The 101816-nt window shown below is 42.3% G+C and overlaps 3 protein-coding genes across 6 annotated transcripts in view; 2 read left to right on the top strand and 1 right to left on the bottom strand.

Moving 5' to 3' along the window:
- Positions 1 to 7637, top strand: part of LOC124118396 (ornithine decarboxylase 1-like) — an 18903-nt gene extending 11266 nt beyond the window's left edge. Inside the window, exons 5-10 of the mRNA XM_046480499.2 lie at positions 2008 to 2145; positions 2844 to 3009; positions 4935 to 5100; positions 5273 to 5403; positions 5853 to 6064; positions 6874 to 7637. Of these exons, the coding sequence (XP_046336455.1) occupies positions 2008 to 2145; positions 2844 to 3009; positions 4935 to 5100; positions 5273 to 5403; positions 5853 to 6064; positions 6874 to 6889 (829 nt within the window). The 3' untranslated portion in view covers positions 6890 to 7637. The remainder of the gene's footprint in view (positions 1 to 2007; positions 2146 to 2843; positions 3010 to 4934; positions 5101 to 5272; positions 5404 to 5852; positions 6065 to 6873) is intronic.
- A 22366-nt stretch (positions 7638 to 30003) lies between these two features.
- Positions 30004 to 70965, top strand: LOC124118389 (ornithine decarboxylase 1-like). 4 transcript variants are annotated; one of them, XM_046480485.2, is made up of 11 exons: positions 30004 to 30156; positions 54970 to 55150; positions 55872 to 55968; positions 57692 to 57768; positions 58230 to 58402; positions 59834 to 59971; positions 60985 to 61150; positions 61784 to 61952; positions 65963 to 66093; positions 67743 to 67954; positions 70189 to 70965. In XM_046480485.2, exons 2-11 carry the CDS (start codon positions 55064 to 55066, stop codon positions 70238 to 70240), a joined length of 1302 nt encoding a protein of 433 aa, XP_046336441.1. In that variant the 5' UTR covers positions 30004 to 30156; positions 54970 to 55063; the 3' UTR covers positions 70241 to 70965. The 4 variants fall into 4 exon arrangements, with proteins under 4 accessions (XP_046336441.1, XP_046336443.1, XP_046336442.1 ...); XM_046480487.2 differs by lacking the exon at positions 30004 to 30156 and adding an exon at positions 35770 to 35878; XM_046480486.2 differs by lacking the exon at positions 30004 to 30156 and adding an exon at positions 35778 to 35882.
- Positions 70966 to 74569: 3604 nt separating this feature from the next.
- Positions 74570 to 92629, bottom strand: LOC124118395. The gene is made up of 15 exons (XM_048399353.1): positions 92351 to 92629; positions 91420 to 91719; positions 89020 to 89265; positions 86834 to 86915; positions 85994 to 86058; positions 84687 to 84763; positions 83827 to 83914; positions 82777 to 82850; positions 81804 to 81840; positions 81089 to 81186; positions 80740 to 80865; positions 77246 to 77397; positions 76589 to 76724; positions 75654 to 75781; positions 74570 to 75285 (listed from the first exon to the last, which is right to left on the bottom strand). Exons 1-15 carry the CDS (start codon positions 92454 to 92456, stop codon positions 74997 to 74999), a joined length of 2004 nt encoding a protein of 667 aa, XP_048255310.1. The 5' UTR covers positions 92457 to 92629; the 3' UTR covers positions 74570 to 74996.
- Positions 92630 to 101816: the final 9187 nt, after the last annotated feature.

Raw genomic sequence — 101816 nt, 5'->3', positions numbered from 1 at the left:
ATGACTTGATCTTGTTTGTTCAGGTGGAACAAGCTCTTTACACATTACAGCCTCTGATTTATACCTATAACAGCCGAGTAACTATTTATATAATATATACTCAACCGCAAAAGTAACGTCACCCAAAGTAACATTGCATGAAAAGGTGTCATTCAAATATTTGGGTAATTGTCGTCATGGTTTCTAAAATTTAACAATACCTTGTCCGGAAAACTGAAATTTGATGATAAAAAACAAAGCACATGACAATAAAACCGATCGCCAAAACGCATCACGACAACAGCCATGATAACGTGAGTTCCATGCAAATTGAAATGCACATGCGTTCCCCATTTTCTTGCCCTATAAAAATCATTCATTCGTTATTAAATTGCTACCTCATGCCACGATTGAGAAGAAATCAGTGACATCAAGCCCTTGGACGATTGCAAGCTGGACAAACCTCCCGGCAAGTTGCAAATGCATTTCAAGTCCATGTAAGGACCATATACAGGCTCCAGCAACGGTACCAGACCACCAACACTACAGATGACCGACCACGTAGTGGAAGACCAAGGGTAACCACCCGACGTGAGGATCGTCAGATTGTGCTACAGCATTGTTGCTGCTGCTGAAACTGCTTGACACACATTAGTGTGGACACCGTGTGTTGATGATTGACAAACAGACACCTCCACTGTCACAGGCCACACCGAGGACCCATTCTTACACCACACCGGGACCGTCTTCAGTGGGCAACACAGCACCAGTATTGGCGCCACCAGCAGTGGAGAAGAGTCCACTTCTCAGACGAGAACTGTTACTGTATCTCAACAGCAGATGGCAGAGAGGGAGTCTGGAGACGTTATTGGGAACTTTATTCGGATGCTTGTTTTGTTGAGAGAGACTCGTGGGGTGGTCCGAGCATCATGGTGTGGGGTGGAATTGGTCTTGCAGAGAGGGTCGGCCTTGTGGTTTTCCAGAACATCGGTCCAAGAATAGGCAATGGTGTCACAGCAGTTCGGTACATTGATCAAGTCTTGAGACTCCATGCCATACCTCATTTGGCACGTCGCCGCAACCACAAATTTCAGCATGATAACGCCCATGCCCATACTGCGACAGCAACAAAAGACTTCCTCCAGCAGAATGGCATCAGAACCATGCAGTGGCCTGCCCTCAGGCCCGATTTAAATCCCATTGAGCACCTGTGGGACGAGATTCAAAGACGGCTGAATGACGTCTGACCAAGGCTGACAACTGCAGCTGAACTGCGTCAGGCGTTCCTCAGAGTGTGGGCTCAAGTGGCTATGGTCTTCATCAACCGCCTCATCCATTCCATGTATCGACGTTGCACGGCAGTCATCAATGCACATGGCGGACACAAGAGATACTGACTTATGATGCCATTGTCTCAGAGACTAGTGTTGTGTTTCACTTTAAGAACATTTGACACTTTAATTTCAAGCTTGATGATCAGTTTTGCCAAGTTTCATCTTTTTAATATGTCTCAAAGTATGTTTACAGTGTTTGGACAAATAATTTGAATGAGAACGCAAAATGTTGTGTAATAAGTTTATAGAGCTTGAAATCCACATATAGGTTCTTTTCATGAATCACCAACATCTACATGCCTATTAATATCTTCATATATACCATTCAAAATAAGTTAAAGAACATCCACATTTGGAAGGATCTGTGTTTCAATACCCACCATCCATAAGAGATTAACTATGGTCATAGAGACAACTTCTTTAGAGTATTATTATAGTTGGATTGTGTCCACCCCCGCAATAATCTGAGTCAATCTGACGCAGGATAATATAACCACACAGTAATCGTATCCAGGTTTCATCATGTTTGATATATGGCTTCGCATTATGTAGATAATTTCACTGTACTTGACACAATAGTGTGAACTACCTTTGGCCCCTTATCACCTTGTTTAATTTTGCATGCCCTTCCTGCAGCTAGTTAACTGGCACCTCTAACCAGTCCACTCCATCCCTAGCATCCTGTTTCTTCCAGACTCCTTCTACGGATTGTCCCCCCGGGTCACTACAAAGTTTTTGACGACCTATCAACGAAATTCGGCTGCCACTCTAGTGACTTCAGTGGCCTACTGATGACAGCAAAAAATCTCGGTCTCAATGTTGTCGGAGTTAGGTGAGAACATTTTTTACATTATTCATTCGACAAAACGGTAATTTTATGAACCAGACATTTTTCAACAAATATCATGATTTACTTTTTTTCAAAGGGAAAAGACATTTCGTTCAGTTTGTACAACTCCTATCAAGACTCGTTCAGCATGTCTACAATAAAGCAACGACAGTAGTTAGCAAAACAGATTTCAACCCAGCCAATAACCTCAGGCATTAACCACCTTTGCTTATTATGATGATATTGTATAATTTTGATATTTATTTGAGTTGTTAGCGTATGATGGACAGCCGTGGAGATAGCTTGTACATCGGTTGTCTCCCCTTAGTGAAAGATGGTATGGGAGACAATGCAGACTCAGATACTAAATTAAACATTATTTTGAACATAATCCTTATGTATACTCTCACAGAATCGCGATTGTTAGAAGCGCTGAGTTTAGTTCATTTATTTATGGTTTAAACCGAGACTTGGACATGCAAACAGGCTTCAAGTGTGTTACTTGTGTACTTTGTAACAGTCAGTATTTTTATAACGAGTTCCCCTTTATCCAGGGTGTTCTGTTCCACTGAAATTGTCCTGTTTAACATATGCCCGGATTGAAGAGACATGGAATTGTAGTTATGTCCCTCTGTTTAGTAGACATAGGACAGGGGTCAGCAACAGTATCAATCTTTGACTATCTCTCATTACACCCACAGTTTCCACGTTGGGAGTGGAGCAGAGGACCCAGAAGTGTTTGCTGTGTCGCTACAGAGATCCCATGGTGTGTTTGCTATGGCAGAGCAATTAGGATTCACACCGAATATAATTGACATTGGCGGAGGTTTCTACGGTCACAAAGGTGCCCCCCTATCGTTTGAAAAGGTATAACAATCTTAACCTGGAGTACGGGTGACCTAGTCGTGTCAGGCCCCGCCAATATTCGGTCAACAGAGTTGCGTCCCTCTTGTTGCGTCCCATAGTTGCGCCCCTAGGTCATAATATTAATTCCTGTTTCTTGTTCGTTAATTACACATCAAAGTGACGAACGTATACAACCTTCATTCCTATGGGCTCCTCAAACATTAAGATGACACACAGGGCGACGTTTAATCCTGCTTAGGGGTGGACTATTTGATATTTAGGGGGTTTTGGGGTGGGGATTTGTGTGCGTGTGTTGGGTACAGTCATGATACTTTTTTCTTTATAAGAAGTTCAACATATGAAGGATTGTTAAAATGTTCTCGCAGTTAACTAAAACAGTACAGATGTTGGTGATTTTAAAAATTCATTGTAAAATATCAGTATTATAAAGCATTTTCATATAATAAAAGACCATGTTTTACGACTGTGTGTAGTATAATAAAAGACCATGTTTTACGAAAGTGTGCAGTTTTCTTCAGATTGGCAGACAAAATAGTCAACTTGACATTTTCAATTACTGAGATTGAGGATGATGGACATCAATAGCAAAACTTTTGGTGTGAACTGATGAACAAACGTTACCAAACTGTTCAGACACGTCGATTCCAAAACCAGAATAGTGTTACAAAATGGTTGAGAATCAATCGCTAAAACACATCCAAAACAATTTGCTGAGTATAGAACGTGCGACAGTACACAGATCAATGGAACTTGACTTTGAAGTTAATCTTTCACTGCACTTACAACATGCCAACCTGCAAAAATATCCTGTTCATTCACACCAAACTGTTGGACAGTAGCATGCTAAGATTAACCCTACAACAGAAAGAATTGGCGGTTGGTATGAGCAGCTTCAAGCTGTTCCTTGCATTTGTGTCAACATGAGAACATTGTTGCACCCAAGATGTTGAACCGTTTCGAGGTGGCAGCATTACATTTACCATTCTCTCTACCCTGTACTACCGTTCTTACAACATAACAGGACAGATCACGTTTCAACAAGATAGCACCTGAACCCATGCAACATCTTGCCTTGGCCAGCACAATCACCAGACTTATCACCTATAGAACTCTTGTGGAACCGTCACAATAGTGCGCATCTGGGTTGCCCTGATATCAAGGATCACGTAACACAGGTCCTCTGAGAAAAATGGTGTTGAATTCCATTTCTTGTTATCAGTCGTATCACATCTTCTTCTCATGGGCAAGTTCTGGCATGCATTGATTCCTTTGGTGGGCATACACACAATACTGACTGAAAATTGTGACATTCTTAAGGATTAAAAGGAGTTTCATGTGCTGATTTCAGTCTTGATGATTGATCGAATACTGAACAGCTGACCCCATCCTCCAAACAGTGGACACAATACCTTCTTTTTTTCTCATTCATGGTATAACTTGTATATTGTAGTGGTGTTCATATATAATCCATGTATTTTGTTAATAAAAGTATGTTTATGTTGTATTTTTTACCACATAAGGGTAAACTATGCTTACTGGGAATATCGCATGCGGGTCATCAACTGTATCAGTCATCACAGCGATAACCTTCTCCAAGGATACGGCACGGTGACTTGCAAGATATGACATCTTGAACTGGATCATTTGATTCTGATTGACAGTATGCCTGTAATACTTATCTAGCATACTCATGTCTCGATGTCAAAGATTATGCCTTTGCTCACGAAATACTGTTTTTCAGGATGAGATTTTTTTCAAGAAGATGGAGGATGAATTGTTTTACACAATTCTCGATTCTTGATTTGTGGGATAATGGGCATCCATCACTTCTGGAAGCTTGTTTGTAAATGTAAAACATGTGCCACTGTGGCTGTTCTTGCATTTCTCTCTGGTGAGCTACAGTGCCGGGGCATATTTTGTTTCAGGTTGCCACCACCTTGAACAAGTCTCTTGACAAGTACTTCCCTGTCAGCTCCAATGTCAAGATCATAGCAGAACCAGGGCGGTACTTTTCATCATCGGCTTACACCTTAGTGACTAGTGTGATGGGAAAAAAGAAATGCCTTGCTAAAGGAGATCACAGGAATTCAGGTACAGGCAACTGTGGCGCAATGATTGTCAGGCAATTTGCTCAAATAAAGTCAGAAACATATTTCATACGTTTAGGATTCAGTCATGAGTCATTAAGAAAAACGAAACGACCACCGGTCAATATTCTTCAAATGATAATTTTAATCATGGTTGTCGTACAATGTGTTATCAGAAAACAGTTGTGAGCCAGATATGCCAAGTGACAAGAAACCAGCCTTCATGTACTACCTCACAGACGGTATATATGGATCTTTCTACCTCCTTGTCTTCGGAGACATACGCATAACCCCAAAGTTAGTGAAGGTAGATATTACACCTATTTTCCACTTTCATTCATCGTGTTTGTTTGTTTGTTTTTAACGCTGCACTCAACGATATTCCAGCTGTGTGACAGTGCTGTGTAAATCGAGTCTGGACCAGACAACCCAGTGATTGATATCATGAGCATCGATGTACACAATTGCGATATGATGACATGCATCAACCAAGTCAGCGAGCCTGGCCACCCGATCTCGTCTCTTGCAACAAGCATGGGTTACAGAAAATTTATTCTACCCTGGATTCCTCACATGGATGCAAGGTTTGAAACCCAATAACTCAATCACCCACCCGGCCTCAGCTGCAGCTGCGTTCAGAGAAACATAGTGAATGTATCGAAGTGCTGGCTGATAAAGCTAATCCCGTCTCAAACCATGCAAGACCCTCCCACCATTAAAATATCAAACGGTTAATCCCAAGGTGTTCGGTTACAGGCGCCCTCTAGTGACGTGACCTTCACCTCCAGCTTGTGGGGTCCGACATGTGACAGCGCTGATTGTGTACAGAAGGGCCTTTCTCTACCCGAGCTGCAGATCGGGGACTGGTTGTATGTTGAGAACATGGGCGCCTACACCAGGAGCATAGCTTCACATTTTAACGGAATGCCCATACCTGGATGTTATTATATATGTGAAGAAAAGGTCTGGTAAGATCACTGTCTCATTCTTACAGTAGGATTGGTTCAGTCTTTCAGTCGAACATATTGCCTATCTCGGACAACATGCCAATCAAGCTGCTGTTGCATGTTAGGATGTAACCTTTATCAAAGCTGCATATCTGGAATGGAACAGTTTAGTGTATGACACTCTCAATGAGGTTGTAACCATTACATGTGAGGAATGTTACAGATATAAGGAAGGTTATGTTAGAATTGTTACTGTAATATGAATCTATATGTTAGGCATGTAACGGATGTTGACGCAGTATGTAACGGTTATATAAAAGTTCAATATTAGGGATGTTGATGTTATATAGAAATTCAATGTTAGGGATGGAATGGTTATATTGACTATATGTTAGAGTTAAATAGAAGCTGCATATTAGGGATGTGATGCTCATATAGAAACGACATGTGAGTGATGTAACGGTTATATAGAAACTGTATATTATGTATGTAACGGTTTTGTAGAAACGGTAATTTAGGGATGTAATGGTTGTATTTGACGCACGATAGAATCTGTTTGGAGACTGATTATTTTCAGGCGTTGACGTTTGGCATTTTGAAGGGAACCTTTCATACCAAATCTATGCTTTCTGCCTCGTGTCTTCCCAGACAAGGCTTGTTTCACCCACGGCAATGGGCCTCCTCAAACACTCCAGCGCCGTAATGTTTGTTCCTCTAGTTCGTCTCATCAGTCGTCTCCCTTAGTGGCTATCAACCAAAAAATGAAGCTGTTTACCCCAGGGTCGAGTAAAAGAATCAGTTACTTTTAGATGTCTTTAATCTTTTTTCAGGAATACAATTTTTTAGGAAAATGGAAACAAGTATAATAATGTCCCGGTTGGAAGTACGACAACACAGGGATGTATTTTCTCTACTTTATTCCATGGATGAAGCCGAACTGAAGAACCTCGACCGGAGCTGGCAAGATATCCCTGCGGGCGGACGGGTAGCACAGTCGGTTCATTGCCTGATCATTCTGGGATTCCAGCTTTATACAGCTCCATAGCAATCACATACATTAATATATTATTTCCATTCTACACATGCACTAAGTTCTAGATTCTATGTTCCCTACTTTGTTACAATATACAATATTTATCTTGCAATTCACTTACTCTTTGACTACAACATTTATATAAAGCAGAGTTATATCATGCTTAAGTAATTAATTCATGTTTCTTAGGTATGTGTCACCACGGTAGCAGCACCAAGTATGTAAGACATACACAGGTATAGTCTGGTTGATAAATGGGTCGACCATGTATGTTGTATTTGTAAAGTTATGGGCACCATGACCATGAGTTGCTTCCCCTGAATCTGATTTCTTCAGCTTCTGTTAACTCATAATCAGAATGAGAATGAGTGAATCTCTTATAGCTTAAGTTATATTTACTGTGGGTTTGGTGATCAAACTTTGTACATTGAATGCTCTATCATGATATTCTATATTCCTGTTAGTACGTAGCAAGTAATTTATTCTCTGGAGTAACCTTACCTGCCATTATTGTTTCTCAAACAGAATTTATATTTTGCATCCACAATAAACTAATGTCTATCAAAACACATTGTTATCTTCGTATCCTGGGTATGGTACTAGTTGAACCCTGTCTGGCGCTCGGTATTAAGGGGCTAAAACAAAGACTGGTCAGCTCGGAGTCAGTATACTGTATCTGAGTGGGGTCTTCATGTTAAACTGAGGCATAGTACCTCAGCGTGCTAGCACTGTAAATCGGCATAAGTCTGGACTAGTACAAGCAGCCACACACATACACACACGTGCATGCACGTCTCTATACAAGTGCAATAATCTTGAACATGATGTTAAACCCCATCTCACCCCACCTTATTGTTATAAAACGTTGGGGGGGATTAAGAACGTAGATGCCTTAAGGGTATTCATATTCCGCTTCCCTTGTATATTGGATAGTGAGCCTGCCCTGTGAGCGGAAGCAACTGTCATGTGTATTAGAAACCGACTTTCATTAGAAATATGGACTCTTCGCCATGATGTAATATTCTTGTTTAGACATTGATTATAGCATACCAAAAGATTTGCTTTATGAGCTGGAGTTAACAACGGAAGTTTGATGGGTCTTCTGACTCTATCAAGCTGTTTTCAGATGATGATGATTCTGGTTGAAATCGCTCTCCCTGGTAAATGCTGTGCCTTTAAAACTGTACCGTTGTCAAATTGAGGTCCTCTCACAAGCCTTAATAATGTTACATCTTCTCTCCCGTATGGCTTGTGAGGCTGACCTGGTTGCCTGTCCTTAACTTCGTTTGTTGTTCGGTATATCTGTACTTGCTTTGAAATTACAGTCATTCCTGCATTTTTCATTCAATAATCAGCCACCTGAAAGCTTCATACAATCTACCACGACGTGACATGATAATGCTTTGTACGTTGCTTTGCAGTATGTAGGAGATGTTATGGATGTATGCATACGTGACTATCTTTCTGTGGCCATTGTGAGAAGATAATGTTTTGTTTCATTGTCAAGATCAGTCGTCTGTTCAGAAAACATGTTCGAAAGTTTCCAGGCATCATCTGAGTTAAATATACTCTTTCCTTGTATATCTGGACGAATAGGTTAAACGTAATGAAATCTATTTGAGTCAGTTAGTTCTTGTGTCTCTTCTTGAAACGGAAAATTGCATTAAGGAAGAGGCAAAAGTATTTGTTCAGACATGCCATGAAATTAGCAAGTGTCGAATGAGTTGTTAACTCTTTCAGACGTATATTGAAAATTGATTCGTGACCCTCATCCAAAGCCACACGATGAAAGGGATTTGTAGTGATGCTGATAGTCCATTCACCATTCAGAACATGATTTCTAATATTCGCATGGAAGAATCAAAAACAACATTCAAAGTTTGACAAGCAAGTTCTTCATATTTGTTGTGAGAGTAAGCAAAAACTAGTTCTGTTAGTATTGGCAAGCTAGCATTCCGGAGATTCCAAATCATATCTCTTATATTTCACCTGGTATTACCAATGAAACTGTTTGAGAATATTTCTTTCAGAGTTATTTACAATGGCATATGCTTGCGGATCACCACCGAGAACCACTTTATTTTGGAAAACCAGGTTTACCAGTTTTACATAGATCATTCTTCAGTTCCAGTAAGTATTTTGATACATCAGTGATGCCTGATTGAACAGCAGCATTTGCAACGTTATCAGGTTCACTGGGAGTATAACGAGGCAAAGACTATTTAAGGTCATGTAACTTTGTGGTTTTCATATTGTGAAATAGTAAATGCTGTGTTTGTAAGTTGTGCTTATACAGACTTGTTGAATAGTGAATCCAGGAAATGTGTTTGGTAGCAGATATGCAGAAGAATCGGTTGCCCTTATATCAATTTCATCAACTACTGCTCCTAATTGAAGACCATTTATGTGCTTCTTTCCGAATGAGATCAAAACCACGAGCTATACCAAGTAAGTATACGAAATCCTTTGTCCCGAAGTCTATTTGCATATGCCACTAATCCAACAGCAGATTGACGCATTATTGAATTAGTAGTTTTTATATCGTACAACGCTGCAATAGCATTTTGTAACTTTGTTTTGTTTGTGTTCTGGTACTTCTTTGCCTGTATCAATTCCAAGAACTGTTTTCATAAAATTTAATGGCTGATGAAGATGATTTCCAAGAAAGAAAGCTTTATCAATGTTCTCATTAATCAGCACACGTTTAGTTTGAATCTCAAACATATCTCGAATATCACTGATTTTACTGCATAATCCTTTTCGTGTTTAAGTTCAATACTAGGTTGTTGTTTTCTGTTGATAACTCATAAAAAGATTTCAATGAAATACATGTATGAGAATACATTGTACCTATGCACTATATCAACCGATATCTAAATAATATTTTATTACAGTAGTTAGATGATTATGAAATCTTTTCAATGATATTTCTCTATCACCGTCATTCTGTAGGGTGGACTTAAACTATTTGACAATGCTTGATCGCAGGAGGTAACCATGCTGCTTTATTTCTTGAATGCTGTTAGAGACAAACAATGCCATCTCTCCTATAAACCGAACCTTTGAAGAGATATATTGGTCAGTATTATCACCAAACTTTTATTGCTTGTTGTTTGAAAGCAATCTGCACATATGGAGTCAGTTGATGAGAAAGTCAAAGATCTATATTCTGACTGTTGTTCTAGTTGTTCATGGTATTTAGACCAAACTCCAAATCATTTGCATCAGAACAGTTGCATATGAAGCATTTTCTAAAGTGATACATCTGCATGTAATGTTTATTGCTAACATAGGTTGATTCTTTGATATTTGATAAGAATTATGTGTCTTATGAGCACAGTTCACCCCTGGATCTAGACATTTGATGGTATCCATTGTGATGCATTCTGACATTGACAAGACAATGCTGATGTACATGACACAAGGGGAGTGATAATTTTGGCTTTAGTGTCCTTTTTCTTTAAGTTTTAACCAACATGGACAAACATGTGGTGTTTTGTCAGTATTTGTATTGTCATGGATATTACAAGACCGACACAAGCAAATGTCAGAAGTTAGAATGATGTCTTTACCAATTACTGAAAAGAGACCACTAAACAGTTCAACTCTTTCATTTGGATGATAATGTGTGTCCATTTCACGATAAATAGATTCACCAGATAACTTTCCAAGCTGCATCCAAACTTGACAAATGCCACAGGGAATACTCTCATGATAAGATCTCTTAGATTTCTCATGAGGAGGAGGACCATTATGATTTGTTCCATGTTCATTTTCCTTATTTAAACATTGATCTTCAGCGAGAGTGCTCTAATTATTATTAGTAGCTTTGGTTAATTAAGAGTATTGGTTTGGTTTACCTTACCTTAGCAACTGAATACAATGACAGAACAAAATGTCAGGGTGGCACAATTATTAACTGCATTATACATCCATAGCAATCTAGGAAGTAATCCAAATGGTATGAGAGAATTATGATGTGGAAAGACTGTGACAAGACTTGGTGATGATATCAGCACTCAAATTGCTGTAAACATTCTTCAAAACAATTTTCTCCTAATATAAACACAATGAATTAAGCATAAGGTACTCCAAATGAAAACGGAAAAAAATAATCACTGATGTCAAGAATTTTGCCATGGTCAAGGCAAAAAGCAAAAACAAAGATACAGCTTTAAACAGACATTTTTACCACAGAGCGAGATGATGTCATGTGATCAAAACAGATTTCAGCTTCATCTAATTAAAAAACCCATTACTATTGCATTTAGAAGAAAATATGTCTACCAATAACTTATAGGGAAATGTCTGGAAAATATACTTAGAAAGGTTAATGTTATTGTTACTGTCTGAGAGAAAAGGAACCGGTGTTTATACAAGACCATCTCCCTCATGCTGCTTTTAACCTCTTGGTTAGAAATCCTGCCTGACAGATTGTTTAATGACAGAAAGAGTAAAACATTTAGTTTTACAACCTCCCTATGTCAACAGTGAATACGTTTGATTAGATTGTATGAGGTTTGTGTCAAGGATTATTTATATTATAGCTGTTAAATAGGGTTCTGGTTGTTAGGATCTGTTACCATTTTGGAGATGTCAGTTAAATAGCTAAAACTGACCATATATTGCTTACTATGCCTCCTTCATTGCCTCTTCATGTGCACTGGTGCTCATAAATTGAGAAGAACATTAAAGTTAATCTACCCACTGCTTGAGTTGGATGAACCCACATCACAGCATTTAATTTAACTTAATTTCAGTCCAGAGCTGTTAGAAAAGGAATAAAGAATATGAAAGTGACCATAGAGTTGAGGTGAGGTGAAATGTGGTTTAATGTCGCGTCCAAGATTATTGCACTTATATAGCGACGTGAATGCACGTGTGTGTGTGTGTGTGTGTGTGTGTGTGTGTGTGTGTGTGTGTGTGTGTGTGTGTGTGTGTGTGTGTGTGTGTGTGTGTGTGTGTATGTGTATGTGTTTGTGTGCTTGTAAAATTCTGGACTAATGCCGATTTTATAGTGCTAGCCCATTTAAATACCATGCCGCAGTTTAACATGAATACCCCACTCAGACACTCAGTATACTGACTCCGAGCCGACCAGTCCGTATTTTAGCCCCTTAATGCCGAGCGCCAGACAGGGTAACAACAAGTACCATCTTTTAACATCTTTTGGTATAGCATGGCCGGGGATCGAACCCCGAACCTTCCGCTCTCCGGGCGGACGCTCTACCATTAAACCACGGAGGCGGTCAGGTGACCATAGATATTAACAGTGACAAATTATTATCCACACATCAACCATTTAGTGAGGTAGGTGAATGAAAGCCTGTGGCGTGACATAGAGCTGCACCAAACCGAGGCGTTGAGCTATGCTATCATAAGTAACAGCCTAGCATCGGTACCCTGATACTTTTAAAACTGCCTTGTATGTACGAACGCGTATGTGCCTTGGTATGGTGCTCTCTTTCACACTGACGAAAACTATTACATGATATTGAAATCAGATTCAGTGTTTAGTGCGGCGTTTTTCTTGCTTATGTCGATCACAATCGCCGGACACATAACTTCGGCTGGCAATAATTTGGCTTTACTGAGTCGTAATTACCTACCAGGTACGACATGGGTCAATATGAAAGTCGAGACCAAACACTATCAAGGTTGAGTCCCATTTCGCCTACATCCCATTTTGCCTAAAGAAAACATGTAGGCGAATAGGGAATAGAAAATGCACCCCTATTGAGAGAATGGACTTGACTTAGTGGCGATTTCCCTTCTGCCATCTGTGGATGTTTTTCACACTTCACACAAGCTCTTTGGCGTCAGGACCGCCTCCGTGGTCTAGAGGTAGATCGTCCGCCCGGAGAGCGGAAGGTCCGGGGTTCGATCTCCGGCCGCGTCATACCAAAAGACGTTAAAAGATGGTACTTGTTGTTACCCTGTCTGGCGCTCGGCATTAAGGGGCTTAAACAAGGACTGGTCGGCTCGGAGTCAGTATACTGTGTCTGAGTGGGGTATTCATGTTAAACTGCGGCATGGTATCTCAGTGGGCTAGCACTATAAATCGGCATCAGTTCGGGCTAGTACAAGCAGCCACACACACACACACGTGCATGCAGGTCGCTATATAAGTGCAATAATCTTGGACGCGACGTTAAACCCAATTTCACCTCACCTCTTTGGCGTCAGGTATCTGAAAGAGGTCTAGCTCCTTCCTTCAAGACAATTCCAGCAGTCCAGTCACATGTCCTTAGAGCAGGAACTCTTCCCCTCCTCCCCCTCGACCAAGTGCAAGATGTCTGGGTAGATGTACTGAACCAGATTCCAGAAGCAGTTGGCATCACCCAGTTCAACGGCTACGTCACCAGCACCTGTGTTGATTTTGATGCAAGATTTCCACCACGTCTCTGGAATCAACACAACAACATTGGTCCCAGAACCAACAATCACCTGGAAGGCTTCCATAATGGTCTGAAAAAACTTGTGAGAAAGCACCATCCAAACATTTATGAATTCATAACAGCTATCAAGAAGATTCAATCCACCAACAAGATCACTTGCCTTCAGATTGACCATGATGCAACAACTCGGCCACGCTCACGAGCTTACTGAGATCTTGACCAGCGCCTCAACCGACTGAGACAGCAACTTGAAAGTGGAAGAAGATCGCCTATTCAGTTCCTGGACGCAGCAGGTCACTTATTGAAGCTTCAATAAACTCATTATTGATTTTTTTAAATTATTGCATTGTATTCTATTATCAGTTGCTATGAATAAAAGTAGAAAAGAAAAACACTAATGGAGATTCCATTTATATCTGAAGGGGGTAAACTTATTACGCATGCATGAAATAACAGTCACCAGACCATAAATTGTTGTTTCAAGACTGTAGGCGAAATGGGATGTAGGCGAAATGGGAACAACCCACCATCAATAATATTCTCTGAATACACAAAACTAGCCAATCAGGGCAGATAGGTGTATCTATCATTGATCCCGTGACACATTTACATTACTCGAAATGTGAAAGCAGGCATGCTTGCAAAACAAGCTGATGATAAAAAGCAAACCAAGGTGGTAAGTTCAATCGGACTTAAATACAATCGACATTTGGTTCACAAATTGCAATCCAAAATTCACACAAAACCAAACTTATACTTAAATGAGAGGAAAGTTGAAATAGCCATATCTCGCCTAAGACTCGGACACAGAAAGCACTAACATAAGGTGTGCCAATCCTGCAATCAAACAGAAGCAATAGCTAATAATGTCAAAATCACGTTCTAGGCGGGATTGAGCTAATACAGGAAATGCAGTTATGTCGGAATGCCCACTGTATGTTGTAGGTCTACAAAAGCCACACAAAAGTGACACATATGCGAAGCCAACTAAGAAAGTTCCTGCTGGATCGTATCTAAAACATAGCAGCACAGGAACTTTAATTGATGTGAGAACAAGACATTTCAGCAATACCTTACAGAATGCCACCAGTATGATCCCAAACGAGAACAAAACAGGTCATTATTAACATCTGAATCCATCTCAGCATCTATTAAAATAGTCACCTTTCCCATTCTCACACAGACACCAGTTGCACAGACGGACGGGTCAGCTGTAATTAATCGGGTAGGAAAAGACCATCCTAAAGAGTTACAACGGGTAATGTCAAGTACGCATAACCGGAAGTTTCGTAAACAATTCATAAATATTTCTCAGGTTTTAGACAACCTTTTTAAGTTAATGGATATTGAACTCCTTATGTTATACATCTTCTTACCAACGATGATTTGTAGTCAGTCTTCAACAAACTTCCGGCATGGCTCTGTCTTTATAGTCAGAGCGAAGTGCGCATAAACACATGTGCAAAATGTTCACATAGAGCAGCATCACTTCTGGCATAGTCACATATGCTGTAATTCAATATTAATATGACTATGAATAAATTTTTAATTTTGATTAGTTCTACATCTAGGCTCAAACTGACGTCGTATCGAGTCTGCTTAATAACATCAAGGATTTTGTGTTTTGTAGATTAGGCGACAGAACATACCTAATCTACCAATGCATGGATTATTTCTCAGAACAGCGTATCACATTTCGCACGGCTTGATACAAATTAGATTGGTATTCACTTCATGATGTCTGAGAATGTATTTTGGAAAACATGATGACACAGCTTTTTTTAATCATTGTGCATTGTACTAAACTATCCGGTGGATTGTCTTTATTGCAAAGGTAGGTCAATTAAATTTTATTTTTTTGTAACAGTAGGATTCATCTGCAGTCAACTGGATTCTATCTGAACATCTCTCCTAAAACACAGTACTGGTTGTCAAATAACAAAGCACAATATAATATGTACATCATATAGCATGGCCTTGGAAATACTGTGACGAAATATACTAAAAGTGACCATATATCTATATACATGGTGTGTTTCATGCACGTTTCCATAACATTACTATGCTTTAGAAAATTACCCGTGAAGATCCGGGTTAGAATTGGTCTTCAGCAACCCATGCTTGCCCTGAAAGAAGGAAGGAGGGAGGAGAAGGGGGGAGGGACGGAGGAGGGAGTTTGTGCAGGGTGTGTGTCGATTGCGTGTGGAGATGATAGATCACTGAGACGAACTTATACACAGTCGATGACCCAGCAACTTTGTTGCTAGGTTGACGTCACATCGCCGAAGGATCTTGCAACAAAATTCCACAAATGACATCATCGGGTATTATGACGTGATTGTAAACTCTAAGGTGCAAGGTCTCGTTCCACAAGGCGATCGTATTGTAGCACAATGACAGTCGTTCGTCTAAGTTAAAGTATGTGAGTTGCGACCACCTTAGCGCTACGATCATGTTGTGGAACGGACGCCTGATTTCTAAAATCCGACAATGACAGCCATGGACGTGGTGTATGAATGCAGGGAGCGGATCGAACAGCGCTGCACGCTGACTGGTCCGACACGCTGCGCGCTGATTGGTCCACAACGTGGCGCGCTGATTGGTCCGTTCCACCGCCCGGCCTGAGCCCTGGTTTTCCAAACCGGACCGACCCTTGTGTTTCTTTTCCATAGGAAAAGTGATGACAAGAGAGCGTCTATGGGTTTTAAGACACTGAAACCCTGCTTCCTGATTGGACGACAACCCAAGCTTCTGATGGGTAGCCTTTTCGATCCTGGTTTTCTTGGGTGTGGATGTCAATCCCCATCCTAAAGACAACACAATTCATTTTTTTTCAACTTTTAGGAGTGGCTTGAAAGGGCCCCGATCGACCAATCAGAGACCCAAACTTTATTTGACACGTTTATCGAGGACTTCTATCAACAGATGTCAGGCCAGAAGGAGGATCGTATTGGTCAAGGTATCCAGAAGAAGAAGAAGAAGAAGAAGAAGAAGAAGAAGACGTCCCCGCAGAGGAAAAAAGACAAAGGACCGTCTATGTTTCCGACAAAGGATGCGACAACCCTTGCCGTTAAAGGAAGAAATCGACTTTTGCAGTGGTTTACGATTGTTGTGCGGAACCTGAGAGCAGGACGCGTCCCCTTGAAAGCTCAACATAAGGCGTGGTTGCGGAGACATAAAGATACCCTGACTAAATTGTCAATCCATGTATAGCTATGGATGAACGTCTTGGCTACCTGATGCAGCGCAGCGGCAGTGGAACACTTGCAGGGGTCTTGACACGCATCTTGTTGCAATGGCAACATTATCTTCAAGCACCCCTCCTCAAAAAACAGGATTGCCGACCTATGACGATGACGATGACGTCGACGAAAGCCAAAAGGAAGCCCAAAGGATTAAAGGCTCATGACCGTCTCACAAATGCGTATCAAGCTGATGCCCTCATGCGAATGGTGCAAATGCGCACCAAAAGAAAGTCCAAGAAGGCAGATCAACAACAGCTTCAACTCCCTCCTGCCACTGCCTGATAAAAGAGAGAGGCTGCAGATCAGGGGCCTCATTCAGGCTAACACCGTCATGCAGGAAAGATGTCTTGCTCCCTCAGGAAACAGAAACACGCTCGATGTCATTTGTGTGCTGCCACTCCAGCGATGCGCAAAGCCATTCTCAAACATGCTCCTACCGATCTCATCCATGCCCTTTGTGAATGTGTGGTGAACTTGTATGCAGGCAATATTCCCATGACCACGACTCAACATCAACACTTGCAACAGCAAGAAACAAAAACTTCTTCAACGTGGAGGTTGATTATTAGGAGGACTCATTCCTCTTATCAGTTCTGCCCTAGCCTCTTTGTTTGGAGGAAGGTCATAAAGGGGTGACACCGGGAAGGTTGGGATCAGTGTGTGGTGTGTCACCATGAAGTACGCACGCAAGATGGTGTTGGTGCCTGAAGGCACATGGCAAAGTCTACAGGCCATACCCTTCACACCCCTCTCTTGGAAAAGAAACGTCTCCAAAATTTGGAAGAGATGGACGCCTTGATGCAGAGGTCTTTTCTGCAGCCTTTTCACCTGCGGGAACAACTGCTGCAACGCATGCTAGAGTTTCAGTGCCAACAGCACCGCACCTCCACCACCACTGCCACCACCATCAACAATGGACACCCCAAGTAGACCTGCCCACAGGTGATCAACGAAGTGGTCATGAGTGTTCCTAAAGCTCGTGTGGGAGCCATGAATTTGATGACAAGGACTCAAAACAATCCCGACTTGAGTTGGACTCCAGAGGGGACCCTGATCATGGAATGGAAACCCGTCCTTGGCACACACATGGACTTGATCAACGATTAAGTGCATCACCTGAAAACCAAAGAGGGGCCAGCAGGGTGGACCCTTTTGAGTCACTCAGTCACATTCCCCATGAAATGGATGCAGAAGCAGCAGCAGCAGCAGCAGCAGCAACAGCAACAGCAACACCCTCCTCACGCCACACCAAGGACACCCCACAGCCTGTCCCCCCTCACCAAGCGCTCCCCATGTCACTCCAAGAGAAGAAGTCTACGGCGACAGATGGATCCACAAGCGTAGGAGAAGAAGAAGAAGAAGAAGAAGAAGAAGAAGAAGAAAAAGACGTGATGCCAACCCCATGGGTGATGACCCCACCTCCCTCGGATACCAAACAGGACAGATTCATCATGCAGCACATAAGATAACAAAAACATCTCTCTTTTTCCTCACTATAAAAAGACCAACCCTGTACCGAGAGGCATCAGTCAGATGAGAGAAAATGACGCGACAGGGCAAGACGCGATGACGTCTTCTTTCCGCTGGGAAGACACAACAAAAAGGACTTCCTATGCCCCTTTGAACGACCTGGTTGGAAAAAAACCTACTTGCTACCTGAACATCCTGCAAGTTTTGGTGGTGGGCGATCTTTGTGGAAAGCAGCACGGCTCCAGGCTCAAGATGCAAGAACCAGTAAAAGCAAGAAGAAAACCATTCCATCGCAAAGTCAAATCAAGCGTTGGTTGCAAACCCAAAGTACCTACACCTTGCACAAAGCAGCCAGACGCTCCTTTCCAAGAGACCGTTATCGTGTGGGAGCCATCGATGAATTGTGGCTAGCAGACTTGAGTGACATGATTGACTTCAAGATGACAACCAGGGATTCAAATATCTGTTTTGTGTGATCGATTTGTTTTCAAAGATGGCATGGGTGCCACATCTGAAGGCCAAGACCAGTTCTGCTTTGACCGAAGGTTTTCAAACCTTGCTGATGCAACAAGCCAAAGGATGACTACCTGCTCAATTGCAAACAGACAAAGGCAGAGAACTTGTCAACCACCCTTTCGAGGCTCTCATAGCGAAGCACGACATTCATTTCTACACCAGTCAAGATCCTGAAACGAAAGCAGCCGTGGTGGAACGGTTTCAACGGACGCTGAAAAATAAAATGTGGCGATACATTACTCGGGACCTGACACTATGTGAAAGTCTTACCAGAATTGGTCAAGTCGTACAACAGTCGTGTGCATCGGACCATTGGTCAGCAACCTGAGGACGTCCTCCCGGGAGATCCCCTGTCAGAAATTCTGGTGTTAGACTACATGGAGGAACAACAACGATGACAACGGCAGGAGCGCAAACGGAAAACAACACCCACGAGGCTGTCGTCCCCCAAGACAAGACCCTCCTTCTCCTCCTCTGTTTTACTGCAGGGCACCCGTGTACGTCTAAACAAAACCAAAGGCTCCTTTGAGAAAGGCTATCTCCCCAAATGGACCACAGAACTGTTTACGGTGGACCGTCTAGTGACAGGGAAAACACCTCCCGTGTATCGGATCAAAGATGATCATGGTGAAGTCCTCAAAGGAACCTTTTACCCTGAAGAAATACAGCCCATCTTGAAAACAGACGATGTGTATGCCATGGATCGCGTGCTGAAAAGACATCAAGGGCCGAAACAGGGTCAAGAAGAGGTCTTGGTGACATGGTCTAGCTACCCTGCCAGTTTAAATTCGTGGATCCCTGCAGATCATTTACAGATAAAATAAGGAGCCTGCTCATTCATTCAGGCTCATTCAGAAGGTGGACACACACGATGACAGAACCTCCACCACCACCACCACCACCACCACCACAGCCGACACCCCTGCAGAGAAGCTTCTCTGCATCCATGGGTACCGATGAACCTCCCCTTGCTGCTGCTGCACCACGACATCCCCAGCATCGACACTCCCCTTGGTGTTGTTTGCCATGATGTTACCCTGCAGCAAAGTCATGTTTTTTCGCTCAGATCATGTTGATATATAGCGTGATCATCATGAGCATGGTTCAGTTGGCCTTGGATCACGGAGAGAAACAGTTGTAGACAGCCCTGCTCTCCAGTTGATTGGGTTACATACTTCCACCACCCGAGTTGACCGGCTCACCAGACATCCCAACGACATCCACCAGAAGACTTCAACCTGATACCTCATCCATCCAGAGTTTTCTACCCTAGCTCAAGACGTCATGGCTGCCACCTTTTTTTTGAAACAAGACTTTTACATGACCCTGCCCAGTGATGCCTCCATGGACATCTATCCAACCACCCTTTGACTAGTTTGCGCTGAACCTCAAACTGAAAAAAGACCCTTGTGTATGAAAGCGCGGGAAGCGCTATACCACAGCCACAGTATGGTGTCGTCCATTACGAAAGCAAGAAGATTCCTATTGAGAAAGGCGTCTATTCATCTGAAGATTTGGTGAAAACCCTCAACCATTTGATTCAGGAACATATTACGGGTGTCTTGAAAGAACAGCCCTCAGACAGAGTCCAAAGTGATGGCAAACAGTTTGTCATTGATGTCAAGTATCTCCAAGATAGTCTTCGATTTAACATGCTTGGAGATCGAAAGTTTCGATTCCAAGCCGCTGAAGAAGTAGCAATCAATCATCCTATCCTGGGAAATTTTGGTGGACCGCTCTATTCCACGGAAGTGATCATGCCAAGTACGCTCTTGAGAATGCTCAGATTTGTTCAACTACCGCTCCTCAGTGAGGAGGACTATAAAACCTATACAGAGACGCCTGTTCCCTTGAGTGCCATGGCCCAGTGGCAAGAGGGGGCTACTCCCATCACAGGTGGCTATGTGGAAATCACAGGTGATACAAAAGCGCATTGCCTGTCAGGATTTGATACCGTGTACATTTACACAAACCTGGTCGAAGATCAAATTGTGGGTTATACGATGGCTCCATTGCTGATCCACGTGCCTGTGTCAAAGAAGTTGATGCAAGACAGTGTGGTGATTAAAAGCCCTCAGCACATTCGCTACCTCGGACTGTAACATGGTTCCTTTGAGTATATTAAACTCTATATCATGGACGACACGGGACCACCCATGCCATTTCAAATGGGGAAAGCCATCATGACACTTCACTTCAGACTTCGCCGCTAACACAGAAGCAGCATGTTGGGACACGCGTTGGCACACCAGATGGATCGAGGACAGTTCGGTCAGCGTGGGAGTGGCATTAAAATATACAAACGAGAGTGTCATCAACGTGGCAGTGGTCTCGGAGGTGTCTTGAAGATGGTGTTGCCTTTCCTTAAATCTGCTGGAACATTGGTGCTCAAGATGGGTAAAAAGATCCTACCCGGGTTGGTGAGTGATGTGGTTGCTGCCAAACGCAAATGGTCAGAGATTCTGAAACATCGTGGAACAGCAGCCCTGATGGATGTCTTGGAGAAACGTGAGGAGCCGAGACCCCCTAAAAGACGTCAAGCCGTCCCCACCCCCCTCCAGAAAAAGCATAAAAGGAAAAGAAGAATGGTTTAAAGGTCAGTCCTCATCAGACTTTCCACCTGACCAGACGTCCTTCAAGGCAGAGCGAGGGAGGACCGACCATCAATCCATCCATCCATCCATCATCATGATGCGCCGAGATGCTTGCGAATGTTGAAAGGCCCAGTTGGATCTCTGTACTGTACCCCTGGTGTCCACCTCGGTGCAAGAGGGTCAGTGGATTCGCTATAGTCCCTTGGCCCCACCCTCTGTGGCAGGACCACTCCAGTTTAATATTTCCAATCCCATGAACGATGGTTATATAGAAGCTGCATGTTGGGGATGTGATGGTTATATAGAAGCTGTATGTTGGGGGCGTAATGTTTATATAGAAGCTGTATGTTGGGGATGTGATGGTTATATAGAAGCTGTATGTTGGGGGCGTAATGGTTATATAGAAGCTGTATGTTGGGGATGTGATGGTTATATAGAAGCTGTATGTTAGGGATGTAATGGTTATATAGAAGCTGTATGTTAGGGATGTAATGGTTATATAGAAGCTGTATGTTGTGGATGTGATGGTTTTATAGAAGGTGTATGTTAGGGATGTAATGGTTATGAAGAAGCTGTATGTTGGGGATGTGATGGTTATATAGAAGCTGTATGTTGGGGATGTGATGGTTATATAGAAGCTGTATGTTAGGGATGTAATGGTTATATAGAAGCTGTATGTTAGGGATGTAATGGATATAAATACACTGCATGTGACGCCCAATGGAACCTGTTTGGAGACTGATTATTCTCGGGTGTTGGCGTTTAACAATTTGAAATGAACCTTTCATACCCAATGTATGCTCTTGTCTTCTTTCACCCACAGCAATGGGCCTCCTCAAACACTCAAGCGCCGTAATGTGTTTGTTCCTCTAGTTCGTCTCATCAATTGTCTCCGTTAGTGGCTATCAACCAATATATGAAGCTGTTTACACCAGCATCGAGTAATCGACATATGTTTGACGAATGTGTTATTTTCAGATGTGATTCTTTGTTTTCAGGAATACGACTTTCCCAGAAAATGACCCGCATTCCAGTGGAAACCATTCTTAAAGTTTATGTAAGCAGTATCGTCCGGTTAGAAGTATGACCTCACAGGGGATGCATTTTCTCCACTTTATTCCATGGACGAAGCCGAACTGACGAACCACGGTCGGAGCTAGCTAGCCCTGCCCCATATACAGTAGGTGATGGCTAGGTAGAGCCTGGTTTATAAATTAGTCTACGGCGACAGATGGATCCACAAGCGTAGGAGAAGAAGAAGAAGAAGAAGAAGAAGAAGAAGAAGAAAAAGACGTGATGCCAACCCCATGGGTGATGACCCCACCTCCCTCGGATACCAAACAGGACAGATTCATCATGCAGCACATAAGATAACAAAAACATCTCTCTTTTTCCTCACTATAAAAAGACCAACCCTGTACCGAGAGGCATCAGTCAGATGAGAGAAAATGACGCGACAGGGCAAGACGCGATGACGTCTTCTTTCCGCTGGGAAGACACAACAAAAAGGACTTCCTATGCCCCTTTGAACGACCTGGTTGGAAAAAAACCTACTTGCTACCTGAACATCCTGCAAGTTTTGGTGGTGGGCGATCTTTGTGGAAAGCAGCACGGCTCCAGGCTCAAGATGCAAGAACCAGTAAAAGCAAGAAGAAAACCATTCCATCGCAAAGTCAAATCAAGCGTTGGTTGCAAACCCAAAGTACCTACACCTTGCACAAAGCAGCCAGACGCTCCTTTCCAAGAGACCGTTATCGTGTGGGAGCCATCGATGAATTGTGGCTAGCAGACTTGAGTGACATGATTGACTTCAAGATGACAACCAGGGATTCAAATATCTGTTTTGTGTGATCGATTTGTTTTCAAAGATGGCATGGGTGCCACATCTGAAGGCCAAGACCAGTTCTGCTTTGACCGAAGGTTTTCAAACCTTGCTGATGCAACAAGCCAAAGGATGACTACCTGCTCAATTGCAAACAGACAAAGGCAGAGAACTTGTCAACCACCCTTTCGAGGCTCTCATAGCGAAGCACGACATTCATTTCTACACCAGTCAAGATCCTGAAACGAAAGCAGCCGTGGTGGAACGGTTTCAACGGACGCTGAAAAATAAAATGTGGCGATACATTACTCGGGACCTGACACTATGTGAAAGTCTTACCAGAATTGGTCAAGTCGTACAACAGTCGTGTGCATCGGACCATTGGTCAGCAACCTGAGGACGTCCTCCCGGGAGATCCCCTGTCAGAAATTCTGGTGTTAGACTACATGGAGGAACAACAACGATGACAACGGCAGGAGCGCAAACGGAAAACAACACCCACGAGGCTGTCGTCCCCCAAGACAAGACCCTCCTTCTCCTCCTCTGTTTTACTGCAGGGCACCCGTGTACGTCTAAACAAAACCAAAGGCTCCTTTGAGAAAGGCTATCTCCCCAAATGGACCACAGAACTGTTTACGGTGGACCGTCTAGTGACAGGGAAAACACCTCCCGTGTATCGGATCAAAGATGATCATGGTGAAGTCCTCAAAGGAACCTTTTACCCTGAAGAAATACAGCCCATCTTGAAAACAGACGATGTGTATGCCATGGATCGCGTGCTGAAAAGACATCAAGGGCCGAAACAGGGTCAAGAAGAGGTCTTGGTGACATGGTCTAGCTACCCTGCCAGTTTAAATTCGTGGATCCCTGCAGATCATTTACAGATAAAATAAGGAGCCTGCTCATTCATTCAGGCTCATTCAGAAGGTGGACACACACGATGACAGAACCTCCACCACCACCACCACCACCACCACCACAGCCGACACCCCTGCAGAGAAGCTTCTCTGCATCCATGGGTACCGATGAACCTCCCCTTGCTGCTGCTGCACCACGACATCCCCAGCATCGACACTCCCCTTGGTGTTGTTTGCCATGATGTTACCCTGCAGCAAAGTCATGTTTTTTCGCTCAGATCATGTTGATATATAGCGTGATCATCATGAGCATGGTTCAGTTGGCCTTGGATCACGGAGAGAAACAGTTGTAGACAGCCCTGCTCTCCAGTTGATTGGGTTACATACTTCCACCACCCGAGTTGACCGGCTCACCAGACATCCCAACGACATCCACCAGAAGACTTCAACCTGATACCTCATCCATCCAGAGTTTTCTACCCTAGCTCAAGACGTCATGGCTGCCACCTTTTTTTTGAAACAAGACTTTTACATGACCCTGCCCAGTGATGCCTCCATGGACATCTATCCAACCACCCTTTGACTAGTTTGCGCTGAACCTCAAACTGAAAAAAGACCCTTGTGTATGAAAGCGCGGGAAGCGCTATACCACAGCCACAGTATGGTGTCGTCCATTACGAAAGCAAGAAGATTCCTATTGAGAAAGGCGTCTATTCATCTGAAGATTTGGTGAAAACCCTCAACCATTTGATTCAGGAACATATTACGGGTGTCTTGAAAGAACAGCCCTCAGACAGAGTCCAAAGTGATGGCAAACAGTTTGTCATTGATGTCAAGTATCTCCAAGATAGTCTTCGATTTAACATGCTTGGAGATCGAAAGTTTCGATTCCAAGCCGCTGAAGAAGTAGCAATCAATCATCCTATCCTGGGAAATTTTGGTGGACCGCTCTATTCCACGGAAGTGATCATGCCAAGTACGCTCTTGAGAATGCTCAGATTTGTTCAACTACCGCTCCTCAGTGAGGAGGACTATAAAACCTATACAGAGACGCCTGTTCCCTTGAGTGCCATGGCCCAGTGGCAAGAGGGGGCTACTCCCATCACAGGTGGCTATGTGGAAATCACAGGTGATACAAAAGCGCATTGCCTGTCAGGATTTGATACCGTGTACATTTACACAAACCTGGTCGAAGATCAAATTGTGGGTTATACGATGGCTCCATTGCTGATCCACGTGCCTGTGTCAAAGAAGTTGATGCAAGACAGTGTGGTGATTAAAAGCCCTCAGCACATTCGCTACCTCGGACTGTAACATGGTTCCTTTGAGTATATTAAACTCTATATCATGGACGACACGGGACCACCCATGCCATTTCAAATGGGGAAAGCCATCATGACACTTCACTTCAGACTTCGCCGCTAACACAGAAGCAGCATGTTGGGACACGCGTTGGCACACCAGATGGATCGAGGACAGTTCGGTCAGCGTGGGAGTGGCATTAAAATATACAAACGAGAGTGTCATCAACGTGGCAGTGGTCTCGGAGGTGTCTTGAAGATGGTGTTGCCTTTCCTTAAATCTGCTGGAACATTGGTGCTCAAGATGGGTAAAAAGATCCTACCCGGGTTGGTGAGTGATGTGGTTGCTGCCAAACGCAAATGGTCAGAGATTCTGAAACATCGTGGAACAGCAGCCCTGATGGATGTCTTGGAGAAACGTGAGGAGCCGAGACCCCCTAAAAGACGTCAAGCCGTCCCCACCCCCCTCCAGAAAAAGCATAAAAGGAAAAGAAGAATGGTTTAAAGGTCAGTCCTCATCAGACTTTCCACCTGACCAGACGTCCTTCAAGGCAGAGCGAGGGAGGACCGACCATCAATCCATCCATCCATCCATCATCATGATGCGCCGAGATGCTTGCGAATGTTGAAAGGCCCAGTTGGATCTCTGTACTGTACCCCTGGTGTCCACCTCGGTGCAAGAGGGTCAGTGGATTCGCTATAGTCCCTTGGCCCCACCCTCTGTGGCAGGACCACTCCAGTTTAATATTTCCAATCCCATGAACGATGGTTATATAGAAGCTGCATGTTGGGGATGTGATGGTTATATAGAAGCTGTATGTTGGGGGCGTAATGTTTATATAGAAGCTGTATGTTGGGGATGTGATGGTTATATAGAAGCTGTATGTTGGGGGCGTAATGGTTATATAGAAGCTGTATGTTGGGGATGTGATGGTTATATAGAAGCTGTATGTTAGGGATGTAATGGTTATATAGAAGCTGTATGTTAGGGATGTAATGGTTATATAGAAGCTGTATGTTGTGGATGTGATGGTTTTATAGAAGGTGTATGTTAGGGATGTAATGGTTATGAAGAAGCTGTATGTTGGGGATGTGATGGTTATATAGAAGCTGTATGTTGGGGATGTGATGGTTATATAGAAGCTGTATGTTAGGGATGTAATGGTTATATAGAAGCTGTATGTTAGGGATGTAATGGATATAAATACACTGCATGTGACGCCCAATGGAACCTGTTTGGAGACTGATTATTCTCGGGTGTTGGCGTTTAACAATTTGAAATGAACCTTTCATACCCAATGTATGCTCTTGTCTTCTTTCACCCACAGCAATGGGCCTCCTCAAACACTCAAGCGCCGTAATGTGTTTGTTCCTCTAGTTCGTCTCATCAATTGTCTCCGTTAGTGGCTATCAACCAATATATGAAGCTGTTTACACCAGCATCGAGTAATCGACATATGTTTGACGAATGTGTTATTTTCAGATGTGATTCTTTGTTTTCAGGAATACGACTTTCCCAGAAAATGACCCGCATTCCAGTGGAAACCATTCTTAAAGTTTATGTAAGCAGTATCGTCCGGTTAGAAGTATGACCTCACAGGGGATGCATTTTCTCCACTTTATTCCATGGACGAAGCCGAACTGACGAACCACGGTCGGAGCTAGCTAGCCCTGCCCCATATACAGTAGGTGATGGCTAGGTAGAGCCTGGTTTATAAATTAGTCGACCATGTATTTTGGAGTTGACCTCACCAGTTTTATTAGTACAGTATGGGCAGCATGACCAGAGTTGCTTCCCCCGGGTCAGACTTCTTCAGCTTCTGTAAACTCGCATCAGAATGAGTGAGTGAGTGATTGAGTACGGTTTTAGCAATATTCCAGCAATATCACGGCGGGGGACACCAGAAATGGGCTTTACACATTGTACCCATGTCGGGAATCGAACCCGGGTGTTCGGCGTGACGAGCGAACGCTTTAACCACTAGGCTACCCGACCGCCCCCGCATCAGAATGAGAATGAACATCTCTTATAGCTTACGTTAAATATACTATGGGTTTGGTGATCACACTTTACACATTCAATGCTCTGTCCTGATATGCTAATACCTGCTAGTATGTAGCAAGTAGTCTATTCCCTGTAGTAACCTTACCTGTCATGATTTGTTATACAAACAGAAGTTATATTTTGCAAGCATAATACAATATCTATCAAAACACATTAGTGTCTTCGTATCCTGGTTGCAATGCCAGAGATTTTTACCGCCATTGTTACTGGTGTTGCTACTGGTGTTGCTATCTGAATGTTACTTTATTTAGAGACATGGACAATAAATATACATGCATATACCAACAATGTGTTATTTTATTGTTATAAAACGTTGAGGGGATTACGAATCCATGCCTTTTCATATTTCGCCTCCTTGGTATAGTGGATAGTGAGTCTGCCCTCAGAGCGGAAGGTCGGTGGTTCAATCCCCAGCCGCGTACCTACATACGTTAAAAGATGGAACTTTTTGTTTCCGTGACTGGCGCTCGGCATTTAGGGGATAATACAAGAACTTAACGGATCGGTTTCTGAGAGGGGAATTCATGTTAAGTTGGATAGCACTATAAAACCGACATTAGTCCGGACTAGTACGCTCAAACACGCGCACGTACGCACGCACATCCCTGTACACATGCAACAGTCTTGAACGCAACATAATTCCCCATTTCATTACAGTGAGTGAGTGAGTGAGTATGGTTTTACGCCGCTTTTAGCAATATTCCAGCAATATCACGGCGGGGGACACCAGAAATGGGCTTCACACATTGTACCCATGTCGGGATTCGAACCCGGGTCTTCGGCCATTTCATTACAGACCCGTGAAGATCCGGGGTAGAATAGGTCTTCAGCAGCCCATGCTTGCTGCAAAAGGCGACTGACTATGCTTGTCTTAAGAGGCGACTAACGGGATCGGGTGATCCGGCTCGCTGACTAGGTTGAAGCATGTCACCGATCCCAATTGCGTAGGATCGATGCTCATGATATTAATCACTGGATTGTCTGGCCCAGACTCGATTATTTACAGACCGCTGTCATATAGCTAGAATATTGCTGAGTGCGGCGTTAAACAACAAACAAACCAACCAACCAACCATTTCATTACACCCCCCTTCTCCTTGTTTTTAGGAACAAAATATAATTGTTAATGATTTTACAGCATCTTCCCCGACAGCGTTTCAGAAGATTCAGAACGCAACTTTTACGTGTTTGCGCATTGCAGATTATAGTCAGCTAATTTCTCCGATGTACACTTGGAAAGGAACGTAGACATGTCTGCATGCACATATGTGACGAAATTAAAGGAAGGCCCTTAGGGGCTATTCATATTCGTATCTCTGTTACAAGAAGTTTTTATCAAAATGTCTTCCATCGTGACCATATTTGAAACATGGACCATCTTGAATAAGTCAATACTTTTCGCCACCTGAAGTAAAATCAGCCTTTTGCAGTTTGATTCCTTACTATAAGTAATGTCATCAGAATGGCTTGCTTCTCTTTATAAGTATTTGGGCAGCTATCTTCGTTAATAATAATAATAATCGCGATAATTCGTTACTCCATTTCAATTGGCGCGAGCTAAATAGGTCTCATCGTGAGCGGGAAGACTAAGTGAACATGCGCGGACAAGGCTATAACGTAAACGTTAAAAGTGGTAATTAGAGAAGCCTATTAGTACGAGGTGTGGTGAGTGAGTGAGTTGGTTTAACGCCGCTTTTAACAGTATTCCAGTAATATCACGGCGTGTCAGCTTAATGTGGGAGGAAAGCCCGAAGTGATGCAGGTCACAGACGTTTACCACTTCGGTGAAACCAAAGAGCACGGGTATGGTGCTGACAAACCTAGAAACATAATTGGGGCGAACCGGGATTCGAACCCACAATCATAGGTTTCTTGCGTGCCCAAGGGACGCAAATTTGCACAGCGAATCGCGGCGCCTTAGACAACTGGGCCACCCGTGCCCCCAGTACGAGATGAGCAGTCACTACTTCGTTTCACTATAATGGCACTGAACAGACATTTGTTCTTGTTAAATGCTTAAAACAACAACATGAACATTTTTATCCAATGTGATTTCTTTTATAAAATCAAATTGATGTCGGAGAAAGGAGTCTGAACCAGTCATGTCATCGTCTCTAATGGCAGTACAGTATCACATTGGTATCACAATGTTTTACCAACAGCTGGTTTCGAGGACATTATCACACGCGATAGTATAACAATGGGCCAATATTCGTTTTAAGGTGGGAATAGATATTTTTAAAATAGTGGTTGATCCTGGTTTTGACTGATTTAGAAATTGGTTTCTATACATGTCTTCGACCTGTCAAACTGAAGTTTCAGAATTTATTTGGTCACGTTATTTTAGGGTCATTCTCAGGCTTATTGGGCGGTCGGTTACCTGGTGGTTAAAGCGTTCGCTCGTCACGCCGAAGACCCGGGTTCGATTTCCGACATGGGTACAGTGTGTGAAGCCCATTTCTGGTGTCCCCCGCCGTGATATTGCTGGAATATTGCTAAAAGCGGCGTAAAACCATACTCCCTATCCACTCTCAGGCTTATTCTTACGGTTTGGAAATCCAAATGTCAGGTGACAATCACGTGCCCTATGTCAAAGGCCATATGCCCTCATGTGCGTCTGCGCGCGACCTTCACGTGCGAAACGTGCTGATATTATGACAGAAGAGATCCACATATTTCTGTGTCAGAACGTTTCGTTTGTTACATCTGTGTTGTTCTTGGATACTGTACTTGATGGTACAACATCGGATATATATGGCTGATTAACAACATATATTTAACAGCACCATTAGGCGGACTGCAGAATAGAGAGGTGAGTAATTAATTATTTCGAAATCGGTGAAAATCGCATGCTTTGCTGTTGAATGTTGTTTAACACCCCACTCCAGCTATATGACGGCGAACTGTAATAATCGAGTCTGGACCAGACAATACAGTGATTAATATTATGAACATCGATCTATGCAATCGGGATGCGATGACATGCCAAGTCAGCGAGCCTGACCACTCGATCCCGTTTGTCACCTCTTGCGACAAGCATAATCGCCTTTATCGGCAAGCATGGGTTGCTGAAGACCTGATATTTTTAGGTACAGGGTATGCAATTATACATGATAGCATATTCATAAATATTCGATTCTAGTGGCCATGAATAACGAATTCAATTCATGAATGGTTACGGTTCGATTCACCGAATACGCGAGTGAATCGTAACAGCCCTGGTAGTGACGGTGTTGGTGTCACGGAGCAAGGCTGAGGGTAAGACCTTCTCTCTCTGATGTTCATCTCTGGACCAAGCCTTATATAACCAAGATCACCTGACATGAATTAAGTCATAAGTATAAACAACAGTAATTAATCAGTGACATAGTTGCAAAGCTCGTCTATGATGGCAGACAGTCAATGTACAATACAATGGGGATTCAAAATTGGTATTAGCATCTTATAAATAACGGCATATAAGCGATATACATATACATATACATATGCTACACGGTAATTAGCCTTTGGAATAAAATGCTCATTCAGACAATGGTTGTCCCAAATCGGTCGCTATGACACTGTCTTACTGTTCTGAATATATGTTCAATCTATACGAAGGTCAAACAAATAATGTGCACTCCCCATGGTCTTGGCTTCTCCTGATTTCACATACATTAACATGAAGCACAGACTACTATAGTTTATATGAATATAAATGTTTTCATAATTGCCATGTCAGCTAAATGTTGGAACTAAATTGATTTATTGACATGCAAGTCTTCACTGATTGTTTCAGTCTAATATTCTAATAACATGGCTAAATTTCAAGTTTGTATGTTCTAGATCTATTTATTCTCCTTTATTACTGGGCGGTGGGGTACCCAAGTGGTTAAAGCGTTCGCTCGTCACGCTGAAGACCCAGGTTCGCTTCCCACATTGGCACAATATGTGAAGCCCATTTCATTTCCCCGCCTCGATATTGCGAGAATATTGATAAAAGCGGCGTAAAACCCACTCACTCTTTATTAGTAAATGTTGTACTTTCTTTCTGTTATTTAAATGCCAGAATTATATTAAGGTTAGCCAGGGTATAGCTGTAATACTGAGTTGTACAAGAACTGTGTTTAAAGAAAACAGGTGTTAGTGTTTGTCAGCCAACAGGATGCAGAATGTGTGTATCCAATATTATCCACTGGTTTCATTCAGTGCAAACTGTACTGTGTACACATTTTCACTGGACCACCTCCGTGGCCTAGTGGATAAAGTATCTGTCCAGAGAGCGGAAGGTCGGGGGTTCGATCCCCGGCCGCGTCATACCAAAAAATGTTTAAAAGATGGTTACCCTGCCTGGCGTTCGGCATTAAGGGGTTAACAAGGACTGGTCAGCTCTGAGTCACACTGTGTCTGAGTGGGGTATTCATGTTTAACTGCGGCATGGTAGCTCGATGGACTAGCACTATTATCGGCATTAGTCCGGACTAGTGCAAGCAGCCACGCACGCACGCACGCACGCACGCACGCACGCACGCACGCACATCCCCTTCAAGGGACGCAACTCTGTACAGCGTCACAGACCGCCGTGATTACCCGCTCCTGTCCCTTGGCTTACTAAAGTTCGTCCAACACGGGTTGTTAATGACCCGAGTGAGCCATATCCACCCTTTATCTATGTTAAATATTGTAAAATGTTAAAGCCTCTTTTCATCAGGTCTCTATATAGTGTAGACTTTTGCTCACATCTGAGTCACGCATGAGGATAAAGTTCACTGCGTGGGTTCATGTATTGCTTAGGTCATTGACACAATTTGATGATAAAACTGCTGACATTGCTATCTCTATTGATCTTGGTTTTAAGTATAAACAGTTTCTCCAAAGCACGTACGTTCTCGTCGATATGACCTGCTGTAGTGCACACATTTGATTCCGTGATACAGATTCTTGAGGCAGAACATTTGTCATGGTTACTTTGAGCACTGCACTCGTTCGATGAAGGAGGGGTTCTCGGAATGGAGTCATGAGTTTTTTGTGGGGTTCATATAATAAGAGTTAGCGGCTGCCACTTGTAGGTCAATGGCCGGCACAAAAGTCTTCAAGGTCAGTGAAGGAGGTTATGGCCACTGTATTCTGGGATGCAAAGGGTGTGATCCTTGTTGATTACTTAGAAAGTCAAAAGACGATTACCGGTGCCTACTATGCTGATTTGCCTATCGCCTGAGAGATTAAATTAAAGAAAATCTACGAGAGATGCTGATTGCTGGAGTTCTACTACTTCATGACAATGCCTCTTCCACACATCTCGACTTGCAAAGGCTGCTGTGCGACAATGTGGGTTCGAAAACACTTTCACAATTGTTGGTTTTGTTAGACCTTTTGACCACTACATACACACCGCGGGGGCACGGGTGGCCCAGTCGTCTAAGGCGCCGCGATTCGCTGTGCAGAGTTGCGTCCCTTGGACACGCCAGAAACCTCTGGTTGTGGGTTCGAATCCCGGTTCGCCTCAATTATGTTTCTAGGTTTGTCAGCACCATACCCGTGGTCGTGGGTTTCACCGAAGTGGTAAAGGTCTAAGACCTGCATCACTTTGGGCTTTCCTCCCACATTTAGCTGACATGCCGCGATATTACTGGAATACTGTTAAAAGCGGCGTTAAACTCAACTCACCCACTCACTCTTTCTGACGGCAAGTATACGAAGTCTTTTCACGGTCCATGTCCCGGTATAAAAGTCGCTACCGGTCCTTGGAATGACAATCGGCCTACTTTATTTCACATACATTCATCCAATAACGTGTGTAAACCGCCTTACACAATGGTCTCATTATGTGTGCAAACTGCTCAGCAAGGCGTCACACACTCTAGGTGAGAGTGTCCGAGTGAGAGGTAGTCCGTCAGGACATACCATCGCTCCGCGAGAGTTTGACATATTTACGGACATTTGTGTCACTCCATTTTAATTCCTAAATTATACTTTTTTAAATTGACGGAAGCGGTATTGTTTGTTCAAATTTTTTGTTCAAATAATGTTTCGCTCTGTCTATTCCCCAGCTCGTCAATTCTAAACATTTTATTCCAACATCAATCTCATAAAAATCAGATCTAAGTTCTCGCTGGCGCTAATGAAAGATCTGAGGACATCCCATTACGGGTCACGTCAGAATGACCGACCACTGAAATTACTAACGAGAAGTCGACATCAGCCAATTAGAAAGCAGCTTTCACGAGCTTTACAGCACCCGTTTCAACCGGGCGACTTCCATTTCAGACTACCCTTGAAAAAATATGTTGACACAGTTCTCGATTAAAATTCTGAAAACTGAACAAACATTCCGGAATGTCTAATATGTGGTTGAGATTGCATGGCAGTGTTTCCAGCGTACTGTGCAACGCCTCTTCCGTTCAAATGTTTATCCAACGGAAGCGAGAGATAGACGATGATTTTGACGGAATCCTTCGTACGGGCCGTAACTGTCGTTCGGAATATCCCCGTGTTAACGTTTTCGAGGTTGCATGATTAGAAAACACATTCCGACTGTCACTTTCATGATCTGGTAAGCGACGCTTTAGCGATAGCGAGAACTAAGATCTGATTTTAATGAGATTGTTCCCACATGTGTCTCTTGTTTCAGAGTGACCATGTGTCCCATCCAACACTAATGGGAGACCAACACAAGAGATTTATCTCCGTACGCGTACACACGTGTACGAATGATTACTCGTAACAGTAATAGACATTCTGCTTTAATGTGGTTGCATTAGGTAGAACGAACACTATGGGACATCTAGCATAGCTATGCCTAAAGTACATCAAGCGTCGTTAAGCATATGAGACAACTGGGCCAGCTAAGCCTGAATTGCAACAAGCGTTGCTAAGCATATGAAACAACTAGCATAGCTACGCCCAAATTACATCAAGCGTCGCTAAGCATATGAGACAACTGGGCCAGCTTGGCCTTCACAGCAACAAGCGTAGCTAAGCGTATGAAACAACTGGCCCAGCTAAGCCTGAATTGCAACAAGCGTTGCTGAGCATATGAAACAACTAGCATAGCTACGCCCAAATTACATCAAGCGTCGCTAAGCATATGAGACAACTGGGCCAGCTTGGCCTTCACAGCAACAAGCGTAGCTAAGCGTTTGAAACAACTGGCCCAGCTGGGCCTGAATTGCAACTGGTTTCCGCGCAATGATATTGGTTATAACATATTTCAATGAATGATGCTTTTGTATAGTTCAGTGCAGCAAAGATGATTCTGTAGAAGGTTGGATGATCTGGTATCACTCGTTTGTGGAAGTGGTAGATACGTTTTGTGGAATTAAGTCTGATGACATGACGACGTTTTCTTAAGAAACATTTTGTGAGAAAGACACATTTTGTGATATTATCGACGATAACTGATACCTCTAGCGGATCCACAGATGGACCGAAGCGCATCTTGATGTAAAGTTTCCAAGAGAAGCTATTGATTCTTTGTACAGTTATTTCAAATATAATCACATTAATCAAATACAGGTTAGATAAAAGAGTTGTACAATATTTGAAGACGGTCTTCTTGAAGGCGATACTTTAAACCTCTTAAGCAAATAATCATTGGACTAACTTTATCGGTCACCCATGAGAGGAAGTCCGGTTAACAAACCTGGACAATCTCCATCTCTGGGCCCTTTGACTTTGCGCTACAATTTATCAACAGTTAAACAGTTATCATGACGTCACGCTATTGTTCATTCAGTTGATTCTGAGCCAGTAATTCACTGACCATTCTGAGCGTGCAGTTTAAACAAGTCAAAAACGCAACTATAGGTCATTATGCAAAATAATAGAGAAATTATGTATCAACGATAACATGGTTTAAGTCCGAGAAATCATTGGAATCTGTTGAATGAACAGATCGTCATGACTTCTCCATAAACTGAAACACAGTAAATGGATGTAATTGATCTCTCATCCATATTAGGGGGACATGGTTGGCCCAGTCGTCTAAGGCGCCGCGATTCGCTGTGTTGCGTCCCTTTGGAGCGTAAGAAACCTATGATTGTGGGTACGAATCCCGGTTCGCCCCGATTATGTTTCTAGGCTTGTCAGCACCATAACCGTGCTCGTGGGTTTCACCGATGTGGTAAACGTCTGAGACCTGCATCACTTCGTGATATTACTGGAATACTGTTAAAAGCGGCGTTAAACCCAACTCACTCGCTCATCCATATCAACAGTACGTTCAGGTGCCTAACCCGGACTGTACCCAAACCCGGACATATCCTCACGCCACTTCGGCTTTATGTTTGTAAAGCATAAAAGACATACGATGAATAGAATATTTAATTTTGTTGTGTACGGGGTGTCAACTGAACCGTCTCCTGACCCGACTTCTTCTTATTACATTCACTGAGATCTAACCAATGAAATTGTTTACGTCTTTTTTACCTGTTTGATCAACCAGTTGCTATACTAAAACTGCTTACAGTGTATTCTGCCACATTTTCTGACGTTTGTGAGACACACATGTCCTGTTGAAAATTGAAAGTGTTTGGGTCGGAGCCGGACTACGGAAGGTGGGTGAGTTCATGATGTTCCCTGTATGTAACCATGGCTACCGGCTGACTCCGATAATGCGTTGCCGATGTATGCGCATGACCCGGAGGCAGGTCAAAACGGCCACATCCCATAGTCATAACAGCCACGCAAACAACAAAAAAGACAGACTCAAATATTATGTCACATCCATATTACCTTTGTCAGTGGTTTGAAACTCATATGTTCATCAGCTCAGAGATCAAAGTAAATTGGGGGCACGGGTGGCCCAGTCGTCTAAGGCGCCGCGATTCGCTGTGCAGAGTTGCGTCCCTTGGGTACGCCAGAAACCTATGATTGTGGGTTCGAATCCCGGTTCGCCCCGATTATGTTTCTAGGTTTGTCAGCACCATACCCGTGCTCGTGGGTTTCATCAAAGTGGTAAACGTCAGAGACCTGCATCACTTCGGGCTTTCCTCCCACAATAAGCTGACACGCCGTGATATAACTGGAATACTGTTAAAAGCGGCGTTAAACCCAACTCACTCACTCACTCAAAGTAAATTGATGTGAATGGTTAAAGCAGCACGTGAACTCTACTGGAAGATATTACATTGTAATAACAACATCTCACATATATACTCTACACATCCTGCTCAATGTGGATATTCATTTATTATTATCGTGGACATCTTGAATTTTTACCTGTGGCTTTTTACTTTTTTGTTGTGGCCGTCATGACGTTATGTGTGGCCATTTTAACTTTTGTTTGTGGCTGTTTTGAAATTTGAGTTGTGAGGCCGTTCTGCGTGAGGCCGTTTTGACTACAACCCCGCGAGCCCCATACCGTGATGATATTCAAAAGTGTTTTAAGCTGATGTCACAAACGGTGCGGGTGCATTGTTTCAATGACAAACGGATGGATTATACACTTTACATGTCTCAATAGTGCCAGAATTTAAGTACTGTCAACAGCTTCAAGAATATGCAGTAAGAGCAAATCCTTCACGCATCGGAGGAACGCGCTATGATCACTCGGACGTACCTCGTTGGAAACCCGTTTCACTTCACATTAGATCCCACGCCAGTCTCATTTTAGTCACGTGATCAAAATTCAAGATACAGCAAAGAAGAGCTCAGTCATCTCCTTGAGTTTATGGGGTTACATGATGTTAGACTCGACAAGAATGGGAAATGGGAGCCGCGGAATATATATTACTTCATTAGAAGGATTGTGGGATTTAAACACCTCTTCCCCCACGCACCCCATTTATAGAATATATTTTTGTCAGTCAGCACGTCAGGTGAATCTAGAGTGGTCAAGTAGCCTAGTGGTTAAAGCGTTCGCACGTCACGCCGAAGACCCGGGTTCGATTCCCGACATGGGTACAATGTTTGAAGCCCATTACTGGTGTCCCCCGCCGTGATATTGTTGGAATATTGCTAAAAGTGGCGTAAAGCCATACTCACTCACTCCAATGAATCTTGTCCAGTCAGCATGTCCACTGAATCTTGTTCAGTCAGCATTTACAATGAACATTGTTTTGTGAGTAAAACTGGAGAACCTTCCCCACCCCTACCCCAAAATCTTCCCTGGTCTAAAGCAATGAAATTTTGTGGAATGTGATGCGATTTTGCTTATCAGAGATATTTCGTCTTCACACAGTTGAAACAGTTGATTTTCGTAATTTCTGACTTGAATTATGATGCAGTAAATGTTGCTAGATTATATAAATATATCTTCACGTATTCTTTTTTCGAATACTTGTGTATATTATTGCATGATAGCAATGTCAGCTGAAATAAAATACGAATTGCGTTAATATTTATGCAATTGTAATCATAGTTGACATTAGAAGGAATTATCAAATACTACTTTCAATAACAGTTATGTATTTGTGTTCACTGTCGACTTTAGGAGGAACTATTCGCGAGTACAATAGTGTAGATCGTTTAGTAGATCAGCTCTCATGCGGGAGACAACAGTCTGGCGTTATTAGATTTCTAGTTCCTCGACAATGTGTGTTTAAATCGTGATAAGACATGAAATAGCCGCTGGGGTAACAGTTTGCTGATATTTTATGGACCACGGTGCTTTCGTCAATTCGCTGTTTATTTCCGTCTATAGTGTGTACCGCATCGAGGGAGGTGTTGTTGAATTTCCAATTAATTAGTAGTGACAGTTTATCAAATGTTCATTATTCAATGAATATTATGCAAGGTTCAGTCTTTTGTTTAATTAGCAACACATTATGTCATTTATTTCCCGCAGAAGGCGACGTGTTTGCCACGTGCAGCAGCCAGAAAATGTTTAAAAGTACCCGAAGTTGAAAAGACTGTTGACACGATGTTTATAGGCAACATTTGAATGATTGTCACATCTTTCATTTTATATGGACACTCTGGAAGCAAACGTATCGTAGCATATTCTAAATTCAACTTAGAATTGCTGTTTGACCACAAGAAATCATTTTCCCGAGGCAAGTGAGTTAACTGACCATACAAGTCCAGTTTCCCACTTTGCCGAACTAGGCTGGTATAATGGAGTTACATATTGGCTGGACTAACGAGTCTATGCATAGTCCAATCAAAATCGCGCAGCGAAATCGAAAACCGGTTCGTTAACTGTCATGCAGAGTTCGATCGATTGCAGGATTTGCAAAGCATGTGCTTCGACAACTCGTTATCAACAGATATTTTCTCAACCTTTTCATGTTTTTAATCAAGGTGTTCACGTGATTTTATGCACTTCGCGATGTTAGCCTCCTTTTATCACAATGTAGATCTTGATTATCGATCAGATCGACTAGACTGGGCACCGCCATTTTTTTAAGCAAATGCAAGTGATACGAGAGGTGGAATCTGATTGGTCCACAGGAGAGGCTCAGAAGGGACATAACTCGTAATAGCAACTGCGCTACGATCGAGCCCAGGAATTCCAGCCATTGGAAACTGGACTTTTAAAGTCAGTTTACGCTCTTCCCTCGGGAAGATGCAAGAAATAGGAGGGTTTTGGTGAAAACATTCCCGCCGGTACCAGTGCTGCCTTACCTAGGCGAATAGCAACTAAATAGGTATGTTTGTGATCTGAAATTTGTATATTATGGAGAAAGAGTTGTAGGTGTATCCATTTAGATTTGTTTTGTTCCAAAATCGAAATTTGTCTGCGTTTTGAAACTTTACCCGCTATTGTTCTGGTACGATTCGAGTAACCATTTAAAAAAAAATAACTTAGTGTTGTAGATCACTAGTTTAAACGGAGTGAGACTGTCGTGTGCTTCCAACGTGTTATGTTGAGAAACACCCATTTTGCAGAACGGGGATCAACAATGTTGCGCACAGTGCCGATGCAAACATCCATGCAGGCATATGGGAATCGGTTAAGCAACGCCGAGAAATGCGTGCAGTGTTGCGAGTATGCAACTCGCTGTTTCGATTGACAGCTTTTGGCGTATGAATAAACTATCGTGGAAGTTTTTATTGACATTTCTAGGTACGGTAGATAATTGATTTCAAGCAATACGACATTTTCGATTGAGAGTGTCAATGCGGATGAAATTAATGAAAGTGTACAAGCAGTAAGATGTAGAACTCGACGCGTTTTTCAATCGTGCCGAGTGAATGTTCATAAGATATCTTGACAACTATGCGAGATTGTCGCGCGTTTGCGGCCTAGGTCACACATGAATGCTATTGCCATAATTTATGTGAAACTATGAAAAAACCCAACTGTTCGGGCGGGTAAAGGCCTGGAACACAATCAACAAACACGGTGGTTTTAGTTATCAGTTGATCTAGGTTTTCTAGAGTGTGCAGAGGACCACAAACATCCCGGTGTGTTTATTCCTGAAGTAAAATGGCTCATTCATGTACATTTTGACAGAAACGTCTTGCATAAGATGAAATATAAGAAGGCTAATGTACTTGCTTCAATGAAACGTTTTCTACAACAATATGTAAACTGTATATAAAGCCTTCTTTATATGCACGTCTGAACTTTTTAGGGCTGTTATCACTGTAGGAGCACATCCGGCCCTCCAGCTTTGATTCAATGCCTCGGTAGATTTTATATTTTTTTTGTACATTGGATGTAACATGAGCCCAAGGGTTGAAATAAACCTGTTTTACCGGGACACCTTTATGTACCGGTTTTTGAAAGTTCTTGCAAACACAAATGACATTCGACTACAGAAGGGCCCTTGAAGATCCGGGTGAGGATAGGCCTTCAGCAACCCATGCTAGCCTTAAAAGGCAACTATGCTCGTCGTAATAGGCGACTAACCGATTCGGGTGGTCAGGCTCGCTAATTTAGTTGATGCATGTTATCGTATCCCAATTGCCTGGATCGATGCTCACGATGTAAATCGCTGGATTGTCTGTTCCGGACTCGATTATTTACAGACCGCCGTCATTTAGCTGGAATATTGCTGAGTGTGGCCTTCAACAAAAACGAAGTTTTAATTTATTTTATCCACGTAATTATTCATTCATTATTCTAGCTCGCTATCTCATGCTGGTCGCAAGAGCTGATTAAAATGGGGATTAGATGGTCAAAATGAACTTATCTTAATTGAGTCGTCTGTAGTGACAAGCAATATAATGATGGAGACCTAAAAGTGTGACAAGCAATGAAGAGTTTGGGACCTGTTCTAATAGGGTCCCACCTGGTGTGACACGCGATATAATTATGGGGATCTTGTGTAACAAATGTGACAAGCGGCATTCTAACCCTGGTCCCAACGAGGTGACAAGCAAAAGACTAATTTGGACCTATACAAACCCAGGTCCTGATATGGTGACAAGCAATAGAGTATTGGGGACCTATTCTAACCCGGACCGCAGGTTGTAACAAGCAGAAGACTGATGGAGACATATTCCAACACAGGTTCCAATGGGTTGACAAGCAACAATAAAATGGCGACATATTCTTACCCCGGTTCACATGGGTTGACAAGCAACAGAATGATGAGGACCTATTCTAATCCGGGCTTCCATTGGATGGCAAGCAATAGAATGACAGGGGCATGTATCACCCGGTTATTCTTAAATGGTTTTCATAAAGTACCCAGATGTTTCTATTTTATATTTCGGGGATTTAAACAGCAGAACTGCAGAGAATAAGACTACGTCGGAGATGATATCATTCACTATATGGAAGGGGATGAACATTATACCAACCTGTTAACCAAGTTCGATATGCCACGAATATCTAGCGACCAGGCGGTGAATACGTTTGGTAGATCTCTCCAGGAAATGTGCTCAGTTCTGAACATCCATATTATCAATGGAAGGGTTGGAGCAGACTCTGGCGACTTCACTTTCATAGGACATCTGGGATGCAGCGTCATAGACTCTGCGTTAGCATCAACAGATATATTTCAACATATCGCAGACTTTGACATAATGTCCCGCTCAGAAAGCGATCATTTACCAGTCCGTGTGAGCATTCGTCATAAGGGAGATGCGATGGAACCTGAGGATAGTCGGGTACACTATGTAAGTACATATGGACAGAAAAACGTCGTGAGACATTCATGATGAATATATGACCGCCATGTATCACTGATATGCCAGAACATGCAGCTTTATGTTCACTCTCAGATGCATCTACTGCAGTGACTTTACTGACAGATGCTATTCTGTCTGCCGCACGTGTGTTCAAAGGGGAGAATCGAAGGCATAGTGACTCCCCATGGTATGACAATGAATGTCTTATTAAAAAACACGAAGGCTGTCATGCACTAAACACTTTTCGGGATACTCAAGGCACTGAACATCTAGCCAAGTACAACCAAATACGCAATGAGTACAGGGCCTTGTGCAGGACAAAGGGGACCATCGTAATATAGTAGATCTGAAAAACTCAACTGGTGACTCCAAACGCTTTTGGGACATGTGTCCGGGCGTCAACATCATCACAATCCTATATTCGCGGGAGAGTGGGCTGAATATTTTTCAACATTTGTCAACATTATACACAAATACTGATCCTCTTGACAGTGACGATAAAAGTTTGTACTCATGTGAATCACAAGAATTGACAGCAGACATGCTTGACTGCCCTATAACAAGATCAGAAATCACAGACAGTATTCGTGCCTTAAAGAACAATAAATCAGCTGGAGTTGATCATATCCAAAGCGAATACCTAAAACACACATCAGATGTTATTTCTCCTTACTTGGAAATTATATTCAATAGCATGTATGAAAATGGTGTTTTTACTGAATATTGGTCATTAGGAATTATCATTCCGGTACATGAGAAAGATGACGCAACGGTTCCAGATAACTATCAAGCCATAAGCCTTCTGAGTGTCCTTAGCAAAGTATTCACTTCAATTCTGTGCAAGAGATTAGTTTTCTGGGCAGACAAACTTTGTGAATGCCAGTCAGACTATTCCACTGGCGATAACTATTTTGTCCTTTATGCTCTTGTACAACGATTCCTTTCACGTAAAGGGGTACGTTTTACGCCGCTTTTAATGACTTCTCCAAGGCGTTCGATTCCATACACTGTAACCTTATTTGGAGTCCCTCTTAAACGGGGATTAAGTACAAAATTGGGTAGAGTATTTCAGTCAATCTACAAGGACGTTAAGGCATGTGTAAGGTCTAACAATCATATGTCTGAGGCCTTTGATTGCCCTTTGGGTGTCAGGCCAGGCTGTGCACTTAGCCCGTTCTTGTTCCAGTTCTTTATAAATGAAATAGTTCTTGAGATGGAAGAGGAGTATCCGTTTGGTGTACAGACATTATACACATCCTTTTACTTCTATTTGCAGATTATTTGATACTCGTTGCTTTTAGGGTTTCTAACGTCCAGAAGAAATTAAGCGTCCTTGAGAATTTGTGTAATACTCGGAAAATGTGTAATATGTCTAAGGCCAAAGTTGTTGTGTTTAAAATGGTGGTTGGTTGTCACGTTCTGAAAAGTGGTTTTACAAAGGGAAAAAGGGTTGAAGTTGTTTGCGACTATAAATACTTGGGTTTGTATTTTAATAATAGGCTTAACTGGTCTAATACTCTTGATAAGATTGCCCTGCAGACGAAAAGGGTATGGGTAACTATCCTGAGAGGTAAACATTCGCCACAACCTTTTTCACCAGATTCTTACTTCCAAATTTTCGATGCGAAGATCATGCCGGTGCTTCTGTATGGTGCCGAGGTCTGAGGGTTTGAAAATGTTGGAAAACTCGAAACAGTGTAGTTATATGCTTGGAAACGGTTTTAGGGTTTAACATTATCTGCATCAAATAATAATGCTGTATTGGGCGAGTGTGGCAGATATCCAATTCGTGTATATGCTTTGACCAGATGTGTGAAATATTGGTTGAACATGCTAAAGGATGCCAGACTTCCGTTTACCAAGAAAGTGCTACAATATGTTATGCCTGTATGATGAACATGGTCGTGTCAATTGGGTAACTAAATTAAGGAACTGTCTTTGTAAACTTGTGTTCGGGGATGTATGGATGTTTCAAACGTATGATAACCGAAATGTTTTTCTTAATATGTTTCAATTAAGGATTGACTGTGTATTTTTTCGGTTCATTGAGGTATGAAACGAAAAACCGATTTGCAAACTTTTGTAAGAATCCGCTACGCAGATTCATACAGTTTGCCCATCGGTTTTTCGATTCATACCTCAATGAACCGAAAAGAATACACAGTCAATGCTTATAATTAAATTTGACAACGTAAAACATGTTTTATCTACAATAGTTTAACCAAAAACAGTGGTATATCTCAAAACAGACAAAAATGATGAGATTGATAAACATTAGGTGTAGGAATACATATTGTGGCGTGACATGAATCAGGTGATCGTTTAATGTATGCACATAACTTGACATGCCTACACAGTCAGTAGCCAGAGTGGGATCAAAACAATGTTCATTGGACCTGTCAATTAAGGCAATGGGCGAAATGAACTGCAACAGACTGTAACCGGAAGAAATATGTCCGGGAGAAGGCAGCTGTTTCAAATAACATGGTCGGTTTCCGCCAGATTCAAACATTACTTCCCTGATTGCGGTAAAACACAGTTGGAAAAATGCTTTTTAGAAATGAAACCCGAAGACATGAAAGTTGAACCAAGGCGAGCGGGAAAAAAACAGGCGAGTGAGCCTGCAGTTTGCTGTTTCGTCCATTGTCGGTCTTCGGTTTCAAAGGGTAGTTTGGACAATGAATATGCACGGAAGTCGCTAACTGTCCTGTGCTTGACGATACACGTGAGCAGAAAGGGAATTCCCTCAACTGTAATATTGGCATTCCCCGACATTCCGCAGTAATAAAAGTAGTGCGCCGCGGTGGGCGTGTCTTAATTTATACATTCATTGGGAAATGAATGTAATAAGACGTGACCAATTCAGCTAGTCAGAATCCAGGAATGTCAATGAACACAACGAAAATTTAATCATCAACGTTTAAAAGACAATTTTCAGCAGATCTGGCATAGTGAACTTCTTTCAAGTTAAAAATGTCATATTATGATTCTTTTTAAACTTGTGTTAAATGTGAACCTTATTTGGCCTTCTTAAATTCGCAAAATATGAAAACAACCCTCACGAGATTCAGACTGAGTTGTCATACTTTGGAAATTTTGAGAATGGACTTCGTTATATAATCCTAAGAAATTTAAGAAAATGCACGCTCTGTAAATTAGTCTGTGTTGAATCCTGCTTATTTGTCCAACGTATGTCAAGTTACGGCAACTATATCTCAAAGCCAAGTTCTATTGTCACCCTAGCGTTAATACATTTAATATGCTTCTGTCATCAGCAGATAAATATGTTATTACAAATCTAGCAAAATATCTCTTTTATGCCAATGATGTAAGAAATGCGAAACTGAATGTTTAAAATCCGTCTGTATTCAACTTTTGTAGACAAAGGCCCGTGGCCTTAATGTATTGGAAATTAAATGATGAAATGGTCTGCCATATTATGGCGGCGACCATCAGCTTCCTCAACACCATATAGTGCCTTCATAATGTCCAGGTACCTTGTTTAATAAATACAGTGACACTGGGGCCTAACCTACAGGCGTGAAGTGTTCGGATTGTTGTAACTGTGTTTAGGGACCAATCTCCACCCTGGAGTAACTGTTTTGGGGTGCCGTACGTTCTGTGCCACCATGGTTAGTATAGCCGTGACGATACCGTGGTGTGCTATACGTTTTTTATGCATTTTATCTTATAACAGAACCTCGCTTATTATTTAAGGTAACGTTAATAACTAGTATGCTCCTTGGTTACGGGCAGATATTTCTTTTCAGAGCTGGTTCAACATTTACTGTTGTTCTGATGCAAAATTATCATCAGATCAAGTTTAATTAAAATGTGCATTAGTGCAAAAGTTTTGAAGTATGTTTTCATTACTTATTGATTATCTTACCTCGTGTAGCTCAATTTGTAACATAACGTCAGCGGAATGTGATGAACACTGTGCTCACTTCAGTGGTCCTTGAAGTGTATACCTTAATTTCGTCATTATGTCAAACATGTCCCGTGGGGATAAATAATTTTGTTTACGCTTTTTTTCTACTCCCAATGACCAAATCAGTTATATTTCACATTTTCTCTGTGTTATTTCTCTGTAGGAATCCATCTCCTGAAATCCTTTGGAAACAATCATAACAAGTTTATAATTCATTATTAATTCTACCCTGTGTATACTTTTGACTTTTACCAGGTCTACATCAGCAAACAAACGTGATGGATTCAGTTACCATTTGCACACCTCAATAGCATTCCGAAAGGTCTAATTGTCTGATCAAATAAAATGTATATAAATTGAATCTCAAAGGCTTCAACACTTAATCCCCTAATTAATTCGACATTTTGGGGGCCAGAATTAAAAACAGCCACATTGTCTGTTTGTCTGTCTGTCTGTCTGTCTCTCTCTCTTTTGTAGTTCGTTTAAGGGCACGGGTTGCATCCCTTGGGCACGCCAGAAACCTATGATTGTGGGTTCGAATCCCGGTTCGCCCCAATTATGTTTCTAGGTTTGTCGGCACCATACCCGTGCTCGTGGGCTTCACCGAAGTGGTAAACGTCTGAGACCTGTATCGCTTCGGGCTTTCCTCCCACATTAAGCTGACACGCCGTGATATTACTGGAATACTGTTAAAAAGCGGCGTTAAAACAAAACAAAATATTAATAAATATCATTATTACCTTTAGAGAGGCCTGTTAAAACTACCCCAGTAAGTCATTCACAATGACAGCGACGTAATACAAGACGTAAATCAAGTACAAGACGTCAAAATGGCCGACACGATAAACGTGACTGGGAGAGATTTCCGAAGTTCTTAATGAACCTGTGGCGATTCCAAGTTTAAGTCATCAGAACATGTCAGTGGGTCATTTGGTGAAAGCGAGATGTGAAGCAAAGACACGTCATACCATAAAAAACTACTTATGTTACCTGATACAGTCAAAAGGTAAATAGCAGGAAATGATATACACACCAGTGGCTCATTCAAATTAGCAAGGTCTCTTAAGTCCATTCCAGACATACATATGTCTGTATCGTTTGAAACAATGACATCATTTAGAAGCATGGAGCCAAATTGCACAATCCGCTTTGTTGTTACAGCGGACAGTTGAAATCACATCTCTTTCAGGTTTAACAATCATTAGATCATTCTTCAGTTGCAGTAAGTATAGGCTTCTATACTGTAGGGGCGGTCGGGTAGCCTAGTGGTTAAAGCGTTCGCTCGTCACGCCGAAGACCCGAGTTCGATTCCCGACATGGGTACAATGTGTGAAGCCCATTTGTGGTGTCCCCCCGCCGTGATATTGCTGGAATATTGCTAAAAGCGGCGTAAAACAATACTCACTCACTCACTCACTTCTATACTGTAGAGCTACACCAAAACGAGGCTATGAGCTGTGCTATAATAACTAACAGTCTAGCATCGTGTACGCTCATAGACCGACGACATTTGGATTTATTGGGTTTGTACAGCAGCTTGTGGCGTGTTCTGTAAACTAGGCCACAACACATGCCGGATCTACCAAAGCATGGATCATTTCCCAGAACAACGTATCACATTTTGCACGGCTTGATACAAGTTAGATTGGTATTCACTTCATGGCTGTTTTTTAACTATTGTGCACTGCACTAGACTATTCGGTGGATTGTCCGAATTGCAAAGGTAGGTACTATTCAATAAATGTTTCCTTATGATCCTTGGATTTTAAAATATATATTATTTTCAATGTATATGAATAGTTTACAAGCATGTGTTTTAGAATATTTGTAAATTGTGTGTTTACCAGCAATAATTGTAATTAATTTATGGTGGCATTTGAATATAAAAAATCTCATGTGAAGTATGTGGTAAGGATGATGGTACAAATTATTAAGTCAAATATGTTGAAATCACATTGAAATACGATGATAACAAGATGCATGATATGATCACATGCCCAGTAGAGCCAGAAGAAAAGCTGATTAAATATAGGGAAGATTTCATACATATTCAGGGGACACGGGTGGCCCAGTCGTCTAAGGCGCCGCGATTGCATCCCTTTGGCACGCCAGAAACCTATGATTGTGGGTTCGAATCCAGGTTCGCCCCAATTATGTTTCTAGGTTTGTCAGCACCATACCTGTGCTCGTGGGTTTCACCGAAGTAGTAAACGTCTTAGACCTGCATCACTTCGGGCTTTTCTCCCACATTAAGCTGACACGCCGTGATATAACTGGAATACTGTTAAAAGCGGCGTTAAACCCAACTCACTCACTCACTACATACATATTCAGACACCATCTGAATATGACTATACGTAAAAGTTACGATACTCTACCTATCTACACGAACTATTCAAAAATGGGCCTATGGTCACGGAGACGAAGGCTATAGATATCGTACGATCAGGATCACTGTATGTGGTCATTATTGCTTCATTTAATCGAAAAGGATCCCCTGAAAAATCACTAAATGTTGAGAAAAAAACATTCACCCAGTGGAGAAGGAGATGTGCAAATAAATATATATCTACCGATATGCTGGGTTGATAAAACACTCTAGCGAGTGTAATTCTCACAATTTGTAATACAAAAAACTACTTTTGATTTTTAATATATCAGAAATTCGATTTGTTATATGATAAAATACATATTTTAAGTTGATATAATAAATGCATTTATCATAAAATGGGTAGGTTTCTCGGTAGGTTAAAGCCAACGGATAAAAACGATGTAAGCAAGTAAAACAATTAGTGTAGGCAATTTTTGTTTTATATGTAGTTACGCCACTGTGTAAGAGACGGGTTTCAATTGGAACTGTATTGGCTACTGTCACTGTCCGACTGACACATCGCTTAACCTTTTAGACTTGCAATGTTTAGGTCATGTTTGTGAGAGATGGAAAGAGATTTGGGGAACACATTTGAAGAATGACATTAGATGATAAAGAGGTTATCACGCTTGTGTGTTTGGGGATGGTAAATATCCTGTATTAGGAAAAACACTATGTATTTAGCTAACCAGCGCTTGCGATAGATAACCTCTATTTATTTTTATGTAAAATTTGCGATATCAAAAAATATTTTAGGATACAAATTTTTTTAATTTGTGACATAAATTCATTCTTTGGTATCAATAAATGAATTATTGATATAACAAAATAAGGAATAACTAGTAAAACGGCGCCTCATATAGTGTTCCTTTTGGGTTGTATTGAGTAACGCGATTGTATCACGGTTATAGTGGTGTGTAATTGCTTGTCTGTTTTTTGCATCAACATACTTTTCATCTGTTTGAAAAAAGGCAACTTATAATTAACTATTAACTGTAAAAAAGGAAATAATACTGAGACGACCTGCGTATATTTATCTCTCTATCGTTATCATGGTCAACACCTGTCTACTTTTAAGTGTATGTACTTTTACTTGAACGTCGTACTGATTATGGAATGACACATCCTCATTTACATGACCGCCTCCGTGGTCTAATGGTAGATCGTCCGCCCGGAGAGCGGAAGGTCCGGGGTTCGATCCCCAGCCGCGTCATACCAAAAGACGTTAAAAGATGGTACTTGTTGTTACCCTGTCTGGCGCTCGGCATTAAGGGGCTAAAACAAGGACTGGTCGGCTCGGAGTCAGTATACTGTGTCTGAGTGGGGTATTCATGTTAAACTGCGGCATGGTATCTCAGTGTGCTAGCACTATAAATTGGCATCAGACCGGACTAGTACAAGCAGCCACACACACACACACACACACACACACACACACACACACACACACACACACACACACACACACACACACACACACACACACACACACACACACACACACACACACACACACACACACACACATGGTATATAAGTGCAATAATCTTGGACGCGACGTTAAACCCCATTTCACCTCACCTCACATGTATGTGCTGTATATACAACATACTTTGATTCTATAACACAGAATATAGTTACTATAGTTACTCCGTATAACGGTTCACTCCTTGTTTTCAGAGGTGTCATTTAAACAAATAAGTTGCTTGAATAAAATATAAAACGTCAATGCCAGAGAATACTAAATCTCTAATAACTGCCCAAAACCGATTACATTGGGGGACAATATATTATATAATATTATACAATATTATACGAAGTTATACAAATATTTGTCGCATGTTATTCAGTCCTCTGTTGTGATACAATTGTTTCATAACAATTTACACCTACAAGGCCGTAACAAAGATATCCTTTAGTAGGGGCTTCGTGCAAAGTTCGGGGCGGTCGGTCACTTTAGTGGTTAAAGCGTTCGCTCGTCACGCCGAAGACCAAGGTTCGATTCCCGACATGGGTACAATGTGTGAAGCCAATTTCTGGTGTCCCCCGCCGTGATATTGATTGAATATTGCTAAAAGCGGCGTAAAAACGTACTCACTCAGTCACTCGTTTAAAGTTCTGTTGACTCAAGAGCAAAACCAAAAGTTTTAAAGAAAATGTTAACGTGCAGTACAAAGTACAAAGCAAATAAACCATAAATTCTTCTTCTTTTTTAAAGGATCCTAATTACATATTGCATTTTTCTGGATAATGTGTTTCTTCTACTAGCGCTGTACAACATTTTTTCACATCAAAATGTATGAATATTAACACATAAAGCGCTGCATAAATGTACGTTAGGTAAAAGATTTCAACACCTTTTTACACGATAACATTTAGATTCATTCAAACGATAGTTGCATATCACACTTGTAATTGAAAGCATTACAAAAAGTGTGTTTCGCATAATCGATGGTACAGAATGGTATTTAGAAACGATTTTACGATTTTTATAATATTCAAGACCTCTATTTCAATTCAGTAACTTCGCCACTACATATACGGACATAAATTATTCTTTTAACGCCACTCTATTATTCCAACTGTCAATTGTTTCTGACGAACAATTTTAACCAAACACATGTGGCTGAAACCCGATATCAACATGACGTAAATGTCGGTACGATCCCACACAGCAACTTTATTATTTCATTATGTTTCAGCCTATTTATTACTCCTTGGAATGAACTACCGAATCTTTTTTTTAATTCAATGCCTTTGTCATTCACATTGTGTCATGTAATAGGACACTTCCCCACAATTCCCTCAACAGAGGGACAATTACCCACACCCATCAATTTTAATGCAAGAACATTAATGTATTGTATGGATTACATACAGATCTCAATAAGTATATATTTTACATTTGGCAAATTGTGTGAGTGGCTGGTGGCCACCGTTAGAGGAAGACAAGCTCACCCCTTTTGTGAACACCAGGGCCCACTTGCACAAAGCGATCTTAGCGCTAAGACTATTGTAACCCTATGTTAAAGTATGGGACTAACGATCATCTTAGCGCTAAGGTCGCTTTGTGCAAGTGGGCCCAGGGCACAAAACGAACTTAGCGCTAAGACTATTGTAACCCTATGTTAAAGTGTGGGAGTTAAGATCATCTTAGAGATCGCTTTGTGCAAGTGGGCCCTGCAAGGTAACAGATGTTTATTAATTATAACCATATATTTTAACACAATCTAATCCTCGTGATTTCACTTTAGTACTGGAATAAAGTACAGACACTGGCACAATCACGTAAAATTCTTCTTCTCCGTTCCTGAATATGTGTATAAAAATAGATGTATATGGTATTGCCGATTCTTGTCAGATGTTGACTAGTTCCCTTTTGTGCACTCAACATTATCATCAATCTAAGTCAACTGTGAATATATATTTGTGAGTTTGTTTAATAATAATGTTATTTTAAAATTTAACCCCAAAAGCATTCATGAAGATACGTCTAAAGCTACATATATAAATCTATTTGACATAGTCTCATATACATTTACTAATTATTGTAAAACATGCATGTGTATAACAAACATGAAGGATTATCCAAAGATAACCAATAAAAAATTATTACATAGTGCAATGCACATGTCAACTGAATTTTAAAGCTCAGAGTACCGCGGTACAGAAGCTCACCTTTATCCAGCGATGTAACATTTAAGGGGCAAGGATGTGATAAATATTATACTTATGATGACCTATAATTGGATGTATCACTGTAAGCTCAGAACAATTTGTGAAATAATTATTTGAATGTTTTCATATTTTGTTGTATGTGCTGACAGAAGAGTAAACACTCCCATGCCATATCTCACAGGCACGTTTCCATGATATGTATATATATGATTCCAGTCAATCCATGGAAACACACTCAGAACTGCTTCCTTTCTTATTGATACTAATAGTGGGGATACCGGGTAAGAATAGGTCCCAACATACATTCTGGTCGTAAGATGGATCAAATAGATCGGTGACATGGGTGATTGCGTGTCTTCGTACCAGGATGGTGTGGATCGTTGCTCACAATACCAATCACTGGATTGTCTGGTTTAAGATCGATTTTTTTAAAGGCCGCCTTCATATAGATGGAATATTGCTGAATGCAGTGTTAAACAACACCCACCCCACCCCACCCAAAAACAAACAAACAAACAAACAAAACAAACAAATCAAAACAAACCAAAAAAATACAAACAAACAAAAGATAGTAATAAGACAAACTGCTTATGAAAGTTACTGGCCCATCGGCCTTCCAGATAATTGGATTTTCCATATGTTGTTTAAGACAAGATTGTAGATTAGGGTAAATATATTCTCAAAGATTTATATATATATATATATATATATATATATATATATATATATATATATATATATATATATAAATCTTTGAAAGACATTTAGAAGTGATTCACATAAGGAAGAGAATATATGGATTTCAACTTCTTTATTATGAGGTACACAACGTTTCGGAGTCTGTCTGTCTGTCTATTTCACACACCAGATACCTGGTGTAAATGACCATTAAGATAACTCAAAACTAGATGGTCTTATACAACAAATATATAATGGTTTGTTTGTTTGCTGTTTAATGCCGCACTCAGCAATATTCCAGCTATATGACGGTGGTCTGTAAATAAGCGAGTCTGAACCAGACAATCAAGTAATTGACATCATGAGCATCGATCGACGCATATGGGATACGATGACATGTATCAACCAAGTCAGCGAGCCTGACCACCTGATCCCGTTAGTCGCCTCTTACGACAAGCATGTGTTGCTGAAGACATATTCTAACCCGGAATTTTCACGGGACACATGTAATGGTAAAGATGACACGAATTCTTTGCTACTGTGGTGAATACGTTACTAATAACCTAGTCGGATCTATGTTCATTAAGGAAAACTTCATTTCCCTCAAGCCTCACACTTTGTCCAGTCAAACACAGATTCCATATATTTGTATCAAAACCTGACCGAGGTCTACTCTAACATTTCCAAGAAAGAAATGTACCACTCTTTCACATCCGTGAAGATTCCGGGGTAGAATAGGTCTTCAGCAACCCATCCTTGCCGTAAAAGGTGACTATGCTTGTCGTAAAAGGCGACTAACGGGATCGGGTGGTCAGGCTCGCTGACTTGGTTGATGCATGTCATCGATCCCAATTACGTGGATCGATGCTCATGATGTCAATCACTGGATTGTCTGGTCCAGACTCGATTATTTAAAGACCGCCGTCATATAGCTAGAATATTGCTGAGTGCGGCGTTAAATAACAAACAAACAAACAAACAACTCTTTCGATGAGGGCATACACGTTCTGAGCCTGATTATGATGGACTGCATTAATGGAATTGTTTGCAGATTATTTTTATAGCAACATAATCACCTCAGAGGTCAACACACCTCTACCAACGATGATGGAGTACGTGAGTCTTCCTCCTGGCGGTGTCAAGGTCCTCCATAGCAGAAATGACGTCATCGTCATTTGCATAAAATCGCCAGGCCTTTCTTTCTTCCAGTTTGAGAAGACTTGGAAATGTGGCGGTGACAAATACATATGTTCAGTGGGTTCAAAGCCACAGTCATGCATTACAGCCATTGCGACAACAGAGCTGTGTTCAGATGCATTGTCCTGATGAAACAACATACTTTTAGTTTTCCACGAGTAGTCTTGATATCTCAACGAAGTTGCCACCAGCATACTATTAGTCATTAATTCCCTGACCCTTCGGGAGGTAGTCCACCAGTAGGATTCATTTGGAATCCTAGAATTCGAACCCACCTCTTGCCAGCTGATGCAACAGACTTTGTCTTGTTTATTGAGGAGGAGATGTTAGATGTTTCCATTGCGATGACTCTTGTTTAGTCTATGGTTGATAGTTGTGAACCCAACACTCATCCATACTTACCAATCGCTCAACAGAAATCAGCTGGGTATGGTTCAAAACGACGTAAATTCTCACAAGAGACGATGAACGTTCCTTTTCAAGTCAGAAGCATGCTGAAATATTTGCCATCCCCAGTTCATTCCTCACAATGTTCTCACCTCCCTTATGCCGTTAATATTGTCTATGAGATGCATGGTGTCTCGCCGATCATCTATACTCATATCATGTAGTTTACGAACATTTTCCTCAGTGATAAAGTTGAAAGGCTTCAAGGCTTTCTCTTCCCCTCTTGATCTCTACAGCCAATCTCTTAAAGTGGAGCATCATCCTCTAAAGTTGGTACAACGTCCACATGACTGGCTTTGGGGGGAGTTGGCCCTTTCAGTTGGAGATACATGATGACAGCGCGGTAGCCTGGCCTGTTTTGTCCATTTTCATAAAGAGACAATACCTAGTCACTTTGATACCTACAGAAATATGCTGCCTATCTGTTTATTTGGTTCAAATGCAGCCTGTAATTATGGAATGGGCTGTACTTTGTACATGCAAACTGTCAAGTGGTAAAAATTAGAATGTTCCTGACACCCCTCATATATTGTACTGAGATCCTATGGCCTGTCTATTCTGTAAAGAAATTGTGTTATCGAAATGATGGGACATGACGTCAGCTATAGTTTTGCAGCCCGGTATTTTGTTGCCTATTTGAGCACGAGTAGACCACAAAGGTTAGATTGCCGACTTCACCGTAAACAAGAAACAAGCCTAACAAACATTCAACTGACGTCATGTATGTGTTTCCGTTTACGCCTTATGGAATCTCTTTCGGTGGATAATCGAGACTCATTATTCTCTGGTGTTGACGTTTTATATTTGAGGAGGCGTAGGAAACGTTAAGTTTCAAAAAACGCAAATATGTATCACACGAGTCTTAACATAACCAATCACGTGCTAATATCCAAACAAAGACTTTTTGACAAGAGGGATAACTTTCAACGTTTCTACAGTCTCTTTATTTTGAGCGATATTCCAGCAGCCCCAGTCTGTGGTATCTACATTTCCGGTACTTTTGAGGTACAATCGAGCATGCACTTTCAACGAAGATTTCAAAGAGCGCCATACGACTCTTGGTCAAAAGTTGTTTGATCAGGGTTACAACATCCAAGGCATTAGTAAAATTTCATGGTGGACATGTGGAGGTTATTTTCAGATTTGACGCTTCAGTGAGGGCAACAATGGCTTATTAATTGCAACACGTGATGCTAATTATGTAGTCCCTATCAGCCTCGAATCAGCTGGTGGTTGACGTCAGCAATACATAATTCCGAGGTAGAAATGCAAATGTGACACGTGCACAAATTAATCAGCTTTTTCTATTGCCCCAAATACAGAGTTATATTGTTCTGCTGCTCATCACCGCTAAAGTACACAACACGGGTGTGACAACCGGACCTCTATCTCTCCCGATCTCCAACACAGCTGACCATGAACAGACAACATGTCCACATGGTGCCTGCCAAACAGTCAACAGCAGACAGAGTTGCCACAGCAGTGAACGCCAGAGAACTGAAGGTATTGTCGAATAACAGAGAATAACTTCGGAGCCACGAGGAATTACGGATTGTTTGTGCCGGGGGAAATTAACGTTAACTGTCTTGGTCTTTGGCGAGGGATTGTATGTGCCGGGGGAAATTAACGTTAACTGTCTTGGTCTTTGGCGAGGGATTGTATGTGCCGGGGGAAATTAACGTTAACTGTCTTGGTCTTTGGCGAGGGATTTAAAACGTTAATTTCACTCGCGAGATATAATCTTTAATTCAGGAAGTCGAGTGCGTTATCTTTGATTATCAGCCAAATACCTCCCATGTGTCATTTTGTGTCAGTACTTAAAAACGTCGAATCCCATTTATCGTGTCTGTTATTCAACATTCAGAGCAAAAAATGAATTGTTGTTATTTTAATTTTGTGGCTGGACAGTGCTTTTTGGTTCCGTATAAAATACAAGAGAGAATAAAATTCTGAAAAGAATTCATATTAATAGGCCCAAATTGGACAACACGACAGTTATACACATGGAGTCCATGGTGTATCGGCCAATACAACCTCGAAGTGTAAGGTATTACTCATATGGGACAAAACCCATATGTGTTTATATTACACTATCGGATAATGGCCAAGATTTTATGATCAAATCTTCCCCTGGAACAACTCAAGATCTGGGAATTAATTGAAAACTATGCACAAGCCTCATGGCTCAGCTATGACAATATATATGTGGACGTCTACGTTGCAGGGAGTTGACGACGCTTTCTATGTTATGGATGTCGGTGACGTCGTCAGCAACCATCGACGTTGGCAGAGATTATTGCCACGGGTGGAACCATTCTACGGTAATTACACGTATAGTATGTAAACCTTGCATGTGGTGGGGGTAAGGGCACGAACAAATCTTTATACAATCAAGGAAGGACTTTCGCTATATTCCCCCAAATTATTTGAGACAAGTGGAATTAATACCTTGAAGAGTCTTCAAAACTTGCTGGACTTTTTACAATCGCAGAAAAAAACCAGGTTCAATGCTTTTAAAACTTTTTTCAACTTTGTACAACTTTGTATACCACTATCCCACATCATAAACTTTAAGAACTTCCATGAGGCTTTTGTTACAAACGTGGTGACCACAGATATAGTTACATATCTATCTTACGAGATTCAGGTCAAATTGTTGTCCAAAACGAAAGCAAAAAAGAAGTAGGCATCCTCATCCACCAATTGTGCTCTCCTTCTTGCTGACATGTTTCTTTATGCATACGAATCAGAATTTCTGCTCGGATTGGCAAAGTCAAAACAAGGTAATTTGGTAAAGAAGTTTAACTTAAGCTTCAGGTATATCGATGAACTGATATCGTTCCTAACAATCAAATAGACAATTCCCTTCCACTGATTTACCCGCCTGACCTAGAAATAAAGGAGACCAGTGAGATCGCTTATCTGTTTCATACTAAGATCTATGCATAAAGATTCAGAGTGACAAAACACACTACCCTTGACCGTATGGCAAAAGAGATGACTTCAACTTTCTAATTGTCAACTTTCCCCTTTATGTCGAGCAATATTCCAGCGGCTCCGGCTTGGTGTTTACATTTCACAACTTTTGAGGTACAGTCGAGCATGCTCTTTCCACCAAGATTTCAATTAATGTCATACAACTCTTGATCAGAAGTTGTTTGATCAAGGTTACAACGTTCAAGGCCTCAGTTGAGCTATCAAAACGTTTTATGGTCGACATGTTGAAGACCTTTCCAAATTTGATTCATCAATGACGAAAATGATGTCCGATGCAGTTCCCTATTTTGACTTGCACCATATGTTCCTATGTTTTCCATGAGAGCAGTTGAGTTTCCTTAAGCTTTCGCATGTGTTTTTGATGAGTGCCACCGGTGGGGCAGGATACGCTTACCTTTTCGCGAACACGTGGTATCATCGCTATTTGATAGTGATTCATAAAGACATGCTCATGATATAGTCGGAATAATACAATCGACTGTTTTTACCCCAGATTTATTATGAATATGTAAAGAGTTTTGTCGCTTTTATTTGCTGATCACACAGTCAACAATTATTTGTTCATCTGTCTGGTTAAACAGGCATAGCAAGGTAGACATGTTGCCCTTTTATTTAACTCTTGCTCACCATTTCTCATTTTACTTTGGGGAACGGATGGCCCGGTACTCGATGGCTCTGTAAGGCGTCCCATCGGTGAGCCAGGAACATATTATCGAACATTTCTAATCCCAGATTCGCCGTCATAACGTTTTTAGTAGCAACAGCACCATTCCTGTGTTCGCGGCCTTCACCTAAGTGGTAAACGTCTAAGCCATCACTTTCTCCCACTGACAGGCTGTGACATAACTGAAAATATGTTTCAATCAGCTTGACCTTGTATCTGTCTGTTGTAGACATTTTGTTTCATTAAATTTGAAAAAAACCCAACACATTTCAAACTTTCTGATTCCATGTTTCAGTTGACATTATTTCTCAAAACACCATATAGTACATTTTGTGTATTTGATGCAATTGTTTCTATTTATGTGCAACGTTTTTCCCCTGCAGCTATCAAGTGTAACCCTGATCCATTACTGCTTCGTGTTCTTTCTGAACTGGGAACCGGATTCGACTGTGCAAGCAAGGTACTTCCTCAAAATCTAAAGGAGACTAGGTTAATATATACGACCAAATCCTTCCCATACTGACAAGAAATATCTGCTGAAAACAGTGTCGATTGCACGATTCCGACTATATCATGAGCATGAAAATGAACGACTGTCAAATAGTGAACATTGAGTGCACATCGATCCATTGCTTGGGAGTATGGAGGCAAGCAACATATAAGTACACCCATTATTAGTATTATCATTACGTCAGTAGGATTGGGAGATGACATAAATGCAGAACATTGATAGACGTAACCACCAGCTGGTGTATTTTCCACATGGATCTGAGAATGATATTTCCAGTACATACTGATCCGTTGACCTTGGACTTAATGTAACATCTTTTCTTCTTTTTTAACTATTCGGAACTACAGAAAAAGACAAATGCTGTTATTATAATAATGAAAGTTCAATCTGAACAATATATTTTTTGACAGTCTGAGATGGAGATGGTATTACAAATGGGAGTGGCCGCAGACAGGATAGTGTATGCCAACCCATGCAAACAGATTTCCCATCTTGAGTATGCAGTAAAGAACAACATAGATCTCATGACTTTCGACAATGAAGATGAACTCTACAAAGTCAAGTCAACGTATCCAGGTGCAAGGTACCCTTAAAACATCTAGATTATCTGTTGCGTATGAGAGTTTGAGTTGGGTTTAAAGCTGCTTTTAACTGTATTCTTGTCACATCAGCTAAATTAGTGAGGAAATCCCGAACTGAAGCAGGTCTCAGACGTTTACCACTTCGGTGAAACCCACAAGCACGGATTTGGTGCTGACAAACTCTGCACAAGGAATTATGGTGTCTTAGACGATGATGTCGTCTAGTAAGTATTCTAGCTGTATAGGAAACTGACGTTACAAGACCTCCAGAACGTGGAAACCAATCCTCAGCTGATGTAAGATGACTTGATTTACTTTGTCCAAATGGAGCAAGGTTGTTACAATTTGCAATCTCTGTTATGAGCCTTCCACATTTGAGTAAGTATATTATTTCATATCGGTGAATAAGAACATGACTGGCATAAGGTAAGCTGTAAATGTTGTGTAATAAGTTTTTAGGGGTTGGAATCTGTATAAAGTTTGTTTCTAGGAATCACCAACGCCTGTTAAGGACATCAACAATTGAAGAATGTGCGTTTCAATACCCACCAGCCGAGATTAACTGTAGTCATGAAAGCAATCTTCAACTCCTTTGAGTATTATTATACAGTTAGATTGTTCCACGCCCGCAAGTCAAGTGTCACCAATAATTGTGTTGTATCCTATGCAGAAGTTCCCAAATCGTAGTGTACACAAACCACTGTCAAGAACTGAACAGAGAGTTATACATGGTACACCAAGAAAACGGAAACACATTATCATGTCCTTATAAAAATGGTAAACAAACTAAAGGTACAATAAAATTATTTTCCTTTCTACGTGGGCATGTTTAAAACAATATGAACACTAATGGTATCAATTCATTCCCTGTTTCTGACTACTATCCGATTACCTCCTTTACATACTTAAAGCTCTTTCCACTCTGAAGAAGCTCAGCAGCCTGTTTAGGCCACGTTATCGCGGAGCCTGCTGTTTCGATAAACTGGCAACGTCTCCTCCCATTTCTGCACACCATGACTACAGTTGAAACATGTAACCCAATCTGACACAGGATAACGTAACGACAGAGTAAATGTGTCCCAGTTTCATCAGGTTTGATATATGGCTTCGCATTATGTAGACTGTACTTTACTGTACTTGACTTATCACGTTATTTGATTTTTCATGGCCTTTCTGTTGCTAGTTCACTAGCATCTGACCGTCTCCGTGGTCTAGTGGTAGAGCGTCCGCCCGGAGAGCAGAAGGTCCGGGGTTCGATCCCCGGTCGCGTCTCACCTCACCTCACCTCACCTCACCTCACCTCACCTCACCTCACCTCACCTCACCTCACCTCACCTCACCTCACCTCACCTCACCTCACCTCACCTCACCTCACCTCACCTCACTAGCACCTCTTACCCATCCATCCCTCCCTGACATCAAGTTTCTTCCAGACTCCTCCTACGGATTGTCCCCCCAGCTAACTACAAAGTTCTGTACGACCTGTCCGAGAAATTTGGCTGCCACCCTGGTGACGTCAGCGGCATCTTGAGGACAGCAAAAACTCTCGGTCTAAATGTTGTCGGAGTTAGGTGAGAACATTCCTCTTTTGGACAAAACGGTAATTTTATCAACCAGCCTTTTTTTCCACAACATATCACGAAATACAGCATACAATAGATGCAACACATCTAGACCTTGCTACACAGAACAGCTCATTATAATGATAATATATCATTTTGATATTTATTTACAATGAATTATAAGCTTTCAGTCTTACGTTAACCTTATATTAACTCGGTATTAATCGAGTATCCAAATATATTACGCAAGTTCTTGTTTTAATATTATCATGATTATTCTGATATTCTGACACAATATCTTGTTGAATATAGGCACCAACGCTTCATTAGAACATGTATGATGGACAGAAATAGGGATAACAAGTACATTGGTTACATCCACTTGACAATGTAGACACTCATTCAGATGCTGATTTGTACACTATTTCACAGAATTCCAATTGCTAGAATACCCGTGGAGATTCCAGGTAAGAATATGTCTTCAGCAACCCATGCTTGTCGTAAAAGGCGACTAACGGGATCGGGTGGTCAGGCTCGCTGACATGGTTGATGCATGTCATCGATCCCAATTGCGTGGATCGATGCTCATGATGTCAATCACTGGATTGTCTGGTCCAGACTCGATTATTTACAGACCTCATAAAGCTGGAATATTGCTGAGTGCGGCGTTAAACAACAAACCAACCAACCAACCAATTGCTAGAAGCGCTGACTTTAGTTCAAGTATCCATGGGATATTCCGAAACCGAAGGTTGGACATGCACACAGGGCTGCATTCAAGTGATTTAGCCGTGTAAAAGTAACTGTTGTTTACTATGTGTAGAGTTAATAATTGTATAACGAGTCCCTTTTTTACCCACAGTGTTCTGTTCCATTGAAATTGTCCAGTTTAACATATGCCCGGATTTAGGAATGATGGGATTGTAGTTATGTACCTCTATATACGCTGACTATAATGACAGAACAAGGGGTCCGCACTAAAAACATGATCAATCTTTGACTATCTCTAATTATACCCGCAGTTTCCACGTTGGGAGTGGAGCAGAGGACCCGGAAGCTTTTGCTGCCTCGCTACAGAGATCACACAATGTGTTTGCTATAGCAGAGAAATTAGGATTCACACCAAATATTATTGACATTGGCGGAGGTTTCTACGGTCACAAAGGAGCACCCCTTTCGTTTGAAAAGGTATAACATCCTTGACCTTGGGTACAGGTGGTGCCGCAAATGTTCAGTCTACAGAGTTGCGTCCTTTTTGTCTTGCCCTCAGTCATGGGTGCAAAAATGTTCGAAAACCGATTTTGATTCTTGATTTGTAAACACCATAAACTCATCCGTGGATTTCATCAAATGATGGACGTCTACAACCTACATCATGGGCTTTCCTCACACATTAACCTGACAGGCTGTGAAGATTGAAAATATTTTTAGGGCGACGTTTAAGCTAGCTCACCTACTCAAACCTCCTGTATGATGTAGGACTCGATTCTGGACCTTTGACAAAATGGGCAAACGTTCGCCCCATTACTCCTGGAATCTTGTCAGCAGTTTGTGAATGTAAAACATCTGGACGTTCATGGTGATACTGCCACACGTATCTGTTCTTGAAGTTTTTGATAGGCATTTAGAAGTTGGAAGAACATGAATATATGACACTTTCCATGGAGGACAACTTCTTTTAATACTTTGTACGACGTTTCATTATTACTACTTGCCTCTTCAACGGGTAAATTATAAAGGGACACAAAGTTGCTCTGAAACGGCTTGACAAAGAATATAAGAAGCTGTTATCCCCAAAAATCCAGGGCTTGATTGTTTCAGGTTGCCACCGCCTTGAACAAGTCTCTTGACAAGTACTTCCCCGTCAGCTCCAATGTCAAGGTCATAGCAGAACCAGGGCGGTATTTTGCATCATCAGCCTTCACCTTACTGACTAGTGTGATCGGAAAAAGGAAATGCCTTTCAAAATATAGAGATCATAAGAACTCAGGTACAGGCATGTATTGAGTAATGATTAGCAAGCAATTTTTGTGAAATAAAGTCAGAAATATATATTTCACACGTTTAGGATTCAATCACCCGCCACTGAGTAAAACGAACCGATCTCTTCTCAATATTCTTATCCTATCTCACACTATGCATTTTCTGTCTTTTTTCGATCCTTTGGCGAAACGTGCTTCAACAAAGTTTCCAGCTTCAAACAATTCATCCGAACACACCCCAGCATCAGCGTGGTCAACCACCCAGACAAACTGGGTCACGCACGACTCTAGCGCCAAGCGACATACACGCACTGAACAAGTCATCACTCCAGCCACCGCATTATCTTTCTAAGTTCCACACTCGTGGTCGATGTGATTTAAAATTTAACTCACATAACTGTAACCGCAACACGGTGGTGACTTGCTTGTGTGTTAAAGCATACATATTTGTCGTTAAGGTGGTTACACTAAGAGATCATAGACGACCAAGAAACACATCGCCTGGCTCGTTTGGTGACTTAGTTTTTCACCCTCCAACCCACACGACAAGTGTTGTGACTGTCGGTATCACAGCAGCTCTTCTTCACGATGTCCCCTTTAAGTCCATCTCTTTGATGAAGCCTACTGTACCTACTTGCACAAATGTCGGTGTCAAATGTCAAAATGTCGGATTCGGAGTGTAAACTCATTAAAGGGCAAGTTCACACGGAAATGAACCAATTTTTCTTGTACTTTTTCCACATTAAAAGTGTTAACATAGAAGTGTCATAGACAAAAATATAAAAACATATTTAATTAACATATTTTTTGCATTAAAACGATTTATATTTTTCACATTTACCAAGTGTTCTATTTCCATAACAAAAACACCATGGCTTATGCCCCTTGCAATATGACGTCATTGGTGCCAATTGATAAACATTATGACGTCATCATGCTTTGTTAGAGCCGCTTCACGTGGTGTAGGTACAGTTTTGTGATTCTAGCGTCTCAGATGCCAGCCAGAATTGTGTTATGCTGAGTCACTACTGCGCCGGAGTGTGTCGTAGACCATGTTGTTTTACCGCAAACTGGTCCTTGATATCTTTTGCGTTGAGAATAGACAGGGACCCTGTTGAATTGGCACCAATTACGTCATAATCTAAGGGGGATAACTCAGGCCTATTTCGCTCGTAAAACGAAGGCCTTATAACGGCATATCATTTTAACACTATTGTGAGCTTCCTACTTTCACTGTGAAAAAAAATTAGTGTATATTTTCAAACACAGATACTAATTAATTCTAAAATTGCGTTTTGTTTAGAAAAAGAAAGAAAGTGATTTTTGCGTGTACACTTCCCCTTTAAGGCTGAGAAGACAACTACCAGGAAACCTTAGAAGCAGGTAGTGAAGCCTCAGGAATCAGCTCTAACGACGATAGTTTATCAGATACTTATTCGTCGGATGACATCCATGTTGTTCTTTACAAGCAGTCCATCCCTGAGGATTTGGGGGTTTAAATTGGCAGCAACATTGACGGCTGGTTCAAGAATATGTAATCTTGGTTTCTTCAAGGATCGTTGAATCCCACCCTGCCTTCACAGTCAGTCATTTCCTGTCCTGCTCCAACGGAATCTGAGATGAGTCGTTTTTTGTCCTCTTCTCACATGACTACTATTGCTGATGCTGCGGACGACCCAGACGTCCTCCTTTGCTGTTCATTTGAGCTCGTCTGATCCTCCAGTTTGGCACAGTGAAGCTCACTCCCACTCATCGTCTATGACCCATCATCACCAGTTCGCCGATCACAAGTTCGCCGATCCCTAGTTCTGGATGTTCTCAGGATTGGCGATCGCGGGATTCACGTTCACAGAATTGCTCTTTCAATGATCGTCGCTCTCACGATGAGGATCGGCAATCGGAGGTTGGGGTTTCAAACGATATGTGCTCCCCCAAGGATCAACATTCTTCTAGGGATTGACGCTCTAAGAACAGGGATCAGCATTTGGGAGTTCAGCGCTCTCAGGATCGACGCTCATCTAAGGATCAGCATTCCTCTAAGGATCAAGGCTCAACTCACAACCATTGCTCCTCTCAGGATTAGCGCTCCTCAATGGAAAGATGCCACTTCACATCAACAAACTCGAGTTCAAGGCAGTCATCCTGGCAATCTCCCATCAGAGAGAGCTCCTTCATTCATCACACCTCATGATCCAGTCGGACAACAGCTCGGTCGTCTGGTTCATCAAGAAGATGGCTTCCACCAAGTCGATGTCACTCCTACTCAACTTCTCCTTTCAGATCAACTCCCTAAACATTTAGGATCGAGCGAGGCATATTCAAGTGATCTCCAACGTGATAGCCGACTCCCCATCGTGATCTGACCGGCTGTCACCAACAGAATGGTGTCTCCTTCCATCGATCTTCAGGTGGATCTGCCAACTCTAACCTGTCCCAGAAGTCAATCTGTTTCCTACAAGGTTCAACGCTCAGCTATCCTGGTTCGTCTCTCCCATCCTCGATCCTTAAGCTTGGGACCATACTGTTCTATCTCTGGTCCTTCAGAAAGTAGCTTCCACCAATTTCCGGGGGGTTGGGTAGCCTAGTGGTTAAAGCGTTCGCTCGTCACGCCGAAGACCAGGGTTCGATTCCCGACATGGGTACAATGTGTGAAGCCCATCCCTATGAGACGACCTCCTGCAGCCTCACTCCCAGCTGCTGCAAAAGTTGCTCAAAACACTTCATCTTTACGACATCCTGTTTCTGGCCTCCCACATGGAATCTTAACATTCTGTGTCATTTTACTTGCTGACAAAGACTTTTAGATGATCAGTTTCAAGACCATTTTCTACTGATCCTTGGCACTGCTGCACGTGTTAGCGGGATCCGAACATGGTTTTCACTTCCTACTATCCCCGTGATATCTTCGTTACAGACATCCAAGGCTTACATGCATTTGTGCTGGCACAACTATTCTCAACTGCACAGAAGGGTATATAATTGAGGTTCACACCCGATCCTGTTTGATGTTCTTCGCTTTGTGTATATGCAGAATAACATCTTGGTATTTTCATTCCTGTGTTTATTTATTTTTCAGTTTACGGGCTCCCTGTTGGAGGGTGGATTCACTCGTCTGAAGAGACGTCAGTCTTCATCAAGGAAGTGTCCACAGGTGGCAGCCATTTTTAACAGTGTCCTGAACGGTTATTCCACTCACATCTGTCTGGTACATGTGCTGACGGTGATTGGTTCAGAGATCCCTATTGTGAATATTGTGGATCGTTCCTCGGGTTTTATCGGTAGCTTTGACGATTTCGCTAAAAGAGATGCTGAGCAGGCGCACTCCATTGTCCATATATCCTTTTCTCCTGTGATATGTCCTGCCTTGTTGAATCGATTGGTAGGAGTCCTTACGAATCGATTACAAATCGTATGCTGTATTAGCTACGCAGTCGTTAATGTGGGCATACGTGAAAATATGTAGTGCATCTCATTTGTTTCGTTTGATTAACGTATCAGTATCGTATCACTTATGTGGTGTGTTTTCCTGCTCGCGAGTTCTTGTTTTACGACTCTAGGCAGTGTTATACACAATTTGTTTTTTCACTGTTTTGCACCAGCTTCCTTGTGTATGTCTCCCCGTTGTTGTCTCCTGCGGGATAGGGTATCTGCGCCCCATCATCAAGCCGTAGGGTAAATGCACAATGTGAGATTTTTAAATTTTACTATACCTATCCTATCGCACATGCTATATGCCCACCGACCAGCCTGTTAGCTCCAGAAAGAGAATGAGGTGGCTGGGGTGATCACCTGTTCAGTGTGTGTCGCTTGGCAGGAGAGTCATCTGTGACCCAGTTTGTCTAGGTGGTGACGGTGGTGATGGAAATGTTTTATTGAAGCTGGAAACTTTGTTCAAGCACGTTTATAGGATCGAGAAGAGAAGAAATGCATAGTGTGAAATAGGATAAGTACATAAATATACAATTTATCGTATGTATTGCAATTTCTTATTCATTGGTGTTGTTCTTTCTATCATTAGAGAACAATTGTGAGTCGGAGACGTCAAGTGACAACAAACCAACCTTCATGTACTACCTCACAGACGGTGTATTCGGATCATTCAACGTCATTATCTTCGAAGGCATGCACATATCCCCTAAATTAGTAAAGGTAGATATTACATCTATATTCCACTTCCATTCATCTTGTTTGTATGTTTGTTGTTTAAAGCCACAGTAATCCTTCAGCTACATCACGGTGCTCTGTAAATAATCGAGTCTGAACAGACAATCCAGTGGTTGATATCATGATCATCGATACGATGATACCATGCCATGCATAAACCAAGTCAGCGAGCCTGCTCTACCGATCCCGTTAGTCGGCTCTTAAGAAAAGCGCTGGTAACAAGCATGTGCATTTAGGGGGTAAGACATTTTGACAATTAAGCATCCATGGGCACTAATTGTGCTCTCCTTTTTGCGGATCTGTTTCTTTATGCATATGAGTAGGAATTTCTGCTCAGATTGGCAAAGTCAAAACAAGGTACTTTGGTAAAGAAGTTACTTCAGGTATATCGATGATCTGATACCGTTCAATAACCATCAAATAGCCAATCCCCTTCCACTGAATGTATCCACCTGCACTAGAAATAAAGGAGACCCGTGAGACCGCCTCATCTGTTTCATCTTTAGATCTATGAGTGACAAAACACCCTCCACAAGACTGCATGATAAGGATGACTTCAACTTTCCAATTGTCAGCTTTCCCTTTATGTCGAGCAGCAGCTCCGGTCCTTAGTGTCAACATTTCACTCTTTTCAGGTACACTAGATCATGCTCTTTTCCAAAAAACTTAAATCTGAACAAAATTTGACCCATCTGACAAAACTGATATCCGCTACAATTCCCTATTTTGACTTGTACCATATGTTCCTGTGTTTTTTCTAGTGAACAATTGACTTGTCTTTGCATGTGTTTTTGATCAATTCTGACCCGGATGTTCGAGAGATTCCATTCATCTTGTTCCTTTGTATTCATCTTGTAGATATGGGTACAATGTAACTCGATTTATTGCGATCTAAACAAATAGTGATTCCTTGGTATTTGACTGGCTCACTCTAAAAGTTATTTTGTATGTTTAATTACATGTTTCCATACCTCCCCCTGCCCAAGAAGAGAAAAAAGAGAGAAAACAATTAGGCCTCGACCACTACCAGTTGTTGGTTTCCTTTCTGGTTTCCTTAGTCGCTGACGAAAAAAGTGAGTGGGGCTTGAGTTGTGTTGGGCTTGTGTAGCACGATGCTGCTTTGTGGATTAACAAAGTGTGCAAACCGGTTTTTGTACCCCTTCATATACGCATATTTGAAATCAAGCTTTATGAATTATCTCAACTAGTTGATGAAGCGGAGACAACATTTGTTTTATTAACAATATTGGTATTTCAATACATGTTTGTCATATACATACATTAAGAACACTCTACCTCCACAGCTGAAAGTAAGGGCAGGGTATAGCGAAAAGGGAACACAGGTGATATCGGATACACAACACATATTTTTCATTTTGTGGTACTTGGGCAGCCAAGCATTTGTTCGTCACGCCAACGGCCCCGAACAACTTCTTCACATGGTTACAGTGTTTGAAACCTTATAGTTTAATCCCCCACCAATCCAGCAACCCTTAGCTGCGTTCAGAGAAATATATTGTATGTCTCGAAGTGCTGACTAATCCGTCTCAAACCATCCTGCCCCTGGAAACACCCCTACTCCAATAATATTCAACGATCAATTCCCCAGTAATATCCAATTGGTTCCGTAACAGGCGCCCTCCAGTGACGTGACCTTCACCTCCAGCCTGTGGGGTCCGACATGTGACAGCCTTGATTGTGTACAGAAGGGCCTTTCTCTACCCGAGCTGCAGAACGGGGACTGGTTGTACGTTGAGAACATGGGCGCCTACACCAAGAGCATAGCTTCACGTTTTAACGGAATGCCCATACCTGGATGTTATTATATATGCGAAGAAAAGGTCTGGTAAGATCACTGTCTCATTCTAACAGAAGGTATGGTTCCCTTGGTCAGTTGGGGAATATATTGCCTATCTCGGACAACATGCTAGGAGATAATTTAGCTGTAGCCAGGGCTAGGGAAAAGGGATTTAACGGTTATACAGGAGATGTATGTAAGGGATAGAATAGTTATATAGAAGCAGCATGTTAGGGATGCAATGGTTATACAGGAGCTTATGTTTGGGATGTTATGGTTATATAGAAGCTGTGTGTTAGGGATGTAATATTTATATAGAAGCTGTATGTTGTGGATGTAATGGTTATATAGAAGCTGCATGTTTGGGATGTAATATTTATATAGCAGCTGTATGTTAGGGATGTAATATTTGTATAGAAGCTGTAAGTTGGGGATGTCATATTTATATAGAAGCTGATGTAAGGGATGTAATTTTTATATAGAAGCTGCATGTTGGGGATGTGATCGTTATATAGAAGCTGTGTGTTAGGGATGTAATATTTATATAGAAGCTGTATGTTGGGGATGTAATGGTTATATAGAAGCTGCATGTTTGGGATGTAATATGTATATAGCAGCTGTATGTTAGGGATGTAATATTTATATAGAAGCTGTAAGTTAGGGATGTCATATTTATATAGAAGCTGATGTAAGGGATGCAATTTTTATATAGAAGCTGCATGTTTGGGATGTCATATTTATATAGAAGCTGTATGTTAGGGATGTAATATTTGTATAGAAGCGGTATGTTGGGGATGTGATATTTATATAGAAGCTGTATGTTGGGGATGTAATGGTTATATAGAAGCGGCATGTTTGGGATGTAATATTTATATAGAAGCTGTATGTGGGGGATGTAATATTTTTATAGAAGCGGTATGTAAGGGATGTAATTGTTATATAGAAGCGGGATGTAATGGTTATATAGAAGCGGGATGTAATATTTATATAGAAGCGGTATGTTAGGGATGTAATATTTATATAGAAGCTGTATGTTGGGGATGTAATGGTTATATAGAAGCGGCATGTTTGGGATGTAATATTTATATAGAAGCTGTATGTGGGGGATGTAATATTTATATAGAAGCTGCCTGTTGAGGATGTTATATTTATATTGAAGCGGTATGTAATCGTTATATAGAAGAGGTATGTTTGGGATGCAATGGTTTTATAGAAGCTGTATGTTAGGGATGTAATGTTTATATAGAAGCGGGATGTAATGTTATATAGAAGCGGGATGTAATGGTTATATAGAAGCGGGATGTAATGGTTATATAGAAGCGGGATTTAATGGTTATATAGAAGCGGGATGTAATGGTTATATAGAAGAGGTATGTTTGGGATGCAATGGTTTTATAGAAGCTGTATGTTAGGGATGTAATGTTTATATAGAAGCGGGATGTAATCGTTATATACATGTAGGAGCGGTATGTTGGGGATGTAATGGTGGTATGGAAGTGGTATGTTAGGAATGTAACGGTTACTCGCCATTTTCATATGCAAATTACATGAGCATGTATTCATGACATGGGGTAAGAACCCAAATGAAGCCACATCTGAGATCTGTGTTTCCGGAAACTCTTTCATTCAACCGCCAGTGTGTCATCCCTCTGGTCACCTGCCTGATCAGGACAAGCGGCGTTAGGCAACAAACAAAACTTCTCTTTTATGAAAACTGTGCGAGGGGCGGCAAAGCAGAACATGCTGATCCATTTCATGAACGCCTGAAGTCATCACTGGTTTTCCATATAGTTTTCCACTGATCCAAAAAGCTTTCATCACTTATTTACCTTTTATGTGTTTCGAGACTGTTTATTCTGACGTTTGACATTTTGAAGGGAAACATTCATACCAAATCGATGCTGACTGCTTCATGTCTTCCCAGACAAGGGGGGTAGCATGGTGGTAAAAGCGTTCGCTCGTCACGCCAGGGTTCGATTCCCCACATCCGTACAATGTGTGAAGCTCATTTCTGGTGTCCCCCGACGTGATACTGCTGGTAAATTGATAAAAGTGGCTTAAAACCATACTCATTCACTTACAAGGCAAGGCTTCTTTCACCCACAGCAATTGGCCTCCTCACAAACTCAAGCGCCGTATTGTGTATGTGACTCTAATTCGTCTCACCAATTGTCTCCCTTAGTGGCAATCAACCAATACTTGAAGCTGTTTACACCTAGCACCGAGTAATGGACATATATGTAACGCAAGTGTTGTTTTTAGATGTGTTTATTTGTTTTCAGGGATAAGATTTTCACAGAAAATGGACGACATTTCAGTGGAAACCATTCCTAAGTTAATGTGAACAGCACCAAGATCTACCATTGTATTCCAGATGACAGTATTTCCTATGTAAGACACAGGTATAGTCTGGTTTATAAACGGGAAGGACATGTATTTTGGAGTTGACCAGTGTTATCCGTGCAGTTATGGGAAGTATGACCATGAGTTGCTTCCCTTGTGTCAGATGTCTTCAGAATGAAAAGGGACTTCTCTTACAGCTTACTTCAAAGATACCGCGGGTTTGATAATCAGACTTTACACATTTAATGCTCTATCATGACGTGCTTTATCCCTGTCAGTACTTAGCAAGTTTGTTGTCTAATGCCGCACCCAGCAATATTCCAGCCACATGACGGCGGTCTGTAAATAATCGAGTCTGGATCAGACAATCCAGTGATTGACATCATGAACATCGATCCTCGCAATTGGGATACGATGACAGGCATAAACCGAGTCAGCGAGCCTGACCACCCGATCCCATTAGTCGCCTCTAACGTAGCAAGTAATTTGTACCCTGGAGTAACCTAACCCGCCATTATTGTTTCACAAACAGAATTTATATATGGCATCCATGAAACACGAATGTCTATCAAATCACATTGTTGTCTTCGTATCCTGGTTGTAATGCAAGAGATTGTTTTCCGCTATTGTTTATGCTGTTGCTACTGCTATTTATATCTACATGTTACCTTTTGTAGAAAGACTTGCAATAAATTGAATATACGTGTATAGACCAACAATGTGTTATTATATTTGTTTTAACATATTGAGGGGATTAGGAACATCACTGCCTTTAGGGTATTCATCCCACAATTGTTCTTCTGGAAGATCCGGACGTCTTGCTCGCTAAAAAAGTGTCTCAGTGAGATTCTGACGTAAGCACTCCAGAACAGCACGTGATCTGTGACGTCTTGAATTATCTTTGTTTGTTTGTTTGTTGTTTAGCGCCGCACGCAGCAATATTCCAGGTATATGACGGCGGTCTGTAAAATAATCGAGTCTGGACCAGACAATCCAGTGATTGACATCATGAGCATCGATCCACGCAATTAGGATACGATGACATGTATCAACTAAGTCAGCGAGCCTGACCACCCGATCCCGTTAGTCGACTTTTACAAAAAGCATAGTCGCCTTGTACGGCAAGCATAGGGTTGCTGAAGACCTATTCTACCCCGGTTTCACAGGAACAACATTAGTGTCGGTTCACCTCCACCTAAAAAACACAATTGTGGGTTCGAATCCCAGATCCGCCCCCTGATTTTGTTTCCAGGTTTGTCAGCACCACACGCGTACCTGTAGGTTTCACCAAAGAAGTACACGTCTATGACCTGCATCACTCGTACTTCAAGTGAAATCCCTGAACAAAGCCCGTTGTACATACAGTAGCCACTCACTCGGAAAACACATTTATCTTCTTGTGATATAAGGGATAGTTTCCGGACGGGTTTTCAGACTCAGAATACACATGTCAGACATATTTCAAGATCAAGAGTTTTTGTGCAAAAGATCTGCCCTGGAGATTTACCCCTGGGAGATCGATTTAAAAAATTCGATCTAATATTTACTTACAGGACTTTTAGCACTTTAAGAGACGTTCCTCCGCCAGGCTACATAGTCGCAGATTAATACCAATGCTTTTAAAAATATCTTTTCAAAGTCCTACACGCCAGCAAGAGATATTTTAGGTCCGTTTCCTAAGCTTCATGGAAAGTACGTTTAAAACATAAAATTGTTGATAAATATTGTTTAAAATCTCTTTTCTAGCTAAAATACGTGAAGCTCATTTCTGATGTTCCCCGCCATGATAGATCTAAAACCGGCGTAAAACAATGCCCCCAGCACCCAGTCCAGGACATAAGCGAGTACTGAACTGCTGCCGTGCCGCGTGTTTTAAGTATTTGCAATATGCTGCAGTCAATGTCACCTCGGGGGGCGGTCGGGTAGCCTAGTGGTTGAAGCGTTCGCTCGTCACGCCGAAGAACCGGGTTCGATTCCCGACATGGGTACAGTGTGTGAAGTCCCCCGCCGTGATATTGCTAAAAACGGCATACAACTATACTCACTCACTCACTCACTCACTCACTCACTCACTCGTTCATTGATGACTCTCAGCATCTTACTCTGATTAACATAAAACGTTATGCAGAGATTTTTTTATAATCATAAAAATGGTTCTCTTACATTTATTGAAAGACAACACAAGCTGTCAAACGGAATTTTTTAATAGCACTTTATTCAAAGAAGAATGAAAAGAAATATATCAAGCTTAAATAAACTGGAATCCGGGATGGTCAGTAATCTAGGTAACCTTTCGTAAAAGCTAAAGTTCGAAATATAGATATAAAGTATAAAGCGCACACATGCTTTGATTATAGGTTCGAGATATCAGTATTAAAACAAATTCAGTTTTTAGCATACATGTACTTGCTTTACCAGGCCAATTATGCAAAACAATCATGGTACGTATGAAAGGTCGTGAAGGAATAACTCATAATAACATAATACCAAATGATCACGATTAACCAAAATCAACACAACTAACATGATAGCATGTTTAATATAAAAAACTGTTAAAAAAACGTTCATAGGTATGAATAACCGCTGGACATAAAATGTGATTTGGTGTTGTCGGGCCGCCTCTGTGGCCTAGTGGTAGAGCGTCCGCCCGGAGAGCGGAAGGTCCGGGGTTCAATCCCCGGCCGCGTCATACCAAAAGACGTTAAAAAATGGTATTTGTTGTTACCCTGTCTGGCGCTCGGCTAAAACAAGGACTGGTCGGCTCGGAATCAGTATACTGTGTCTGAGTGGGGTATTCATGGTAAACTGCGGCATGGTATCTCAGTGGGCTAGCACTATATATCGGCATCAGTCCGGACTAGTACAAGCAGCCACACAAACACACACACGTACATGCACGTCGCTATATAAGTGCAATAGTCTTGGACGCGACGTTAAACCCCATTTCACCTCACCTCACCTGGAGTTATCGATGTAAGTTTCATTGTAAGCATTTATTAACATAGTATCATTCATTAATAAGCACCATTTATGTACAAATTGTATTGAAAGTTAAAGATTCATCCACCCTTCTTGATCTGTACATTTAGGTTTAATAGAGAACTGCTTATATCACCAAAATAATGAACATATTGCATTGAATGCAACTGGCAGCTCATGCACTCGATGGATACTGATCATATTAAGCGCGTTTGCTTACGTGATGTCCGGATTTAGTCTGAGATTCCCATCTCCCACCAGCTGTGAACTTTCATTCCGACGTGAAGTAATAATAAGTTTTCGTATATCAAATTCCCCCGTCGCTGTGAAAAAATAAGCCCCGGTGTGATAACAAAAAGTAGAGGATATTTCATGTGTCGCGTGAAATATCATATATCTCTCATCGAGTGACGGGGGCACGGGTTGCCCAGTCGTTTAAGGCGCCGCGATTCGCTGTGCAGAGTTGCGTCCCCTGGACACGCCAGAAACCTATGATTGTGGGTTCGAATCCCTATTCACCCCGATTATGTTTCTAGGTTTGTCAGCACCATACCCGTGCTCGTGGGTTTCACCGAAGTGGTAAACGTCTGAGACCTGCATCATTTCGGGCTTTCTTCCCACATTAAGCTGACACGCCGTGATATAACTGGAATACTGTTAAAAGCGGCGTAAACCCAACTCACTCACTCATCGAGTGACAGGGAAAGGAGATATTTTCACGAGTGGCGTACGAGTCACTCGATAAGAGAAACGTGATATTTCACGAGACACAAGGAATATTCTATTTATTATATACTTTTTGTGCAGTTATTTACCGGAATATTAAATTATTTCATTACAAATGTTAAACCTTGAAACGTAAATTCTCCCTACCTTTCACATAGGGACGGTTTACCATCCCTTGTATTTGCGATTTAAAAAGTAGTTTCGTGTTGGCAAAATCTTAAAACATATATACAAAAGTATCCAAAAATATTTAGGGTCACGAAAATTCTTTATCATACATTTAGATATGATTATATACAAAATCAACAAAACATATTCTTGAAAACTTGGAGACCGCTGTTGGAAGCGAAAGAATACTCGCTGGTCAAGTAACAAATATGGCGCTTTGCGAAACGAACAGTCTCGATTGACGAGTTAAATGAGAAATGTACAATTTATAACGAAAGATTTTCGAGAGAATAACAAACGGCAAAGAAGTGTTATTAACTCCATAAAAGACCATCTGTCATTATTTTGCTTTGTTGAATGTGGAACTAACGTAAAAAGGACGTCAACAGTTTGTGTACGGGCTTGACATTTACACTAAAGGGAGACAATTTAAGGGGAGGTAACTCTTGTATAACAATAGTTCCGTCAACGTGTTACTGCAGTGAAATATCAAGTGTTAGGTTCACTGCAATGAAAATATCACTTTACACTTCAGAAAAACCAGTCTTTCACACTGAAGTCTATAATAAAACCAGATGAGATTGATCTTTCTTCAGCTATGTTTATTAAATATTTGTTAGCAAAGTAACTCAATCTACGTCATAAATAAATTATTAAAGACTGATAGCAAAAGTTTTAAAACTTTAAAATGTTATAGAATAAGTTACACAACATCAGTTTATTTTGTTTTTAAAACACATACAAGAAATGGATGGCCTTAAACGAAATTTACCAATACGGTGCACTGCCCTACTTATCACCACACACGCACAGTATGAACAAAATATGTATTCAAGGAACTCTGGAATATGTGGCAGAACGAAACAGTGACTTGTCACTCGTAACCTGTCTCCTGTACCCTGTCACTTGTACCTAACAGAGGCGACACCCAACTCATCCTTCCTCCCTCGTCGTCCGTCTTCTCTTCCGGGCTCCTCTCCTCGCTTGTATTGTCTGTTTCACTAGGCAGCAAGGGCATTGTTTCACAGACCACGTCACAGACGTCGGGGAGAGAGGCCGCATCTCCACTTCTTTGTTGAAGCTGACGTGCCCAGTGATGGGGAACATTTTCATACAGAACATCTTCTTCATCACTGTCAATGGATGAAATGTCCATATTGACCCTAAAATCAAAATCAGCTGTACAGTATAATATTTTGCATTTAACTCACTCACTCACTCACTCACTCACTCACTCGCCCACTCGCTCGCTCGCTCACCCACCCATACACCCACCCTTCCACTCACTCACTCAGTCACTCACTCAGTCACTCACTCACTCACTCACTCACTCACTCACCCACCCACCCACCCACAAACCCACCCACCCACCCACACACACACTCACTCACCCACCCACCCACCAACCCACTCACACACACACTCACTCACTCACCCACCCACCCACCCACCCACTCACTCACTCACTCACCCACCCAACCAACCACCCACCCACTCACTCACCCACTCACTCACTCACTCACTCACTCACCTGTGCGTATTATTAAGCCGGTTCCAGCATGTCTCACACTGGATGTGTACTGGCTCGATGGGGCGAGTCAAGGTCTGTTCACATTGCAAGGCATCCAGGAGAATGCTGTGTATGAATATATACTGCTCCTGAAAATACATCACACAAACTCAAACTTTCGAAATTTAAACGTGTCTCTTGAATAAACATACAAAGTGTTAAGGTTGTACTTCAGGAATACAACATGCATATTGATCCTGCACCGATATTAATAGGGTCAGGACAAAGTAAAACACATGGTCAACATTTGATAATGTCGTTAATGACAGCAATTAAAAGTCCATGTCAGCATTAACATTGGAACATTTTTATCCCGTTTGTTTTCTGTTAGAAGTAACGTAATAATATTATTGACTTTATAACGATTGTGGAGACTAAACAGTTATGCTAAATTTCTGCACACTAGGGTCAACATATATTAAGGAAGTAAAATGGGAAGAAAAACATAGTCTACCGTTGACCTTGCCCTGTAGAGGGGCGTCACAGCAATGTTTGCTGCATGCATAACCATTGGTCACCTTCTACCTCTGGTTGTACCAACAGTGTCACAGGCGAGAAATCTTGTGTAACGTATGTGGTCAAAGGATTCCCGTGATATTATTCTTAAGGCGTGATGTGGTTTTAAACGTGAACAAAAACGTGAAACACTCTTGATACCTCTTCCTTGTTTCACAAAGAACATTGCATGCCACTAACATATCTCGAAGGATTTTTATTCGAATAACCTCCCTTGATTTGGGATTAATGCTGTTTGTTTGTTGTTTAACGCCACACTCAGCAATATTCCAGCTATACGACGGCGGATCTGCAGATGCAACGCCAGAAAGGCAGACTATGTCATAAGTTAGCTGGACTTTCAGTCAGACATTCTAGTAATCTTTCAGTAATAAACTAACTTTTGTCTGAACCATTTTCATCCTCTCCCTACGGAAGTGTTGCACACAGTTGAAGATACAGACTCGACCCTCGCTCCTCGCCTGGTCGAGTAAGTAGTCCAACGCTAAGAAAGTGCCAGTCCGTCCAACACCTGCACTGTATGGGGCAAGAAACACAATGAATACTTTGATAGGCATTTAGAAGTCGGACAAGCAACACAATGAATTCTTTGATGTGCGTCATTTCAGAGCTCATTCTTGCTTCACCATTCACCTGATGAAGGAACAAGAAGTGGCTCTAAAACGTCTTACAAAGAATAAAATAAGTTGCTTTCAATTAAAACGTGTCATATATTCAACACAATACATTGCTTCAGCAAAAACGAACCTGCATATTCGTCAAATCCATTACTGTGTAAAAAGTGTGGATCGTACATATTGATAACAAACGTCAATGCCATACTTCATTTGACCGAAGAACTATTTCAAATATATTAATTCAAGAACCTTGAATCATTGCAAGTTACCAATTCTGACGACAGGTGTGAGCATATGCTGCCGCCACACAAGTTAAGGGCAATGCCATCGTTAACGATTAAGTTGTGTTTGTCTACTAATAAGATACATACGTTTTTCTTATTGTACGTGAAATGGATATTTGGAATAAATATCTGTTACCTGCAGTGAACCACTAATGGCCCTGACAGTGGTAGTGCCGTGTCCTTCACTACATTGTGGAAGTGTAATAGTGCTGAAGTGTCACTGGGAACCCCGTGGTCGGGCCACTGTGTGAAGTGGAACTGCTTGATCATTCTTGTCTCTGTACCTTCCTGTAATGACATAAAACAGCAACGTTTCAACCGGTGCGGAGAGCTCACTTGCATTACATTGCTAGGGGCGGATCCATAGGTTGTAGGTATAATTTGTACTATATGGCTAGTGAGTGGAAGGTGTAGCTATCCCGCCTACTATATGCCCAGGGTGTGGAGGGTGTAGCTATCCCGCCTACTATAGCACCAGGGGGTGGAGGGCGTAGCCTTCCCGCCTACTATAGCACCGGGGGTGGAGGGTATTGCTATCCCGCCTACTATAGGACCAGGGGGTGGAGGGTGTAGCTATCCCGCCTACTATAGGACTAGGGGGTGGAGGGTGTAGCTATCCAGCCTACTATAGCACCAGGGGGTGGAGGGTGTAGCTATCCCGCCTACTATAGGACCAGGGGGTGGAGGGTGTAGCTATCCCGCCTACTATAGCACCAGGGGGTGGAGGGTATTGCTATCCCGCCTACTATAGGGCCAGGGGGTGGATGGTGTAGCTATCCCGCCTACTATAGGACTAGGGGGTGGAGGGTGTAGCTATCCCACCTACTATAGGACCAGGGGGTGGAGGGTGTTGCTATCCCGCCTACTATATGACCAGGGGATGGAGGGTGTAGCTATCCCGCCTACTATAGTACCAGGGGGTGGAGGGTGTAGCTATCCCGCCTACTATAGCACCAAGGGGTGGAGGGTGTAGCTATCCCGCCTACTATAGGACCAGGGGGTGGAGGGTGTAGCAATCCCGCCTACTATAGGACCAGGGGGTGGAGGGTGTAGCTATCCCGCCTACTATAGGACCAGGGGGTGGAGGGTGTAGCTATCCCGCCTACTATAGCACCAGTGGGTGGAGGGTGTAGCTATCCCGCCTACTATAGGACTAGGGGGTGGAGGGTATTGCTATCCCGCCTACTTTAGGACCAGGGGATGGAGGATGTAGCTATCCCACCTACTATAGGACCAGGGGGTGGAGGGTGTAGCTATCCCGCCTACTATAGTACCAGGGGGTGGAGGGTGTAGCTATCCCGCCTACTATAGGACCAGGGGGTGGAGGGTGTTGCTATCCCGCCTACTATAGGACCAGGGGGTGGAGGGTGTAGCTACCCCGCCTACTATAGGACCAGGTGGTGGAGGGTGTAGCTATCCCGCCTACTATAGCACCAGGGGGTGGAGGGTGTAGCCTTCCCGCCTACTATAGCACCAGGGGGTGGAGGGTATTGCTATCCCGCCTACTATAGGACCAGGGGGTGGAGGGTGTAGCTATCCCGCCTACTATAGGACTAGGGGGTGGAGGGTGTAGCTATCCCGCCTACTATAGGACCAGGGGGTGGAGGGTGTAGCTATCCCGCCTACTATAGGACTAGGGGGTGGAGGGTGTAGCTATCCCGCCTACTATAGCACCAGGGGGTGGAGGGTATTGCTATCCCGTCTACTATAGGACCAGGGGGTGGAGGGTGTAGCTATCCCACCTACTATAGGACCAGGGGGTGGAGGGTGTAGCTATCCCGCCTTCTATAGTACCAGGGGGTGGAGGGTGTAGCTATCCCGCCTACTATAGGACCAGGGGGTGGATGGTGTTGCTATCCCGCCTACTATAGGACCAGGGGGTGGAGGGTGTAGCTACCCCGCCTACTATAGGACCAGGTGGTGGAGGGTGTAGCTATCCCGCCTACTATAGGACCAGGGGGTGGGGGGTGTAGCTATCCAGCCTACAAAAGGACCAGAGGGTGGAGGGTGTAGCTATCCCGCCTACTATAGGACCAGGGGGTGGAGGGTGTAGCTATCCCGCCTACTATAGGACCAGGGGGTGGATGGTGTTGCTATCCCGCCTACTATAGGACCAGGGGGTGGAGGGTGTAGCTACCCCGCCTACTATAGGACCAGGTGGTGGAGGGTGTAGCTATCCCGCCTACTATAGGACCAGGGGGTGGGGGGTGTAGCTATCCAGCCTACAAAAGGACCAGAGGGTGGAGGGTGTAGCTATCCCGCCTACTATAGGACCAGGGGGTGGGGGGTGGGGGGGGGGGGGGGGGGGGGGGTGGGGGTGTGTAGCTATCCCGCCTACAAAAGGACCAGAGGGTGGAGGGTGTAGCTATTCCGCCTACTATAGGACCAGGGGGTGGAGGGTGTAGCTATCCCGCCTACTATAGGACCAGGTGGTTGAGGGTGTTGCTATCCCGCCTACTATAGGACCAGGGGGTGGAGGGTGTAGCTATCCCGCCTACTATAACACCAGGGGGTGGAGGGTGTAGCTATCCCGCCTACTATAGGACCAGGTGGTGGATGGTGTATCTATCCCGCTTACTATAGGACCAGGGGGTGGAGGGTGTAGCTATCCTGCCTACTACATGAACAGGGGATGGAGGGTGTAGCTATCCCGCCTACTATAGGACCAGGGGGTGGAGGGTGTAGCTATCCCGCCTACTATAGCACCAGGGGGTGGAGGGTCTAGGTAACCTAACCACTATCTGGCCAGGGGGTGGAGGGTCTAGGTAACCTAACCACTATCTGGCCAGGGGTTGGAGAGCGTAGATAACCCAACGCCTACATCGCCAGGGTGTAGAGTTTGTAGGTAACCCAATTTCTATATGGCCAGTGGATGGAAGGTGTAGGTAACCCAATGAGTATATGGCCAGGGATTGGAGGTTGAAGCTGCCCGACCTACTATATGGCAGATGGTCAGAATCGGAGGGTGTAGGTCACCTGTCATCCAGATTGCCACGGAGCGGAGGGTGTTGGTCACCGAACTTCCAGAAGGCCAGGTGTCCAGGGAGCCCAGAAAATAGGTCACCTACCCTCCATATGGCCAGGAACCTTCCAAATGGTCACCTACGTTACAAAGGCCACGGGGCGGAGGGTGTGGGTCGCCTACCTTCTAGGTGTTCAGGGAGCGGAGGGTGTAGGTCACCTACCTTCTAGGTGTTCAGGGAGCGGAGGGTGTAGGTCACCTACCTTCTAGGTGTTCAGGGAGCGGAGGGTGTAGGTCACCTACCTTCTAGGTGTTCAGGGAGCGGAGGGTGTAGGTCACCTACCTTCTAGGTGTTCAGGGAGCGGAGGGTGTAGGTCACCTACCTTCTAGGTGTTCAGGGAGCGGAGGGTGTAGGTCACCTAACTTCTAGCTGTTCAGGGAGCGGAGGGTGTAGGTCACCTAACTTCCAGATGGCCAGGAAGCGCTTGGTGTAGGTCACCTACCTTCCAGATCGCCATTGAGCGGACGGGTGTAGGTCACCTAACTTCAAGGTGTTTAGGGAGCGGAGGGTGTAGGTCACCTAACTTCCAAATGGCCAGGAGGCGGACGGGTGTTTCAGGTCACCTACCTTCCATATGAACACGAAGCGCTGGGTGTAGGTCACCTACCTTCCAGATCGCCATTGAGCGGAGGGTGTAGGTCTCGTAGACCTCCTCTTTCGCGCACTGAACACTTATACTGCCGTACATCGTGGACTCAGAGCTGCAGAATGGCCAGTACATGTAGCACTTCAACTGAGAGAATGCATGATATATATATGTATACATAGGGTTATTAATGTAGTAGTACTATTATTTGCTCATAATACTTAATGTGCTGATATCATGGTGAGTAAAGATTTCTGTATCGGCAGTCCAAAATATATTTGTACATGAACGTCGTCGATATCATCACTTCATGGTTGGAGACGTCTTGATTATTATTTTTTTGCCAGAAGCTGACATAATGTATTCTGACCTTCCCCGACTCCATGAGGTTAGTAACCATGACAATCTTGGCGGTGTTGAGTTGCCATATCATCCTCCAGAAGTCGTTCTTTGTGTGTTCCAAGGGCCCTGTAGAAAGGTTTTCAAGGCTATCTATAGCAAATACGTTGCATGTCATTCCATGGCATTTGATTGGTTAACCAAGAGATCTGCCTTGTCCTTATGTTTTAATTCACCAAACAATAATTAAATCACGCCCACTGTCGGACTTTTGATTCTTGATGTGCCGATAATGGAATGGGCGGGGCTTGAGTTGCATTATTGCGCTAAATGATGTCCCCGATTTCGTACTTTTGGTTTTTTGTGTTAATGGTGAAATAAGCAGTCTGTCAAGTTATTATTGTTGACGTATTTATTCATATGAATTGAATTTATATGTTTTAGCGTTTGTGGAGTTAGAAACGTTAAAACCTGTTAACACGTTTACACGAGGCCATAAACGCAAGAAATATTGAAATGAATTCGTAACTATATCCATATAAAAGCGAAAAAAGAATTCCCGTAATGATAAGAGTTCGTTGTTCTGTTCCGATTGACATGTGTATTGGCATAGTCATATTGAACTAAGAAGCCATTTGAATGTTGACTTAGTAGGATATACACGAGTATGTCAATTGGCAGTATTATTATATGCGTGGAGATGAGGAAGAAAGTAGTTTACGAAACCCATGAAAGTCTCCACGTACCTTGGGTTGCAACATAACGGGTCTGGTCCATGTATCCCTGTCGGGGAGAGAGTCTCCATGAGTAACTGTGTAACTCCCAATACATTATTAAGCGAGTTTTGTTGAGCTGTGAGCATTATTCTAGTAATATCAGACCGCCTCCGTGGTCCAGTGGTAGAGCGTCCGCCCGGAGAGCGGATGGTCTGGGGTTCGGTCCCCGACCGCGTCATACCAAAAGATGTTAAAAGATGGTACTTGCTGTTACCCTGTCTGGCGTCTGTCATTGTGTGGGGCGGCATCAGTCATAACCATCGAACAGAGCTCCATGTTTGTCGTGGAAGAGTTAATGCCCTTTACTACAGGAATACCATATTGGCAAATCACGTCATCCCATTCTTTCATCAGCACCAGGATATGCACACCTTCCAGCAAGATAATGAGGAGCGCACACAGCACGTGTTTCAACACAGTACCCAGCGAACAATAATGTGCCTCTGCTTCCATGGCCAGCCCTGTCACCCGATCTGTCGCCAATTGAACATCTATGGGGTTACCTGGGTCAACGCCTCTCACGTCGTCCGCAAGTACAGAACCTGAGAGAACTTGAAGATACACTACGTCAAGAGTGGAATGCCCCAGAACACTATTCGCAGACTTATTTGATCAATGAAAAGACGTTGCATGGCCTGTGTTGCTGCCAATGGCGGACATACCAGATATTGTTTTTTCATTTTAACCCTATGTGTCTTCCTTACACTGATGACGTAATTGTAATTACTGTGTGGTATTCCTGTTTCCTTTGTCGTCTTTTTTTAATAATCCGTCTATGTCTGTTCTAATCAAAATCGGTCATTGCTCAAGTTGTTTTTGTAATATTTCAAGATTTATTGCTGGTGCGTTTTCAATGCTGTTCAGTATAAATACGAGAACCACACTAAATACAAGAACCACACAAAATCTAATAAGAACCAAACTAAATTGTTTCATAACTTACATCTATGTAAGAGGCGTTGATGTAGTCACTGTCATCTTCATTTTCAATCTCAAGGGGCACTCGTGTAGCATCAACTGTAAACACCAAAAATAACATCTTATGCTGTTTTTGTGTCAGGATTGAACTGTTTCTCTGCAATAACGGCGATAACAGTAGCAGTTGGTCGGACACACGTGTGCAACAAGCAAATGGGACATGCATTTTATCAGATATCTATCCGCCATGTCTGTTTGATGCTAATGTTAAGGAGCACGTGACATGGAGACTATTTCGAAAATAGGGTCATAAAGCTGACCAACATCAGAGACAAGTACTCCGTGTGAATCTGTATGTTTTAGATAAGATTAAACCTCGAAATTGAATGTGAAATTGAAAACGTCAGCGCCAGAGACAACCAGTCTCGATTATCCACCAAAACAGACTCAATTTGGCGCAGAGGTGAGGTGAGGTGAAATGGGGTTTAACGTCGCGTCCAAGATTATTGCACTTATATAGTGACGTGCATGTACGTGTGTGTGTTTGTGTGGCTGCTTGTACTAGTCCGGAATGATGCCGATTTATAGTGCTAGCTCACTGAAATACCATGCCGCAGTTTAACATGAATACCCCACTCAGACACAGTATACTGATTCCGAGCCGACCAGTCCTTGCTTTAGCCCCTTAATGCCGAGCGCCAGACAGGGTAACAACAAGTACCATCTTTTAACGTCTTTTGGTATGACGCGGCCGGAGATCGAACCCCTGGTCTTCCGCTCTCCGGGCGGACGCTCTACCACTAGACCACGGAGGCGGTCCGATTTGGCGCAGAAGCCCAAACAGTGAACATTATAATTATGAATCGCTGACAAAATGGTGATAACACCTGGAGTTCGCGAAAAGGATCAGCAATTCATAGATATCCATAAACTCCAATTTCGAACATTTACTCAAAGTAGAAGTTCCATAACGAACCGCAAGATTCTACCTATCTAAGATTGATTAAAGTAAGTATAATTTTCTTTTGTAAAATGACTCAAAATAAAGAGTACAGCAGGATATATAATTACATACATGGCAGGATATCTTTGTATCTGTTCTTCCCTTCGTTTTCGTCCAAGGAGGCACAATTTACTGGTTTTATATTTGAAGAAGGCAGTTTCTAAAACAGAAACATAATAGCTTTTATGCGAGTGGTGTTTAAAGCCGCAGACAGTGATATGTCATGGAGAAAAATGCTTGAATATTGACTTGGCAAAAGTTGGTCGGATTTGAGACACAGAATCAGCCAAGTCATACAACACTCCCCGATCTATATATTAGGGAGTTCCATGTGCAGGGATGTACCTTAAGGTCCTGGGTGCCGTTGTACAAACCAACCTTAACGCTACGACTGTCGTAAGTCTATGTTATGGTATGGAAGTTACGATCACCTTAGCGCTAAGATCGCTTCGCACAACGGCACCCGGGTGTGAGGTTCGAATCGCACATCCATCCTATGGTAAGACCCCTCGCTGATAAACATCATATTTGCACCAAGGACGTAAGCCTCCAAATTTTAGCAGCGTTAACCACAGACCACCCACTCGCCATATAGCATCACATTATTTATTTATCGTACGGTTGAGTGAGTGTGTGAGTTGGATTTAACGCCGCATTTAACAATATTCCAGTTATATCACGACGTGTCAGCTTAATGTGGCAGGAAAGACCGAAGTGATGCAGGTCTAAGACGTTTACCACTTCGGTGAAACCAACGAGCTGGTATGGTGCTGACAAACCTAGAAACATAATCAGGGCGAACCGGGATTTGAACCAACAATCATAGGTTTCTGGCGTGCCCAAGGGACGCAAATCTGCGGCAATTAGACGACTGGGCCACCCGTGCCCCCCGTACGGTTGAAGATGTATTCAGAGCCTTGAAGTATACCTACTTTAAACTCCCCCTCCATGACCTCCTTCGACGTGTCCCCGTTCAGCTCATCACACATGTCCCCGCCTAGTGTATAGACTGGAAGATGGACATATGATTATTATGTGCCGAATGCACACTTAGGTTGCATGTATACCTCCGTTTGCAGAATTTTCGTCTTATCCTAATGTTAAGTCTCGTTATGTGTCTTACATTTCCGGTCACGAAGACACGCAGATTAACATGTATGTAACTTCGAAAACAGTAAAATCCCATAACATGCAGTAAATCCCAGTTACATGACACCTGTCATCTCCCCGGGGCAAGGGCGTTAACTGTCTATTAAAGTACAGTTTCTAACCTTGCCGAACTAGGCTGGAATTCAGGAGTTACATTTTGGCTGCATTAATGAGTCTATGCATGGTCCAATCAAAATCGCGTAACGAACTAGTCACATGTTTCGTGAACAACATAGATTTCAACATGCAGATTTCGGTCGACTGCAGGATTTGCAAAGCATGTGTACTGTCGACTGGGCGTTGACAGATATTTTGCAAACCTTTTCATGTTTTTAATCAAGGTGCTCGAGTGATCTTGATGCACTTCGCGAGGTAAGACCCGTTTTATTACAATATAGATATTGTTTATCGATCCGATCGTCTTAATTGGGCGCCGCCATTTTGTTTGAGGCCAATGCAAGTGATATGAGAGGGGAATCTGATTGGTCAAAAGGAGGGACGTAGAAGGGACATAACTCGTTATAGCCACTGGTGGCGCTACGATCGAGCCTGGAAATTCCATCCTAGTTCGGCAAGGGTGGAAACTGGACTTGCCTCAGGAGGATGGACACATGTAACACTGTCCTGTCCAGATATGAAGCCAAGGAAGTCGATGTAAGTGGTATTCCATGATGAAACTTCACATGAAATAGGCATAGTTCTGAACTACCTTCCACATGCACATAAAGGAAACTACGTTTATAACAAACACGCTTATAACGAACTGACGGATATAACGAACTTACCTTTTGTCCCGACTTTTTGCTGTAGTTATGCTGTATATATGCTTGTGACGAACTACGGTTATTACGAACTAAAATTTGTGGTCCCTTTGAGTTCGTTATAACCTTAGTTTACTGTATTGTGTTCAATTGGACCTCGAACATGGTTTGAAATTAAATTTTGTACAAATAACTTTATTAAATACATTTTATCCCTTTGGTGAAAAGATCCTTTGATTGGGTCAAAATTAGGTATAAGGAACTCTCAAAAGTCATACTAACACCACATCGATTAGTTTAGATCGATTTTCTATTGGCTATATTCTTACCCGAACACGATGTGTATGTTGGATTAGGAGTTCCTTTTTGGTTCTGCTGTCTTCCTTTGCGTCGCCTTTGTTTGAAAATAAAAGGCACATGGTATTCTTATGCATGTCGTGAAATCCGCAAGATGGGCGTGGATGATAAATAAACAAGACAACGTAAAGCTCGATCCCTTCTTCGTTGCGGGGTGGGTACTGTTGAGCGTGACACGCATCGGGCTGACGATAAAAGTTCCATAAATGGTTTCAGGGACCAACATGGAAAGACATACCCTTAATAACATGTTCCCTACTTTACGGTGCCTTGATGGTAAACGGTCATTCGTCACCACTCGCCCCTTTCCGTAACTAGCAAGAAGACTCATCCCTCTATCGATGAATATAATGTGCGAAAATACGCCAAAGCAATCAGAATCCGCGTATGATTTCAATTTCTTCGTCAAAGAATCCCTCAGAAATAATTTTTGATTTTACATATGTCTTGCATCTAAAAATATACCCATGACACAGTTAAATGTGTTGAATCATACTGTATAACTCCGCATGTCCAGATGTGCTTTAAATTGCATCTGAAATATATAAAATATATGGGGAAATATATGTGAACCAACGAATTGACAATTGTTTTAGGTATGCCCGTTTACGCTAAGACGGAACCCGGTCGCAAAAATGGCCATGAGAGGGGAACGAGTCGCTATTCGGCTTGTCCCGGAATAACACGAGTTGGTCACGAACGGGTAAACGGAAAAGCATCCAATGAGGCTTTTATTAATGTTATTCTGCTTATGGGCGTGGTATTCTCTAATTGGAGTATCGGTGTATACACGAATACAATGAACTGCGCACCTTCTGTACACGATGACAACGAGGATGAGGATGGGGATGGCGACAAGTACAACATACGCGGCTTCAGCGTTGGCTCTTGTTGCTGAAACAAACGTGTTCATTATATACCAGTTGAAGGTCATGATCAAGTCACAGAATACATGCACAAATATATCCCGTATATATTGGCCTCTCGCTAACAGCTGTGGCTGTCTGCTGGTCATTTAAACAGTGATTCAGTATCTAAATATATTGTCTCAAACGCTTTGGAAGACAATGGCAAAATAAATGTGTGTGTGTCTGCGTATGTGTATGTGTGTGTCTGCGTTTGTCTATGTCTACCTGTCCATGTCTGCGTTTGTCTGTATGTGCGCGTATGTGTCTCTCTGTATGTGTGTCTGTGTCCGTGTGTATGTGTGTGTCTGCGTATGTATGTGTATGTCTGCGTCTAATTGTATGTGTGAGTCTGTGTGTCTGCGTCTGTGTATGCATTTGTGTGTGCGTATGTATGTGTGCGTCTGCGTCTAATTGTATGTGTGAGTCTGTGTGTCTGCGTCTGTCTGTGTATATGTGTGTGTCTGCGTCTGTGTATATATGTTTGTGTGTGTCTGCGTCTGCGAGTCTGTGTGCGAATCTATGTGTATTTACGTCTGTGTATTTGTGTGTCTTCGTCTTTGTGTATGTGTGCGTATTTGTGTGTGTGTGCCTGCGTCATGTGTATGTGTGTGTCTGCGTCTGTCTGTGTATGTGTATTTCTGCATCTGTGTGTATGTGTGAATATATGTGTGTATCTGCGTTTGTGTGTGTGTGTGTGTGTGTGTGTGCGTCTGTGTATATGTGTGTCTGCGTCTGTGTATGTGTGTACGTGTGTCTGCGTCTGTGTGTTTGTTACATTGTATATGCAAGTAATGCTATTAAATGTAAATTGTTTAGGCAATCGCATTGAACATATTCCTTTGCACATCTTCCAGAGGCCAGGGAGCTAACTGACTATAAAAGTCAAGTTCCTATCCTTGCCGAACTACGCTGGATTTTCGTGAATTTCGTGACTAGATTGGCTATTACGAGTTCTGTCCCTTCTATGTCCCTCCTATTGACCAATCCGATTCCACATCTCATATCACTTCAAACAAAATGGCGGCTCCCAGTCAAGACGATCTGATCGATAGTCAAGATCTATATTGTAGTTAAACGAGTCCTACCTCGCAAAAAAGCGTCAAACAACTTGAGCACTTTGATTATACACATGAAAAGATTTGGAAAATATCGATCGTAGCGTCACCAGTGGCTATTACGAGTTATGTCCATTCTATGTCCCTCCTAATGACAATCAAATTCCACCTCTCGTATCACTTGCATTTGCTTCAAACAAAATGACGGCGCCCAGTCAAGGCGATCTGATCAAAACCTATATTGTGATCAAACGGGTTTTACTTCGCGAAGTGCATCAAATCTCGTGAGCACCTTGATTAAAAACATGAAAGTATTTGGAAAGTATCTGTTTACGACGAGTAGGCGGTACACATGCTTTGCAAATCCTGCAACCGACCGAAATCTACACGGCGGTAGCTATGTTGTTTAGGAACCGTATGTCGATTTCGTTACGCGATTTTGACAGGACAATGCATAGACTCGTTAGTCCAGCCAAAGGACAACTCCGAAATTTCGGGCCAGTTTCGGGTGGAACCTCGACTTTTATAATCAGTTAACTCCCTTGTCTGGGGAAGATATCCTTTGCATCTATCTAACAGCCTTATATGCAGTCGACTTTCCGGACTCCACGCCCTGCTACATACTCCCTCGTCAACGGAAGGCACGTCCCGGGCCGCATAATAGGGTACTGAGGCTTATTTTGCTCAAATTTAATATGGACATGCACAGCCCGACGTAGGGCGCCAATGTAGCGGCCATAAAATTTCCGAGTCCCGTGATGGGATTCGAACCACGGACCTTCTGATCCGAGGTCGGACGCCTTGTCCACATGACCAAAGAGGTTAACCCCGTCAGCAAGCTGACAAGGTAAGGATGTCATCTGTTGGACGACTCCACGCCCTGCTACATGTACAACAATGTCATATGAATTAAATTATAAATTTGGGACGCTGGCAGTCTTCTAATCATCGAACTGCCAGTCAATGTCTTGAGTCTGTTTCCGGCATACAAAAGACATTATTACAGGCACAAGAAGGACGAAGGCCAAAAGAAACCCTCCAGACCCTGTAGGCCCTCCAGACCCTCTAGACCCTCTTGACCCTCCAGACCCTCTAGACCCTCCAGATCCTCTAGGCCCTCCAGACCCTCTAGACCCTCTTGACCCTCTAGACCCTCTTGATCCTCCAGACCCTCTAGACCCTCCAGACCCTCTAGACCCTCTTGATCCTCCAGACCCTCTAAGCCCTCCAGACCCTCTAGGCCCTCAAGACCCTTCAGACCCTCTAGACCCTCTAGACCCTCTAGTCAGAAGAATATTTGCCCCTCCTTCAATAGCATTTGGAACTGTACAAAGTGCAAACTAGTTTACACTCTGTTCTGTTGGAAAAAGCAAATTATACATTTAGGGGAACATGAAATATAAATGTAAATACAAAGTATTAAAGAACGAAGATAACATCCTGTGACGGAACGTTTGTGTCTGAAACCACTACCTTCAGTTTACACGTGCCTCACACCGTAGCGCCAAACACATCTGTAGATGTGATTTTGACACTTTAAAGGAAGGTCGATTAATCTCTGCGGACCATTATTTCTGTCAATTATTGATTAACTTTGCACTTCCCTGATAGGCGTGGTCGTGTCTGGCGACGTCGAAATGAATCTCAAGCCAATGACAACCTGAGATCACATGAGAGTTGACAGGTGTCACAATGACTGACCGAACCCAACTCCATATTGTGCAAAGAAGGTACCATCTGTACCATCGGGTCAACATACTGACACCCTTTGTTGTCTCCTTTGCAAGGCGTTTTCAGGACGAGAACGCCCTCGATCACCGTGCACTGATCGCCAATGCCCACCTCCAGCATCACCCTATACATAGAATGCCTGGAACATTATAGGGCGACGTGTACGTCAACGTCATAGGCCGCCGACCACGATGGCTGAACATGGCCAGGCGCTGCAAGAGGAGTGGGACAGGCTCCCACAAATCCCCCATAAGCAGTATGCTCGTCGAGTGAATGGATGTTAGACAAATCGTGGCGGTATTTCGCAATACTGATCCAGACACGTCACCTTTGAAATTTCCCAACTTCTCCCTATCGCGGGCGTTCATAACATCTACTGTCATACATCACTACAGGTTGTAATGTGTTCCCAATTTGTTCATTATTATCATGGAACTATTACTAAGAAACCAATATATGGTACGTTTTGGAAATTCTAAGTTATTTCTGAGTATTCCCTACCCTTTTGAAGAGTTTATTTAAGGAATGTGTGCTAATGGATGGGTATACAAACAGTAAGATGACTACACCAAGCGATCCTCCATGTTTCGTCATAAACAGTACTTAGTAAAACGAATTTGAATTTTGTATGAAACGCGATCCAAACGTTTCTACCATAACTGTCATAATACGAACACACCCACAACTGTATGCCACCAACAACTTTAATTATGATTCACTGTAACCCGCCCATATTAGAATGATAAATCCCTGTTACGCGACCATAACTGTCACAATACATCCATGTAACCCGACTATAACTGGCACAATACATCCCTGTGAACCGACCATAACTGTCACAATGCATCCCTGTAACGCGACCATAACTGTCACAATACATCACTGTAACGTGACTAAAACTATCACAGTACATCCCTGTAACCCGACTTTAACTGTCACAATACATCCATGTGAACGACTATAACTCTCACAATACATCCCCGTAAACCGACCATAACTGTCACAATACATCCCCGTAACCCGACTATAACTGTCACAATACATCCCTGTGAACGACTATAACTGTCACAATACATCCCTGTAACCGGCCATAACTGTCACAACTCACCCGGCTCTCATCACATTCACACTATGCACCTCTGTCACAAAACGTCCCCGTAACGCCCTCCTCAACAACTCCTTGTTTCTCGCCAGGCATTTGTGACAATAACACCCTGTACCCACCGACACCCGTCACAATGCGCCTCACCCGCCAACCACTCTCGCAGGTAGCCCCCGTGTGAACAGCCTGATGCCGTCACACTTGTTGTGAATCTGTAGCTCATTCATCGTTATAGAAACAGCAGTAAGTATACGTATGATGCACAGAAGTGTACTACCAACAACAATAAGCTAAAACGGATATAATTCATATTAGCGATTACTACGAAAGCCCGTTAGGACCATATTGGATTTTGTATTGGTAAGAGACTTTTAACAGCCGTAATTACGAGAAAAAAGTCGTAATTACGACTTTTCAAAACTCGTAATTACGAGAATAAAGTCGTCATTATGAAAACAAAACTCGTAATTACGAGAATAAAGTCGTCATTATGAAAACAAAAGTCGTAATTACGATTTTTCTCTCGTAATTACGACTTCTAAAAGAGAAAAAAACAAAATACTAATATGGTCGTAATGGGCTTTCGTAGATTACAACTTTACCACTTGACGTCCCCGTGTCTTTGTCACATCCATCTCTACAGTTGGGGGGACAGGTAACATCACACTTGTCCCCTGTGTAACCTGGCTCACAGCTGCCACACTCCCCCGTGTCTTTATCACATCCATCTCTACAGTTGGGGGGACAGGTAACATCACACTTGTCCCCTGTATAACCTGGCTCACAGCTGCCACACTCCCCCGTGATCCTATTACATCCATCTGTACAGTTGGAGGAACAAGGTGTTCTACAGTGTGGCCCGTAATACCGGGGATTCTGACACGGTCCTGTACAACCATCACCATAACGTTCTAACCAAGAATCCCAACGGATTATTCCATGTAGACTTTATGTTGATATGGCCCTCTTCAATCAGTTTCCGTATTCCAAAGTAAATAATCCCTGTCGTATTTCTAGTATCACAACTGTCACAACCCCCTCTCTTTGTGACACCAGCAAGTGCACAACATAACTACTTTCGATGTGTTTATTCCAATGTGGGATTGAAATGAATAAAATTATATGTGTACAACTTACCTGTCACGTTGCAACTGCCGTCTTGATTACATCCTTCCCTACAGGTGGTAGGACAGGAGATATTACAGTACTTCCCACTGTTCCCTGGGTTACAACCCTCACACTTTCCGATCTCCTTATCACATCCATCTCTACAGATGGAGGGACAGGTGTCATTACAGTTCTTCCCTCTGTAGCCCGACACGCAGCTGTCACACTCCCCCGTGTCTTTATCACATCCACCTCTACAGTTGGGGGGACAGGTAACATTACACTTGTCCCCTGTGTAACCTGGCGCACAGCTGTCACACTCCCCCGTGATCCTATTACATACATCTGTACAGTTGGAGGAACAAGATGTTCTACAGTGTGGACCGTAATACCGGGGATTCTGACACGGTCCTGTACAACCATCACCATAACGTTCACACTGTGTACAGGCTGTAGGACAGTTCACACCACAGTTATCTCCCTTCTTGCCGGCCACACATCCCTCTGTACACACAACACGGGTGTTGTCCATCTGACAGCTAATGTTGAGACAGGTGTCTGGACAGTCATGTTCACACTGTTTACCATAGAACCTGGAGTCCCGACACTGGAAACACTCTCCAGATGACGACACATTGACACAGCGAGGTAGACACACACCGTCAACACAGGTCACGTTTTTACCGTCACAGTTGCTGCATGGTGTGCTTGTTGGGGATGCTGTGATATAAATTGGTAGAACAATCATAGAAACACACATACATTGTTAAAAATGATATAACACATTTCTTAATAAAGCAAAATACATGCAAAGTAACTGTTATCGCCCTTTGGACAATGCACACTTTCTACACTCATTAAATCTGTTGTTCCTGATATCTTACTAAATGTTAAAGATAAACAGAGCGATTACTCTTGTCGAGATACACTGCCGGGGAAAAGAAAATATACACTTGAAAATTGGATTTAATCTAAAACTTACAAACGTTACATGGCTAAACACAGCCACTTGCTGTGACATAATCTTTGATGCGATGCAAGCAGTATGGCCTCTGATACCCGTATCAAATACATCACCATCGAATAACCATTTCTTGTTTGTATAATTATTTCCACCCTAAAACCCACATGAGCGTACACTTGCTTTTGCTGGCCAGCTAATTTCAAGTACAGTAAGGCGGTCGGGTAGCCGAGTGGTTAAAGCGTTCGCTCGTCACGCCGAAGACCCGGGTTCGAATCCCGTCATGGGTACAATGTGTGAAGCCCATTTCTGGTGTCCCCGGTCGTGATATTGCTGGAATATTGCTAAAAGCGGCGTAAAACCATATTCACTCACTCACTCAAGTACAGTATTTTACGTCATTAAATCTTACTGCATGGGAACCTTGGACCAATCAGGATGATTACAGCGGACAAGGTAGAGAGCCACGTGACCTGCATTCTATCCCCATGGACACGGCGTTGACCTGGATGATAAACAATACAGGGATGTTCCATGTACAGCCTTGTCTCCGCAGCAGCTCATACCGTGTATGCTGGAGAGGGGAGGGGTACAGGCGCCAGGTTACCTGCAACAGAGTCACACAGTCAAGTGTATCGGTGCTTTCTTATGGGAAACCTAATACCGATTTGGGCGGTGTTTATAGATTGACGACTGGTCCATAACTAAGAAAACGTACCATCGTGTCTGCTTGTGCCAAGTCTGTAACACAATAAATAGACCAGTAGTTCTCTCAAATCCGCTTAATGTGGGAGGAAAGCCCGAAGTGATGCAGATCTCAGACGTTTACCACTTCGGTGAAACCCACGAGCACGAGTGTGGTGCTGACAAACCTGGAAACATAATCGGGGAGAATCGTGATTCGAACCCAAAATCATAGGTTTCTGGCGTGCCCAAGGGACGCAGCTCTGCATAGCGAATCGCGGCGCCTAAGACGACTGGGCCATCCGTGCCCACGCTGTGTGTATGTAGTGTCTTTGAAGGCTGGTCAAAAGTTCTAACAAAACCAACAATTGTGAATGTGTTTTCGAACCCACATTGTCGCACAGCAGCCATTGCAAGTCGAGAGCTGTGAGAAGAGGCATTGTAATGAAGTAGTAGAACTCCAGCAGTCAGCATCTCTCGTAGATTTTCTTTAATATAATTTCTCAGGCGATAGGCAAATCAGCATAGTGGGCACCGGTAATCGTCTTTTGACTTTCTAAGTAATCAACAAGGATCACACCCTTTGCATCCCAGAATACAGTGGCCATAACCTCCTTCACTGATCTTGAAGACTTTAGTTTCTTTGGTGCCGGAGAAGTATGAATGAATGAATGATGTTTATTCTCGTAAATCACGGCAGTGATACAGAGATGTAATTGGACACAGGAATAAGATACAATGAAGAAAACATGTCAGTGGAACATTTCCATACATGATCTTATATAACTTGCCAGTTTTAATAGAGTTGGCTTATAAGTAATGGACATCAAATGAGAGAATTTTACGGCAGAAGGATACATACAGTAGTATTGAGGCAAAAACTTGTTTCTAATTTCTGAGAGTTTTGGACATTCTAATAAAAAGTGCATTTCATCACATATAAAATTTTTACACAATGTACATTTTCTTTCCTCTCTCACAATATTATACCATCTTCCTGTTTCAATGGGTAATCTATGATTTGCTGTTCTAAAACGAGCAAGAGAGATGCGTAAGGTGATTGGTAGTTCTAGTAAATAAGGTTCTAGAGATGGTAACTCTTTAAACATGTTATAATAGTAACCTTTAGATGAATTTTCCTTTGATTCTCGCCATCTTTGCAGAAAATTATCAATGAGAACATGTTTCACATTTTGTTTCAACCATGCGGCACTAATAAAGGTTTGAGACAGCCAAATGTAATTAAAGCCTATATTTTGAAGAATGCATTTTACTTCCTTTAATAGTTGGAAATGGTAATCTGGATTTGCAATGGACATTTGAAACATAAGTTTATATACTATACTAGAAACGCTAGTTTGTGATGATGTTAGCTTGCACCAATATGAAATCATTCTTATCTTAATGAAAATGATGAGAGGATACCTCCCTAGTTCACCATATACCATGTAATCGGGTGTTGACTGTTTTAACTTGAGAATATATTTACAAAATTTTAGATGTACACGTTCAATGACAACAGCATTTTCAAAACCCCATACCTCAGATCCATATAACAATACTGGCTGAACAAGTTGATCAAATAATTTCAGTTGACAGTCAATAGGAATTTCTAATATTCTAATTTTACGAAATACAGCGTACATTGCTCTAGATGCCTGATCTGTCAGTCTCTTTAGTGCCTTACAGAATCTACCAGTGTTTGTAAATAAAATACCAAGGTAAACATATTCTTTAACAACATGAAGAAACGAGCCATTTAACATAAACTTGAAGACTCTATTTGTGGAGCGCTTGGCAAAAATAACAACTTTCGTTTTGTCAACATTGACTTTAAGTTTCCAGATAGTACAATATTCTTCAAATATAGTGAGACACTTTCTTAAATCTTCTGGGCTTTCGGCCATTAAAACAGTATCGTCGGCATACAAAATGAGAAAAAGTTTTATGTACAGTTCAAGTGAATCTATTAAAAGGTTATTTACATTATGCAGTCCTTCAAAGTCATTTTCAGATAAAAATTGTTCAAGGTCATTAAGGTACAAAGCAAACAGGAAAGGTGACAAATTTTCACCTTGTCTTACACCAATTTGACATGGGAAGAAACCTGACACCTTGTTATTATGTGTAACACACGATTTGATATTTTGATACATATTATATATGACATTAAAACATTTTCCTTTGATATTAGACTTTATCATTTTTGTCCACAGACCACACCTCCATACTGTATCGAAAGCTTTGCTAAAATCGACGAAAACACAATACAACTTCTTATTAAGGTTTCTATAGATATCAATGAGAGCTTTAAGAATAAACATATTGTCAATTGTTGAGTATTTTTTTCTAAATCCTGCTTGCGCTTCGCTTATCAGATTAGTCTGAACTGAGTAAGCTTGTAAACGATTATTACGAGTAGGATGGTGCTCTTCCATAGATTGACATTTTGACTCGGGATCAAATTGGTAAACCCATGTTTCATCACCCGTTACTAATCTTTTTTGAATTTGACAAAATCCTCCTCAATAAGCTCTAAATTGTCTCTCGTAATGTCAGTTCTTTTTGCCTCAAGATCAGAATTTTGAAACTTTGTCACCCAACGAGTAGATATCTTATTCACATGTAAATGTTCATGAATATTAGTTTTCAGTGGATCCATGGTTTAGACCTGTGTCTTCCTTTAGTTCAGCAATGGTAATACGTCTATCTGACAGCATATGTTTACTATCTCCTTGATTTAATCTTTATAGATGCAGTCAGTGAGTGAGTTGGGTTTAACGCCGCTTTTAACAGTATTCAAGTTATATCACGGCATGTCAGCTTAATGTGGGAGGAAAGCCCGAAGTGATGCAGGTCTCAGACGTTTACCACTTCGGTGAAACCCACGAGCACGGGTCTTTATGGATGGAAGTTGAGGGACGTCCAGACCTAGGGTCATCATCAAGGCTTGTTCTCCCAGCCTTAAACATAACGTTCAACAGCTGGATAGCTAGAGCACTTATCCTCATACACTTGTGACATGCGGTCATGAATTTCTTAGGTAGTACTATTCTCTAAAGTCAAAAACGTGACTGCTCGGTACTCGTTCTTTTCCATTTCTGTGTCCAATTGGAGCCCTATCACGTTCAACTGGCTGTCACTAATATACAAACGGCCAGAAGAGACCAAATACACTTGCAATGAACTACTCAAACAATGTACTACCTTAACTAGCGCACCTTGGTTATGGCCCATAATAATGTTTGTTTAACTTTTTGACGAGCCCTCGTATGGGGATCGAACCCTGGCCGTCTTGACGAGCGAACACTCTCTACGGCTGGGCTACTCAAACAAGGAAGTACCTTTACCATAGCACGTACACGTCATTGCAATGATACAAGTATTAACCACAGCAAAGCATTCAAACATCCCCATGTTAAGCAGGGAACACGAATGGGTTAGTCATACAAGGAAAATTCAAATATCCTTCCGCCTCATACAAACGCGTGTAGCACATATCATCACTATAGAGCTACCCCGGCTAGGATTTCCGAGCATTATCTAATTAGTTATAAAATGCATATTCTCGTTAAATGCGAGCAACAAGGCAACATTTGAAATATTTGAGCGTGAACTATAAGATTTAGATACAACCGTTTATTCATAAAACTGGTGAGACTTTATAATATTTGATATGACTGATATTTCATTTTTTTTATTCAATTTTTTTATTCAAACACTTAAAGTGAATTTTGTGTTAAGTGCGCTTGTTGTTGATTTACGTAAATTTATGAAACTTGTATACATCGTTCGGCCTAATGTAACCGATGTTGCTTACTATAAGTATGTATGAAGAGATGGGTATTCAGCCGTCCCCGTGGTTGTCACTGGTCCTGTCGGGGTATTTTACGGAAAACAGATAACCCTTGAAAATATCCCAAATGCTATAATTTGTACGTTGTTTATCTGAGTTTTGTCCGTCTGCTTTGTGGAACGACGTTATGATATGGATACACTTTCTGAAATGGGTTGAATTTCTATTGTACTCCGCAGTAGTTATATACTCATAAAACCAACGACAACCCATTACCCGCAGTTTTCCTTCAATAAGACTCAAGTCTCTGTTTATAAAGTGACCGCCTCCGTGGTCTAGTGGTAGAGCGTCCGCCAGGAGAGCGAAAGGTACGGGGTTCGATCCTCGGCCGTGTCATACCAAAAGACGTTTAAAGATGGTACTTGTTGTTACCCTGCCTGGCGCTCGGCATTAATGTGCTAAAACAAGGACTGTCGGCTCGGAGTCAGTATACTGATTTGGTTGATGTATGTCATCGTATCCAAATTGCGTGGATCGATCCTCATGGTGTCAATCACTGGATTGTTTGCTACAAACTCGATTATTTACAGACCGCCGTCATATAGCTGGGACATTGCTGTGTGTGCGTTAAACAACAAAGAAACACAACATGAGTCCCATAGAAGGACATGTCAAAAGAAATATCTGAGGCAGAAGGCGACCCCTTAAACACTTAAAGCAACACCCGGCCGCGTTATATCATAAGACGTTAAAAGATATCCTTGGCTAAAACAAGGACTGTCGACTCGGGAGTCAGTATACTGTGTCTGAGTGGGGTATTCATGTTAAACTGCGGCATGGTATCTCAGTGAGCTAACACTATAAATCGGCATCAGTCCGGACTAGTAAAAGCAGCCACACACACACACACACGTGCATGCACGTCGCTATATAAGTGCAATAATCTTGGACATTATGAAGTATGTCGGCATTTACACTGACTGTCACCACCTTGACTGCATATGTTCAGACGGTGGCATATCTCAAATCGAGAAAAATCATTTGGCTTCTGTTGTTTCATGCTGAAAGCAGAGGCTATTGACACCGACTTGTCACAAGCACGTGTTTATGTTTGATTGTTTGTTGTTTAACGCCACACTCAACAATATTCCAGCTATATGATGTCGGTCTGTAATAAATCGAATCTGGACCAGACAATCCAATGATTGACATCATGAGCATCGATCCGCGTAATTGGGATACGATGACATGCATCAACCAAGTCAGCGAGCCTGACCACCCGATCCCGTTAGTCGACAAGCATAGTCGCCTTTTACGGCAAGCAGCGGTTGCTGAAGACCTATCACGGGTTTACGAGTATATGAATTGCTAACGTGACGATATCATAAAGCCATGAGCAAATATCCATGTATGAAACAAAGATGGAGCACTACCTTCATCAGCTTCAGCACTAGAGACGTGAACTACGAGTACTTTGTGGCTGCTTCATCTGTAACAGAGCCAGCGTTTCACCTTCCGTGCATACATCCCCGAGGACTAGTCATCTTTGTCCAAAATACAACATTTAGCGGTAATAATAGTTTCCCCTTCTGCATTTGACAGCATTATGATGCGGAAATAGTGACCATGCATTAGTTTAACGAACAGAAGTTTGTGTTGTAAAGGTTTTCACATCTTTTATGTTGCTGAGGGTGCATCCTTTATTGGGCATGAAATGAGCTACTTCCCTGTAACAAAGGTGTCAAAGACTTTAGAAACCGATTACCATTGCAAAGGGATTCAGTGGCAGAAAAGGTTCCCTGTATCTCATGTTTGTAGTGAGAGCCGAAAGCTGAGGATCGGGTTGTCAGAATGTGTGTCCTGGTTGATGGTGGCCCTCTTAGCCCGCGCCATATGTAGCTACACACAATGTGTATCCTGGTTGACGGTGTCTCATCGTAACCCGCACCTTATGTAGCTACACACAATGTGTGTCCTGGTTGATGGTGGCCCTCGTAGCCCGCGCCTTATGTAGCTACACACAATGTGTGTCCTGGTTGACGGTGTCTCTTCGGAACCCGCGCCTTATGTAGCTACACACAATGTGTGTCCTGGTTGACGGTGTCTCTTCGGAACCCGCGCCTTATGTAGCTACACACAATGTGTGTCCTGGTTGATGGTGTTTCTTCGTAACCCACGCCTTATGTAGCTACACACAATGTGTGTCCTGGTTGACGGTGTCTCTTCGGAACCCGCGCCTTATGTAGCTACACACAATGTGTGTCCTGGTTGACGGTGTCTCATCGTCACCCGCACCTTATGTAGCTACACACAATGTGTGTCCTGGTTGATGGTGCCCATCGTAGCCCGCGCCTTATTTAGCTACACATGAGTGTCCTGGTTGAAGGTGTTTCATCGTAGCCCGCGCCTTATGTAGCTACACACAATGTGTGTCCTGGTTGACGGTGTCTCATCGTAACCCGCGCCTTATGTAGCTACACACAATGTGTGTCTTGGTTGAAGGTGTCTCATCGTAACCAGCGCCTTATGTAGCTACACACAATGTGTGTCCTAGTTGACGGTGTCTCATCGTAACCCGCGCCTTATGTAGCTACACACGATGTGTGTCCTAGTTGACGGTGTCTCATCGTAACCCACGCCTTATGTAGCTCGCGCCTTATGTAGCTACACACAATGTGTGTCCTGGTTGATGGCGTCTCATCGTAACCCGCACCTTATGTAGCTACACACAATGTGTGTCCTGGTTGATGGCGTCTCATCGTAACCCGCGCCTTATGTAGCTACACACAATGTGTGTCCTGGTTGATGGCGTCTCATCGTAACCCGCACCTTATGTAGCTTCACACAATGTGTGTCCTGTTGATGGTGCCTCATCATAACCCGCGCCTTATGTAGCTACATACAATGTGTGTCCTGGTTGATGGCGTCTCATCGTAACCCGCGCCTTATGTAGCTACACACAATGTGTGTCCTGTTGATGGTGCCTCATCGTAACCAGCACCTTATGTAGCTACATACAATAGGTACTCTGGTTGACGGTGTCTCATCGTAACCCGCACCTGATGTAGATACACACAATGTGTGTCTTGGTTGAAGGTGTCTCATCGTCACTCGCACCCTATGTAGCTACACACAATGTGTGTCCTAGTTGACGGTGTCTCGTCTGAACCCGCATCTTATGTAGCTACAAACAATGTGTGTCCTAATGTAACCCACACCCTATGTAGCTACACACAATGTGTGTCTGCTTACGGTCTTGTCAGCTTTTAATGTCGCTGAAGGTTCACTCATTTATTAAGACGTCACAACAGTTGCTTCTCTTTGTGAAAATCAGTCACAATACCGGAAGGTTTCACAAGTAACCTAAAGGGACCTCAATTTACAATCAAGTTACAGAAAAGGGTATCATCAGTCGGATCTTCTTAATCTTCTTAATAGGACATTATATTATAATAACATTAAAACATAGTCGTTTTTATTATTCCATACACTTTTACTGCCTCATAACTGGTTATCCGTCGCAATTAACATAGCTTTACTTCCCTAGAATTGTCATAAAATTCTGTGAATATAGATACTAATTCATTGTGTGCCGGGTTGTTGAAAACGATGGTTCTCTGTTCACATTTGAATATAGTAGTTTAATCTCTCTCTTTGTTGTTCTCTCATTAGGCCATATTTCCTTCCCTATCTATTTTCAGATTTTTAATTCGATTTTGACTTTGGAAGCATCCTTCCCTTTTCCGCTTTGCAACAAAACACGAATTATGTCCCTTTCATAACCCCCCCCCCCAAAAACAAAAACAAAACCATACTCACTCACTCATTAAACTAACATGCCGTGATATAATATATATACAGAAACTTAATCACCCACTCATTTATTCCTTATGTAATCTGTATTCATATCCGACGTTTGTTCTGACAAGCTTATCCTAAAAACAATAATAATCGTAGTAGCAGGTAAGCCATATATTTGTTTAAATGGTTTTAGAGACAAAAAAACCAGTCTTAGACAAAAAATGACTTTTGACAAAAAAAATTAGGTGAAATAAAAACACCACACCTGAGATTTTATCATCTCTGTTCGTAAGAAATGGTGAATAATACGTATAAAGATCTTTGTTTTAACCAACAACAAAAACACAATCAATTATCAGCCCGTATCGTTTCGCAATCGTACTTCCGAGTTTGGTTTTAATTTATCAGTAGCAGTAATAAACTGGAGATGAAAACTATTGTTTCTCTTTTTTTCGAGTACATGCATTGACATTGAGGCCGAAATATTTGGATCTTAACCAATGAAAAATAAAAGGTCTTTCGACTGTGAGTGAGTGAGTGAGTGAGTGAGTGAGTGAGTGAGTGAGGTTGATTTTACGCGGCTTTTAGCAATATTCCAGCAATATCACAGCGGGGGACACCAGAAATGGGCTTCACACATTTTTGATAAC

This window comes from Haliotis rufescens, unplaced genomic scaffold (genome assembly GCF_023055435.1).
Source record: "Haliotis rufescens isolate VD_foot unplaced genomic scaffold, xgHalRufe1.0.p SCAF_2, whole genome shotgun sequence".
Lineage (NCBI taxonomy): Eukaryota > Metazoa > Mollusca > Gastropoda > Lepetellida > Haliotidae > Haliotis > Haliotis rufescens.
The sequence above is the reverse complement of the archived record's forward strand: the minus strand, read 5'-3'. Positions and strand labels throughout refer to the sequence as shown.

Coding starts and splice junctions, on each gene's coding strand:
- LOC124118389 (XM_046480485.2), top strand. CDS start 55,064: ATGAACAGACAACATGTCCACATGGTGCCTGCCAAACAGTCAACAGCA. Junction 55,151..55,871: donor TGAACGCCAGAGAACTGAAG/GTATTGTCGAAT, acceptor TCTACGTTGCAG/GGAGTTGACGACGCTTTCTA. Junction 58,403..59,833: donor TCAACGTATCCAGGTGCAAG/GTACCCTTAAAA, acceptor AGTTTCTTCCAG/ACTCCTCCTACGGATTGTCC.
- LOC124118395 (XM_048399353.1), bottom strand. CDS start 92,456: ATGGACAACACCCGTGTTGTGTGTACAGAGGGATGTGTGGCCGGCAAG. Junction 83,915..84,686: donor TCATGGAGGGGGAGTTTAAA/GTAGGTATACTT, acceptor TTTCTGTTTTAG/AAACTGCCTTCTTCAAATAT. Junction 81,841..82,776: donor TCAACGCCTCTTACATAGAT/GTAAGTTATGAA, acceptor TCTCCCCGACAG/GGATACATGGACCAGACCCG.